We start from the raw sequence: 113,804 nt of genomic DNA, 5'->3' as shown, positions 1-113,804 counted from the left end.
TCAGATCGCACCTCGGCCTCGCATGTTTCCCAGGGCCGGTCACTCGCTCCCTCACCTCCGCCTGGCGTACCTCGCAGGGTTGTTGTGGATGATTAAAAAAGGGAGGAGAGGGCACTGTGCGCCGCCTTGAGCTCCTTGGAGGCGCAGGCAGGGTGCAAATGTCATAAATCATAGAATCACAGAATTGCATCTAGTTCACCCCCTGCTATGTGCTCAGCTAGACCCAACAGAGGAAATAAAGAGCTCCCAACAGAAAACGAGAAATGGAGGGTCTCTGTGGGCAGCTGCCATGGCATTCCCCTTCCTCCCCTGCCCCCACCCCCAGAAACAAAACAGAGCAACAAACACAGAAGTGGCCAAATCAAATTACAAACTCTTCAGGTTACAGACTCTGCTAACCCAGAAGTAGTACCTCGGGTTAAGAACTTGACCCCAGCGGGAAGCCCCATTAGCTAAAGTGGTACCTCAGGTTTCAGGTTAAGAAGAGACCTCCGGAACAAAGGAAGTTCGTAACCAGAGGTACCACTAGACAGCTTAGAGGAATGGTTGAGGCTCTCATATAAAACACACCTCCTCAGGTTGATCTACTTACATCCACGCCTCCCTCTCGGCCTCAATCTGAACCATTCCAGTACAGGATTCTCCTCTTCTCAAGCTCAAGCAGAACAGAGCAGAAGGGCCTGGCCAGGGACAGGGACAGGGTGTCCCATTTTGCCACCCGAGGGGAAAGGGTACCACCCCAACACAAGAACGAGCTATTTGAATGGCTTGTAAAATTGCATTCCGGGTCCCTTTCCTGAAATACACATTTTGCCTGGAAACAGAACATGGTTTCTGTAGATTTTGTGGCTTACTACATCACTCCCATCTGGTCCAATGTGATTTCAATTGGGTTCATTTGGATAGCTTGGAAGTTGGCTTTCTGGGCCATTTTTCTGTGAATAATATAAATTTCCTGGAACATGGTTTATGTGAGAGTTACCAGTATATCATTTAGTGCTTCAATCCAATCTAGTTTTGCATGGCTACTGAATTTGGTTGGTTTGGAAATCTCAGAAGTTGGTACTCCAGGCCATTTTTCTGAAAGTGGTAACGGAACATAGACTCTGGACTTTCTACATAAATTTCATCTAGAAACATGTGACCAATATATTTTGTTGATTTGGATAGCTTTGAAGTTGTCCTGTTGTGTTTCTGGGTATAAAGGGGTTAATGCAATTATAATATTGGAATACTTTCAGTTCTAAAATATTACTTGTCTGTCTCTATAAACAATGCCAAACACAGTGTTAAATAGTACATTCTGGCTTTTACAAAATTGAAAATCCACTTTCAGCTAGCTAAGAACCCCTCCTTGAAATTAATGCGGCAGTTTCCAAGTATATCAGATGAAACAGCTTACACTGATGCTTGATTTTAAAATAATTTCACAACTGCAATATGAGCTGTATTCACAGCTGTTCTTGGGCATCTTTTTAATCAATCACCAGTGCATTCTGTTTTATTTTGAAGGATGTACTAAAAGGGATCTTTATAATAAGAAACTAAATAAGAAAGAAACAGCTACCCTAAGAGTTTAAACTTATAGGACTCAGGATCAGAAAACAATTAAGATTTCCTTCATCCAATTTTCATTTATCTCATTAGCTTCTCATTAGAAGCTTATACAGCAAAGAAACATTTTCATATCTCCATGTCCCAGTAGCTATAGATTGGCATTAGTGACTAGATGCATCTAGTCTATGCATCTGGTCCATGGGGCCACACATTCGATGGACGAAGGAATCTCTGCTGGTCTTAGCCTTAAAAGATGTAAGTCCGTGTAATCCTAAAACGTAACCATGATCTGTATGACAACTATCACATACAAAGAAGAGACGATCAAGATGCATAACATCAGAGTCCTGTAGAACAAATATGTTTTAACAAGATGAAAACACAGGCTTTCTCTCACTCGCAGTTTTCAATAAAATTTTAAGAGACCAAGATTCTAATTGACCACACAAACAAAAAGCCAAAAGCCAATCCCTGAAAGAAAACATTTTGTTGCAATTGAAGTACAATCCCAATCAAACTTGTATCTTTTTTGTGCCTCTTAGAGGAAAGCACTTTCCAAACCTTTACTGCATTAAACAACTTTGATGTGTATAGTATAGCAAGAAGAGGAAATTGTTCCAGATTTTAAAAATGAAGTTATTTGTTGTTTACTGTTGTCATAATTTTCTTCTCAAATTTTATCTTCTGTATCATGAAAATAAATTAAAACATATTTTTTTAAAATAATAATAATAATGAAGTAACGCCAGCTTCCAGGGATGGGGGCTTTATCTTGCTGATATGACACAGGCTCCACTAAGCCCCCGAAGACACCAGCCATGACAGGCAGACTATGAGCAGAGCACAGGGAGTTGGACTACATGACCCTTGCAACTCTGCTATTCTATGATTCTGTGACCTGAATTCCATCTTGCCTCTGCTCTACCTTAACCACCTCTGTTATTGACTAGTCCAGGTAGTTCAACTTCTGAGGCTGAGGACTATACATTTGCTGGGACTCACTCAGCACCCTCCCATTTTCAGGGAGCTACTTCAGGGGATACTTTAACACCACCCACTTGCTGATGGGGTTCCACTACCTTGAAAGAAAGATGTTCATAGCTTGCAGGTACTCCTAAATCCAACGTTGTCAACAAAGATACAGGCAGCCCAACAATGTAGAATGCATCCCACACGCTTCAGCTGGTGGTCCAGATAGTTTCCTATCTGTATAAGGATAACTGGATTTCAGTGATTACTCTCTAGTAACCTCTACAATGCACCATGTCTGGAGCTGCCTCTGAAGAGTTCAGAAACCACTGTTAGTGCAGAATGCAGGGGCCAACATCAGTTACAACAGGGGCCAAATAATATGATCATGTTATCCTGGCTCTGGCCCGGCTGCACTAGCTCTGCACATGTTTCCAAGCCTAATTCAATGTGCTGATTTTAACTTGGGAGAAACTTGCATGGCTCAGGCCCTCCATGTTTACTGGAGGACCTCTCCAGATATGAGCCTACTTGTAGCCTTGCAGTGGTCAGCCAAGAAAGAGCCTCTGAGTGTCCTAAGAGATGTTCAGAGGGAGGTGACAAAGAAGAAGAGCTCTTTTGGAATGCTTGCCATGGTGAGGCTGCCTGGCACCAGTGTTAACAACTTTTGGGTGCCAATACAAGAACTTTCACTGGTCCCAGGCAATTGATGGAACATGACAGTATCTGTTGGCTTTTATGTCTTATCTTTCTGTTTGGTACTGTTGGCTGGCTACTGTGCCGAGATATAGGCATTTATGGGATGGGTGCTTTTTTTACTATTATATTGTTCCTGGTTTCTGCATTTTAAATTTTGCATTATTTTCTGCAAGCTGCCTTAGCATAAGATGTTTTAAGAAATGCAATGAATAGTAACAATAAAACAACACATGAAGACATAACAATTAAGTCTTTCCCTGGTTAAAGGCATATGCTTCTTTTAAGACTGACTGGTCATAGGGTAAAAATGGATGTCATATATAGTCTGCAGTCTGGACAATTATATTTCAGCTTAGTAAGTAGAGATATGAACAAGCCTTTGACCTGCAAACTGAGTGAGTGCCTTTGCATGACTCATGATTAAACCAGGAAGTTACCTAATTAACCAAGTTTTCCCATTTTGGCCTAACTAGAAAGCCATAATTACTAGTTTTAGGCAGACTGACTCTTAGTTTTTTTAATCATCACAGAGATGTTTATCTAGGCTTTCATCACATTCATAAAACATCTCTTTAAAAAGTTACGTGCAGGATTCTGCTACACATATAGGGGAGGCTTCTGGGCGCCAGCTAAGCAGCACCATCCACAGTGAGCTTTTGCTACAGGTGTTCAGAATGATTTCCCCACAAGGATCCTGAGAGCTCAGTTTCAAAAAGAAAAAGAGGGTTGAAGCAAACGCTCTACTGCTCTACCAAATGTTGCATCTGTCTTCACCCAGGAACAACGGTACAGTGGTACCTCGGTTTAGGAACACAATTGGTTCCGGAAGTCTGTTCATAAACTGAAGCGAACCTTCCCATTGAAAGTAATGGAAAGTGAATTAATCCGTTCCAGACGGGTCCGCGCGTTCATAAACCGAAAATTCGTAAACGGAGGTGTTCATAAACCGAGGTTCCACTGTACCTTCATCTGTCCAAGCACCTTCACAGGTAACTACTGTATATTTGTTTATATTTCCTTCTTTTCTACATCCACCTGCCAGTAAGCTGTTAGCTGACAAACATGAAGGAAGGTTTCAGAAGAGGCAGAAAGGAAAAAAAGGACTTTGGAAGTTTATTCTTTGATAAAATTTCAACTGAAAGTGGTGGACTTTGCTATTAACATTTTTCTAAATGCACAAAAATCTATTCACAGGGAAGTCTGTGTTTACTCTAAGACATTAAATTAGAACTACATGAGTGACACAGAAGATGAAATTTCTATTCGAGAGCAAAGTCCAACAATCATTTTGGTAAAGCAATGGCCTGTTCTGGTTAATGAGTTCAAAGAAAAAGCCTTCCTATACAAAATTACAATACAGAGAACGCATACAATTACAATACAAGAGGGGCTATTTGTTAGTAACTAGCATCTAGAACAGAATTTTATAATAAAAACACATAGAAATTAAAATCAGTTGCTATTTTTTTAAATTGGAAAAATGGAGACAAATTCCAAAGTTCATTGGAGAAACACTTTCAGACTTGTAAGCATAAAAGTGATATTTCTTTTTAAAAAAGGAATTTGGTTTGGTAAATGAAGCCAGTTCCTTTAAAATCCAAAGGGCAGAAGCCAGAAGACTCAAGCACATCATGCCGAGAGGTAGAGAGGTGTCCATATATAATCACAATCTTCTATTGGTTTTCATTTTTCTTTTTCTTTTGTCTGAGGTAATTAGCTGTGTGTGTCAAGTTGTAGAATCAAAAGTATTGGCAAAAAAAGAGCAACATTGACAAGTTACACTAACGACCTCTTTCCTCTCCTCAACAGGTCCTAAAAAATTTAATTAGACGCATCTGAATTAATGCTTCCGGGATCTCCGGCAGGTGAAGTGATTGATGAAGGGGTAGTAGCATCCTGCCAGCTGCCATTAGCCTGAAGAGGGAAGAAATGCATTTTGTGGTTAAGTCCACAAGGTGTTACTTGCATCCTAAACCATTCTGATTCGGATTTCCCACATTGCAGTGGGAAATCACTGTGCCATGTACAAGACACATACTTTGTTCCATAAGACTTGACCTCAGAACAGAAGTCTTGACACTGCAGTTCACTTTCTGGAGCACAGAAGGCAAAGCACTGTGTGAATGCTGCTTCCGCTGCATTTGTTTCACGGCCTTTCCTGTTCCCCAAATGGGATTCCTTTGCTCTTGCTCAACTTCTCCAGCTAACTTACCTAAATGGATAAAATTTTACTGCTTATGACTGTATTACCAAACAGAATTCAGAGCAAAGGTTGGAACATTATGTGCAGTGACAGCCACTCCCACATTTCCGTTCTCACAAGCAGAACCAATCCATGGCTGTTGCTTGCAGTCTCTTCCTCCAACTGACAGCTCTCTCTTCCTATGGGAGGGGGCCTGGGTCTTTCCTTCTAATCCACTGGGCCAATCTGGCTTGGTAGGTAAGCCATCTTCTCTCTCTGACCATCCCCTAACCACTTGGGGTCCTGGTCTTCACTGTACCAGGAATGACACAGAAAAGGGATAAAATAAATAAGGGGCTGGTTCCCACCCCCCACCCCCCCGAATGACAAGGACTGGAAGGAGGCTCCCTATTTCCCCTTCTCTTTGGAGCAGTGGCGCATTGTGGCAGGGTGTTAGCAACACCATGGTTAAGGCCTCAGCAGAGTACAGTATTATTTTAACTACACCTGCCGTGGTGGGCACAATAGCCCAGTCAGACTTCTGCAGCTTACGATATTCGCTTTCAATATCAGAAGTTCCTTACATCAATACGCTGCGTCGAATATAGAGGGTTCCCCACAATGCTGTCATATCTTCCTGCCTGATGTATGACATGGTGTAAGGAATCCATCTGTAACAATACAACCAATTTGGCAAGAGAGATAAAATAGCTCAAACAGTTATGCAGATACTTCGGTCGCCGCCTAAAGCACCACCATCCCACCGCCATTAATGTGGCCTCCAATGGAATGCTTGAAATGTTCTCATATCCAGCTGGGGCAATGGCTGCAAGTTAAATCTCTGTTTCTAACTTTGTGTCCACCTTCTGCAGCAGATGTCATCTCTCCAGCACTGTGACACAATAGTGTGCTATGCTCAGAGCATGGAGACTGCTTTCAGACTCGGCAGATTAAAAAAATGATGGTGGATGAAACTCTGGGCCTGGGACTCAAGTCCTCAAGTGCCCCTGCTCTAGAAATGTATGACACAGCCTCACAAAGTACCTCACCCTTGCATTAGATGAGTGCCACCTTTTAATCTTGAATCTAATTTATTAGGAGCTCTAAACCCAGAGTGTGTATAATTACAGGAATGAACTATCTGGCAGTACTGTTACTCTCCTGCCACACATGCTGCCGGTGATGTCACAGAGTACCATCATTTCTTGGCAGCTGTTTGGCTTCACCTTTGTTCAAATACAATAGTCCCAAAGCAGGAATATGCTATATTCAAGTCTTTTTCAAGTCTGCTGCACAAAAAAAGTTATGCTCAAGTCTTTCTAAGCCGTACATGCAAGTTCTTCTGTACAAATGTGTGTGTGACTAGCCTTAGCCTCTCATGCATGACATCCCTCCATATACGATGGGCCAATCCCAACCCTAACCCCTTCTGCCCCAACTCCATCTTAGAACAGAACAAGCAAATCTTTCCTTGCCTGAGCAAAGACTGGGAAAATTAAACTTGGCCCAAGAAGCAAAAAAAATAAAAAAAATTGAATAATCTTTCTCCTATTAAGTCACTCCTACAGGTGACCATCTTATTGCAAAATTCCCAAGAGATCTTAAAATCCAGTAATTCATCAATGTGGTGCTTTGAGCCCTTGGATGGAAGTGCTCACACCGTTTTCTCGGCACACCCACCTGTGACTGCACATTGGCTCCCACTGGCGAGTTCTGGTAGGAAGTGAGTGATTGCAGGTTTATAAAGGAATCTCCAGAATTAGTCATTTTAAATGACCCAGAGGAACCTGAAGAGGAAAAGAAGTTACCTAATGGTATGTCTGCACCTGCTGATTTTTGCACAATTTTATCAAGACATTAGCACAAGGAGCTGCTGTGTTTTGCACCTGATCCCATGATTAACTTTCTGTAGTGCTCCACTTTGGGGGCTTGGTGAAAAGTTTCACAGTCCCACCTCCTTGTCCATTCCCATCCCATTGTTAACTCTGAAGCAGAGGTTTCAAAAAGTGTCCATGAAAATCCTGAGGTTCCTTGGAAGTTTTCCAGGGATTCATATGTGTTTAAAAAACTGCCTCCCCATAAGATCTCTCCTTCCAATGCACAGCTGCATGTGCGTGTTCTAGGATACAATCTCTTTTTACATGGGTTGGTGGTGAGGCTCTACAGGCCTCCTGTGGCTCTACTACCTCCTGTGAACCAAGCATACACCATGGAATATGCCCCAGCATACCGTATCTCCCTGATAGCCATTGCTCAAAGCAGCTCCCGTACTCACCATCAAAGGAGAGATCCCCAAGGATAGAAAAGGGTGACTGCACACATACAGATGGAAACACTCCCCCAAACATGCAAAACCCTGACTGGGAAAAACAAAGATCTCCCTACACAAACTGTGGCAGAGAACCCTCTCACCCATCAACGAACCTTGTTTGGACAGAGATATAGCAGGCAGCCCAAGCATCCTTTCCATTTCAGATTGGAACCAAAGCATGAAGGGAGGGAGAGTTCTCCTAACAAAGACCACACACCCCACAACATGATTCATATTCATGATTAACCTAATATATTTGCTTGTGCTACTAACAATTTATGAACTTTACTATTAGATCACTGAGGAACAGAAATTTTGTTGCATTGACACCTGCAGTTGTTCTAACCCAGGGGTCCCCAGACTACGGCCCAGGGGCCGGATACAGCCCAAAGACCTCATTTATCTGGCCCCACCGCCCGCTGCCACCGCCCGCTCTTACCAGCGCTTACCGGGCCGAAGGAGGGCTGGAAATAGCTTGCGTGCATGCACAAGCTATTTCCGGTGCTCCTGCGACCCGGAAGTGTGCCGGAAATAGTGTGCGCGCATGTGTATGGGCGTGCGCTGCCCCGCCCTCCGGCCCGCCTCACGATCAGCGCTTCGGGCACTGGCCTGAAGCACGGTAAGTTTGGGGACCCCTGTTCTAACCTAATTTCAACGTGCTGATTTCATATCGGAAGTCGGTTTTGTTCTGTAAGCTCTATTTTTTTGCAATTCATGTTTTTCACTTTTCACCATAATCTTAGTTTTTTGCAATGCAAGAATTCAATATTTTATTAAACACATAGCCAATGTAGAACAATATTATAAATACAGGTAGGTAGCCGTGTTGGTCTGACGTAGTCGAAACAAACAAACAAAAAAATCCTTCCAGGAGCACCTTAAAGACCAACTAAGTTTTTATTTTGGTATGAGCTTCCGGGTGCATGCACACTTCTTCAAATACTGTTAAGGTGCCAGCAAGTAGGCACACTGAAGAGCAGCAGACGGGGTCGGACAAGCCAAGGTCAATAGACTGGTCAGAGTCAGTTGAAGTCAGGCAGTTACATAGGAGTCAAGAGTAGAGAAGGTCAGTTCAAGCCAGAAGTCTTACTTGGAGTCAAGAGTAGAGAAGGTCAGTTCAAGCCAGAAGTCCAAAAGCCGAGGTCAGGGAAGCCAGATCAAGATCACAGGAACCAAGGACAAGATGAGCGAGGCAACTAGGCACTTCAGTACGACGTTGCAGACGCTGAGGAGTGGCCAGTCCGCCTCTCTCTTAAGTAGCAGGTTCCCTCCCCCTCTTTTTATGAGCTGCAGCTGTTTCCAATTGCAGCCGGCGTTTTTCAGCTCTGCGTTCCTTTGCAGAGAAGGGAGGAGGGGAAGGGGCCATCTGATAACCTGCCTGACTGGGGCCTGGTTCTGGATCGACTTGTTGCTGCAGTTCTGATCCTCCCTCCTCCCTGTCAGATTGCTCTTCTTCCGAGGAAGGAGTGCCTCCACCAGTCTTCCCCAGGTGTGAATTCCTCAGATTCCTCTGTGGGGGCTCATCACGGGGGGGGGGGGCTAGCCACCACTCTTCCTCGTCATCTGTCTCAACCCTGACAAATACACTGAAGTATCTGCTTCAATGTATCTGAAGAAGTGTGCATGCACACGAAAGCTCATACCAAAATAAAAACTTAGTTGGTCTTTAAGTTGCTGCTGGAAGGATTTTTTTTATTTTGTTTCAAATATTATAAATGTAAGTGACTTATATAGCATTGAACATGACATGTATAGCATTGAAAATCACATGTATATCTATGTACAGTTGAAGATATGCAAAAAAATGTATTCCCTTGGGATACAGTATATACAAGCTGCTGTTATTCAGGTAAGAATTTGCGCTTGTATTTGAAAACATTTACCTTCAGTATTTAATGCCTTCATGAACTGTTTCATCAAGCCATATTTTTTCATGTCTCCTATGTCAAATATGAACAGTTATATGTTCAGCAAAGCTTAATTCAACCACATAAAGGCAAAAGGCCTTGAGGTCAATATTGGCTTATGAGATCCTGAACCGTTATAATAAATCTGCAAGATCTCATCCTTACCTCCTATGTCGCTTTTCAAACTCCAAATTAATTCTTTTAAATCCATCTCAGAATCAAATCCAGAATTCCTCCTTCCATGCCACAATCAACCAAAAAGAAGGCATTAAATACTAAAGGTAAATGTATTCAACATATAGTTGCAGCTTTTCCCGCTTTGTCTTTCGAGAAGATCAAAGCAGGTGTGTTCGATGGACCTCAAATTCATGCCCTTGTTCAAGATGAGGAATTTGTCAGGAAGATGAATGGCAAAGAGAAGAAAGTGTGGCAGTCTTTCGTGACAGTTATCAAAAACTTCCTTGGCAACAAAAAAGCAGAAAGCTACTGTGTTTCTCTGAAAATAGGACAGTGGCTTATTTTCAGGGGATGTCTTGTCCTTCTTACCTCCTCCTCCTGCATTGCAACTGCTGGGTCCGCTAGCTTGGGCCCTCGACGCTGCTGCACGCTTTGTCGGCGCTGCAGCAGTCGCTTCCAGGCGGCGTCTGGACCCAGCAGGCCTTTTCTTCCTGCCGCGGCCGACATTGGAGCAGCTGGGTCCCGCTGGATTGGGCCCTCGGCGCTCCGTGCGGCGCTGCTGCGTGCTTTCTTGGCGCTGCAGCAGCCGCTGCTTCCAGGCACCGACTGGACCTGGCAGGTTTCCTCATGCTGCTGCGGCTGACGCACTCCATGTGGCGCTACTGCGCACTTTGTCGGCGCTGCAGCAGCTGCCGCTTCTGGGCACTGACCGGACACAGCAGGCCTCCTCCTGATGCCGCGGCCGACATTGGTGCAGCTGAGCCCCGCTGGCTGGCTGGCTGGCTGGGGCGCTCGGCGGTCTCGCTCCACACAGTGCGGAAGTATAGCTTATACCGTGTTTCCCACATTTTAAGGCACCGTCTTATAATTATGACTTATTTTCGGGGGGTGTCTTAGTGGTTCCTGCCTCCTCCTGCCGCGGCCGGCGTTGCTGCTGCTGGGCTGGCAGCACCCTGCGAAGTCAGGAGAAGCCGGCCAGACCGCTGGGGGGGTTAGAAAAAACGTCCGGAGCGCGACCCAATGGCAGCGCTCCTCCTCACCTGATGGCAGTGCTCCTCATGTGCCGCAAAAGCCACCAAACAACTGGGGGGGGTAGAAAGGCAGCCGGAGCGCAGCCCGATAGCAGCGCTCCTCACGCACCACAAAAAGGACACAGAAAGCTGCCGGACAGGGGGCTAAAAAGCAGTAAAGCGACGGCCACAGCTTTAATCGGCTCGCAACGCCCCCCTCGCCGTCGCTAGGGCTGCCGAGGCTGGATCGTGCCTTCCGTCCCGCGCCTGCGCGCCGGATTTTGCCCAATCCATCGGGGAGCAGGGAGCGCTCAGAATCTGGCAAGGGGGGTCTCTCTTCCCATTCGGGCGCCTGAGCATCGCCACTTGAAAGGCTGGAGGCTCTCGGCAAGGTGGTCTAGAGGAGCGATCGCGGAGCGCTTCTCTCTGCAGCTGCCGGTTCCGGTGGCGGGGCGGCAGGCAAAAAAGAAAAAAAAGAGGCCAGGCCGCTGCGCTCCGCCCAGCGCTGCAGGGCGCTCCGAGCGCTTGGCGCTGCGGAGCGCTCCCCTTTGCAGCTGCCGGTTCCGGTGGCGGGGCGGCAGGCAAAAAAGAAAAAAAAGAGGCCAGGCCGCTGCGCTCCGCCTGGCGCTGCGGAGCGCTCCGCTCTGCAGCCGCCAGTTCCGCCTCGGGCAGGCAAAAAAAGAGAGGCCAGGCTCCTGGCTCGGGCGCGCGGAGCACCCCAAGCCTCTGAGAGCCAGCAGGACGAGGAGGAGGCTTGCCGGGTCGTCGCCCAGCAGCGCGCGCGGAGCACCCCGAGCCTCCAGCAGCCAGCAGCAGCAACAACAATCCCAGAGGCTCGGGGCGCTCCGCGCGCGCTGCTGGGCGACGACCCGGCAAGGCTCCTCCTCGTCCTGCTGGCTCTCAGGGGCTCGGGGTGCTCCGCGCGCACTGCTGGATGCCGACCTGGCAAGCCGCCTCCTGCTCTCGCCGGCTCCCAGAGGCTCGGGGCACTGCACCATGCCTCAGCCCCCACAGCACCTTCGCCTCCTCTTCCCCAGCCTGCGCTCGAGGCCACGGTGCGTGCAGCCGCCTGCTGCCCAGACTTTTTGTTCTCTGCCCCTCCGTCTCGCCCACCTCGAGCCTCACATTGTTCGCCTCTTCGCCCGCAACTCCCTCCCAAGACGCGGAAAGCTGCTTTGCGCGGCAGCATCTGCTGAAAAGCAGTCGACTCTCGCGCCCCCTCGCCTCCCCCCCCTCAGGAGTCCAGTGCAAGGTCCGGCACTGAGCTCTGCCTGCGGGGCCCCGAGGATCCGCGCACACCCTTGCCTCCCCCTTGGCGGCCCTGCTCGGCGGCAGCCCACGCCGCTTGCCGGACACCCCTCTTCGCTGTGACTTCTTTCTCTGCTTTACTTCTTATTTCTATACTCTTGCCGCGGCCAGCGTGCTGGGTCCCGCTGGCTGGCTGGGGCACTCAGCGGTCTCGCTCCTCGGAGGTATGGCTTATTTTCGGGGTATGGCTTATATTTCCTGAACGCTTAAAATCCTGCTATGGCTTATATAATGACTACGTCTTAAAATAGGGGAAACACGGTATTTCTCAAATGCTTAAAAATCCTGCTACGGCTTATTTTATGACTACTTCTTAAAATAGGGGAAACACGGGATGTGGTTGTGGTTTAAAAAAAGTTGTTGGCTTTCCACAATCTTGGGTGCAAAAAGAGTTTGAAGCTCCATTTCCTGAACAGTCACCTAGATCAATTCCCCAAAAACCTTGGGGCAGTCAGTGATGAACAGGGAAAGACCTGAAGACAATGGAAGAGCGTTATCAAGGGCGATGGGACAAAACTACAGTGGAACCTCTACTTACGAATTTAATCCATTCCAAATGCACATTCGTATGTAGAAACATTCGTAGGTAGAAACGATGTTTCCCATAGGAATGCATTGGGAATGGATTAATTCGTTCCGGGCCTTTAAAAAATGCACTTTAAAGGCCGGTTGCGAGGCAGCTGCGAGGGCCCGATCCGGCCCTATGGCCAGATCGGCAGCTGGGGGGCGGCGGGAGGCCGGCGGCAGTGGCGGAGAGGGCCCGATCCGGCGCTATGGCAGCTGGGGGCGGCGGCAGGGCGGCGAAAGCGGCGGAGAGGGCCGTTAAAAAATTATTTAATGAAGTTAAAAAAATTGGTGACTGTCTTAAAGGCTTCAAAGTGAACTTGGATACAGGCTTCAAAGTGAAAATGGATACAGAAGAAAAACAGCAAGAAGTGGACAATGGAAGGGAGGACGTAGAGGTTAAAAAAGTTGGTGACTGTTTAAAAAACTTCAAAGTGAACTTTGAAGAAAATCAGCAAAAACTGCAACTGAAAGACTGTGCTTTCAATGAGGAAAGAGGAGTACATTTCCGTTGAGAAGAAAAGAAGATTGGGCAAGGGATATCGGAAGGGGAGCTGTCAGGAGTGGGTTAGAAAGAATAGAGGGTTGGCAGGGGAGGTGGCAGCGGGGGGAGAACAGGAATGAGGGGAAGGGGAGACACTGGAGAATGGGAGTGGGGTGGAATTTGTGAATGAGAATGTGTTAATTGGGAGAAAGTCATCTGTAGTTATGAAGAGGATGGAAAAAATGAGAAATGATTTAAAAAGAATTAAATTATATATATTAAAATATAGTGAATATGAAAGAAATTTGGAAGAGATGTATAGGCTAAAGGAAGAAAATATTTTAAGACTGTGTAAATGAAAAGGAAAATAGGTAATGAATTAGAATAGATTAATTATGGTATTAGGGAAAAATGGAGTTCCCCTGTGTCCCTACTCATCACCCTGGTGGCAGGGGGAGTTGCTGGGATGAGGGATGGGGGGCGGGGGGGGGGCTTCAATGAGAAAAACGACAGCCTCCTCCATCCTACTACACCTGAGGATTCCTTGGTAGCAGGGGAATCTGGGAATGGGGTGGGGGGGCAGTATAATATATGTAAGAAAAATTGAGGTAATGATTTGAAAAATGGATGCTTTAAAGTTTATTTTTTCTTTTTCTTTTTTATGTTTGTGTTTGTTGGTATATTTATTACATTGTATGTTTATTCGCTTAATTATGTTTTAAAAACCCTATAAAAATCAGTATCCAAAAAAAAAGAAAAAGGAAAGGGAGATCAAGACACAGCGAGCCAGGGAGGAGGGAGGGAGGGAGAGGAGCAGCTTGGCCGGTGCTGTTGCTCACGAGCCGCTGGCTTGCCAGAGAGTCAGCCGGGGCTTGTGCGCGGCAGCAAGTACATAAAATATAGAGTATGTCCCAAACTCTATATTTTTGGCTATGTGTTTAATAAAATATTGAATTCTTGCATTGCGAAAAACGAAGATTATGGTGAAAAGTGAAAAACATGAATTGCCAAAAAACTAGAGCCTACAGAACAAAATCGACCAGATATGAAATCAGCATTGAAAGAACATACTGTATAAGAACAGTTGACAAATCTCATGCAACAGAAAATGGGGGAAAAAAAAGTTCCCCAGTGAAATGTGAGACGGTCTTGGACTTGGTGAACTGACAATTATATGTTCATGGTGGTTCTGAAGAAATCATAGAATCATAGAGTTGGAAGAGACCACAAGGGCCATCCAGTCCAACCCCCTGCCAAGCAGTACACACCATCAAAGCATTAATTGATCAAAGCAATAATTGATTTCCCATTTATTTCTTTGAAAGCCCACCTAGAAATGTGGCTGTCTCATCCAGCAAGGAAGATTGGCTACAGTCCAGGGGCAGGCGTGGGAAAGACATGAAAATTAGTACTGGGATGATGAGGCACAAAACTGAAGTGAAATTAAATTTAATACGGAGCAATGTGCAGACAACATCTCAAACCCAGTGGGTGTACGAAGATTTCATGAAGCTATTCCAGTTCCCAAGATGCTTCAAACAAGTTGTTCTTCAGAGGGAATAGAAATCAGTGAGCAAAAATAACTCTAAAAATACATTCTTACCCTTTGACAAGCCTTATTGTGTCTAGATGGCAATCTAGTTCGTCGAAGAAAACAGAAATGCTTGTTAAGTATTTTCTCTAGCACTTTTTAGTTGTAACATAACCTAAAGAACCAGTGGTTCCAAACATATTGGGAACTGGAAATGCTCCAGTCCATCTTGGTTCACCCAGAAGTTTACTGCTATTCAGGAAGTTGCACTTATATATAGCAACCAGAATGGCTCTTGGAAGGCAGGAAGAGGAAAAACTTGTGGGGGGAAACCAGAAGGATTTAGACATGCAGGGCAGTTCTAAGCCACTTTGCAAACAAGGCCCATGAGGTCCATTCACATTTCTGGAGCTTTTTTGACTTCAGAACAGCACAGAAGAGGCTCTTCCAACTGCACACAGGTTTCCCCAGCAGGTGTCCAGGGAAATCCTGTGCTAGAGGCAGGCTTTCTGCGCTTACCAGAATTTGGGGTGGGTGGAGAACTTGTCTGGTTGCCCTGGGCCACCACATTGGTTGCATCGACTGCTGTCTTGGCTGCATAAATGTTAGCCTCCTCCTGGAACTTCCCCATGTTTTTCTTGTACCGGATTCTCTTGTTACCAAACCAGTTTGAGACCTGCAACAATAACTAAGTTAATGTGTGAACAAAGTAGTGTATAGGCAGCTATCAACAGAAGAGAGGAGACCAGCTGGTCCAGCTGCAAAATTGCAAATACTTTGGGACCAGCACAAATAGCGCTTTATACCAGTGTTTCCCAACCTTGGATCTACAGCTGTTTTTGGACTACAATTCCCATCATCCACTGGTCCTGCTAGCTAGGGATGATGGAAGTTGTAGTCCAAAAACAGCTGGAGAATTAAAGCCTAACACCAAGAGAAAAGACTTACAAAATCAAGTTTCCGGTGTCTGCATCAGATATTTCTTTAAATGAAAACAAAAATCAAACTAATTACCTGATATAACCATTAAATGTATTGCTTTAAAAAAATAGAATTTACACATCATAGGTACGGTACATTCCATGTAGCGTAGAACTCAACATTGTGCTAACATGACTGTTCTATCTGGCAAACATAAATGCTTGCGCTGATGGAACTATCTCCCCTTTCCTCCCTGGCACCATGTTCTGGGGGCTCTCCCAAGCCCCCCACCCCCGCCCCTGAGTGGATTTAGGGGTGGGGGGCAAGAGGAAGCCCTTGCACTGGCTTCTGCTAGTGCACTGGGTTACTTGAATCTAGACCATAGCTTCTTACAATTTTTAACTGTTGTTATAGTCTTTTATACAATGATTAAAGGTTTTCAAAAAGAAGAAAACTTACATGAAATTCTGCAAAATTTTGAGAACCTTTGTTTAAAGTCTACAGGATGCAACTGTCAGAAACAAGCAACTGCCTCCACAAATGGTTGGAAAAGAGAGCACCACATTGACTGGAGGTGGAGCACCTACCTGCGAGACTGTGATGCCTCCTTTCTTTGCTAGTTCTTCTTTGGCTTCTTCACTGGGGTAAGGGTTACTCAGGTGAGAATAAAAATACTCATTCAAGACTTCTGTTGCCTGCTTGCTGAAGTTCCGCCGCTTACGCCTGGGAACACATTGAAATTATTCATACAGTTGATGTCAGAGCACACTGTGTGCTGGCCCAAGGGCTTAAGGAAGAGCCAACGAGGGCTGCAGGAAAGCACACAGTGGAAAGATTTTATCCAAATGCGAAGACAGAGCGAGCATGGTATGAAGTGTGTGTGTGTGTGTCTGGACTGAAAGGGCAGCCAAATTAAGTAGACTGCTCTAAATACAATTAAAAATACAGTGGTACCTCTGGATGCGAACGGGATCCGTTCCGGAGCCCTGTACACATCTAGAGCAGTACTTAACCTGAAGCGCTGAATCTGTGCATGCTCCCTGCGCAATTCAGCGCTTCTGTGCATGTGTGTGACATCATTCAGCGCATCTGTGCATGCACGAATTGCCGAACCCGGAAGTAACTTCCGTTCCGTTACTTCCAGGTTCAGCGCGTACATAACCTGTGTTGTACACAAGCCGCAGCATTTGTATCTAGAGGTAGGACTTACAAAGGTATGACTTACAAATCGTACTTACAAAGTGATGTGGCAGATTAAATCCCTGAATACCCCCAAAATCTAAAGCACGCTTTCTTGAAATTCAAGACAGAAAACTTTCAGAAAACAGATAATACATTTCAGAGCAGGAATACACAAAGAGCAAGGAATCATATCTCAGCGGTCGAACACATACATATAGAAGTTCCTAGGCTCAAGCCCTCACAATTCATTTATTTATGTCGATTCTACTCTTGAATAAAACTCCCAGGGTGGCAGTGAAAATAATCAGCTAACTGGTGCTGAGAAATGGCCCCAACGAAGACCCTGGAAATCTGCTACTAAAAGAGATCAGACTGGGTTAGATGGGTCAGTCTGGAGATGACTCTTCCTACTGCAGATGCATCTGGCAAAAGGCAGATCGCAGGAAATCATAAAATTAGGCCTAAGCTTGATGCTTCCAATGCAAGGTATATAAATGCAACTTGCATAATTAAAAATAGCAAACACCACATTTCATGGGTGAATTGGCTGGATTGCACCCCAAACAGGTTATTGTTAAACCTTAGATGTCCCAGCACCTGCCAACCTAGCAGTTCGAAAGCACACCAATGCAAGTAGATCAGGCATCCCCAAACTGCGGCCCGCCAGATGTTTTGGCCTACAAATCCCATGATCCCTAGCTAAGAGGACCAGTGGTCAGGGATGATGGGAATTGTAGTCCAAAACATCTGGAGGGCCGAAGTTTGGGGATGCCTGAAGTAGATAAATAGGTACTGCTGTGGCGGGAAGGTAAACAGCGTTTCCATGCGCTCTGGTTTCTGTCACAGTGTCCCGTTGTGCCAGAAGTGGTTTAGTCATGTTGGCCACATGACCTGGAAAGCTGTCTGTGGACACACGCCAGCTCCCTCGGCCTGAAGCAAGTCGAGTGCTGCAGCCCCATAACCTTTGACTCTACCGTCCAGGGGTCCGTTAACGTTTTACCTTTAACTAAACCATAGGTGCCAATAGATGCCAGTGTTTATTGCCTCCACATTGTTATCAGGTTCAATATTGTCTTTTCCCATTGTGCCCAGTGTCACACTTTGTACAGCCTTCTGTGCCACCAAGATCCTGGACACAAGAAGGGTCTCCCTTGAGCCTTGATCATGTATTACCTTGCATCCAGAAACCGTGAGCGCAGGATCATCACAGCCTCACAAGTGCTCTGTTTCAGCTGCATCTGAATGGTGCTGAACTTTCCATGAATTATATTCACCATGCGCTCAATTTCTTTGGGTGAAATTGGCCTCGTCCTGCTCTGTTCTCGGAGCAGGTTCATCACATGGGTGGTGAACTCACTGCAAGCCTGGAAATAAGAAGCAGAGAGGCATATTTGACTGAAGCCAAGGTCACATTTAATTCAAAACTTATAAATAAATGGTAGTGATAATTATACAACAGACTAGACAAGGGGCAGATAACTTGGCATCACATGCAGTCTAAATATTAATACAAGATTATAATATTTAAAAATATACTTTAGCTTACTTTGTGAGATTTAATATGTAGAAACAGCATATTCTGTAGGCTATGTTACACAGGTCTGATTTTAAAAAAAAACGGCAAAGGGCCATTAGATTTTATTATTAATAGGCAGGTATTCAAATACTTTTTTACACTCTAATATAGTTGTATTGCTGCATACATTTAGGTTTGACCCAATTTGGTTTGTAATTATTTTTATTTGCCCATATCTATACAGAAATGCCAATCAGCTGTACCAATCTCTGCAAAAAGCAGATTGTGCTCTGTTGAAAGTCGCAGAAGTTATGTGAGAAAAAGAAGAATTTTGAAGACCTCTGTACAAAATTCCCCTATGAAACACAGAAGCTGGTGTTGGCTTCTGGAGAAGAAAGGAAGCGATCTCTGCAAACCACTGGTCTGTGGCAAAGTGGTGCAGTTCCAAAGAGGAATGCGCACCCAAAGCTATTGACAGCCACATTTAATGCAACCAAGAATTAGGAAAGGTCATAATCCTGACGCTACATAAAAGCTCACAAAAGGACACAAGACTGCAGCCTAAGTGAATTTATGCCCCCTAACAATTTTACTTCTTCTTTCCCCCCATCTAATATTTTTATTTGTTTTTACAAGTACACATTTATAACAAAGTTGTTTAAATAACCATACTCTGAGATTCTCTGAATCTCCAGACTTCCCTCCATCCCCTACATGGTTCCTTGTACCAATATTTACAACTACATCTCAGTCTATTCTCCATAGCCTATGGAGAAGAGGCTAACACTTTTACTTCAGCATAGTCCAAAGGTGGATGTATACTCCCTGCTCTGTGATCACAAAGGATAAACAATGGTTTTTAACTGAGAGGATAAAAACTCTTCCATGCAGAAAGATCACCTGTTCATATTTCTCTAGCTCAGAGTGGTATATCTGTCGGATCTGTGACAGCTTGGCCCTGTAGTCAGAGTGCTCAATGCTATTGTCATTTGGACAGCCACCTGAAGTTGCTGCTATGGCCGCAGGTCCTCCTCTTCCCCGCTTCTCCGGCCCGGAGACACCCTCTGCCAGCAACATGTTATCAAGTCTCATTAGCTGAGCATCAGGGGGATCTTCTTCCTGAATACCACGTATACTTAACACTGGATAAATATAAATAGGGAGCAGAGGGTTATTTCAGAAGCAGAGAAAACAACGTAGGAGTTTATTTGCCCCATGATCTCTTTGCACGTACAGCAACTACCATGACCTCAGAATGCATAGCCCCCAAACAAAAGGCTAACAAAGATTGAAGAGTTTATTTATGCTTCATATGCAGTTGCACCCAAAGGCGGGAGCTGAGGCTAGAGAGGAGAGAGCCCATCTCCAGGGCAGGGGAAAACAACAACAACAGGAAGACACATGTGGTCAATAGCATCCCAAACTATTTGCATTTCCCACACGGAAGCACACATCGAACACATTCAAAGGCCAATGGAGAGCATAGCCTAATGAAAATTTCAACACATGCAACAAATTCTTGACTATTTTATATTGTCATTTGGAACTCCTTCCTAAGCTTCCTCCTTGTTCTCTGAAGTCCTCTCTAAAGCCAAGTGTCTCAGAGGTTCACTTTTTAAAATGGAATTGGTTCTGTGCCATTTCCTCAGCTAGAAGAAACCTGTAGCAGCCATTGACTGCTATAGAATACAAATGTTCAAACTTACACCTTCTTCCATGGGTAGAAAAACCCATATGCCCAGTAGACACTGGAGCCTTTAAAAAAATGAGCCTGGAAAATAGATGCTGAAGAGGGGGAAGGAGTTACATTTTCATTGCCCCTTTCCTCCAAATAGTATACATGATTCTCCCTCATTCCAATTTAACTTCAGTAGTCTAAGGCAGGCATAGGCAAACTCGGCCCTCCAGATGATGGGAATTATAGTCTCAAAATATCTGGAGGGCCGAGTTTGCCTATGCCTGGTCTAAGGTGACCCAGGGCAACATACAGAGAGTTGTTAATGGAAACAGAAAACCAATTAAAATTAAAAGACTTTAATGAAATCAGAGAGAATGTAACTGAATGGTTGCAGTATTTTCAGTTAAATCAAATGTTTGAGAATGATAAAAAGATAGGATTTGCGTATGAAATCTCAACTTTTCAGAGAGAAATAATAGAAAATGAAATTAAATTACTTTCTAAAATGTACAATCTGTTGTTGGGAATGGGAAACGAAGGATGAAGAGGTCAAGTCAGTCATGATTAAATGGGCACAAGATGTGGGACATAATATTCAGATGATGGAATGGGAAAAATTATGGAAGAATGATATAAAATTTACAGCGATTAAAGAAAATTATATGAAAATGATGTATAGAAGGTATCTAACTCCAGTTAAATTAGCAAAAAAATGTATAAAACGAAGAAAAGCAAGTGTTAGAAATGTAAAGTAGCAGGGGGGACATTTCATATGTGGTGAGATTGCAAAATTATTAAGAAATATTGGGAAATGCTTTATAATGAAATGAAGAAAATGTTTAGGATAACCTTTGTTTAAAAAAACAGAAGCTTTGTAATAGGTATAATAGGAGTGGATGCGCCAAGAGCACAAAAGAGATCTGTTTACGTATGCAAAAACGGCCGCACAAATTTTACTAGCCTGTAATGGTGTTGTTGCGGCTACTTTCGAGTAATGATGTCCGAGTCTGCTGTCTTTTAAGGTTTTGTTGTGCATAGTATTTACAGTGCAGAGATAGCAAAAAACATGACCACTCAGTCACTCGCAGAATCTGGGAGTGAACGTTTCCTGTTGTGTGACCAACATAAGAGTTTGGGCACCCCAAAACGCCTCCTCCCGACCTTACGTTTGGTGGTGCGCCTTAATTCGGGCGCCGGAAGTGGCTGCCTGTCCCCCTCCACCTGCAGGGTGAGGCGTTGCAAAGGCTCTCCCAGATCATTGAGCTCTGACGCCTCTGTCCCGCTGACTTCCTGATTTCGCTCACCTGACCCGCTGCTGCTGCTCTCACTGGGTGAAGAGCTGGTGAACAGGATGGGGGGGGAGGCTCCCTGTACGGAGGCCCCTGACATCCACACCCCCTCATGCCCCCTCCCCTCCCTTCACCATGGGTGAAGGTGGAAACCCCTCAAGCGATGTGTCCTCCGGATCCGTGGCAGCAAACACCTGCTGCCAGTCTGTTTCCTCCTGCGAAGTGCTGGGGAAGCCTCTGAACAATCCCTTCCCCTAATCGTTGTCTGCAAAAACCGCTTCCCACCCCCACATTCCACAGTTCGGTGGGCTTTCCTCCCATTCTTCTTCACTGCCCTTTGAGCCGCTGTCCGGAAACCCTTCAAAGTTTTCTTCATCATCTATGGGCGTGAACACCTCTCCCACCCACATTCTCGGCGGTTTGGGTCCGTGCGGAAACAGCGCATGAAACTCCTCTGCAAGAAATCCTCCTCTATGCTTTCCGCCGGCACCCACACATTGTCCAAGACTGGAGCCCGCTCCCATGCTACCAAGCACTCCAAACCTTCGTTACCCCACCTGGAATCCCAAATTTCCATGACTTCATTATCCAGCTCCTCCTCCACCATGGGCAGCGGGGGAGCCCCTCCCGTTTCCTCCCTTTGGAACCGGTGCCCTTCCCTGTAAGGGGATAGCAAGGACCTGTGAAATACCGGGTGTATCCTCATGAACTCAGGCAACTGCAGCTTGAAAGCGACTGGGTTGATCTGCTGCGGTACCTTGAAGGGCCCCAGCCTTCTGGGAGTCAATTTCTTGCATGTCCCTGTCGTGGGGAGTCCCTCTGACGACAGCCAGACCTGGTCCCCCTCCCTGATTCCTCCCCTACTCTCCTGTGCCTGTCAGCCCCCCTCTTGTAAGCTTCCTATGGGTCCCACCTATAATTGGCCTTAAAGGGCGTGGTCCCTGTTGACACATGCACTGCATTATTGTATGCAAACTCCGCCAGCGGCAACCTATCCACCCAATCATTCTGTCTCTGATTGACATAGCATCTCAAGTACTGTTGTAAGATGGCGTTTGCCCTTTCTGATTGTCCGTTGGTTTGAGGATGGCGTGTCGTGGAAAGGCTAACGTCTACGTGTAACAGGCTCATGAGCTTGCGCGAAAAAAAACGGGAAGTGAACTGTCTTCCACGGTCGAAGATCACCCTTGAAGGTAATCCATGAAGCCTAAAAATACCGGTATGTTCCACGAACAATTTGGCAGTCTCCTCCGCCGACACTGCACATGCGCACACTACAAAGTGACACATCTTAGTCAGCAAGTCCACGATTACCAGAACCGCAGTTTTACCCCTTGAGGGTGGCAGGTCTGTGATGAAATCTATGGACACCACTTCCCATGGCCCACTGGGTGTGGGTCAAGGCTCCAGCAACCCTGCTGGTGCCGCCCTCCCCCCCTTGGCCCGCTGACATGTGTCACAGCCTCTGACGTACCCCCTTGTGTCTCCCCTCACCCTGGGCCACCCAAATTGCCTTGTGACCAGTTGTGTGGTCTTCTCCCTTCCAAAGTGACCTGCTGGGGGATTATCATGCAATTGCCTGAGCACGCGCCTCCGCAGGGATTCACCGGGCAGGTAGAGAGCATCCTGGTGAAACAGTAACCCCCCTTTCACCTCAAAACCTTCTTCCACCCCCTTCACTTCCTGCAAGTCTCTCATCTTGGTGCGCCTGACTAGTTCCACTTCCCCCACCACCACCGTTCCCCCACAGGTCCAGCTTCCAGGTGGGAACACGTGTCTGGCAACCATGGACCCTCATCCCCCATATACTCGGGTTTTCTGGAGAGTCATCTGCTCTGATGTTCTGCTCCCCCGGTATGTAGTGGATGGTAAAGTTGAAGTGGGAGAAAAATTCCGCCCATCAGATTTGACGCTGGTTGAGGACACTGGCAGTTCTCCAAAACTCCAGATTCTTGTGATCTGTGCACACCTGAATGGGATGACGTGCCCCGATGAGGAAGTGTCTCCACTGTTTAAATGCAGCATGTATCGCAAGCAGCTCCCTATCGAAGACTGTGTAATTCTGGTTTGCCTGGTTCAGCTAGCGAGAGAAAAAGGCGCAGGGTTTCCACTCCCTGTTGGTGTCCAGCTGCAACAAAATGGCGCCCACCGCATGATCTGGCACATCAGTTTCCACCCAGATTGGCATGTCCAGCACCATGTGAAACAGATGCTGCTCTGAAGCAAAGACCTTCTTAAGACTTTCGAACGCCTGCTGTGCCTCCGGTGTTCACCTGAAGCCTTTCTTGCCACGCAAGCAGTCAGTAATGGGTGCTGTCACATGGGAGAAATTCTGGATAAACTTTCGATAGAAATTTGCGAAACCCATGAAATGCTGGACATCCTTCCAGTTTCATGGGCTCTGCCACTCCAGAACCACCTTCACCTTCTCCCTGTCCACAGCCAACCCCCTGTCCGACAACTTGTAGCCCAAAAATTCCACCTCTTTCGTGTGGAATAAGCACTTCTCCAGCTTGGCGTACAGCTGGTGTTCCTTGAGTCGCTCCAACACTGCTCTAACATCCTTCACGTGCTGTTCCTCACTTTCTGAATATATCAGTATTTCATCCAAAAAGGCGACACAGTTCTTGAACAGCAGGGGTCCCAGCATGTGGTGTATGAAGGCTTGGAAGCATGGACTGCCTGCCTGCCTGTAAGCCGAACGGCATAACCAGGTACTCAAAAGCCCCTAGTGGCGTGTACATGGTGGTCTTCCATTCATCTCCTTCCCTGACCCTTATCAGGTTGTATGCCCCGCAGAGATCCAGCTTTGTGAAAAAATTTCCCCTTCTCACCGCATTCAGCAGATTATCCACTCTGGGCATGGGGAACGCTATAGGTTCCGACAGGGAATTCACGATTCTACAGTCCACTACCAAACGGGGTTGTTTACAGGTTTTTTTTATCCACAAAGAACACAGGATTCCCTCCCCCCACCGCCTTCGATTCCCTGATTAAAAAAACGTTTTAGGTTTTTATCAATGAATTCTCTGAGATGTGCCATCTCCTGGTCGGACATGGAATACAGCTTGCCCGGCGGCAGCTTGGCCCCAGGCAAGAAATTGATCTGGCAGACATAAGTTCGGGGGGGGGGGCAGTTTGTCCGACTCCTTTTCACTGAAAACCTCCTGTAGGTCCCAGTACACTAAGGGAATTTTGGCCCCTCCTTCCGCATTGACTGAGGCTGCGGTGACCAGGGTCCCCTGACACCTCTCTCCCCCCCCCAGGCAACTTTCCATGCAGTAACCTAATCCGAAGGTGAGTGATCTCTGGTGCCACCCTATGATGGGGTCATGCAAGTCCAGCCAACTCATGCCAAGAATTATGGGGGGTCCCGACAGGGTGGTCACATTGAAAGCCAGTGTCTCAGAGTGCCTCCCCACCCTCATTCTCATGGGGGGGGGATTTGGTGCGTGACCCCTCCCCCCCCAATTCCCTCCCATCAATGGTGGTGACTTGGAGAGGGAAGTCCATAGGCAGGAGGTGGGTCTGGTGCTGCTCTGCGAATTCATGTGGGGGGGGGGAATTTGCGCTGGCCCCACTGTCTACTAACGCATTGACCTCTAGGGGGTAACCATTGGGTAGCTGCAGAATCACCCTAGGGATGATGCCCGCTTTGGGGGGAGACGATGGGGGCTCTTTTACTGCTTTTCCGCCTGGCTGCTGCCGCTTTCCTCCTGCACCCAGGCATTCTCATTTCTCTGCGGCTGGGCTTCTGGTCCTCCCTCTTGGACAGCCTTTCCCGCCATCCCTTGCCACCCCCTGCACTGGGGACACGATTTAGCAAAATGACCAGGCTGGTTGCAGAGGAAGCATTTCCCGCCCCTTCCCTCCTTCTTGGGCGCCGCTGCATTTGGGCACGCTGCATGCGTGCACCCCACCAATTTCCATCGGCTCAGGAGGTGGAAGTCTGGGCGTTGTGCCAGTCGGCCTCTCAGGAATGAGCGGGAAATAGGGACTTTCCTTCCCGCTTCTCTTTCAGCTGCGCTTCCTGCCTTACTCCAATCGACAGAGCCGCCTTGCTCATCCATCGTTTTGGGGCGGGGCCCCCTGGAAAGTTCATCCTTGACTTTTGGGTGCAACCCCTGCTGGAACATCGCTTGTACCGGCTCAGAAGTCAAGTCCCAACCCAATTTGTGCACCAGCATGGCAAATCTAGACCAGTAACTCCTCACGGTCATGGAGCCTTCCTTCAGAGTAAGCAGCTCCTCCCTTGTTACATCAGCCTGCACCTCACTGGTGAACATAACGTCCATCGCTTCATTAAATTTGACCAGATCCTTGAGCGCATCATTTCCCGCTGCAATTAATGGTCTGACCCATTCACGCGCTGCCCCCTCCAGGTGATCAATGATGAAAGCCACCCTCTGCTGGCCGTTGGCAAACTCCCCCTCCTGCAATTTTAGGGCGTAATTTATTTCTGTCTGAAAGCCCAAGTATTGCTGCGGATCCCTGCTGAATTTGCTCACCAGAGATGGCACCTTCTTTCCAAAGGTCCCTGGGGCGGGCTGCTGGCTCTGCTGCCTCCGCTCATCCAACCTTGTGTCAAGGATCGCTGCATGCGCCTCGAGCTCCACGACCCGTTTGGTCACAGCCTCCAGTTGCTGTGCCAGCTCCGCTATCTGTGCAGCGGCTGCTGCGGCTTGCTGCACTGCCGCCTGTTGTTCCGCTGTGCTCATCCTGACATCTTCCTCAAGAGCAGCCTGAAGGACTCCCAGATTGCTGTAATGGTGTTGTTGCGGCTACTCTCGAGTAACGGCGTCCGAGTCCGCTCTGTCTCTTAAGGTTTTATTGTGCATAGTATTTACAGTGCAGAGATAGCAAAAAACATGACCACTCAGTCACTCGCAGAATCCGGGAATGGACGTTTCCCGTTGCGTGACCAGCATAAGAGTTTGGGCACCCCAAAACGCCTCCTCCCAACCTTACGTTTGGTGGCGTGCCTTAATTCGGGCGCCGGAAAGGGGCTGCATGTCCCCCTCCACCTGCAGGGTGAGGCGTTGCAAAGGCTCTCCCAGATCATTGAGCTCTGACGCCTCTGTCCCGCTGACTTCCTGATTTCGCTCACCTGACCCGCTGCTGCTGCTCTCACTGGGCAAAGAGCTGGTGAGCAGGATGGGGGGGGGAGGCTCCCTGTACGGAGGCCCCTGACATAGCCCAACATTGGAGAGAAGATGGTGTCCCATCTAAAGAAGATTGGCAAATTAAACGAATGGAATATGGTGAAATGTCAAAACTGACGATGAAATTAAGAGGAAGAGACGATAATGAATTTAAGGAAGAATGGAAGATGTTTATTGCATATATACAGAAGCAATGTACACAGGTTAATATGTTAGCAGGGTTTTAAGAACACTTGTAATGTTATCATGAATGGATAATAGATTATTTAAATATGTTAGAAACTTAATAATGGACATGCTGTATTTTGATAAATAATTGAACCAAGGAAGGGATTAGAGGGAAGTCCATTGTTTTTGTTTTTCATGTTTGTTATTTTTGGAAAATTAATAAAATGTTATAAAAAAGAAGAACAGGGGTTTGAAAAAGAGTCATCCCAATATAATTCTGTCTTCTACACCACATTGGTTGCTTTCTTTCATGTGTTTGCAGGCCAAGGTTACTGCTTCATATTTCTCATTTAGTCCCTATGCCTCTCCTGCGGCCCCACATACTTCCCACACTTGCTCTCTAGGGTAGGTGGAATTGGGCTGCAAGAGAGGCAGGGCCTCAACACACTTTCCTCCTTTTCCACAATCCATCTTTCCTAGCCCAGGCAGACCAGAGCACAAGGGCTGCGCAATGACAGTATCTCAGATAACGCAGATCACCTGGGACTCGGGAATAGCTCAGTCCAGACCATCAACTGGCAGGTTGTAGGAGTCAAATGGCTGTGAGCATTTGCAATGCCACCTGTTGCACACCTGCATCCTAAATGCTAAATTCATCTCACCAGACCTGAAAGAAGCTCTCAGAAGTTCTATTAGTCAAAAATATTTTTTATTAAATCCAAAAGATTTAACAGGATTCAAAAATTAGTCACAGGTTATAGTGTGGGCTTTTAATTGCATGGTAACTTACCATAAGTTCCCATGTAAAAGAGCTTCTCTTCATTCAGACAATACACTTTAAATTATTTTCCAAGGAAAGAATGGATTTGTCTCTGTTAATTAGCTGAGAGAAACTGTTATCTTTGTTAAATAGCCTCAAAATAACACTTGAACCAAATTACTTTAATATTTATCCTAATCAGTTAATTAATCAATTAAATGAGTAATAGTACAACAATAAATTGACTAAAAGAAACCTTTCCATTGGTTGGCAGCCCTAATTTTTATGAATGCTTTTAATGGACAATTCTCAGCCCCATAAACCCCTGAGAACCTGGGCAACCTTTGCGCGAAAAAAAACGGGAAGTGAACTGTCTTCCACGGTCGAAGATCACCCTTGAAGGTAATCCATGAAGCCTAAAAATACCGGTATGTTCCACGAACAATTTGGCAGTCTCCTCCGCCGACACTGCACATGCGCACACTACAAAGTGACACATCTTAGTCAGCAAGTCCACGATTACCAGAACCGCAGTTTTACCCCTTGAGGGTGGCAGGTCTGTGATGAAATCTATGGACACCACTTCCCATGGCCCACTGGGTGTGGGTCAAGGCTCCAGCAACCCTGCTGGTGCCGCCCTCCCCCCCTTGGCCCGCTGACATGTGTCACAGCCTCTGACGTACTCCCTTGTGTCTCCCCTCACCCTGGGCCACCCAAATTGCCTTGTGACCAGTTGTGTGGTCTTCTCCCTTCCAAAGTGACCTGCTGGGGGATTATCATGCAATTGCCTGAGCACGCGCCTCCGCAGGGATTCACCGGGCAGGTAGAGAGCATCCTGGTGAAACAGTAACCCCCCTTTCACCTCAAAACCTTCTTCCACCCCCTTCACTTCCTGCAAGTCTCTCATCTTGGTGCGCCTGACTAGTTCCACTTCCCCCACCACCACCGTTCCCCCACAGGTCCAGCTTCCAGGTGGGAACACGTGTCTGGCAACCATGGACCCTCATCCCCCATATACTCGGGTTTTCTGGAGAGTCATCTGCTCTGATGTTCTGCTCCCCCGGTATGTAGTGGATGGTAAAGTTGAAGTGGGAGAAAAATTCCGCCCATCAGATTTGACGCTGGTTGAGGACACTGGCAGTTCTCCAAAACTCCAGATTCTTGTGATCTGTGCACACCTGAATGGGATGACGTGCCCCGATGAGGAAGTGTCTCCACTGTTTAAATGCAGCATGTATCGCAAGCAGCTCCCTATCGAAGACTGTGTAATTCTGGTTTGCCTGGTTCAGCTAGCGAGAGAAAAAGGCGCAGGGTTTCCACTCCCTGTTGGTGTCCAGCTGCAACAAAATGGCGCCCACCGCATGATCTGGCACATCAGTTTCCACCCAGATTGGCATGTCCAGCACCATGTGAAACAGATGCTGCTCTGAAGCAAAGACCTTCTTAAGACTTTCGAACGCCTGCTGTGCCTCCGGTGTTCACCTGAAGCCTTTCTTGCCACGCAAGCAGTCAGTAATGGGTGCTGTCACATGGGAGAAATTCTGGATAAACTTTCGATAGAAATTTGCGAAACCCATGAAATGCTGGACATCCTTCCAGTTTCATGGGCTCTGCCACTCCAGAACCACCTTCACCTTCTCCCTTTCCACAGCCAACCCCCTGTCCGACAACTTGTAGCCCAAAAATTCCACCTCTTTCGTGTGGAATAAGCACTTCTCCAGCTTGGCGTACAGCTGGTGTTCCTTGAGTCGCTCCAACACTGCTCTAACATCCTTCACGTGCTGTTCCTCACTTTCTGAATATATCAGTATTTCATCCAAAAAGGCGACACAGTTCTTGAACAGCAGGGGTCCCAGCATGTGGTGTATGAAGGCTTGGAAGCATGGACTGCCTGCCTGCCTGTAAGCCGAACGGCATAACCAGGTACTCAAAAGCCCCTAGTGGCGTGTACATGGTGGTCTTCCATTCATCTCCTTCCCTGACCCTTATCAGGTTGTATGCCCCGCAGAGATCCAGCTTTGTGAAAAAATTTCCCCTTCTCACCGCATTCAGCAGATTATCCACTCTGGGCATGGGGAACGCTATAGGTTCCGACAGGGAATTCACGATTCTACAGTCCACTACCAAACGGGGTTGTTTACAGGTTTTTTTTATCCACAAAGAACACAGGATTCCCTCCCCCCACCGCCTTCGATTCCCTGATTAAAAAAACGTTTTAGGTTTTTATCAATGAATTCTCTGAGATGTGCCATCTCCTGGTCGGACATGGAATACAGCTTGCCCGGCGGCAGCTTGGCCCCAGGCAAGAAATTGATCTGGCAGACATAAGTTCGGGGGGGGGGGCAGTTTGTCCGACTCCTTTTCACTGAAAACCTCCTGTAGGTCCCAGTACACTAAGGGAATTTTGGCCCCTCCTTCCGCATTGACTGAGGCTGCGGTGACCAGGGTCCCCTGACACCTCTCTCCCCCCCCCCAGGCAACTTTCCATGCAGTAACCTAATCCGAAGGTGAGTGATCTCTGGTGCCACCCTATGATGGGGTCATGCAAGTCCAGCCAACTCATGCCAAGAATTATGGGGGGTCCCGACAGGGTGGTCACATTGAAAGCCAGTGTCTCAGAGTGCCTCCCCACCCTCATTCTCATGGGGGGGGATTTGGTGCGTGACCCCTCCCCCCCCAATTCCCTCCCATCAATGGTGGTGACTTGGAGAGGGAAGTCCATAGGCAGGAGGTGGGTCTGGTGCTGCTCTGCGAATTCATGTGGGGGGGGAATTTGCGCTGGCCCCACTGTCTACTAACGCATTGACCTCTAGGGGGTAACCATTGGGTAGCTGCAGAATCACCCTAGGGATGATGCCCGCTTTGGGGGGAGACGATGGGGGCTCTTTTACTGCTTTTCCGCCTGGCTGCTGCCGCTTTCCTCCTGCACCCAGGCATTCTCATTTCTCTGCGGCTGGGCTTCTGGTCCTCCCTCTTGGACAGCCTTTCCCGCCATCCCTTGCCACCCCCTGCACTGGGGACACGATTTAGCAAAATGACCAGGCTGGTTGCAGAGGAAGCATTTCCCGCCCCTTCCCTCCTTCTTGGGCGCCGCTGCATTTGGGCACGCTGCATGCGTGCACCCCACCAATTTCCATCGGCTCAGGAGGTGGAAGTCTGGGCGTTGTGCCAGTCGGCCTCTCAGGAATGAGCGGGAAATAGGGACTTTCCTTCCCGCTTCTCTTTCAGCTGCGCTTCCTGCCTTACTCCAATCGACAGAGCCGCCTTGCTCATCCATCGTTTTGGGGCGGGGCCCCCTGGAAAGTTCATCCTTGACTTTTGGGTGCAACCCCTGCTGGAACATCGCTTGTACCGGCTCAGAAGTCAAGTCCCAACCCAATTTGTGCACCAGCATGGCAAATCTAGACCAGTAACTCCTCACGGTCATGGAGCCTTCCTTCAGAGTAAGCAGCTCCTCCCTTGTTACATCAGCCTGCACCTCACTGGTGAACATAACGTCCATCGCTTCATTAAATTTGACCAGATCCTTGAGCGCATCATTTCCCGCTGCAATTAATGGTCTGACCCATTCACGCGCTGCCCCCTCCAGGTGATCAATGATGAAAGCCACCCTCTGCTGGCCGTTGGCAAACTCCCCCTCCTGCAATTTTAGGGCGTAATTTATTTCTGTCTGAAAGCCCAAGTATTGCTGCGGATCCCTGCTGAATTTGCTCACCAGAGATGGCACCTTCTTTCCAAAGGTCCCTGGGGCGGGCTGCTGGCTCTGCTGCCTCCGCTCATCCAACCTTGTGTCAAGGATCGCTGCATGCGCCTCGAGCTCCACGACCCGTTTGGTCACAGCCTCCAGTTGCTGTGCCAGCTCCGCTATCTGTGCAGCGGCTGCTGCGGCTTGCTGCACTGCCGCCTGTTGTTCCGCTGTGCTCATCCTGACATCTTCCTCAAGAGCAGCCTGAAGGACTCCCAGATTGCTGTAATGGTGTTGTTGCGGCTACTCTCGAGTAACGGCGTCCGAGTCCGCTCTGTCTCTTAAGGTTTTATTGTGCATAGTATTTACAGTGCAGAGATAGCAAAAAACATGACCACTCAGTCACTCGCAGAATCCGGGAATGGACGTTTCCCGTTGCGTGACCAGCATAAGAGTTTGGGCACCCCAAAACGCCTCCTCCCAACCTTACGTTTGGTGGCGTGCCTTAATTCGGGCGCCGGAAAGGGGCTGCATGTCCCCCTCCACCTGCAGGGTGAGGCGTTGCAAAGGCTCTCCCAGATCATTGAGCTCTGACGCCTCTGTCCCGCTGACTTCCTGATTTCGCTCACCTGACCCGCTGCTGCTGCTCTCACTGGGCAAAGAGCTGGTGAGCAGGATGGGGGGGGAGGCTCCCTGTACGGAGGCCCCTGACATAGCCCAACATTGGAGAGAAGATGGTGTCCCATCTAAAGAAGATTGGCAAATTAAACGAATGGAATATGGTGAAATGTCAAAACTGACGATGAAATTAAGAGGAAGAGACGATAATGAATTTAAGGAAGAATGGAAGATGTTTATTGCATATATACAGAAGCAATGTACACAGGTTAATATGTTAGCAGGGTTTTAAGAACACTTGTAATGTTATCATGAATGGATAATAGATTATTTAAATATGTTAGAAACTTAATAATGGACATGCTGTATTTTGATAAATAATTGAACCAAGGAAGGGATTAGAGGGAAGTCCATTGTTTTTGTTTTTCATGTTTGTTATTTTTGGAAAATTAATAAAATGTTATAAAAAAGAAGAACAGGGGTTTGAAAAAGAGTCATCCCAATATAATTCTGTCTTCTACACCACATTGGTTGCTTTCTTTCATGTGTTTGCAGGCCAAGGTTACTGCTTCATATTTCTCATTTAGTCCCTATGCCTCTCCTGCGGCCCCACATACTTCCCACACTTGCTCTCTAGGGTAGGTGGAATTGGGCTGCAAGAGAGGCAGGGCCTCAACACACTTTCCTCCTTTTCCACAATCCATCTTTCCTAGCCCAGGCAGACCAGAGCACAAGGGCTGCGCAATGACAGTATCTCAGATAACGCAGATCACCTGGGACTCGGGAATAGCTCAGTCCAGACCATCAACTGGCAGGTTGTAGGAGTCAAATGGCTGTGAGCATTTGCAATGCCACCTGTTGCACACCTGCATCCTAAATGCTAAATTCATCTCACCAGACCTGAAAGAAGCTCTCAGAAGTTCTATTAGTCAAAAATATTTTTTATTAAATCCAAAAGATTTAACAGGATTCAAAAATTAGTCACAGGTTATAGTGTGGGCTTTTAATTGCATGGTAACTTACCATAAGTTCCCATGTAAAAGAGCTTCTCTTCATTCAGACAATACACTTTAAATTATTTTCCAAGGAAAGAATGGATTTGTCTCTGTTAATTAGCTGAGAGAAACTGTTATCTTTGTTAAATAGCCTCAAAATAACACTTGAACCAAATTACTTTAATATTTATCCTAATCAGTTAATTAATCAATTAAATGAGTAATAGTACAACAATAAATTGACTAAAAGAAACCTTTCCATTGGTTGGCAGCCCTAATTTTTATGAATGCTTTTAATGGACAATTCTCAGCCCCATAAACCCCTGAGAACCTGGGCAACCTTTGCGCGAAAAAAAACGGGAAGTGAACTGTCTTCCACGGTCGAAGATCACCCTTGAAGGTAATCCATGAAGCCTAAAAATACCGGTATGTTCCACGAACAATTTGGCAGTCTCCTCCGCCGACACTGCACATGCGCACACTACAAAGTGACACATCTTAGTCAGCAAGTCCACGATTACCAGAACCGCAGTTTTACCCCTTGAGGGTGGCAGGTCTGTGATGAAATCTATGGACACCACTTCCCATGGCCCACTGGGTGTGGGTCAAGGCTCCAGCAACCCTGCTGGTGCCGCCCTCCCCCCCTTGGCCCGCTGACATGTGTCACAGCCTCTGACGTACTCCCTTGTGTCTCCCCTCACCCTGGGCCACCCAAATTGCCTTGTGACCAGTTGTGTGGTCTTCTCCCTTCCAAAGTGACCTGCTGGGGGATTATCATGCAATTGCCTGAGCACGCGCCTCCGCAGGGATTCACCGGGCAGGTAGAGAGCATCCTGGTGAAACAGTAACCCCCCTTTCACCTCAAAACCTTCTTCCACCCCCTTCACTTCCTGCAAGTCTCTCATCTTGGTGCGCCTGACTAGTTCCACTTCCCCCACCACCACCGTTCCCCCACAGGTCCAGCTTCCAGGTGGGAACACGTGTCTGGCAACCATGGACCCTCATCCCCCATATACTCGGGTTTTCTGGAGAGTCATCTGCTCTGATGTTCTGCTCCCCCGGTATGTAGTGGATGGTAAAGTTGAAGTGGGAGAAAAATTCCGCCCATCAGATTTGACGCTGGTTGAGGACACTGGCAGTTCTCCAAAACTCCAGATTCTTGTGATCTGTGCACACCTGAATGGGATGACGTGCCCCGATGAGGAAGTGTCTCCACTGTTTAAATGCAGCATGTATCGCAAGCAGCTCCCTATCGAAGACTGTGTAATTCTGGTTTGCCTGGTTCAGCTAGCGAGAGAAAAAGGCGCAGGGTTTCCACTCCCTGTTGGTGTCCAGCTGCAACAAAATGGCGCCCACCGCATGATCTGGCACATCAGTTTCCACCCAGATTGGCATGTCCAGCACCATGTGAAACAGATGCTGCTCTGAAGCAAAGACCTTCTTAAGACTTTCGAACGCCTGCTGTGCCTCCGGTGTTCACCTGAAGCCTTTCTTGCCACGCAAGCAGTCAGTAATGGGTGCTGTCACATGGGAGAAATTCTGGATAAACTTTCGATAGAAATTTGCGAAACCCATGAAATGCTGGACATCCTTCCAGTTTCATGGGCTCTGCCACTCCAGAACCACCTTCACCTTCTCCCTTTCCACAGCCAACCCCCTGTCCGACAACTTGTAGCCCAAAAATTCCACCTCTTTCGTGTGGAATAAGCACTTCTCCAGCTTGGCGTACAGCTGGTGTTCCTTGAGTCGCTCCAACACTGCTCTAACATCCTTCACGTGCTGTTCCTCACTTTCTGAATATATCAGTATTTCATCCAAAAAGGCGACACAGTTCTTGAACAGCAGGGGTCCCAGCATGTGGTGTATGAAGGCTTGGAAGCATGGACTGCCTGCCTGCCTGTAAGCCGAACGGCATAACCAGGTACTCAAAAGCCCCTAGTGGCGTGTACATGGTGGTCTTCCATTCATCTCCTTCCCTGACCCTTATCAGGTTGTATGCCCCGCAGAGATCCAGCTTTGTGAAAAAATTTCCCCTTCTCACCGCATTCAGCAGATTATCCACTCTGGGCATGGGGAACGCTATAGGTTCCGACAGGGAATTCACGATTCTACAGTCCACTACCAAACGGGGTTGTTTACAGGTTTTTTTTATCCACAAAGAACACAGGATTCCCTCCCCCCACCGCCTTCGATTCCCTGATTAAAAAAACGTTTTAGGTTTTTATCAATGAATTCTCTGAGATGTGCCATCTCCTGGTCGGACATGGAATACAGCTTGCCCGGCGGCAGCTTGGCCCCAGGCAAGAAATTGATCTGGCAGACATAAGTTCGGGGGGGGGGGCAGTTTGTCCGACTCCTTTTCACTGAAAACCTCCTGTAGGTCCCAGTACACTAAGGGAATTTTGGCCCCTCCTTCCGCATTGACTGAGGCTGCGGTGACCAGGGTCCCCTGACACCTCTCTCCCCCCCCCCAGGCAACTTTCCATGCAGTAACCTAATCCGAAGGTGAGTGATCTCTGGTGCCACCCTATGATGGGGTCATGCAAGTCCAGCCAACTCATGCCAAGAATTATGGGGGGTCCCGACAGGGTGGTCACATTGAAAGCCAGTGTCTCAGAGTGCCTCCCCACCCTCATTCTCATGGGGGGGGATTTGGTGCGTGACCCCTCCCCCCCCAATTCCCTCCCATCAATGGTGGTGACTTGGAGAGGGAAGTCCATAGGCAGGAGGTGGGTCTGGTGCTGCTCTGCGAATTCATGTGGGGGGGGAATTTGCGCTGGCCCCACTGTCTACTAACGCATTGACCTCTAGGGGGTAACCATTGGGTAGCTGCAGAATCACCCTAGGGATGATGCCCGCTTTGGGGGGAGACGATGGGGGCTCTTTTACTGCTTTTCCGCCTGGCTGCTGCCGCTTTCCTCCTGCACCCAGGCATTCTCATTTCTCTGCGGCTGGGCTTCTGGTCCTCCCTCTTGGACAGCCTTTCCCGCCATCCCTTGCCACCCCCTGCACTGGGGACACGATTTAGCAAAATGACCAGGCTGGTTGCAGAGGAAGCATTTCCCGCCCCTTCCCTCCTTCTTGGGCGCCGCTGCATTTGGGCACGCTGCATGCGTGCACCCCACCAATTTCCATCGGCTCAGGAGGTGGAAGTCTGGGCGTTGTGCCAGTCGGCCTCTCAGGAATGAGCGGGAAATAGGGACTTTCCTTCCCGCTTCTCTTTCAGCTGCGCTTCCTGCCTTACTCCAATCGACAGAGCCGCCTTGCTCATCCATCGTTTTGGGGCGGGGCCCCCTGGAAAGTTCATCCTTGACTTTTGGGTGCAACCCCTGCTGGAACATCGCTTGTACCGGCTCAGAAGTCAAGTCCCAACCCAATTTGTGCACCAGCATGGCAAATCTAGACCAGTAACTCCTCACGGTCATGGAGCCTTCCTTCAGAGTAAGCAGCTCCTCCCTTGTTACATCAGCCTGCACCTCACTGGTGAACATAACGTCCATCGCTTCATTAAATTTGACCAGATCCTTGAGCGCATCATTTCCCGCTGCAATTAATGGTCTGACCCATTCACGCGCTGCCCCCTCCAGGTGATCAATGATGAAAGCCACCCTCTGCTGGCCGTTGGCAAACTCCCCCTCCTGCAATTTTAGGGCGTAATTTATTTCTGTCTGAAAGCCCAAGTATTGCTGCGGATCCCTGCTGAATTTGCTCACCAGAGATGGCACCTTCTTTCCAAAGGTCCCTGGGGCGGGCTGCTGGCTCTGCTGCCTCCGCTCATCCAACCTTGTGTCAAGGATCGCTGCATGCGCCTCGAGCTCCACGACCCGTTTGGTCACAGCCTCCAGTTGCTGTGCCAGCTCCGCTATCTGTGCAGCGGCTGCTGCGGCTTGCTGCACTGCCGCCTGTTGTTCCGCTGTGCTCATCCTGACATCTTCCTCAAGAGCAGCCTGAAGGACTCCCAGATTGCTGTAATGGTGTTGTTGCGGCTACTCTCGAGTAACGGCGTCCGAGTCCGCTCTGTCTCTTAAGGTTTTATTGTGCATAGTATTTACAGTGCAGAGATAGCAAAAAACATGACCACTCAGTCACTCGCAGAATCCGGGAATGGACGTTTCCCGTTGCGTGACCAGCATAAGAGTTTGGGCACCCCAAAACGCCTCCTCCCAACCTTACGTTTGGTGGCGTGCCTTAATTCGGGCGCCGGAAAGGGGCTGCATGTCCCCCTCCACCTGCAGGGTGAGGCGTTGCAAAGGCTCTCCCAGATCATTGAGCTCTGACGCCTCTGTCCCGCTGACTTCCTGATTTCGCTCACCTGACCCGCTGCTGCTGCTCTCACTGGGCAAAGAGCTGGTGAGCAGGATGGGGGGGGAGGCTCCCTGTACGGAGGCCCCTGACATAGCCCAACATTGGAGAGAAGATGGTGTCCCATCTAAAGAAGATTGGCAAATTAAACGAATGGAATATGGTGAAATGTCAAAACTGACGATGAAATTAAGAGGAAGAGACGATAATGAATTTAAGGAAGAATGGAAGATGTTTATTGCATATATACAGAAGCAATGTACACAGGTTAATATGTTAGCAGGGTTTTAAGAACACTTGTAATGTTATCATGAATGGATAATAGATTATTTAAATATGTTAGAAACTTAATAATGGACATGCTGTATTTTGATAAATAATTGAACCAAGGAAGGGATTAGAGGGAAGTCCATTGTTTTTGTTTTTCATGTTTGTTATTTTTGGAAAATTAATAAAATGTTATAAAAAAGAAGAACAGGGGTTTGAAAAAGAGTCATCCCAATATAATTCTGTCTTCTACACCACATTGGTTGCTTTCTTTCATGTGTTTGCAGGCCAAGGTTACTGCTTCATATTTCTCATTTAGTCCCTATGCCTCTCCTGCGGCCCCACATACTTCCCACACTTGCTCTCTAGGGTAGGTGGAATTGGGCTGCAAGAGAGGCAGGGCCTCAACACACTTTCCTCCTTTTCCACAATCCATCTTTCCTAGCCCAGGCAGACCAGAGCACAAGGGCTGCGCAATGACAGTATCTCAGATAACGCAGATCACCTGGGACTCGGGAATAGCTCAGTCCAGACCATCAACTGGCAGGTTGTAGGAGTCAAATGGCTGTGAGCATTTGCAATGCCACCTGTTGCACACCTGCATCCTAAATGCTAAATTCATCTCACCAGACCTGAAAGAAGCTCTCAGAAGTTCTATTAGTCAAAAATATTTTTTATTAAATCCAAAAGATTTAACAGGATTCAAAAATTAGTCACAGGTTATAGTGTGGGCTTTTAATTGCATGGTAACTTACCATAAGTTCCCATGTAAAAGAGCTTCTCTTCATTCAGACAATACACTTTAAATTATTTTCCAAGGAAAGAATGGATTTGTCTCTGTTAATTAGCTGAGAGAAACTGTTATCTTTGTTAAATAGCCTCAAAATAACACTTGAACCAAATTACTTTAATATTTATCCTAATCAGTTAATTAATCAATTAAATGAGTAATAGTACAACAATAAATTGACTAAAAGAAACCTTTCCATTGGTTGGCAGCCCTAATTTTTATGAATGCTTTTAATGGACAATTCTCAGCCCCATAAACCCCTGAGAACCTGGGCAACCTTTGCGCGAAAAAAAACGGGAAGTGAACTGTCTTCCACGGTCGAAGATCACCCTTGAAGGTAATCCATGAAGCCTAAAAATACCGGTATGTTCCACGAACAATTTGGCAGTCTCCTCCGCCGACACTGCACATGCGCACACTACAAAGTGACACATCTTAGTCAGCAAGTCCACGATTACCAGAACCGCAGTTTTACCCCTTGAGGGTGGCAGGTCTGTGATGAAATCTATGGACACCACTTCCCATGGCCCACTGGGTGTGGGTCAAGGCTCCAGCAACCCTGCTGGTGCCGCCCTCCCCCCCTTGGCCCGCTGACATGTGTCACAGCCTCTGACGTACTCCCTTGTGTCTCCCCTCACCCTGGGCCACCCAAATTGCCTTGTGACCAGTTGTGTGGTCTTCTCCCTTCCAAAGTGACCTGCTGGGGGATTATCATGCAATTGCCTGAGCACGCGCCTCCGCAGGGATTCACCGGGCAGGTAGAGAGCATCCTGGTGAAACAGTAACCCCCCTTTCACCTCAAAACCTTCTTCCACCCCCTTCACTTCCTGCAAGTCTCTCATCTTGGTGCGCCTGACTAGTTCCACTTCCCCCACCACCACCGTTCCCCCACAGGTCCAGCTTCCAGGTGGGAACACGTGTCTGGCAACCATGGACCCTCATCCCCCATATACTCGGGTTTTCTGGAGAGTCATCTGCTCTGATGTTCTGCTCCCCCGGTATGTAGTGGATGGTAAAGTTGAAGTGGGAGAAAAATTCCGCCCATCAGATTTGACGCTGGTTGAGGACACTGGCAGTTCTCCAAAACTCCAGATTCTTGTGATCTGTGCACACCTGAATGGGATGACGTGCCCCGATGAGGAAGTGTCTCCACTGTTTAAATGCAGCATGTATCGCAAGCAGCTCCCTATCGAAGACTGTGTAATTCTGGTTTGCCTGGTTCAGCTAGCGAGAGAAAAAGGCGCAGGGTTTCCACTCCCTGTTGGTGTCCAGCTGCAACAAAATGGCGCCCACCGCATGATCTGGCACATCAGTTTCCACCCAGATTGGCATGTCCAGCACCATGTGAAACAGATGCTGCTCTGAAGCAAAGACCTTCTTAAGACTTTCGAACGCCTGCTGTGCCTCCGGTGTTCACCTGAAGCCTTTCTTGCCACGCAAGCAGTCAGTAATGGGTGCTGTCACATGGGAGAAATTCTGGATAAACTTTCGATAGAAATTTGCGAAACCCATGAAATGCTGGACATCCTTCCAGTTTCATGGGCTCTGCCACTCCAGAACCACCTTCACCTTCTCCCTTTCCACAGCCAACCCCCTGTCCGACAACTTGTAGCCCAAAAATTCCACCTCTTTCGTGTGGAATAAGCACTTCTCCAGCTTGGCGTACAGCTGGTGTTCCTTGAGTCGCTCCAACACTGCTCTAACATCCTTCACGTGCTGTTCCTCACTTTCTGAATATATCAGTATTTCATCCAAAAAGGCGACACAGTTCTTGAACAGCAGGGGTCCCAGCATGTGGTGTATGAAGGCTTGGAAGCATGGACTGCCTGCCTGCCTGTAAGCCGAACGGCATAACCAGGTACTCAAAAGCCCCTAGTGGCGTGTACATGGTGGTCTTCCATTCATCTCCTTCCCTGACCCTTATCAGGTTGTATGCCCCGCAGAGATCCAGCTTTGTGAAAAAATTTCCCCTTCTCACCGCATTCAGCAGATTATCCACTCTGGGCATGGGGAACGCTATAGGTTCCGACAGGGAATTCACGATTCTACAGTCCACTACCAAACGGGGTTGTTTACAGGTTTTTTTTATCCACAAAGAACACAGGATTCCCTCCCCCCACCGCCTTCGATTCCCTGATTAAAAAAACGTTTTAGGTTTTTATCAATGAATTCTCTGAGATGTGCCATCTCCTGGTCGGACATGGAATACAGCTTGCCCGGCGGCAGCTTGGCCCCAGGCAAGAAATTGATCTGGCAGACATAAGTTCGGGGGGGGGGGCAGTTTGTCCGACTCCTTTTCACTGAAAACCTCCTGTAGGTCCCAGTACACTAAGGGAATTTTGGCCCCTCCTTCCGCATTGACTGAGGCTGCGGTGACCAGGGTCCCCTGACACCTCTCTCCCCCCCCCCCAGGCAACTTTCCATGCAGTAACCTAATCCGAAGGTGAGTGATCTCTGGTGCCACCCTATGATGGGGTCATGCAAGTCCAGCCAACTCATGCCAAGAATTATGGGGGGTCCCGACAGGGTGGTCACATTGAAAGCCAGTGTCTCAGAGTGCCTCCCCACCCTCATTCTCATGGGGGGGGATTTGGTGCGTGACCCCTCCCCCCCCAATTCCCTCCCATCAATGGTGGTGACTTGGAGAGGGAAGTCCATAGGCAGGAGGTGGGTCTGGTGCTGCTCTGCGAATTCATGTGGGGGGGGAATTTGCGCTGGCCCCACTGTCTACTAACGCATTGACCTCTAGGGGGTAACCATTGGGTAGCTGCAGAATCACCCTAGGGATGATGCCCGCTTTGGGGGGAGACGATGGGGGCTCTTTTACTGCTTTTCCGCCTGGCTGCTGCCGCTTTCCTCCTGCACCCAGGCATTCTCATTTCTCTGCGGCTGGGCTTCTGGTCCTCCCTCTTGGACAGCCTTTCCCGCCATCCCTTGCCACCCCCTGCACTGGGGACACGATTTAGCAAAATGACCAGGCTGGTTGCAGAGGAAGCATTTCCCGCCCCTTCCCTCCTTCTTGGGCGCCGCTGCATTTGGGCACGCTGCATGCGTGCACCCCACCAATTTCCATCGGCTCAGGAGGTGGAAGTCTGGGCGTTGTGCCAGTCGGCCTCTCAGGAATGAGCGGGAAATAGGGACTTTCCTTCCCGCTTCTCTTTCAGCTGCGCTTCCTGCCTTACTCCAATCGACAGAGCCGCCTTGCTCATCCATCGTTTTGGGGCGGGGCCCCCTGGAAAGTTCATCCTTGACTTTTGGGTGCAACCCCTGCTGGAACATCGCTTGTACCGGCTCAGAAGTCAAGTCCCAACCCAATTTGTGCACCAGCATGGCAAATCTAGACCAGTAACTCCTCACGGTCATGGAGCCTTCCTTCAGAGTAAGCAGCTCCTCCCTTGTTACATCAGCCTGCACCTCACTGGTGAACATAACGTCCATCGCTTCATTAAATTTGACCAGATCCTTGAGCGCATCATTTCCCGCTGCAATTAATGGTCTGACCCATTCACGCGCTGCCCCCTCCAGGTGATCAATGATGAAAGCCACCCTCTGCTGGCCGTTGGCAAACTCCCCCTCCTGCAATTTTAGGGCGTAATTTATTTCTGTCTGAAAGCCCAAGTATTGCTGCGGATCCCTGCTGAATTTGCTCACCAGAGATGGCACCTTCTTTCCAAAGGTCCCTGGGGCGGGCTGCTGGCTCTGCTGCCTCCGCTCATCCAACCTTGTGTCAAGGATCGCTGCATGCGCCTCGAGCTCCACGACCCGTTTGGTCACAGCCTCCAGTTGCTGTGCCAGCTCCGCTATCTGTGCAGCGGCTGCTGCGGCTTGCTGCACTGCCGCCTGTTGTTCCGCTGTGCTCATCCTGACATCTTCCTCAAGAGCAGCCTGAAGGACTCCCAGATTGCTGTAATGGTGTTGTTGCGGCTACTCTCGAGTAACGGCGTCCGAGTCCGCTCTGTCTCTTAAGGTTTTATTGTGCATAGTATTTACAGTGCAGAGATAGCAAAAAACATGACCACTCAGTCACTCGCAGAATCCGGGAATGGACGTTTCCCGTTGCGTGACCAGCATAAGAGTTTGGGCACCCCAAAACGCCTCCTCCCAACCTTACGTTTGGTGGCGTGCCTTAATTCGGGCGCCGGAAAGGGGCTGCATGTCCCCCTCCACCTGCAGGGTGAGGCGTTGCAAAGGCTCTCCCAGATCATTGAGCTCTGACGCCTCTGTCCCGCTGACTTCCTGATTTCGCTCACCTGACCCGCTGCTGCTGCTCTCACTGGGCAAAGAGCTGGTGAGCAGGATGGGGGGGGAGGCTCCCTGTACGGAGGCCCCTGACATAGCCCAACATTGGAGAGAAGATGGTGTCCCATCTAAAGAAGATTGGCAAATTAAACGAATGGAATATGGTGAAATGTCAAAACTGACGATGAAATTAAGAGGAAGAGACGATAATGAATTTAAGGAAGAATGGAAGATGTTTATTGCATATATACAGAAGCAATGTACACAGGTTAATATGTTAGCAGGGTTTTAAGAACACTTGTAATGTTATCATGAATGGATAATAGATTATTTAAATATGTTAGAAACTTAATAATGGACATGCTGTATTTTGATAAATAATTGAACCAAGGAAGGGATTAGAGGGAAGTCCATTGTTTTTGTTTTTCATGTTTGTTATTTTTGGAAAATTAATAAAATGTTATAAAAAAGAAGAACAGGGGTTTGAAAAAGAGTCATCCCAATATAATTCTGTCTTCTACACCACATTGGTTGCTTTCTTTCATGTGTTTGCAGGCCAAGGTTACTGCTTCATATTTCTCATTTAGTCCCTATGCCTCTCCTGCGGCCCCACATACTTCCCACACTTGCTCTCTAGGGTAGGTGGAATTGGGCTGCAAGAGAGGCAGGGCCTCAACACACTTTCCTCCTTTTCCACAATCCATCTTTCCTAGCCCAGGCAGACCAGAGCACAAGGGCTGCGCAATGACAGTATCTCAGATAACGCAGATCACCTGGGACTCGGGAATAGCTCAGTCCAGACCATCAACTGGCAGGTTGTAGGAGTCAAATGGCTGTGAGCATTTGCAATGCCACCTGTTGCACACCTGCATCCTAAATGCTAAATTCATCTCACCAGACCTGAAAGAAGCTCTCAGAAGTTCTATTAGTCAAAAATATTTTTTATTAAATCCAAAAGATTTAACAGGATTCAAAAATTAGTCACAGGTTATAGTGTGGGCTTTTAATTGCATGGTAACTTACCATAAGTTCCCATGTAAAAGAGCTTCTCTTCATTCAGACAATACACTTTAAATTATTTTCCAAGGAAAGAATGGATTTGTCTCTGTTAATTAGCTGAGAGAAACTGTTATCTTTGTTAAATAGCCTCAAAATAACACTTGAACCAAATTACTTTAATATTTATCCTAATCAGTTAATTAATCAATTAAATGAGTAATAGTACAACAATAAATTGACTAAAAGAAACCTTTCCATTGGTTGGCAGCCCTAATTTTTATGAATGCTTTTAATGGACAATTCTCAGCCCCATAAACCCCTGAGAACCTGGGCAGCCAGATCCACTAACATGCCATGGTTTGTTCTGATCGCTAATCATAACACTCTCTACATATTCATCAAAATGGAAAATAATTAGACTGAGCCAAGTGAAATTCCCATCATTTCTAATTAGCCCTTAATTAAAACACATCACAACCTAAGGTACTGAGGCATCACTCAATATGCAAATGCAATCATTGCAATATATTTACATATCATTAATTAACACGCTGCAGTGCTGTAATGAACTGTACGAGAGCACCAGTGCCAAAACAAGAATGATATGCCATTTGTTTAGGCTTGTTTTCCAATCCAGATTTTTCTCTTCCATGTGGCAACAGAGCAGCAGGGCTCATAGTACTGTCTTATGATGGAACACTTGTGCTACTAGAGAGGAAAAACATATCTATTGATTAACTGAAATATTCAAGAGGCAGACACCGGATGATCAAGCTGATTCAGACAACTGAAGTTAAGCCCCTGCCGAAATGTCGAGTTCTCTTTAGGGACCAAGGAAGATAAGGTTCAACTAGTGTTAGGAAAATGGTAACGTGTCAATAAAAACAGCAGCACTGGCAAACAGTGGTTAAAGGACCTGGTAACGTTTCAACTCAAGAGAATTTGGAAGAAGAGAGGGAGCTCAGTGATTGAGCTTAAGTGGCAACGTTGCGCTAATATGTTTTTGGCCTACAACTCCCATGATCCCTAGCTAGCAGGACCAGTGGTCAGGGATGATGGGAATTGTAGTCTCAAAACATCTGGAGGGCCGAGGCTGAGGAAGCCTGATTTAAGTATTTGAATGGCAATCCTTAATTTGCTCATGTAGAACAGGCTGAGGCCTCTGCAGGCCTGAGCACCCAACCCCACTTACTTTGCACCTGGACCGCAACACACCCTCTGATCCCAAGGACCTTATAATCGACCCTCAGTTGCAAGATGAAATATTTTGGCCATGCCAAGGAGGAGGAGAGACAGGGAAGCATCCCTTCAGATCCCTCCTCCTTCGTGCTACTGAGCAGCAGCAGCAGCAGCAGCAGCAGCAGCAGCAGTGGCGTTGGCAGAATCTTCCCTTCCTTATAAGCCCCAGCTGCTGCTATTAACACTGCAAAGAAGATAGTGTAATGAGCTAATTTCCATATATATCAGCAGCTCAAGTATTCTGGCTCCATCAATGACTCAGTGTTGTCCTGACTCAGTTCAGAATATGACCACAGTTAAAGGAGCTGCCAACTAAGATTTTACTGGAATATATTCCTATGCCTACTTGCTTGGGAGTAAGCAAGCACAGGATCAGGCTGCACATGCAAAATCAACTAGAAACACTAATAATACGTGCTGCTGCTCCTCCAAGTGCATGGGCATATGTTCAAAGACACTTTCAGCGTTAGAAAAAGAAGAACAGAAAGATGCTCTCAGGTCAAATCTAGACTGCAAACACACAAGACAGTTAAAGCACGTGACTTCCCCCAAAGAACCCTGGAAATTGTAGGTAAAAGGTAAAGGTAAAGGACCCCTGGACAGTCAAAGGTGACTATGGGGTTGTGGCGCTCATCTCGCTTTCAGGCGAACGGAGCCAGCATTTGTCCATAGACAGCTTTCCGGGTCATGTAGCCAGCAGGACTAAATCAGTTCTGGCACAACGGGACACCGTGATGGAAACCAGAGTGCACAGAAATGCCGTCTACCTTCCCACCTATTTATCTACATCAGGCATCCCCAAACTTGCAGCCCTCCAGATGTTTTGGACTACAATTCCCATCTTCCCTGACCACTGGTCCTGCTAGCTAGGAATCATGGGAGTTGTAGGCCAAAACATCTGGAGGGCCACAGTTTGGGGATGCCTGATCTACATGCACTGGCATGCTTTTGAATGGCTAGATTGGCAGGAGCTGGGACTGAGCAACGGGAGCTCACTCCGTCGCGGGGATTTGAATCGCCGACCTTCTGATCGGCAAGCCCAAGAGGCTCAGTGATTTAGACCACAGCGCAACCAGTGTTGGGAATTGTAGCTCAAAAGTATGATGTTACAAACGGAATAAGACGGGGATGTCTCCGGTCACCATTATTGTTTATACTGGTTCCTTGAAGTTCTGGCGAACATTATAAGAGCAGAGGAAAGTATAAAAGTATAAAACCAAGTTGCTGGTTCTAAACTCAATAAGGTAAAAATTAAAATGTTGGTGAAAAATATGAATGTACAATTAAAAGAAAAATTACAACAGATCACAGAAATACGTGGGGGGGAGGAGAGTAAATATAAATGTATTCAAAGACAATTACATACCTACATGGAAAGAAATAAAGAGGGATTTGGAAGTATGGGGAAGGATGAAATTATCATTTTGGGGTAGAATATCTGCTGTGAAAATGAATATGAGGGGAAAGACTTCATCAGGCCAGGCCTTCTTCCGCCTGCCTTCCCCCACCCTTCAGTCTCTGCGTCTCAATTTTTGTATTGTATTATTTTATGCACTGTGGCTTGCAGTTGTTTTATTGATTGTAGTTTAGAAATTATTTATTGTAATTGTTAAGAGTGGATTTCTGTTTAATTTTTATATGCTGATATTATTCTATACTATTCTAATGATTGTTGAATGTTACTTTATTTTATGTAAGGTTGCTTATTTTAAAAGTATGTTTTATTATTACATTTTTGTATTGCATTAGATTGTTATAAGGAGTACATTTTTTGTTTCTTAAGCTTGTAAACTGCCTTGGGTACTGTAAGATAGAAAGACGGTATACAAATTAAAAGTGATGATGATGATGAATGTAATACCAAGAAGGCTTTTTTTATTTCAATCTGTAATAGGTGGAACGGGACACTTCAAAGAATGGCAGAAAGTAATATCAAGATTTATCTGGCAGGGGAATATAAATTACTAAATCATTCCAAAGAAAGAGGAGGCTTCTCTTGCCAGATTTGAAGTTATGTTATGAAGTGTCCTGTCTCTGCGGGTTGTGGGAATGGATCTTGCTAAAAATACAGGTTTATGAGACTTGGAGGGTCATGATAATAGATTTGGGTGGCACGCTTATTTGTGGTATGATATAACGAAAGTACATAAAGGATTCCAGAACCATTTGATAAGAAAGTCAATCTATGAGGTATGGGATAGGTACAAGAATACATTAGAACAAAGAACACCATGGTGGCTCTCTCCATTGGAAGCAATCTCAGTTTAAAAAGTAAATATGAGAGGCGAGTGGGCCACCTATAAAGACTTGTTAAAAGAGACAATTAAAATTGAAAATTGAAAAAATGAGGATATTAGAGAATTGTTGAGGGATTCTCCACAATTAAATGATGTTTTCAAGTTGACAAAAAAAGGTTTCGATACGAGATCCGAGGTTTGAAATAGATCTGTTGGGAAATCATGTGAAAGTTTTATCAAAAATGTACAAATTACTTTTAGAATGGCATACAAGTGAAGAAGAAGTTAAGGCAGTGGTGATACATTGCACCCCCAAACTTCGGCCCTCCAGATGTTTTGGACTACAATTCCCATCATCCCTGACCACTGGTCTTGTTAGCTAGGGATCATGGGAGTTGTAGGCCAAAACATCTGGAGGGCCACAGTTTGGGGATGCCTGGGCTAGAGACTTTGGATATAATATCCAACTTTCATCCTGGGAAAAGTTATGGAAAGAGGAAATATAATTTACTACATGCTGTTCATTGAAATAAAATAATATGAAAATGATATATCATTGGTATCTAACACCGAGTAAAATAGCTAAAATGTACAAAACAAGTTCTAAACTGTGTTGGAAATATAAAGAGAAAGAGGAAACTTTTTACCATATGTGGTGGCCATGGACCTCGGGTTAAGAACTTAACTCATTTTGGAGGTCCATTCTTAACCTGACGTACCACTTTAGCTAATGGGGCCTCCCACTGCCGCCGTGGCATGATTTCTGTTCTCATCCTGAAGCAAAGTTCTTAACCCGAGGTACTATTTCTGGGTTAGCAGAGTCTGTAACCTGAAGCGTCTGTAACCCAAGGCACCACTGTACTTGGTTTAAAACCTACCGGTAGTAGTTCTGGTGAGGTTCATGTTGCCATTTCTGCCTTAGCACCACCTTCTGCAATTATTCCAGAACTCTTCCTCTTCAATATTCCCCTACTAAAGGGAGTGGTCTGAGAACAATGGGGGGGGGGTGCCAAGAAGCTTTATATTTAAGGATCAGGACACTCTTAGGACCCCTCCAACAAACACGAATAATGTTAAGTGCCCTTGTTGATCGGCTGTCTTAAAATTAGAAAAAGTCAAAACACAAGAGGTGGCCTAGCCCTAGATCTACATAGTGGCAGAGAATCATCACATTTAGTGAGAGAAACACCAATTTTTCTCATAGTTTACCATTGGTTCTTGTAAGCTTGCTGGCACCTGACTGAAGGGAAAAGGGAGGCCCAATATGTGAAACTGATTCAGAACTGAGACCCAGCTTGTGTCCCTAAATCGTTAAAACAGAGCCTCAACTATGACTACACTATGACCAGGTCTTTGTTTGCTTGAAGCGGTAACATCTGCTCCCCATAATTTAAATAAGGAACAGACAGGACATCAGACATTCAAAAACCTATGAGACCTAAACAAATCCGGCGTAACTATGGGGTTGCAATCCCTTGGTACAAATATGTTCAACTTGAAATGAATTTCAACTTGCACATTTTAAAAGATGCAAACTGCACACCCAGAAAGGCAAATCCCACCAGGAAACACATTTCATTAAGCAGAGCTTGCGAACTTGTGCTCTTTCAGCTGCGGAAAGGGGGAGAGCAAACCCAATAAAGATAAAACCAGCAGCAATTGCTGTTAAGAGAAAACAGAATATGCTACCCACAAAGCCAGCATGCCCAGGTTGCTCTTTGCAATGTTTCCTAAGCCTTTTCTAGCCCAGGAAATATCACTGTAACCAATAACATATATCTGTAGTTACTAGAGGAAAACCCACAAAGAGCAGCCTCTTCTCCTAGTCTTTCCATTACTTTGAACACGTATAGGCCTGGGTTATGCAACATTAAAAAAAAAAAAGAATTCTCAAGTTACTGAAAATCTAGTCACTAAGACCTTGAATGAGCAATTGATCACTGAGCATCAGGGGTGTGTTTCTAATTCGTATCATATACAGAAAGCAAATGTAACCAAGGATAGAGACAGACACTAGCTTTCAAAAGAGCTGAAGGAAGTACAATTCTTCATTTTCCATTACACCACGGGTGTCAAACACAAGGCCCGGGGGCCAAATCCGGCCCGCCAGACCTCATCATGTGGCCCGCCGAGCGCCCCAGCCAGCGGGACCCAGCAGCGGGACCTTGCTGCTGAAGCGCCGCGCCGACAAAGCGCTGACAAACAGCTGGGGCCTGGGGGGGGGGGTAGAAAGGCGGCCAGAGCAGCGCTGCGTGGAGCACCCCGAGCCACAGCAGGAGGAGGAGGCAGCTTGCCGGGTCAGCGCCCAGCAGCGCCGCACGGAGAGTCCCGAGCCTCTGCGACGCAGCAGTGCTCTGTAGCACTTTGAATCCTCCTCCTCCTGCCACGGCTCGGCGCCTGGAAACGGCTGCTGCTGCTGCTGAAGCACAGACAAAGCACCCAGCAGCGCCGCGTGGAGGAGGAGGAGGATTCAAAGTGCTACAGAGCACTGCTGCGTACCAGAGGCTCGGGACTCTCCGCACGGCGCTGCCGGGCACTGACCCGGCAAGCCGCCTCCTCCTCCTCTTGCCTCACCTCCTCCTCCTCCTGCCGTGGCTCAGCCTCATGAATGTGAGCTCAGCAGCGGCTCAGCCTCACGAACGTGCAACTCTGAGGCTTTACGCACGTCTCCTAAAACGGACACCCGCTGCCTCATGCTGCACGGGAAATGCTTTTTGCCCCTGGGTCCCTTCGCGCTCTTTTCTGGCGCTGAATCAAGGCGGCGACCCCCCCCTTCCCTTTCTTTCTTCCTCTCTCTCGTTCTTATTCTTTCTTTCCCTCTCCTTCCTTCCTTCTTTATCTCTGTCTTCTCTCCCTCTTTCTTTTTCTTTCCTTCTTTATTCCCTTCCTTCTTTCCTACTCTTCTTTCTCTCCCCTCTTTCCTTCCTTCATCTCTCCCTCCCACTCCCTCTTTTCTTCCTTTCTTCCTACCTCCCCTCCCCTCCCTCTCCCTCTCCCTCTCCTCAGAAACATAGGATGCTGCTTTATACTTCTGGCCCTTAAACCCTGGAACCAGGAGAACAGCTCCAGTGAGTCAACCTTAGCCAGTCCCTTTGGTGAAGGGTGGTGGCTCACTGGCAGAACATCTGTCCTGCATGCAGAAGGACCCCAGCATCTCCAGGTACCAGTAGCTCTGCAAAGCTCCTGCATGAAACCCTAGCGAGCCTCCACCACCCAGTGCAGTTACCAAAAATCATTTTTCAATAAATTGTACAATAATTGTACATTTGAATATCTACTTGCCATTATTCTGACTATGTTAGTTATTACTTACATTATTACAAAAAACAGTAATAATTGAATGCAGTGACAATAATTTATGATAATAAAGAGTGGACACGTAGTCCTACAGATACAACCGGCCCTTTGAGGGTGACCAAACTGCTGATGCGGCCCCCGATGAATTTGAGTTTGACACCCCTGCATTACACTGTTTTCTTTTATCCCCTTCAATCAGTTTCATCGCCTGAGTTCTGCGAGTGTAGCTTTCTCCCGACTGAAGTGCAGAGTGTTTGAGGACCAGGACATTCGCAGGGAAACCAAAATGCTTGTTTACTAACAACCTTACTATATGCTTGTGAAACATGGACCACTTCTAAACGCCATCTCCAGCTCCTCAAAAGATTCCACCAACAGTGTCTCCGAAAATTTTTACACATCACGTGGGAAGACAGGAGAACTAATATCACTGTACTGGAAAAAGGAAAGATCACCAGTGTTGAAGCAATGATTCTTCAACATCAACGTCGCTGAACTGGTCATGTTGTGCGGAAGCCTGATTATCATCTTCCAAAGCAACTACTCTATTCCAAACTTAAAAATGGAAAGCATAATGCTGGTGCTCAACAAAAGAAATTTAAAGACTGTCTCAAGGCAAATCTAAAAAAAAATGTAGTATAAATACTGACAACTGGGAAACACTGGCCTGCAAGCGCTCCAGTTGGAGAACAGCCTTTACCAAAGGTGTCATGGGCTTTGAAGACACTTGAACTCAGGACGCAAGGGAGAAACATGCTAGGAGGAAGGCATTCTTGGCATATCCACACCATGATCAACTCCCTCCTGGAAACCAATGTCCCCTCTGTGGAAGGATGTGTGGATCCAGAACTGGCCTCCACAGTCACTTACGGACTCATTGTTAAAACCGTGTTTATGGAAGACAATCTTACTCAGCTACGAGTGATCGGCAAGGAAGGAAGGAAGCTGTCTATGGCCAAATAGGCTTTGAAGAACTTAAACAACCTGCAAAACTTGTCAAGTGAGAGGACAGAAGGGTGAGTGTTCTAACATAGGGAATAATACAACTAACACATACACTCCAGCCTAAGAGAATAAACTGTCAGCTGAGCACCCCAGCCAGGAGTTAACAGTATCAGGCAAGTTACTCTCTCTCTTGGCCTCTGTCATACGGGGATAATAATACTGGCTTACTTTACATAGCTCATGTAAGGATTAATGAATTACCGTATAATGTAGAATGGACACAGAGCTATTATTAATTACTAGTATATTGAAGCCCGTTAAAATAACGGGTGCTAGAACAGTGAGCTAAGGAAGGAAGGAAGAAAAGAGGGAGCAGGAGGGAGAGAGGAAGGAAAGAGGGGAGAGAAAGAAGAGTAGGAAAGAAGGAAGGGAATAAAGAAGGAAAGAAAAAGAAAGAGGGAGAGAAGACAGAAAGGGATAAGGAAGGAAGGAAGGAAGGAAGGAAGGAAGGAAGGAAGGAAGGAAGGAAGGAAGGAAAAAAGCAGGCATCCCCAAACTTCGGCCCTCCAGATGTTTTGGACTACAATTCCCATCTTCCCCAACCACTGGTCCTGTTAGCTAGGGATCATGGGAGTTGTAGGCCAAAACATCTGGAGGGCCGCAGTTTGGGGAAGGAAGGAAGGAAGGAAGGAAAGAAAGAAAGAAAGGGAAGGGGGGCGCCGCCTTGATTCGGCGCCAGAAAAGAGCGGGAAGGGACCCAGGGGCAAAAAGCATTTCCCGCGCAGCGTGAGACATCGGGTGTCGGTTTTTTAGGAGAGGTGCGTAAAGCCTCCTCAGAGTTGCACGTTAGCGGGGAGGGTGCTGAGCCGCGGCAAGAGGAGGTGGTGGCTTGCCGGGTCAGCGAGTCCTGAGCCTCTGGCACGCAGTAGTGCTCTGTAGCACTTTGAATCCTCCTCCTCCTGCCGTGGCTCGGGTGCTTTGTCGGTGCTTCAGCAGCAGCCAGTTCCAGGCGCCGAGCCACGGCGGCAGGAGGAGGATTCAAAGTCCTACAGAGCACTGCTGCATCCCAGAGGCTCGGGACTCTCCGGCCCCTCCCACGGCACTCTAGGCTGTTTGTGTCCCTGCGTCCATTGTGTGCTTCCCCAGAAGTCGTCGCGTCTCCCCCCGCCCGCCCGCCCGCCTTTCCTAACCCACCCAGAGCCGAGCCCGCCTTGCCACATTCTTTTAACGGCTATCTGAACCGCCGTGCGGGGGGAGGGGTTGGGATGCGGCGATGGGGTGGGGGTGGGGAACGGCGGCTCCACCGCGCGCTCGCGTCACAATCCCTCGCGGTCCCTTTCCCTCTTCCCCTTGCGCCATTAGTCGGGAGGCGAGGCGCGGAGTGGCAGTTTGGAGGGGAAGCCGTTGAGGGAGAGAGAACCGCATTCCGCCCCCCCCCCCGCTCCAGGGCGCGAGTGAGTGTGCGGGGACGGGGAGTGCGCGGGGATTGGGCTCTGTGTGCGTCCAGTCCCTGTGTCCGTGGGGCACATGCACAGTAGCGCAAACCCAGGGACACAGGGAATATTGGACGCAGAGACACTTGCACTTTATTACTGTACTAGTGTATTTCAGCCCGTTCAATAACGGGCTCTAGAAAATTCTGGGGTTCGGAGAAGCGCTTGCGCAGCGCTTCTCCGAACCCTGGGACCTGTCATTGCTGTCGGCGGCAGGGGGACAGGAACGGAGGAGGAGAAAGCGCTGCTTTCTCCTCCTCCGTTCCTCTCCCGCAGCCGCCGACAGCAAGGAGACCTCCCAGGGTTCGGAGAAGCGCTTGCGCAGCGCTTCTCCGAACCCTGGGACCTGTCATTGCTGTCGGCGGCAGGGGGACAGGAACGGAGGAGGAGAAAGCGCTGCTTTCTCCTCCTCCGTTCCTCTCCCGCAGCCGCCGACAGCAAGGAGACCTCCCAGGGTTCGGAGAAGCGCTTGCGCAGCGCTTCTCCGAACCCTGGGACCTGTCCTTGCTGTCGGCGGCAGGGGGACAGGAACGGAGGAGCGCTTTCTCCTCCTTCCTTCCTCTCCCCCAGCCGCCGACAGGAAGGACGCGTGCACTCTCTCCCCCCCCCCACCTCCAACCGCCGCTCCTCTCACGGGCCAGGGAGGGTTGTGAGGAGGCCTTCGCCGGCCTCCACCCTCGCTTCCCTGACGTGCCCTGCAGTGAGGCAGTGTCCGGCGGGAGCGGCGGTTGGAGGAGGCAGAGGGGGGGGAGAGTGCGCGCGCGCAGTCTCTGCTGTCCAATCCCTGTATCCCTGGGGCACATGCGCAGTACCCCAGGGACACACGGGACAGCTTGGACGCAGGGACATCTTGGACATTATTATATAGGATATAGGATTGTTAGGGAAAGTCCTTTTTAAATATTATGTCTTTATTATTGTTTTCTCCACTATTATCATGTAAATAGTTGTGGCTTCATCGAACTTTAAGCTGCACTGAAGAAAGGGAAAGCTTCCCCACTTCAACTGGAAAAAGGTGTGTGAACAAAAGAAATGGTTAAATTGGGCAGTAAAACTGTCACCATTGAGTGGCGATTACCACAGACCTCTGCCTTCCCACAGAACTCTCCACCTAAATCCTCTCCTTTGGTTTGATTGTAAAAAAAATCTCAAAACACAACCAGACAGCACAACCCCATCATGAGCACAAGACAATCGCCTGAGACAACCCATTTGGGGCTTCACTGAGTGTGGCAGAGTGCGAGACAGAGAGATCTGACCCATGAGGCACCATCAGCTTGCACATTGTTACTTACAGGCAAATTGCACTGAAATGAACAGTGCCTGGCAGCAATACCCTTTCACCCCTCCCCACAAATAATGCAGTCAAGTTTCCCGCATTTGGGGAAATCGCAGGGGTCAGCACACCCAGAGTGCAGTGGAGGAGCCTCACCCTGGGAAAACCTCCTTCCTGATCAAGGAATCTCCCCTGCCAGGTAAGGATACCACCCCTGTTCACCTGAGGGAGGCTTGTGCAGCACTGAAACACAAGGATGTGATGCCTGTGGGTCCAAGAGACTAAAGAGTCAAAATCAGAAACTAGAAGGACAAAGGTCCTGTACCTTTGGCAGTTGTGCAAAAGTGAGTTTCAGAAGGTACAGCTCCTGCATGACCAAACACTCCTGCTAACATCCCCTCTTCTACACAATTATTTGAAGTAAAGAAGCCCTGGCTTCTTTTGCATTTGGCCCATATACCAAGATCCCTTGCATGTTAATCCTGTATGACTGGAAAACAATCCCAACCACAGTCCTAACCCTGCAGGTAGCCACTTGCTTGGGGGCAAACAAAAATTTCTTCTAGGTGAAGAGTTTGCCAGATCTACTGCTCATGCCTTGCTCTGGCATACAGGAATATAGAGACAGGCTAGAAAATATGTTGTACTCATCTGCAAGCATGCATGAATTATTTACTGAAAAGGCAAAGAACAGTGTGAGAGATGTGTAGTTTGCATGAATTTTAGAAGACTGCCCACCAGTCCAAGTTGAAAGTCAACATTATCTGCCATTCGCAGATCTTTGTGCCATGACACCTACGATTGCTGTAATGAGTGCATGCCAGACGCAGCATAAAAAGCATCACCTGCCATGACCATGCTGATTATGTTATTCTGAATGTTATGCAAATTACATTCATTATGCAGAAATTAATTTATACAAATTAGCCACAGCTCTCTAGACCACATTTCCAGTGTTCAACAAGTTGCCTATCCCATAAAAGAGGTTTGTCTACAATCTAAATACAATCAACTTTGAAGAATAAATACAATACAGAGGTCATCAAAGTAGAAAGAAATGAATGGTGTTTGTCACCAAATAGCAGATAACACTGGGTGGCTTCAAGCAAAAGCCATTCACTTCTAGAATGAAGGGAGGATGATGTTAGCCCTTGACATCTTGGCTAATGAGAAATGTACTTGCGTACATGTAGCATTGGGGGGGGGGGGTGTTTAAATAGCCAGACAGCCATTCTTCATCTTTTTTTTAGTACACACACTAGTTGAAACAACATACAAATATTTTACAAGAATGTCTGGATATTTTCAATTTACTAATTTAGGTGACAAGCCTACACAGAAAGTTTGGCTACTAAAATCCTAATGAAGTCAATGGGGTTTAAACAGTGACTCTGCAGAAATGTGCCCCCAAGTCTGTTCTGTTTTGTTTTCTAAATTGGTCCTATTTCTTTTCTCTTTTCTTCTTTTTTGTGTGTCATCTTACTCTGTGCACTTGTAATTATGTATTTTTTAATCTTTCCATAAAGAAAGGACATGTACTCCAAAGTCTCACTGATAATCAGCTTGTGGCTGAAAGGCTACAGTGCATTAATGGTAAATTTAGCCCTTAAAGAGAGTTGCAGTGGCCCATGTGCTAGAAAGATTAGTTTTCAGAAACAAATTTTGCATGAAAATACCAACACACCTGTTTTTTCTTTAATATCACATAGCACGCTGAAGAGAGCAGGTTTCATTCGGTGGCAATTCAAGGCATGTTTCCTGAAAAGGAGGAGGGGGGAAACAGGATGAATGGCAAAGAAATATAACAGATAAGAAAAAGAAAAGGGTATAACGAAGAAACAGGCAAAACATTCCATTCAAAAGCCACAGTCTACATTGCACCAGAAAATTGCTCTGCAAGGTTCATTTACAGTCTGAAATGCCCTATTGCCTATACTAGCTAAGCACCATGAAAGTTAAACTTGTATAATTATACAGATGCTTGTGTATTTTAAGAGCATATGGGAAGCCTCAAGGCTGCATTCCACATTAGCATTCTTGCACTTCCTTTAACAAGGCAGCCTGCTTCAAAATGAGGGACGCTATGTAAAACCACAAAAGGAATATTTAAGCATCCTGCTGCTTAACTCTGCACCAGCAAAGCCACAGAACTGTCAGAATCCCAATCTATTATTCACTCTCAAAACACAGGAGTGAAAGATCACTCTACCAGTCTTCAAACCAAACACTACAATTGATATACAGCTGCTCAAGTCTTTACAGACCCTCGAACTCAAGGGTGTCAAATTCAATGGGCAGGACGGACAAATTCCACGTCCAGGGGATGCCCAGGAGGCCTGCTATTAGTTCTTCACTAAGAAATGTCACTTCCACCTGAGTCCCAAACCAGACTATCAATTTCACTGATGTTCTGCACCAAAATCAGTAAAATCAGAAGTTGTGACAGCAGTTCTGGCAACTTACACAGCATTCATAGCTTGAATATGAGAGCAGAATGGTGTTCTATTTTGCCATGCTGTCCTGGAGACCCCAGGAGCAAATGAAACTGTCTTACACGGAGTCAGACCATTGGGCCATGAAGCCCTGCAAGCGCATCTCACCAGGCCAGAGACAGGCAAGATACCGTAGCAGCACCACTGGCAGGCAGCTCTTGGGCTCTACTGCAGGCGCTGGCTCTTCTGGAGTGGGGGCCTCCTGCACTGTTATCCTCTGAAGGGCCGGACGATGTCCCTGAGCTGACGCTCATACACAAACTGCCTGGAGTTCAGCGACTGAGGAGGGAGCACAAGGGCTTCTGCCTCTTCGATTTGTGTGTTTGTTTCTGGCCAGTGACCTTGCAGGTGACCTCTCCCTGAGCTTCTGTGGAGTCAGGTGAGTCAGGTGAGTCAGGTGACTAGCTGTGGGTAGAGCTAGTCAGTGCCTGGAGTTCAGCGACTGAGGAGGGAGCACAAGGTGAGCTGAGCTTGGGGGACACTCTGTAGGTTTTGCGGATTTGTCTTTTTAGGTGTGTGTGGTGAAGGTTGTGTGCTTATCTGTTTCCTTACTTGTTTGTGTGCTTGTGCTTGTTTTCTAGGCTTGTGTGTGTGTTTGTTTCTGGCCTATGACCTTGGAAGTGTGCTCTCCCTGAGCACATGGTCTGAGGGGGCGGGGCTTCTGTGGAGTCAGGTGACTAGCTGTGGGCGGAGTTTGACCCATCTTTTAGATTTAGGGGAGCTAGTCTTAAACGTTTATTGGGGGAGACTTAGGCTTCTTCTTCTTCTTCTTCTTCTTCTTCTTCTTCTTCTTCTTCTTCTTCTTCTTCTTCTTCTTCTTCTTCTTCTTCTTCTTCTTCTTCTTCTTCCTGACTTCAAACTTTTCAAGATGGAAGGTAAGGGAACAACTGCAGTCACTTGCAATTCCTGCGCAATGTTTGTATTCTTGCCAAAGGATGTAGACGGCTACACCTGGAGCAATTGCAAGTTGATTGCCCTACTAGAAGACAAGGTCCAGGCCCTTGTATCTACGCTCTAGAGCATGGGTGTCAAACTCAAGGCCCGGGGGCCAAATCCGGCCCGCCAGACCTCGTCATGTGGCCCGCCGAGCGCCCCAGCCAGCGGGACCTTGCTGCTGAAGCGCCACGCTGACAAGCGCCGACAAACAGCTGGGGCCTGGGGTGGTAGAAAGGCAGTGGGAGCAGCGCTGCGTGGAGCGCCCCGAGCCACAGCAGGAGAAGGAAGAGGCAGCTTGCCGGGTCAGCGCCCAGCAGCGCCGCATGGAGAGTCCCGAGCCTCTGCGACGCAGCAGTGCTCTGTAGCACTTTGAATCCTCCTCCTCCTGCCACGGCTCGGCGCCTGGAAACGGCTGCTGCTGCTGCTGCTGCTGAAGCACAGACAAAGCACCCAGCAGCGCCGCGTGGAGGAGGAGGATTCAAAGTGCTACAGAGCACTGCTGCGTCCCAGAGGCTCGGCACTCTCCATACAGTGCTGCCGGGCACCGACCCGACAAGCCGCCGCCTCCTCCTCTTGCCTCACCTCCTCCTCCTCCTGCCGCGGCTCAGCCTCATGAACGTGAGCTCAGCAGCAGCTCAGCCTCATGAACGTGCAACTCTGAGGCTTTACGCACGTCTGCTAAAACGGACACCCGCTGCCTCACGCTGCACGGGAAATGCTTTTTGCCCCTGGGTCCCTTCGCGCTCTTTTCTGGTGCTGAATCAAGGCGGCGACACCCCCCTTCCCTTTCTTTCTTCCTCTCTCTCGTTCTTATTCTTTCTTTCCCTCTCCTTCCTTCCTTCTTTATCTCTGTCTTCTCTCCCTCTTTCTTTTTCTTTCCTTCTTTATTCCCTTCCTTCTTTCCTACTCTTCTTTCTCTCCCCTCTTTCCTTCCTCTCTCCTTCCTGCTCCCTCTTTTCTTTCTTTCTTCCTTCCTTCCTTCCTTCCGTCCTTCCCATCTTTCTTCCTCTCCCTCATTCTTATTCTTTCTTTCTACTTCCTTCCTTCTTTCTCCCTTTCTGTCTTCTCTCCCTCTTTCTTTTTCTTTCCTTCTCTCCCCTCTTTCCTTCCTCTCTCCCTCCTGCTCCCTCTTTTCTTTCTTTCTTCCTTCCTTCCGTCCTTCCCATCTTTCTTCCTCTCCCTCATTCTTATTCTTTCTTTCCCTCTCTACTTCCTTCTTTCTCCCTTTCCGTCTTTTCTCCCTCTTTCTTTTTCTTTCCTTCTTTATTCCCTTCCTTATTTCCTACTCTTCTTTCTCTCCCCTTTCCTTCCTTCCTTCCCCTCTCCCTCCCACTCCCTCTTTCCTTCCTTCCTTCCTTCCTTCCTTCCTCCCTCCCCTCCCCTCCACTCCCTCTCCCTCTCCTCAGAAACATAGGATGCTGCTTTATACTTCTGGCCCTTAAACCCTGGAACCAGGAGAGCAGCTCCAGTGAGTCAACCTCAGCCAGTCCCTTTGGTGAAGGGTGGTGGCTCACTGGCAGAACATCTGTCCTGCAAGCAGAAGGACCCCAGCATCTCCAGGTACCAGTAGCTCTGCAAAGCTCCTGCATGAAACCCTAGCGAGCCTCCACCACCCAGTGCAGTTACCAAAAATCATTTTTCAATAAATTGTACAATAATTGTACATTTGAATATCTACTTGCCATTATTCTGACTATGTTTCTGCTTTCAGCGCTAGTTATTACTTACATTATTACAAAAAACAGTAATAATTGAATGCAGTGACAATAATTTATGCTAATAAAGAGTGGACACATAGTCCTACAGATACAACCGGCCCTTTGAGGGTGACCAAACTGCTGATGCGGCCCCCGATGAATTTGAGTTTGACACCCCTGCTCTAGAGAATTAATGAGCTGGAGCTTTTCTTGGATGCAGCAGAGCACACTGTTTGCACCAAGGAGGGGACAGGGGACATCCCTGAGGAGGTCAGTTCCCCAACACTGGAGCCAGATGTATGGAGGAACGTGACTCATAGAAGTAGAAGGCCCAGAGATCGGTCTGAGTGTTTACAACTACACAATCGATTTGAAGTACTCTCCCTTAACATGGGAGACGAGGTACAGACTCCATTTGAAGATCTCTCCCTCATCACAGCTGATCAGAAATATGAAGACGAGCAGCAAAGTCAGTCCTCCGGGAATATGCAGGTGACCTTGGAAGGGACAGCACATGGAAGAATCCCAACCAAGCCTATGAGGAGGCGTGTAGTGGTGATAGGGGATTCCCTACTCAGGGGTACAGAAGCAGTGATCTGTGGGCCTGATAAGACGTCTCGAGAGGTGTGCTGTCTCCCTGGGGCCAAGATCCAAGATGTAACAGAATAGCTGCAAGGAATCATAAAACCCACTGACAAATACCCCTTCCTTTTGGTCCATGTGGGAACCAATGACACTACAAGCCATAGCCTCCAGAAGATCAAAAGTGATTATGAGGCTCTGGGCAGGAAGTTGAAGCAATTAAATGCACAAATTGTCATCTCATCTGTCCTCCCAGTTTAACGACGTGGCACAGGGAGAGAGGGAAAAATAGGGGAAGTGAACAACTGGCTTCGCAAATGGTGCAAGAAAGAATAGTTTGGATTCTTAGACCACGGTCTGCAGTTTCTTGAAGATGGACTTCTGGCAAGTGATGGGCTGCACCTCACAAAGGTTGGGAGGAATGTTTTTGCAATGAAACTCAAAAACCTCATCAGGAGGGCTTTAAACTGACTTATGTGGGGGAGGGAGACAGTGGTCCTGAAGGTAGGAGTCTACCAAGTGCTGAAGATGATCACCCAAATGTCATGGGCGAAATGGAGCAAACAGCACACAGACTTAGTGGTGGGAGGAAAAAATCCTTAAATAAGAGACATGGGGAAATGATCAATGGTCTTCAATGTCTGTATACTAATGCACAGAGCATGGGAAATAAACAAGATGAACTTGAACTCTTGGTACAGCAAACATAGGCATCACTGAAACCTGGTGGGATGAGTCTCATGATTGGAATGTAGTAATGGGGGGATACAATCTATTTCAGAGAAATAGACCATAGGAGTGGCGTTATACATCAGGGATGTGTATACCTGTGAAGAGATCCAGGATTTAAAACTTCAAAGCCATATTGAGAGTATCTGCGTCAAAATTAAGGGAGAGAAAAATAACAGTGATCTCATTGTGGGAGCTTACTATAGATCCCCAAGCCAAACTGAGGACACAGATGAAGCCTTCCTGGAACAGATGACCAAGCATTCAAAAGGAAGCGAGATAGCAGTAATGGGGGATTTCAACTATCCTGATATTTGTTGGATGTCAAACTCAGCAAAGAGCATAATGTCGAACAGATTCCTCACTGGCCTTGCAGACAACTTCCTTGTCCAGAAAGTGGGAAAAGCAACAAGAGGTTCAGCCATTTTGGATCTGATACTAACCAATAGTGATGACCTGGTTAGTGGGGTAGAAGTGGCAGGATCATTAGGTGGGAGTGGAGTTTATTATACAGCAGAAAGGAGGAACCAAACATACTAAGACTCAAATTCTAGACATTAAGAAAGCCTACTTCAGAAAACTTAGGGAAACGCTGGGTGAGATCCCATGGACAGAAATACTAAAAGGGAAGGGAGTTCATGATGGTTGGGAGTTTGTTAAAAGGGAGATATTAAAAGCACAACTTCAGGCAATACCAATGAGACGGAAACATGGAAGGTGCCTAAAGATGCCAGGGTGGCTATCTAAAGAACTTTTAACTGAGTTAAGATTTAAAAGGGATATGTACAAAAAATGGAAAAGGGGGGAAATCACCAGAGAGGAATTCAAACATATAGCCAGCACATGTAGAGACAAGTCAAAAAAGCTAAAGCACAGAATGAACTCAGGCTTGCTAGAGAGGTTAAAAACAACAAAAAGGGCTTTTCTGGGTATGTCCATAGCAAAAGGAAGAACAAGGAAACAGTGGGGTCACTTAGAGGAGAAGATGGTGACATGCAAACAGGGGATAGAGTAGGGGTTCCCAACAAAATTTTCTCGAGGACCCCTCATCGAGCCACTATTGTGACAAGGACCCCCATTAATTCCTAATCCTAAATCTAATTCCTAATTCCTAATCTAATTTTTCCAGTAAGCTTAACACTGATCTTGGAAGGGTTAGGTTCAAGGGACGCCGACGATTTAGGTTCAATGGACACTGACAAGATCAGTTCGAGAGTCACTGACTTACCTGCTTGAACATCAAATGCATTATCTTCCTCTTCATCTGTAGGCCTTTGTCGTTTTAACGAACCACTTTTTAACCAACGGTCCATTTTTAACTACGCGAACTGTAGCTTCCGCGAAAAACAACGCTTTGTTTACAAACACTACTGTTTTGCAAAGAGGCAGCACGCGCCAGGGAGGAGGGAGGGGAATGGAGAAGACAAGGTACCTGCGCAGCAGCGCACAAATGAAGCCGACGCGCGCAAAGCATCTTGGGGAGGTGAGCTTTAGTAGAATGCGCGCGCTGCCTCTTTGCAAAACAGTAGTGTTTGTAAAGCGCCACCTAACGGCATACAGCAGAACTACTGCCTCTATCTAATTCTAATAATAAATTACCTTCAGGATATGTCAGGTTGAAGCCTTGCACATCTCATTAAAAAAATTCCCAAGTTGGAGCAGTCACAGCAGATCAGTGACAATACACCAAAATCTATGCAACTGAGAGCTAGCCTCTTTTTTATGGCAGGGTAAGAATTTCAGACTGCACACATGAGACTGCAGAAGAGCAAGGAAGTGATATTTCTGGAGGTTCTTGTGAGGGATAAGAGGTACCGACAGCCCCCTCCCATCCTGAATACCAGCTCCTCCCCTAGCGGGGAGGGGGAGACCTCGAGTGGTGATTCAGGAAGTGGAAACAGGAGCTTGAGTACCTTAGCGGAGCACAGGCACCGCCGGGGAAAGGAACAGGGAAGCAGGGAGACGGTGGGAAAGAGGCCGATCCCAGCCACCCCGGAATTGCGTAAGAAGCGCCGGGGGAGGAGATTCAGTATGCCAAGATTACTTTGCTGGAGGAAAACGCGCGAACCGCCATTCGGAGGTTCTGCGGAAGACTGACAACATGTACCACTATCTGTAAATAGCACTGTTTTCAGCACTGTAAATACACAGCACCAATAAAAGGATAAAATGCAGAGCTGTGTGGAGTCGTTACTCTGACGTAGCCCACCCAGGCCACTGTGACAGTTCTCATGTAGAGTATGTTCTCTGTATGGGAGACTAGCACAGCACTGAGAATGTTTTAGCATAGAATTCCTCTCCTTGGTCTAGTTGCTCACCATTTGCAGGGAGCTTCTTACATAGAAAGTCTGAAGTGGTGGAGTCCAGTTGTACCACCAGTGTTGATATACCGTATTTTTCGCTCCATAAGACACGTTTTTTTCCTTCCTAAAAAGTAAGAGGAAATGTCTGTGCATCTTATGGAGCGAATGCATGGTCCCTAGAGCCGGATTGCCCCGGGGCGGAAAGCATATCGTGCTTTTTTTTTTTAAGGAAGAACTAAAGGCTAACAAGAGGGAAAGAGGGAGTTGAAAGGAACCTGCTCAGCAGCTGATTGCAAAAGACTGGGGAGGGAGATAAGGGAGCTAGCTCCCTTCCAGGCCCCGCCCCCTTGCCCAGGCCTCCATTGTTGAATGTTCTGCAGAAGGAGGCTGCAGTGAAATTAGATTATCTGTCTGGAAACAGTAGAAATGGCTCCCTTTCCTTTCCTAAAGAAAATGCAGAACTGTGAGTTGAACCCCAGAAAAACAGGATTTTTTCCCTTTGCAAGGTAAGCTCAGCAACTTTGAGCTGATCCTCAAAAACGGAGCTTTCTCCCTTTGCAAAAAAAGCTGCACAACTGTGAGCTGATCCCCCCAAAATGGGGCTTTTCCCATTTACAAAAGAAGCTGGAAGAAGCTGCACAACCTTGAGCTGATCTCCCCCCAAAAACCCAGGGCTTTCCCCCTTTCCTCCTCTAAAAATTAGGTGCGTCTTTTGGTCAGGTGTGTCTTATGGAGCGAAAAATACAGTATTTACGATTCAAGGAGTCCTCAAAGAAGAACCAGCATGGAATAATGTCGTCCCAGTGAGAGAGGGAGGGCAGGATCTATGCTGGGGCCTGAGCTTAACTAGAAAAAAAAATTGAGATAGGGCTGAAAAGTGGAAACATAGCCGGATGGTACTGTGCTACAGTTAGAAAATTGGGGGGGGGGGCAGCAGGGGACAAAGAAGGGAGAGTGGTGGATAGGTGGCAAACGAGTGGGAATAGGGTGAGGAGCAATAATGGGTTACCGGTATTTTCTGATTGATTAAGATGGTCCGAAACTGGAACGTTTTATGGAGCTGGTTGATGCATCTGGGAGATCTGGAGCCCAGGGGAAGGGGAGTAGAATTAGATAAAAGTGGTTAAAGGATATTATGATAGAAGAAATAATATTTGAATGTATGGGAAAAAATTGGGGTACAAATTGTGAGGCTAAAGGAAGAATTAGAGATGGATGGGAAAATAAATTTAGATTTGGAGTAATTAACGAATTATAGGTTGAGGATAGTCGATTTTTTTTCTTTGTGTAGATTAGAATTGGTTGTGAAATAATGGAAAAATTGCGTTAGAATGATTTAAGATGATAAGGGAAAATTGCTGAATTTAGATTTAATAAATGGACCCAGTGGGGGGGGGGAATCGAGGAAGTCCACAATGTCAAGTTTTGGTATGGGTTTTTGTTTTGTTTTTTGGATTATGTTTTTTTTTATTTTTGTTTTTGTATTGAAATGTTTGAAAATCAATAAATATTATTTGAAAAAAAGAAAAGAAAAATACAGTATTTAACAGAATCATATGCTGATACTTTTCATGGGCAGCACTACTTCAGGATGAAATTTGTGTTTTTCATGTCCCCCTCCCAATAGCTTCCTGTACAAACAAATCTAGCATGCCAGGAGGATGGATTCAGCAAAGCTTTCTCTAGGATTTATTTCTATATGTATAGAAGATGGAGAAAGTGGGTGCATTTAAGCAGGCACCCCTCCACCAAGACTCTTGGAAGAAGAGACACAACACTTCGAGCAACTGAGGCTGCAATCTTACACACACTCATCTGGAAGAAAGTCCCACTGAACTTAATAATAATAATAATAATAATAATAACAACAACAACTACTCAATGGGAGTTTCTTCTGAGCAAACATGTATAGAATTTCACTTTGAATATACAAAGGGGAAACAGTGGGCCTTCATGCTACATGACCCAGCCCCAAAATCATTTGGCTAAGTAAAATTATTGTATTAAATGTTGCCTTAGCAAGGAATGACAAATACAAATAAACCATCACTAGTTCAAACTCAGTATAGAGATCCGTCAATAAATAATATTGTGCTCATAAATTAATCTCTCCAGAACCTGCTTAAATACTCAATGTTGGCCAAAGTTCATTACTCACTCTTGGGACAATACTCTTCCAGGTAAAGGTAAAGGGACCCCTGACCATTAGGTCCAGTCGTGACCGACTCTGGGGTTGCGCGCTCATCTCGCATTATTGGCCGAGGGAGCCGGCGTATAGCTTCCAGGTCATGTGGCCAGCATGACAAAGCCACTTCTGGCGAACCAGAGCAGCACATGGAAACTCCGTTTACCTTCCTATTTATCTACTTGCATTTTGACGTGCTTTCGAACTGCTAGGTTGGCAGGAGCTGGGACCGAGCAACGGGAGCTCACCCCGTCACAGGGATTCGAACCACCGACCTTCTGATCAGCAAGCCCTAGGCTCAGTGGTTTAACCCACAGCGCCACCTGGGTCCCTACTCTTCCAGGACTTCTACATTAATCCCATAGTTCTACAATTTCCATAGCTGAAAGACTCTACAGCAGGCATCCCCAAACTCTGGCCCTCCAGATGTTTTGGACTACAATTCCCATCATCCCTGACCACTGGTCCTCTTAGCTAGGGATCATGGGAGTTGTAGGCCAAAACATCTGGAGGGCCGCAGTTTGGGGATTCCTGATCTACAGGAAGCCAGTCCACCTACTCCTCTTGCAAAATTACTAAATGCACTGCATGCAGCGCTGCTTTCAAAGACTGCCTGCAAACTACAGTTAATTCAAAACACAGATGCAAGACTGTCAATTGGAATTAGGCGGCAGAACATCTCTCATTAGTGATTAAACAGCTGCATTGGCTTCCAACTCAGTTTTAGGCACAATCCATGATGCCAGTTCTTAGCTTTTAAGGCCTTCATGGTTTAGGACTACTTTTTTTCTTTAAACGGTTGAGTAAGTTAGGCTTCTTAATAAACAGATTTTAAACAAATGTATTTTGCAACAGGGGGGATTCAAACAGCCACCTCAGCTTTAGTTCAATGTTGAATCCATACTTGGTTTTTGTGTACAGTGACTTTTGAAATATTATACACCAGTCTACTTAGGTATCTGCCACCCTGGAAGGCAGACTCTTTAAACAAGAAAACAAAACAACCTTACATTAGAGTAAATTCATTAAACATTCCACAGCTCACAGCAGTCATACAGCCCAGTCCAGCCTAAAAGACTTAACAAAACATGGCACAAATTGCCTGCTTCTATTGACATTCTGTTCCTCAAAGAGGTGGCACCCTGCTGAACATGAAAGGTAGTAGTTTGTGATTGCATAAAAAGTCAAATGCAAAGATCCAAGTGCACGACATAACTTTACTTCCTCTGGCAGAGTGCAGGTCTCCAAGGGCATCACAAGCAGTAACATTCTGAATACAAGCAGAGGGTTCAGACTGCTACCAAGCAAGGTTCGCTCCAAGAGACTCAGATTAATAAGACTGGCCTTGACTGCTGTCAAAGAGACAAGAAGGCTGCCAAGTGGAACATAAAGATGCTCCCCCCCCCCCCCGGTAGCAGAGTTGCTACTGACCAGGAAGTGCAAGAACCAGTAACATTAGATTTCTTGCTTTGTTTTCAGTGCTGAATTTCTTACTGCTAATACTCACAATATTTCATAGGGAACAGTAACAAACTGTTATGAGATGTAGCAACACTGGAGCATTCTAGTAACACTGAGACGTGCAGTAGTGTAGTCAGCCCACATTACATGGAGTGTTTGGATTTTGTTCCATAGGCACCTTCACGCCCAGCATTGCAAATTTCAGGCCAGTACATGGCTCTCTTTTGACCAGCCAGGCTGAACTTTTCCTTGCACAACTAAGAATAAATATGCCTGTAATAATCTTTAAAAGCAATCCTTGAGGACAGGTGCCTGTCTGCATGTACCTGATCATGTTGCTTTTCAAGTTACTGCACTAGTTGAGCATCCGGGTGTATTGCTGCACAAGTACAACACAAGTATGACTCATGGTGCTGCACCTTGCAGCTAATCCTTTCTGCATTTCATCATGCACAGCGAATCACAGGAATGTGGAAACTGGCACGAAGGAGGAGAGAATGTCTAAATATGTATCCAGTGATCATTTAGAATGTAAACTGGGACATTGTTTTGAGAGCAAATATACAGAGTGCTACTTTGTTTTATGGTGCCACAGATGAAGATTCTAAACTGTCAAAATGAATAAATTAAAATTTAGTGTACCTTAGAGGTTCTCTTTTCATGTTTCTACATGAACGGAAATATTCACCTAACCCAAGACCTTATATGCTGTACACTGGCATTACCCCAGACCGAGCTACTGCTGCAAATGCATCAAGGCTTCAGTCCATAGGGCATACCATAAGGCATACAAAGTTCAATAGGACTTACTTCTGAGTAAGCACAGCACAGGGTTAAACCAAAAGAACAAATTACACATAGAGATGTACACACATATATACACCTAGGCATCCTAACCCAGCCTGGGTACACAGTTGCATGTATATGTTTTTGTTGATGGGTCCTCCTATCATTGGATGATTCCACCACATCCACTTCCACTGAATTCAATTCATGATGGAGCTGCACACTGCACACTGCACAGAGCAAATATTTTGCTTCATATGCACTGATGTTTCTTGCAGCAAACTCTCAAATTGGAATTTTGGCACCTGCACTTAAATAATCACTTTATTATCAATGCAGAAGAATTACTACCAAATTACATGCAGCATCAGGGAAAAGTGAGTAACTGGAATGATGCTAATTCCTTTTGCTGTGCTCTTCCTATATCAAGCTTGTTACCTCCCATAATTAATTTTAGTCCCATGAGAAAAACACGAGAGGCCACTGTGCTCCTAAAAGAGGATGCATTTCTCAAGCCAGCACCTCATTAAACAGAATCCCCTTGGTTTTCTTGTGTTCATAACAATGGCATGAGTCAAGACGATAGGTTCTAAGATACTTTTCCACACAGAATTCTGCCATAATTCAGGTCAAGATGTTTTCTACATCTGCACCTATCAAAGTGGTGGAGGCACAGAATAGCTGTGTTACAGATTGCTATGACTAGATCATAACCTTACGTTTTAGACTGTTTACAAAATAAATGCTAAAAAGTTCAGCATAGATAGTTAGCACCTTTTGTCTCCCAGCAGTAATCCAGCCCAATATTACTACTTAGAGGGATAACAATACTAGACCATTACTGCAGAACATGGCATTCTGTTGAAAATTCAGAGGCACAAATGCTTAGAACCATAGAACTGGGAGGAATCCCTAAGGGCCATCTAGTCTGCAATGCAGGAATCTCAACTAAAGCATCCCTGACAGATGGCCATCCAACCTCTGCTAAAAAACTTCCAAGGAAGGAGTATCCATCACCTCCCGAGGGAGTCCCTACCACCACTGTCCAGCAGCTCTTACTGTCAGAAAGTTCTTCCTAAAGTTTAGTTGGAATCTCCTTTCTTGTAACTTGAAGCCATTGGTTCAGGTCCTACCTTCCAGAAAACAAGCTGGCTCCCTCTTCCACGGGGCAGCCATTGAGATATTTATATGTACCTCATGTCTCTGTTAGCCATTAATGCCTCAATTCACCACAGAATTAGACACACTTACAGCTCAGTCCTGTGTGTGTTTATTCCGAAGTGTGACCCCCCTCTTCCATTGCACTTGCATCCTAATAAGTGTTCTTAGGGCTCCAGCCATAAGCTCATCAATCTCAGATAGTTTAAGGCGGGTGTCCGCAAACCAAGGCCCAGGGGCCGAATGCAGCCCAATCACCTACTAAATCCAGCCCGCGGACAGTCCGGGAATCAGCATGTTTTTACATGAGTAGGAATTTGTTCCTTTTTTTTCCAAAATATAGTCTGCCCCCCCACAAGGTCTGAGGGAAAGTGGACCGGCCCCTGCTGAAAGTTTGCTGACCCCTGGTTTAAGGGCAACTAATTCTGTGCTGGCTTGTAGCCAGTGACTTTAAGGGTGATGTTCCCGTGAGGTTTAGATAGTTCTCTAGGAATAATTAAGGAACAAGTGCCTTACTTCTGTATTGTTTATATGATCTTCATATACAGAAGTATCGTACACCCTCCACTCCCCCCCCCCCGCAAGGGAGATGTTCAGTTTAGTATTGTTAGAAGATCACTAATCTGACTCACCAAAGGCTACCAAGGAAGCACGGCAGCTACAGCACTTACAAACCAACTCTTGGGTAAAGAAGTGGAGGGCAGTGCACACCTAGAGAAATAGGAGCTTGCAGTCCTGCTCCCTGATTTCTTTTAACTTCTCTGTCAACAAAACTAATGCAAGATAAAACTGTATTATGAGTTTGTCCTATTGAATGTACATTGCTAAAACTGTCCAACAAATATGGGCCACCTGAAGGAATTGTGAATTGTTGTTTCACAGTAAAAAAGTTATGTATAACTTAGTAATGTGCTAAGCCCCCAATGAAGGAACACAGCATTTTCTGTGGTGAGTAAACAGGAATTTGGTATTTGTATCAAATTGCAAGGGGCAAAACATGATGGGGCAAAAATGTTCTTTTGAAACTGCTTGACAATTTATATGAATTGCCACCACAGAGAGGACCAATTTTGACAGACAAAAGTGGGTTGCTGACTTTTGTATGCACTGAATGAATTACATGGTTACAACTCAACCCACATTTACAATGCCACAAATCAATCCAGGATGGACAAATAGTTGATAGTCAGCAGATGCCACTTTACAGCACTTTTAAGTAGCCACTTGCCGCAAATTAAGAATCAACTCCAGGCTACCAGGATGAGTTGTTGTTTCTTGTTGCCATTTGGCCACAAATGACTGCACATAGTGCAGACAAGGAAGTTAGTAAACATGTTTTGAACCTAGTAACTTTTGTAAACTTATTTGCAAGGCAGCTGTATAGTTCCACCCACTTCACATTCTCAGTGCACCAAGTTGGCTACAGGAAGTGGGTCTTAGCAGAGTGGAACAATATTTGTGTTTATGGGCCACAATTTTGCTTGGGGTTACAAATCAGAGAGAACAAATCAGATAGAGGAACTAAGCAGGAGTCCAAGAATATTCCAAGGTTCCTCCCTCTCCTCTTTCAGACCAGTCTATTTGTGTGTCTTTACTAAGCAGAAAAAAATATAATTTATGATTTTAAACTCATTATTACACAGAAATTAATTTCACTTAAATAAATGAAACTTCAAAATAATTTTCTGCAAACTCTTAAGGCAAAGACCATGCAACTTCATGGTCCTGTGCAGCACCCCAGCATGTGACCTACGTTAGACAATGCAGAAATCAAAGTAACGTATTGAAATAAACATAGGTATAAAAAGAAGTCAGTATCTATTCTCCCTACCCTATAATGCCAGCCATTTGCAAATAAAAAATAAAAAAATGCAGCTGATCTGTAAAATGGATGCAAATATGTTCCTCAATGTCAATGCACCACAGGCCAGTACTAACTAAAAACCATTATATTGGGATGACTCTTTAACAAGTTGCCCATTAATAGCTGTCTGGCCACAAATTCTTCACAAATGTGGGGCCACAGATAATCCACCATCTTATTTTGGTTCTCACTCAACAAAGGCAAAAAGAACAACAAAATAAATACAACCAGTAGGCTGCATCAAATCCCTAACCAGATTTTTCATTAGGGTATCTCAAGTAAGAAGCACAATATAAGGATCTGATCCAAAGATACCAAAGCTATCAATCTTTTCCTTCTTGAACATACCATAGGCTTGTTTGCACTTACACAGAGTCCCCTGCTCCTTGCAGACCTGCCCAGACTTGCTGCAAGTTCACTATTAGCATTTGTTGTGATGCCCCATGACCTGCCCACTGCAAGTACTGCCCATGGTACCGTTTAAACAGCAAAACTATCTTCCCCCATGCTAATATATTATGCTAGAATTGCTTCTGCCTTAGTGAGCAATGGAGAAATAGCCCCAATCCTCTCTAACTTGGGGTCTGACTCCTCCCTAACTAGACTGCACTCCTCCCTGACAAAGAATGATTCTTTCTTTCTTATACCATTTTACCAAGTCCCATTGAGTTCACATCTTGCCTGGGAAACTAATGGACACATTGTTTGGGGCACTGACCACTTGTTTAGCATCCAGGGGCTCTTAGGTCACCTGGTGATTAACCGACCATGGGATCCTTCACCAGATCCCAAGGGAAACGCCATCTGTCACCAGATCAGGCTGGTCAGCAACCCAAGACTCTAGAGATCACTGCATCAAGCTCCGAGGGCCTCTTCACACATTACAAATGTACAGCATACACGGAACAGGCTGGCGGTTCGGGGTCACAAACTGCCCGCCGAGGAGTTTTTGGGGCTTCGGTGCGTCTCTTCCTCGGGGCTCAGGTGCTCCTGCCATTACCTTCCCCCACCCCTTTTGTCTATGGCTTCCCCGCTGGATCTCGCTCGGAGGGGGACCCTCGCTCCAAGGCAAAGTTTCCGTCTCCCTCACCGCCCGCCCGCCCGCCTGGCCTAGGCCCGCCCCATCTCCCGTGGCCCCTCCGGGCCCTGCGTGCCGGCGGCGCCCGCCCGCCCGCCCCCCCCAAGCCCGGCAGCCTCCCTCCGCTCCGGGGCGTCCGCTCGCCCTCAGGCCGAGGCGGCGGCGGCGCCCCCTCCCTCGCCGCCCTGGACGCCGCCCTCCCTCCCTCCCTCGCTCACCTGGCCTGCGCCTCGTCCAGGCTCTGGTCGGTGATGGCCATGATCTGCTGCAAAATGTCCCCCGTGTCCTGGAGCCCCGGGGGCGCCTGCGGCGGGGGCGGGCCCGGCGGGGCGGGCAGCCGGTGCGGAGGGGGCTCTCCGGCGCCTCCCGGAGGGGGCTGCAGGCCCGCCAGGAGCCGGGACGCCTCTTCCATGGCCGGGCGGAGGGCGGACGGGCGAGCGGAGGCGCCTCAGGCGGGGGTCGCGGCCCGATCCCGCCCCCCGGCGTCCCTGGCACTGGCGGACGCCCGACGGACGCGCGACTGGCGGCTAGCAGGCCCCGGCGATCCTGGCGCCTCGCGCGCGCCTCGCCCCGCCCCCGCCGCGCCACGGGGCTCCGCCTCCCCCGCCTCCTCGGCCGTCGCCCCGCCAAGCGGCAGCAGCAGCAGCGGCGGCTCTGGCGCTTCTCCCCCTCCCCCTCCCCCTCCCCTCCTTCCCTCGGAGTGTCCCGCCCCCTTCTGGGACAAAGCCAGTCTCTCGGCGGCCGCAGCGCCATCGCCGCCTCTGAGGGGAGAAGGGGCGGGGCCAGCGCAGAAGATGCCTTCGCTGACTGGCTGGCCGGCCGGACTGCCTGCGGCGACGCCACGCCCCCCTCCCGTCTTCGCCCTCCGGCGCCTCAGGCGTCCCGCGTCGTCTCGAAGCGCCTAGGCGACGGGGCCCGCCCTCCTCCCCCCGCCCCTCCGCCGGCCAGAAGGAGCAGCGTGGCCTCGCGCAGGCAGCGGCGGGATCCCGGCGCCTCCTTGGCGCTTCTCCTCCCGGGCGCCGCCTGCGCCTTCCCCGCCTTGCCTTCCTGGGTCTCCCGAGGCCCCGTTAGGCCGCCCTGAGGTCCTCCTGGGGCCGCTTGCCAACTAGGGCTTTTCCCCGGGCTGGGCTTCCTGGGGGCGGCGGGCGGGCGAGCGAGCGAGGAGGAGGGGAAGCAGCAGCAGCCACAAGCTCCATGTGGGCGCCCAAGAGAAGCGCCTGGCAGCTGGTGGCCGAGCCAGTCCCTCGCTCCCCGTGGAGCGAAACGTCATGATCTTGGGAGTGGGACTGAATCTCAGATCCAGGAAGGACGCTGCTTTCCTGTCCTCCACCCCTGGAAAATACACTCCGAGTTCTGCATAAATGAGAGAACTCTCCGTGCCCAGTGAGGGAAGGCAGGATAACTTTTTGAAAATGAAAACAAATGGGAGATGCTTGATAGGTATGTGTCACATTCGGGATGATTTGATGCCCTTTCTCTATTTGTTATTCATCTGCCTTCCTCACCCTGGGACAGATGGATCTCAGAAGAAAGCCATCACGGCCGTCTTTCGCATCTCTTGCAAAATCACAGAGATTCATGCAACCACTTCTGCCATCAGGTTGTGACCGTCACAATAGAAGTTGTCCTCCCTAAAATAAATATCTTTTGTGTGCGTGCATATATATTCTGGGAATCCATGCTTTGTCCCATGTACCACATTTCTCTCTCTGCCTTTATTCACAAAACACATACAGAGTTTCCATCATTCTAAGCTTCAGTTACACTCTTCTCTGTACACAGTATTCTACATCCCATGCTGGTCATAGAATCATTGAATCTTTGAGTTCAAAGGGACCTCAAGGGTCATCTAGTCCAACCCTCTGCAATCCAGGAATCTGGATCTGCAACTTGAAGCCATTGGTTCGAGTCCTACCTTCCAGAGCAGGAGAAAACAAGCGTGCTCCCTCCTCCATGTGAGAGCCCTTTAAGATATTTGAAGATGACCATCATATCTTCTCCCAGTCTCCTCTTTTCTGGGCTAAACATACCCAGCTCCTTCAAGCGTTCCTCGTAAGGCTTAGTTTCCAAACCTTTGATCATATTGGTTGCCCTATTCACACTTTCCAGCTTGTCAACATCCCTCTTAAATTGTGGTGCCCAGATTTGGACACAGTGTTCCAAGTGTGGTGGTTGCTGTGGGTTATCCCTGTGCCCTGCCCACTCAGGGTCATAGCTGTCAAGTTCTCCCCTTTTTTAAGGGAAATTCCCTTATGCTGAATAGGCTTCCTCGCGAGAAAAGGGAAAACTTGACAGCTATGCTCAGGGTCAATGTTTCCCAGGAAAGGGGGAGGATGTGTTCATTTCCCCCTATGTGTTCCCCCCCCCCGTGGTTGTGTCTCATCCCTGTGTTTACTCCCATCCTGTAGTGACCCATGAGGTATCCCGTCCCCCCTCCCTCCCTCCACCCTACGTCAGCCCATAACCTATTTGGGCCCCTCCCCCCACCCAGGGCTCCATTCGGGATAGTATTTAAAGGGCTGTAGAGCTGAGGCCTAGTCTAATGTGGAGCTGAGGCCTAGTCTTTAGGCTGTAAAGGCGAGGCCTAGTCTGTGAAGGAGAGTCGAGGCCTAGTCTGTAGGCTGTAAATTAGAGCTGAGGTCTAGTCTGTGGGCTGTAAAGTAGAGCCGAGGCCTAGTTTGTAAAGTAGAGCAGAGCCCTAGTTTATAGGCTTTAAAGTAGAGGCGAGTCTGTCAGCCTTGGCTTGGGTATTTAAATGCGAACCGAGGCCTCCGCCCCATATCTCCATTCCTTGGCCCTGGCCTGACTATGGGTTGTCTGCTAATGGCCGCCTTGGTGGTTTCAGTTGCTTGGTTGATGGTGTCATTATTTGGCGCCGCCCTTCAGAGCTTTTGCTGGTGACAGTATACAATCTGCCTTTCTATTGGATGCTGCTGGAGTCTTCAGAGCTTCTGCTGGTGATGTATAATTTGGGCACCACTTTTTTGTGTTTAATCATTATTTTAGGTATGAAAGGTGTGCTTTTTGGGGGGGGGAATTATGCAAGATCCCTCCCTGACGGGTAAGGTACGCTTTGTCCTAATTTGATGTAGTTCGGTTCAGCGGTTATGGTGAAAGGCTGGGATATCCGTGCATGCAGTGGTAACATTTATATATATATACAGTAGATAGAATTGTAAAGATCTTCTAGTACCATTATTTATTAATGTGCTGCTCTTTGTAGTTCCAATGAAGGCTTGCTTGTTTTCATTGACTCTAAACTTCTGTCTTCTTGTTTCCTCTCTTTCTTCCCTTCCTCTGTTTTGCCTAGATAGGCAAAGGTAAAGGTACCCCTGACCATTAGGTCCAGTTGCGTATGACTCTGGGACTGCAGCACTCATCTCACTTTACTGGCCGAGGGAGCCAGCGTTTGTCCGCAGACAGCTTCCGGGTCATGTGTCAGCATGACTAAGCTGCTCCTGGCGAACCAGAGCAACGCACGGAAACGCCGTTTACCTTCCCGCCAGAGTGGTACCTATTTATCTACTTGCACTTTGACGTGCTTTCGAACTGCTAGGTGGGCAGGAGCTGGGATTGAACAACGAGAGCTCACCCCGTCGCGGGGATTCGAACTGATTATTATTATTTAGACCACACCGCTACCCATGTCACATTTTGCCTAGATAGTGCAAATTTGAACCATGTTTTACAGCTCTCACAATTTTCAACCTATTCTGTGCTGAATTAATTTTGTACATTTTGATTTTCAATGTGGTTCAGTAACATTTGAATTCAGTCCCCCTTCCCCATTTATAAATACACAGAAGCTCGTTTGTTTTCCTATCCATTCATACCAACTCAAACCCAGTTATTATAGTAGAAATGGAAAAAGCTAACTACTACATACATGAAGGTTTGATTGATTGAGAACATTACTTGTGGTTATTGTTTTCCCTGTAGATTTGAAGCTTGAGTCGGTTCAATCAATAAATGCACCAATATTAATAGGAAGGCACAGCGCTCTGCCTGGAAACCAAACATTATCCTCTGCAAGGAAGCCTGGGGAGTGCTGGGAACTCGCTCAGCAACTGCATCTGCTGATTCCTTGAAATTTCCACAGATGAATATTCACAGATTTTAAGCTCAAAATGGTAAAGGCCACAGCGGCAGTCCTGCACGCAGGCTGCTGACATCCCACGAAAATGGAAGTTAAGCAAGCTGTGATCATATTTAGACAATAAATGTTATTCAGCAAAAGTACTCCATATATAAGATTTATGAGTATCACAAAGAGGAAACATTCTGAGTTAAATTGCTTTTTACATGGGAGTGGGAGAGAGAGCAATAGCCATAATTTCAAACTAAATGTATATATTCAATTGTGCTCACTTGATATAAGCAGAGAACCTGGCACTCCTCTGTGCATTACAGCACCTGATATCAAGGCAATATGAAGTAGCAGCCGCAACACTGCCAAGAGCTACAGGAATCATGAGCTAGGCAGGGTGTTTAGCTGGGTTTTCTGTCAAAGAAAAACTCTTAAAAGTATATTCTTCAAAGATGTTTTGTAAGCTTGATGACAGGCTGGACAGTCGATGTTAAAAATACTAAAAGGTTCAATTATATACCATAATAGCTATGCTGAAACCAATTGTAGATCAGAAGTTTGTTGCCTGTTGTCTGGGAGTATAATATTCTGCAAGTGGAAATAGGACGTGCTTTCTATATTTTGGAGAGCAGAGGATTACATAATGCACACTGGTGACCAGTCCATGCCCTGTCTTCCCCAACATAGTGCCTTCCAGATATTGTTGGACTACAACTCTCATCTGTCCCAGCCAGCGTGGCCAATGCTGTGTGTCTGTGTGTGTGGGGGGGGGGGTCACCAGGCTGGAAAAGGCTGTGCTAGACCAACGAAGACACTTGCCTGCCTGCAGTGCCAGATTTACGTATAAGCTAAACAAGCTATAGCTTAGAGCCGCACTCTCTTGGGCCCCCCAAAAAAACTCAAAGAAAAAAACTGGATTTACATTTCCAAAAGCTATATATATAAAAATGTAAAAATCGTGAAACTGCGTTCTACACTTTTCTCCGTAACCACTTGACCGATCGTCCTGAAATTTTGACACAACGATCCAGGCCACTCCCCGAGCGTTGTTGGGGGCAAAAATCCCTCAAATCACACACCTGGGCAGGTACAGACCTGGATTTCCACCAAGTCAAACAGCGCCCTCAAGTGGCGTAATACCCTCCTCCACCCCTCCCTTCCTGTGAAATCTAAGCCACACCCACAAACCAAATGACATCATCAACCAAGCAACTGAAACCACCAAGTCAGCCATTATCACAGGCTGCAGCACGGCCTCTGTTTTATGTAGGCCCCTGACAGGCCAGGGGGTAACCCACAGCAACGCACTTGGGGGCATGGCAAGGGGTTTTTACTTTACCATTTAGCACCACTGCCCCCCCCAAAAAAAACCCACCAAAAAACCAACATTGCCAAGTGGAGGTCAGGGCCTGCCTGGGGGGGTGGCACAGAATGCAGCACGGCCTTTGATTTATGTAGGCCCCTGCACGGCAAGGGGTTTTTACTTTACAATTTAGCACCACTAACCCCCCCCCCAAAAAAAATCCACAAGACAAAAATAAATACCATCCTTCAAAACGTCATGAGATACGCCGGTCATGGAGAGGGAGGGGGACAAACAGAATAGATCATGGATTGGGACACGTGGGGCAGTCACAGGGATTAGCCCCAACAACACGCCACACCCACAAACCCCGTCTCCGCCACAAGATCCTGTAAAACAGGAGGCCTTGCAACCACCAAAACAGCTATTCCACCCCAAGCCCAAAGCCTCTCCCGGCGGCTGCATTAATAAACGCCTGGCAGCATTAGGCAGTCGTTCATCATTTCTCCTAACACGCACTTGGGGGCACAGCGAGGGGTTTTCACTTTATAATTTAATGGGCGTTGTGTCACATGCGAGGCTCCGGCGGCCATTTTAAGTAATGGCAGTCGTGCCCCTTTTAACCTAGGCTTTACCGTGCTTCTCCAAAAATAAGACACCGTCTTATATTTATTATTCCTAAAATAACCCCACATTGGCTTATTTTCAGGGGATGTCTTATTTTTTATTACGCGTCCAGCCTTGCCTCTTCCTTGGGGCCCTCCAGAACTGCGCCTATCACTACGTCTTATTTTTGGGGTATGCCTTATATTGCGCAAATGCTTAGAAATCCTGCTATGGCTTATTTTATGGGTATGTCTTATTTTAGGAGAAACAACTGATTGTAAGCCTCTGTGTCTTTTTTTAAAAACAACAACAACCATGCACTTTCTCTCCCCAGATATTTGCAGTGGCCACCCCCCACCCCATTTACAATTCCCTACCTTCCCCTTGCCACTTCCTGGGTTTTTTATGGAACTGAACAACTTGAGTGCTTCAGAACGCACCTTCTGTTGCCAGGCCCTTACAGGGCCCGGGCCAGGTAGATAATGTGGCCCTGTTTTTAACCCTTTTGTTACTTTTTTCATTTTAAAGATTGTGAATATGCTGACCGAGACCCCCTTTAGATTCGGAGGCCCGCGCCAAGTGGCCCATATGACCCCTGTCTGGGCCTGTCTGTTGCTACGGGGCTATGGGGCTTCACTATTTGACCCCCCCCCCCAGTTGGGGTTCTTTAAGTAGTTCTCTGGGTCCCAGGACGCATCATCACCCCCGATAGAAATGTTCACGATGCGTGCGCAGGGGCCAATGTATGGAGATACAGGGGGAGGGGACAACAGAGGGCTCAGACAAAAGTAAATACTGGGAAATGGAACCCAGAAACTGACAGCTCCTTCTCCAAGGCTGGGGGACAATGTAGCAAGATACCGGGGGTAGGGGCCAACACTCCCCAGGGACAACAGAGGGTTCATACAAAAGTGCATGCTGGGAAATAGAACCCAGAACCTAACAGTTCCTTTTCGAAGGGTGGGGGCTAAGGTATGGAGATACAGGGGGAGGGGCCAACACTCCCCAGGGACAACAGAGGGAAGGGTATCCTACCGAAACACAGGGATGAGCTGGGGTGGAGGGAGGAGGGGCAGGATACGTCATGGATCGGGACAGGATGGGGTGGGGGATCACAGGAAAGAACCACAGCAATGTGTGGCCGGGTCAGCTAGTACTGTATAAGATAAAAACCAAATAAAATAAATCCTACATACATGTTTTGTGTTGTGTACGCTCCTATGATGTAAGTAATGGGCTGCGCCTGCTAGCCTGCTCCCTAAAATATCGCTGGTTTGTTGTTGACAAAGGACAGATAGACATATAAAGGGCCCCATTACATTCAGTAGCTTAGGGCAGGCAGATGTTTTTGGCCTACAATGCCCATGATCCCTAGCTAGCAGGACCAGTGGTGAGGGATGATGGGAATTGTAGTCTCAAAACATCTGGAGGGCTGAGGTTGAGGAAGCCTGACTTAGGGCTTCATCAAACCTAAATCCGGCCCTGCCTGCCTGGTTGTGTCCATGGAAGAAGATGCAGTGTTAATCTGGCCAGGGAGAGAGAGAAAGAACCAGGAGGCTTTGGAGGTAGCTGACAAGAAGAAGGCTGCTCTACCCTGCCTCCTCTTAACATTTGGGGTAAGTCACTGGGGCCGGGGGGGGGGGGTGAAGCAATATATTTTAGGATTCATCCAGATTGCTGTGGTTGGGGGAGGTTGCTGACCCATTGCCGGAGCACCCGCTGGTGTGCCAGCACAGACATCTGATCCTATGAACTCTGTGTGGCTATTTCAGAAACCAATGCAGACTTCAACCACCAGACTTAACATGGACACTGGTACCAGAGCCTGCAATAAACCCAGATGCCAACTTTGCTGCCACATACACCCGGACAACATCATTACTGGCCCCAACAACATCCAACATACCATCTCAGGACTATTTAATTGCTCATCTTCTAACATTGTGTATGCCATCAAATGCCAACAGTGCCCTTCAGCTCTCTATATTGGACAAACAGGCCAAACCCTACGCCAAAGGATAAATGGACATAAATCTGACATCAGGAACCAGAAGACAGAAAAACCAGTAGGAGAACACTTCAATCTCCCAGGACATTCTATACAAGATCTCAAAGTAGCTGTCTTACTACAAAAGAATTTCAGAAATAGACTGGAAAGAGAAGTTGCTGAATTACAACTTATCACCAAGCTCAAAACAATGGAGGGACCTGGTTTGAACAGAGATATCGGATTCTTATCTCATTATACATGATAAGCGATCTTCAGCCATCTCAACCCTTGCTTTTTCATGCAAAACCATTTGCAGTCGTTTTCGGTCATCAACAGCTATCAGTCAGTCAATCACCCACTTCCACCACCCTTCTGAGTGATCTCCCCTCCCCATCCCCACCCCTCCCCACCCCTTCTCTACATAAGTGCCTGGGGACTTCTATTTCACTGTATCTGAAGAAGTGTGCATGCACACGAAAGCTCATACCAAAATAAAAACTTAGTTGGTCTTTAAGGTGCTACTGAAGGAATTTTTTTATTTTACTTCGACCCAGACCAACACGGCTACCTACCTGTAACCAATGCAGACTGTGAGCCCATTCCTACCCTTGGGCGAGGGAGGGAGGGAGGGGAAGAAAAAATCCAGCAAGAAACCTAGCTGTTTTCCCATCTAACAGAGCAGCACGCTTTTAAGCGGAAGATCAAAACTTGACTGCAGCAATGAGTTGCTCTTTTAAAACGTATCATAACCTCTGCTAAGCTAAGAAGGTTCAGAGCCCAGGGAGTGATGGTGGGACAATGAGGAGTGGCCAGAGGGAAAAGAGGGCGAAGACTGGGAAGAGACAGTGTCAGAAGCTGAAGAGTGAACAGGCCTTAATGAGCTGGGAGAGTCTGGCAGAGAGAAGTCCAGACTCGGAGGCAAAAGCTGAAGCAGGAGAGGAGAGGAGAGGAGGGAGGTCAAGAGGCAGAGACAAGTCTGGCTGAGGAAGAGTCACGGGTGTCTCCCCCTCCTACTGCGACAAGTGCCCCACCCCTTGTATCCCAGAACCAGAAGAGAGCAGAAATGAGCGGAGCAATGGCAGGCTGAACACAGGCACAGTCTCCAATCGCTTGGAAAAAGCTCTAGAGAGGAAGGGACTTAGAGAGTTGTGCAGAGGCAGGGACTGATGCATGGAGCAAGACCTACCAGGGATGAGCTGCTATGCTAATTAGGCCTGTCACTCTGCAAAATCTGTGAAGATCCTGGTTTTGCTATTAAAGAGTTTAATCCAACTATGAGCAGTGTGATTTACTGCTGGCTCTGAGAGCAGGCTGCATCTGGGGAGTGGGGACTGCAGATCTCTAGGGCGTGCAGACTCAGAAAAGAGGGAGATACAGACACTCTCACCAAGATGGCCAAGTACTTAGTCCCTTTCCTGGTCGAGTAACATTTTGTCTACACTCATATAACATTTCCTTTTAGATGAGTGCGACAGTTTTTTTCATTTCTTTTTTTAATGCTATACCCTTTTCACATAGTGGGGATGATATACACAAACCACCTTTTCTCTGCTCACAGATAATCATGTCTCTACTGGATAATGAAATGAAAAGGAATTAAATTGTAGGGCAATAGTTCACAGGGATACTGCTGAGGGAGCAGGGAGATCTATCTTCTAGTCCTGTGATGAATCACCTGCGCTTATACAAAATGGACAGGGATATAATTAACAAGTGAATTCTTGCATGTCAGCACAACAGAAGAAAGTTCATTCTCAAGCTGAAGCCGGAAGCAGGCAACTGACCCAAGTACACAAACCTGTACATCTGGAATGCAGATCCACCCTCTTTCCTTGTGAATCACACCTTTCCTCCAAAAACCTCTATAAATTCAATTAATATTTAAGCCATAGGGAAAGATTTTTGATGCAGAAAATGAGTGTACTGTACTTGGATTATTCCATGGCTTTGTGCCCCTTCATGGATCAATGCCTTGTCATGGCGAAGGGGCTTGAATAACTCAGAGAAGCTATGAGCTATGCCATGCAGGGCCACCCAAGATGGACAGGTCATAGTGGAGAGTTTTGACTAAACGTGATCCACCTGGAGAAGGAGCTGGCAAGCCACTCCAGTATCCCTGCCAAGAAAACTCCATGGACAACAGAATTCATCATGCAAAAGGCTGGACTAGATGAATCCCAAGCCGGAATTAAGATTGCCGGAAGAAATATCAACAACCTCAGATATGCAGATGACACAACCTTGATGGCAGAAAGTGAGGGGGAATTAAAGAACCTTTTAATGAGGGTGAAAGAGGAGAGCGCAAAATGTGGTCTGAAGCTCAACATCAAAAAAACCAAGATCATGGCCACTGGTCCCATCACCTCCTGGCAAATAGAAGGGGAAGAAATGGAGGCAGTGAGAGATTTTACTTTCTTGGGCTCCTTGATCACTGCAGATGGTGACAGCAGTCATGAAATTAAAAGACGCCTGCTTCTTGGGAGAAAAGCAATGACAAACCTAGACAGCATCTTAAAAAGCAGAGACATCACCTTGCCGACAAAGGTCCGTATAGTTAAAGCTATGGTTTTCCCAGTAGTGATGTATGGAAGTGAGAGCTGGACCATAAAGAAGGCTGATCGCCGAAGAATTGATGCTTTTGAATTATGGTGCTGGAGGAGACTCTTGAGAGTCCCATGGACTGCTAGAAGATCAAACCTATCCATTCTTAAGGAAATCAGCCCTGAGTGCTCCCTGGAAGGACAGATCCTGAAGCTGAGGCTCCAATACTTTGGCCACCTCATGAGAAGAGAAGAATCCTTGGAAAAGACCCTGATGTTGGGAAAGATGGAGGGCACAAGGAGAAGGGGACGACAGAGGACGAGATGGTTGGACAGTGTTCTTGAAGCTACGAACATGAGTTTGACCAAACTGCGGGAGGCAGTGCAAGACAGGAGTGCCTGGCGTGCTATGTTCCGTGGGGTCACGAAGAGTCGGACACGACTAAACGACTAAACAACAACAACATGGCTTTGTGCTGGGCCATGAATCTGCAGTACTCATTCTTATTTTTTAAAAAATAAATAAAGACAGGACTAGGTAAAGGTAAAGGGACCCCTGACCTTTAGGACCAGTCGTGACCGACTCTGGGGTTGCGGCACTGATCTCGCGTTATTGGCCGAGGGAGCCAGCGTACAGCTTCCAGGTCATGTGGCCAGCAGGACTAAGCTGCTTCTGTAGCGGTCCCTATTTATCTACTTGCACTTTGATGTGCTTTCAAACTGCTAGGTTAGCAGGAGCTGGGACTGAGCAACAGGAGCTCACCGCGTCGCAGGGATTCAAACCACGGACCTTCTGATCGGCAAGCCCTAGGCTCTGTGGTTTAACCCACAGCGCCACCCGCGTCCCATCAAAATACAGGACTACCTGCTGCTTAATTGCCCACTTTCTCTAGTTCCTTTTGTATGCTCCTTGCCTGCTGCTGTTCCACACAGGCAGTGTTAGTGTCACTATTGAATAGGGGCTTAACATCATCAGAGATGACAGGATGCAGGAGCTCCCTGTGCAGTTTGGGAATGTCTTCTGAAAATGCCTCTCCCCAATCTGACAAAGGAAGATACCCAGACACACCTGATCAGATGCAGCTGCATAAATTAATGCTCATCTAATCCCACTGGATGTAATGAGCACATTGGATGCAGATGGGTTTGTCATTGCCCATTCAAGGCCACTAGGTGCCTTGCAACTAGAGGTGGATCAAAACACAGAGAGAGTGAAATTCATCAAAGCAGGAATACCTGTGCTTTTGAGAACGTTCATGAAACTAAAAGATAAAATAAGATCCAGAATATTAAAGCCTACATATTCCCACAATGACAATGCTTAACTATTCAAAAAAAAATTCTAACATTACAAAGTGTACACGGCATACGTTTAAAGCAAATTATTTCCTCCAAGAATCCTGGTAACTCACCGGAATCGTTGCATCACATAATCCTTGATTGTGCTCTTCACTCATCAGCCAGGAGCAAGTTTCTTGCTCCATATCTAAAGGGAATTGCCGATGATTCAAATGAAGCCAAACTGAGATATCTACTAAACGATGAAGACCCCTTAAGATCACTCACGGTTGCCAGATTCTTGATGAGCGTCCTATCCCTAAAGAAGAAAAACGGACTCCTGTGCGGCTCAGATAACCCTTTTAAACCATGATTTATGTTTTAGGATGTAATTAGATGATATCAACATTGATGTATTTTATTAATTTATGAGCTGAGGGCGATGTTTATGTTGCAAATTTATTGTATTGTATGTTGTTGGTTTTTTGTTTTTGTTTTGTTTTGTTTTAGTTTTAGGTTTTTTGTAGTTTTTGGCTGTTTTAAATTTGGAGGTTTAAGTACATATATGTTGGTATGGGAAATGGTTGTGTGATGGGCCAATGGCCGTAATAAATAAATATCAATCAATCAATCAATCAATCCTGGAAACTCTAGTTTCCCCCTCACAGAGCTACAATTTCCAGCACCCTTAACGTCTGCCAGGATTATTTGGAGAAACTCTTGGGGGGGAGTTCAATGTAGTGCTCAGCAGATGGCCCCATCAGCACAATCATTTCTGCTCGCCTGGCAAAAAATCTGCCTTCTCCTCCCTTCCAGAGCCAATTTGGGAGGTGTGCAGGGGGAAATGGGGAAAGGCTCTGTGCACTAGCAGAAGTCCTTGCAAGAGCTTCTGATGGCAGGACTAAGTAGTTGACCCCATCCCCATGTACTTTAAATGTGTGCTGTGTGTTCAGACTTTCTTGGGAGAACTTCCTCTCTCTACCTTTAGGGCTGAACCTATCTGAAGCTGCCTTATACGCTGTGGATGTAGCCTATCTTGATTTCAGCAAGGCCTTTGACAAGGTGCCCCATGATATTCTTGTAAAGAAGCTGGTAAAATGCTGGCTAGACAATGCTACCATTCAGTGGATTTGTAACTGGCTTACTGACCGAACCCAAAGGGTGCTCATCAATGGCTCCTCCTCATCCTGGATAGTAGTGACTAGTGGGGTGCCACAGGGTTCTGTCTTGGGCCCAATCTTATTCAACATCTTTATCAATGACTTGGATGATGGGCTTGAGGGCATCCTGAGCAAGTTTGCAGATGACACCAAATTGGGAGGGGTGGCTAATACCCCAGAGGACAGGATCACACTTCGAAATGACCTTAACAGATTAGACAACTGGGCCAAAGCAAACAAGATGAATTTTAACAAGGAGAACTGTAAAGTACTACACTTGGGCAAAAAAAATGAAAGGCACGAATACAGGATGGGTGACACCTGGCTTGAGAGCAGTACATGTGAAAAGGATCTAGGAGCAGGCATCCCCAAACTTCGGCCCTCCAGATGTTTTGGACTACAATTCCCATATTCCCCAACCACTGGTCCTGCTAGCAAGGGATCATGGGAGTTGTAGGCCAAAACATCTGGAGGGCCGCAGTTTGGGGATGCCTGATCTAGGAGTCTTGGTAGACCACAAACTTGACATGAGTCAACAGTGTGATGCAGCAGCTAAAAAAGCCAATGTAATTCTGGGCTGCATCAATAGGAGTATAGCATCTAGATCAAGGGAAGTAATAGTACCACTGTATTCTGCTCTGGTCAGACCTCACCTGGAGTACTGTGTCCAGTTCTGGGCACCACAGTTCAAGAAGGATACTGACAAGCTGGAACGTGTCCAGAAGAGGGCAACCAAAATGGTCAAAGGCCTGGAAACGATGCCTTATGAACGGCTTAGGGAGCTGGGTATGTTTAGCCTGGAGAAGAGAAGGTTAAGGGGTGATATGATAGCCATGTTCAAATATATAAAATGATGTCATAGAGGAGGGATAAAGGTTGTTTTCTGCTGCTCCAGAGAAGCGGACACGGAGCAATGGATTCAAACTACAAGAAAGAAGATTCCACCTCAACATTAGGAAGAACTTCCTGACAGTAAGAGCTGTTCGGCAGTGGAATTTGCTGCCAACGAGTGTGGTGGAGTCTCCTTCTTTGGAGGTCTTTAAGTAGAGGCTTGACAGCCATCTGTCAAGAATGCTTTGATGGTGTTTCCTGCTTGGCAGGGGGTTGGACTGGGTGGCCCTTGTGGTCTCTTCCAACTCTACGATTCTATGATTCTATACCAAGTCAGCCTATAGTTTTTCAGCTCGTCCAATATTGTCTGCTTTGTCTTGGCAGCGACTCTCAAAGGTTTCTGTCAGAGGTCTTTCACACCACCTTAGGACTACCTGGTCCTTTTAACTGAAGATGTCAGGAACTGAGCTTGGGACTTTCTGTATGCAGATAGTTCCTAAAGGGCCGATATGCCATCCCCACTGTGACAATGTTTGCAGGGTTTTTATACTCATGTTACAGAATCCGGGGTGGCATTATAACAGCATAACAGGGGAAAAGGCTAGAAAGCAATCCTCTGGGAAGGCTTTGGTGCCCAAAACTGATAAAAGAATGACCACATCTTTCCCATGTACTCATCCTCAAGAATGTGATGAAGGGTTCAGCTAAAGCAGACATCCCCAAACTTCGGCCCTCCAGATGTTTTGGACTACAATTCCCATCTTCCCCGACCACTGGTCCTGTTAGCTAGGGATCATGGGAGTTGTAGGCCAAAACATCTGGAGGGCTGCAGTTTGGGGATGCCTGAGCTAAAGCATCCACACACTCTCTTTAATTACTGAATGAGTGTCTGGATTTAGAAGCAGAGAAATCTAGTTCCGTGTGCCCTTCCCAGATTATGTAAGACAAAAGTGTCATTTATTGAAAGAAAAATCAAGTAAGGTCAAAGGATTATTATAATTTTGTTTTAAGTAATGCATGGCAGCTCTTAGCTTCAACTTAGTTTCTTAGCAGGGGGTGGGTTAGGGACAATCATTGGCAAGACAGCAAAAGAAGAAACACACATTCACCGGAAAATCCCATGATCTAAAGCAGGCATCCCCAAACTGTGGCCCTCCAGATGTTTTGGCCTTCAACTCTCATGATTCCTAGCTAAGAGGACCAGTGGTCAGGGATGATGGGAATTGTAGTCCAAAACATCTGGCGGGCCGAAGTCTGGGGATGTCTGATCTAAAGCCATCCCACCCTGAACTGGTCCAGTCATAGCTGCCCAGAGTAGAACTACCAACATTTGATGTGAAAAACACTGTCCGTTAGGCAGGAGCTGGAGGCAGAGAAAGGACAGGAAGAAGTATGACGTATCACTGAGGTATCCTCCAGATGACCTGCTTACTGAGCCTTCACATTTAATTATTTGCACAATGTTTGCAGGGAGGTTGATGCTGCAGCCTGATTACTGATTATTTGACGAGAGCTGATACGATGCTGTGTCACCCAGTTGTTATCCTGTACCTTTCAGTGCCTTGGCCCATCACTTTCTCATTGGAAAAAGTTGTGTTTGCTTGTTGTGCCCAAACTACTTTCAGCTGTGCAACCTGAATGTACCAGTACAGTATGTGATTGAATCCCACCCAAAATACCAACAGTCCTGGAAGTGCCCAGAACCTGTCAAGTCAGGTGAAGCCAAAATGGAATCTGGTGGGTTGAGGGCAGGGCAGTCTCGAGCAGGTCGCGCGCCCTGGCGCTGAGGGGCGGAGATCGCTCCGGCGCCCTCGCCCTCGCAGGGTGCAGCATGGCTTCCGCGCGGCCTGGCGCCCTGATGCCCCGCACCACCGGGACTCTACCTAGAGCCGGCCCTGGTTGAGGGCAGAAATGGGGAGAACCTGGGGATGGAGCCCAGCACAATCTGGGGGGTCAGGGTGGAGCTTCCCGGCTTTTCAGATCCAAGCACTGACTATCAAATAGATAAAATACTTCCTGGTTTGCAGCTTTGAAGTCAGAGGTTTCCAGATGAATGCGTGAAACAAGCTGGAGACTTTGAGCTCAGAATAAAAGAATATACTTTTATCCCTTCCGAGCCATTTACATGAGGAGACTGAAGCACAGAGATGGCTCCAGGAGACAGAGAGGAGGAGGGTCCCCCACATGATACCCACCACCCAATTTGCCACCCCAGCTTTCAGTCAAGTAATATTGAATGTTGATGTTGGTATCTGTCTGTCTCGACAAACAGTGGAGTGAGCCTTTGGGGGTGAAGTTGAACTGCTGCGTTAGCCGCACCAAAGTGACCTCCCTGGGGCACAAACCTGGGCAGGGTGGATGGAGCTCGTGGGCTGCCTAAACAACAAGGCTCTCCTCTTGGCCTCCAGAGGAAAGCAGAGCAAGACGTTGGGCACAAGCTTGGCTGCAGGAGTTGCCAGAAGGAGGCAGACAAGGTGTCATCCAACCACCTTAGGGACTTCACCCTGGATTTGTGTAGGGCTTCCTCCTTAGCCTTTTCTTCTCCTGAAGATGTCCCACAAGGCAGCAGAGGTTTAGGATCAGAATTTCCCTTCTCCTAGATGGGCTGCCTTCCCAGGTGGATGAACCCCATCTGCCCTTCACCTCCCTCTACAGCAAGTGCAGAAGCCACCTTCTTGACCCTTGGACTCACTCTTGGTCTCGTCTGCTCCATCTGCCAGAGCTTGTCTTTGCACACAGGGAAAGTCCCTAACTCACTGAGGGTTTCAGACCCATTGGCTACCCTAACCTGGTTTAGCCAGCCAGTGAAAGGGATTTCCCGGAATTGTGGCCGCTGTCTCATGCTGACAGGTGAGAGCTGAGTGCAGGGGGGGGGGGCGAGTACCAAAGTCAGACAAACTGCATTCTGAGCTGACTTCATGAAGAGCTGAAATCGCACTCACGACATAACAAGGTGCAATGGATCTTCCTCTTCACTTCCCCATGCATCCCTCCTCTGTGCCCCCCAAATCTGGTCTGGAGGGTTGGAGGACCAAATTTGTGGGTGCACGGGGGTGGGGGAGAGACATAGCTGCCAAGTTATCCCTTTTTTAAAGGGATTTTCCCTTATGCTGAATAGGCTTCCTCGCGAGAAATGGGAAAACTTGGCAGCTATGGGGAGAGAAGGGATGGTTGTGGACTGGATGGCCCTTGTGGTCTCTTCCAACTCTACGATTCTATGATTCTAAGAAAGGTCCATTGCTCTTGCACATGGGCAGTGCTGGATTCAACCCCAAGTCTTAATCTGGAATCGATATATGAAGTAGAACTGAAACTGAATTTGGAGAAACAATGAATTGGATCACAAATTTTCATCCTTCAAGTCAAACAGTACATAAAAGCAAGCTTTAATACCATACATCCAAAATGTAGTTATGAAATCCTTCCCAATGAAATGCAGATTTTGCAATGGGGGGAACTGAAGCCACCTGGAGAGAAATCTGAATTTAAGTTTTACATTTTAAATTTTGGAAAAAACTGAGAGACTTCTATTGTGTGATTCTTCCATTTGGCACTACCATTATCCACCTGCTACTGGAGCAAGAATGGATTATTAGGACCAAAAGTCATGGAGAGCAAATCCTAAACATTGTTTGTAATCTATCCTATCCACCCTGAGAGAATAAAGGCAGCTGCCTCTGGTTTATAGTTCAACAGTACTTGACTACCTTATCTACCAACAGGGGATCATTACGTTCCTCATAAAGTATGGAAAGATAACAGCTGCCAAAAGTAATTGTTCCCCCAACTGGTGTTATAGTCCTTGTTTACTACTATGCATGCTTAGATGCTAGCACAGGGAAGGCCAGTGGGGTGAATGGGGGCTGGATCCAGCCCATGAAGCAAATTTGCCCAGCCCCTGGCAATCCTTCCAAACTGTAATCAACATAAACGTTTGCCTACAGCTTTGTTTTGTTTAAATAAAAATGTCTGTTTCAGCTTTACTTCGAGTAAAAAAAAACATTTTGCAAAAGTTGATAGCTGAAGATATTCCAAATTAGTGGTGCATCTCTCTTTGGGTTTTGTGTGTAATGTCCCAGCTGTGGCCAAATTCATATGCTAACACTCTTCCAGCTAAGCAACAGTATTGTAGAATTTGAGACAGTTTCATATCAAACAAACCATGAACTGGAGCCAAGGTTTGGGAGAAACGGTATGTGAGCATGGTTATTATCTCTCTAATCCTTACAGCAACAATGCAAAGTAGGTTGGTCTTATTATTGCCATATGTTGCAGGTGGAAGTGATAGGATACTAGCTTGCCTAAGGCGACTTATTTCATTCATGACAGAGGTGATACTTGAGGACTTTCTCGTTCACGGCACACACTCCTAGGGGCTAACAAAATGTGATGGGGACAGACATGGCTGACAAGGAGCAGCGTCTCCTCGGTAAGTCTAGCAACAAAAAAGCAGGCTGTGATGTCATTGTGTTTTGCATTTCTTGACTCAGTTCATGGCTTCCCACTTGCATAGGACAGGGGCCTTGCTGTGTCGTAGAGCATATGATTATTTCACTGCCCGGGGACCATGCAGAAGACATGCAGGTCAGCAGAAGCCACACATTTCCCCATAATGGCTAGTTAGGCCCTGCGCTGTACTAATTTTGGCCATCCTTGCTCTCATAAATGGAGATTAAGTTATATATATAGTTCTGAACGGAGCTTCTCCTCTTTTATACCAACTCCCCTGGATGTTGGGTTGTTTCCAGGCTCAATTCAAAGTGCTGTTTGGGAACAGGATTGTTACAGGATCGTCTCCTCCCTTAGGATCCTGCCCATCCACTGTGGCTGCGTACAGAGTAGTAGCTGCAGCTAAACTGAGATGCATTCCATTTCAGGCAGCTGTTGTGCAGCTCTTGACAGCATCAGTGAATTGCAGCTTGGTGCAGGAAAACCAGCCAGGTACTGGGCAGAGAGTGGAGACCTCCCCACCCCTTCTGTGGGGTGAGCAGAGTGGCTGAGGTGTGCATAGCCTTGGATCAATTGTTGTTGTTGTTGTTGTTTAGTCGTTTAGTCGTGTCCGACTCTTCGTGACCCCACGGAACATAGCACGCCAGGCACTCCTGTCTTGCACTGCCTCCCGCAGTTTGGTCAAACTCATGTTCGTAGCTTCGAGAACACTGTCCAACCATCTCGTCCTCTGTCGTCCCCTTCTCCTAGTGCCCTCCATCTTTCCCAACATCAGGGTCTTTTCCAGGGAGTCTTCTCTTCTCATGAGGTGGCCAAAGTATTGGATCAATTGGAGAGTCCTTTTGGCGAAGCCTCCCTCCATCTGAGATGTGGATGGAAGGAATGCGCAGAAAGACATTCTTCTGCCAGGCTTAGACTGCTCCATTGGGCTGCCCTTTCTATCCAACACCAGATGAGATAAGATTATTCCATTACATCTCTGGCCTGTGTAGTTCTTGTATTTTGTTATACATCTGGCCACATCTGCATGTGACATCTAAAGCGCTCTTATCCCGGATTAACAGTCATGGCTTCCTGGGAACTGTAGTTTGTGAAAGTGTTGCTGAGAATTGTTACGAGGTGCTTATTCTCTTCATACAGCTTTATCTCTCAGAGTTCGCTGGGGATAGATGGTTAAACCACTCTGGAAATGTGAGGGGAATGGCAAGGGACCCTCCTAGCGACTCCCAGAAACCTTAACAAACAACCACAGTTCCCAGGATCCTTGGGAGGAAGCAGTGGCGGAGGAAGCCGCTCGGCCACCCAGAGCGGCAAACATGACATGCACCCAAGGGCGGGGCATTGCTACATAGCGCGCATGTGCCGTACATAGTTTTCCATAGCAGTTTTCCAGTGCTGCAGTGCCGGGATCCTCTGCTTGCGGCTGCAGCCGCAAACGGAGGATCCTCCACATGCAGCTGCGGAGTTGTGATGGCTGCTTGCATCGGTGCGTTGGGGCGCCGCCTTGTCACCCCCGGAGACGTGGCACTGGGAGTGTACCACCCCCCCTGCCCGCCCATTGCGATGCCACTGGGGGGGAGCCATGATGGCTGCTTAAACCAGTACAGTCGTACCTCCACGGTTACGTAAACTTCGGGATATGTAAGCAGCAAACCCGGAAGTATATTTCCAGGTTTTTGCCACACACGCATGCACAGAAGCACTCTACCGCTCTGTGTGTGCGCGCATGCATGCACAGAAATTCTCTCTCCAGTTATGAAAACCTCAGTCCAGCAGCCAGACCTCCAGAACGTATCCCGTCTGCAACTGGAGGTACCACTGTATAATACTGCTTCAACTGTACTGTACAGTGCAGATGGGGCCTTAGCTTGTCCATCTAGGTCAGTACTGCCTACTCTGGCTGGCAGTGGATTTCCATGGATTCAGGCAGGGGCCTTGCCCAACCCCCACCTGGAATTGCCAGAGATTGAACCTGGGACCTTCTGCATGCTGAGCAGGTGCTCTGCCACTGAGCTGCAGCCCTTCCCTAAGTTAGGGCCCTCCACTCCTGCCAGCTGCAGCTGAGCTGCATTCAGGAGTGCCAGCTTGGCCCCACAACAGTGGGTGCCCGGGGCCGTGGGTGCCATGCAGCGTGTATGGCCCTGGTGTCCAAATTTGTGGGTGCCCAGCCCCTTCGTGGGGAATTTGTGGGTGCTCGGACACCCAAGGTCCCAGGGAGCTGGCACCTATGGCTGCATTGGGAGATGTGGCAACCGGTCTCGCCACAGGGGGCAGCTTCAGTTCTCTGATCCAGCTCTGCAAGGAGACCATTCGCAATCGCAGCCTGCAAAAATGTCAAGCGAAAAGGAGATCGGAGGATGGACCTCCAACGTTGCATATCTTCTGGAGTATGTAATTTTGTTTTTAATTGTTTACAAAAATCAAACATTTGTGGATTGTGGATCAGGGACATTTCAAAGGCCAAACACAGCTGTAGGGGTGAATATAGCCAGGGCTTTAGGGGGCAATGCTACACAAAATGGCAGGAAACTACCGGTATATAGGGTAATCAGGAAAGAAAGATTTGGATCTGCCTTGGAAAGGCCTTTCTGGCCATCAGAAGCAACTTCTGGTTCTTGAGCTCCTGGGCTCCTGTTGCTCTGGGATTAGGACTGGCCACCTGCACCCTGGCCGGCTGGCTGGCTTCCTCACCAGTACATTTTAAAAAACACCAGTTTATTACAATTCTCACCAGGACTGTAAAGCTGCTGCTGGAACTGGGGGAAGCAGAGAGTGTGAAACAATAATTCAATACTCGCTCTTACTCAGTGGAAATTTCCCCTAATATATAACCCAAATCATCCTTTCTGCAACTTCAACCCTCGTACTCTTGTTCCACACTCACTGACAAGTGGGAACAATTCTTGTCGCTTTGCTTTATGGCAGCCTTGGCCAGCCATCGTAGGCCGCTTAATCTTCTTTACCCTATGCTAAAATGTATGGTTCTCTTGGCATTTCCTGATATGCAAGGCTCTGTGCATTCGCACTGCGAAAAGATTTAACTTCTGTGTCCAGGGAATGAAGTAAATTGAAATAAATGAGACTTAGTTCTGAGTAAACCTGGCTAGAATCAGGCTTCAGGTAATTTTCATCATATATCTGACTTGCATATCTGACTTGCATTCTAAAACCAGCCTCAATCATCTTTGTTTCTCTCCTTGGAATTGTTTGTCTCTAATTTCCCTTTGCTACTTTTGTGAATTCAGACAGATTATCATTTTCATCATCTGCAGAATTTTAATATGACCAATATTAATCTTCCTATATGATGACAATGTGGTTTTATTGTCACAAACTCCCACCGGGTTCAGGGACTTGCTAAAACAGTTTTTGAGAAGGCAATGCAAGAGATTAAATGAATTCCCTTCCCCATCCCCATCCCCATCCCCAGGGGGTCTTGGCAATAGGCGGGTCCTCCTTGCACATTCCACATGCCTGAGGTCAGACATTTTTCTAGTAAGTCATGCTAGCACTGCGCAGAACTCCTGACCTACAGAGACATGCCATGCAGGTGAGATCTGGGAACCCCAGGGGTGCCGTCAGGAAAGAGCAGGAGGGATGGCTTGCAGCATTGTGGAGGGAGCGAAGCAGCAACACACCCTAAAATAAGGCTGAGGCCCACCCTGGAAGGGATGGATGGATCCTAAAGAGGTGGGAGACGAGATCAGGGAGCTGGAGAAAGGCAACCAGAGCAGATCCCGGGAGGTGAAATTGGGGCCTCGGGGAACGTGAGAGTGATCAATGTGAGAAGGAGACAGTGATCTAGAGAGTCAGGGGCTGAATCCTGGAAGAGGTTGTCGGAGAGGAGTCCCACGCCTGCAATATAGGACACCCCCTAAAGGCCACGGCCAGATACTGGCACCTCCATTGCCAGTGACATGGAGATGCTGGCACCAACCCAAACAAACCTCAAGGGCCCAACCCACTTGCAAAAGGGCCCCTTTGCTTGGCCAGAGCAGAAATGCTGGCCATTTGCCACACCAAGGCTTGTGCCCACCTTGTCTTCAAATGAAGGGTGGGGCACCTTTAACCCTTGCTCTGCCCGTCTACTGCTCAGATTTATGCCAGAAAGAATGTGACAAGAACCCAAATCCCAGTTCTTCACCTGGCAGCGAGGGCCAGGACACAAAGTCTAGAGAAGAGAGGGGCTCCCATGAGACCATTTAGCCCAGAGTCTAAAATTGCCGAACTGCACCACTAGGCTACACTAGTATCATTGGTGCATACATTGGCGTGTTTGTGTAATCAGATGAGCAAAAGCGCCACCGTGCCCCATCATCTCTTTGGCTATAAACCAGGGTTGGCTAGCCGAAATTCAGGTGTCATAAATAACACAGGCAAAGAGTTTGTGGCAGCACTTTAGACCTGCTGCCCCGCCTGCTTCTCCCTTTCAGTAGACAGAATTAAAAGCAGCCTCTTGGGGCAAAGTGGGGGCTCTAGTGCTGTCCTTTGGACTGAACTGATCTCTATTCTATGAGATTCTTAGGTCCCACCCACACCATAGAGCACATGGCTCCCTCCAACCCAAATCCAGGAACTGGTACTGTAGTTTGCTATAGATGCCTAGGCATTGTAACTCTGTGAGTGGTAAACTACAGTTCCCAGGATTCTTTGGGGAAATCCAGGTGCGGCTGTGACCTATGCCTATGGGGCTCAGAACTCAGGTGTACTGAATTATTCATGTCAGAAAGGAATTTCTCCCCAGGCCAGACCTGACATATGCCATTGGGTTTTCCTACCCGCCACACACATTTCTTCAAAGACATCAATAACTGCTTGCAGCATTGTGCTAGGAGGATGACTCAGTGTTCGTCCTGCCCCCATTATAAATTAGCTGCAACCTCAAGCTGGTGGGAAGGGATTGTGTTTGGAGGTAGAACTAGATGACCCTCAGGGTCCCTTCCATTTATCTACTTGCACTTTGATGTGCTTTCAAACTGCTAGGTTGGCAGGAGCAGGGACCGAATAATGGGAGCTCACCCCATTGCGGGTGATTCGAACCGCCGACCTTCTGATTGGCAAGCCCTAGGCTCTGTGGTTTAGACCACAGCGCCACCCACGTCCCACAGCACAGAGTAAATTGAAATTCATTTCAATTCTGGCAATGGAAACACATTTCAGACCCTGAATGTGCTCAATGATCCTGTCTTTTGCACCTGGTTCTTGCTGGTAGTGCTTCATGCAGCATCTGATTCACTTGGGCCCCTGGCAGCTCTTGATCTAGCAGGCGATGGATGCAGGCAAGGGATTGGGTGGGGAAGGAGGGTGCAAAGGGAGATCCAGGGATCGTCTCCCTTCCTTCTCTTCTTTTTCCTTGTTTAATAAAAACAAACAAAGGTAAGAGCCAAATACTGTACTATAAAATTGGGCAAAGGTTCTTATAGCAACAACATCAACTGTTCAAGGACAAAACCCCTTAACCTTTAGCTTCCCTTTCCTTTGTATCACGATTTGTATATTCCATACAGGAAGAAAATCTCATTAAAGATTCAAACCACTCTATAAAGCTCCCCCCACCCCCTGTGACAGTGAATGGCAGCTGTCAGTCTGTGTCTTCCCTCTGCAGATTGTTTTATCTGTGTCTGTTTTTCTTAATTCCCTGTTTGTGTCAATGGAGACCCTCCCTTTGGTTGCAGTAAAAACAAATCACAGGCTGAGGGTTTTTAAAAAATAAATAAAAAGGCTTTGTGTATTCGGACAAACCTTTAAAATGCTATCATGACAGTTTAAGTTTTAAAATCTTAGAGGGAGAGGCACGTAACCGCTGAGGTAAAATTTTAGCTGGTTCCTATGAACCCAGAGAAATGGATCCTGACCCAGGGAGAGCCCAAGGATCCAGGCAAGCAGGCACGATGTTGCCGCTGGCCGTAGAATGACAGAGACCAAACTAAGGCTGTCAAAAGCAAAGTATAGTTTATTAAAGAATAAAAAAACTGTTGCAACAGGGTCCTTCCACTCACGTAGCAGCACGGAGTGAAGAACCTAGAACAAAGGAAGGTTGACAGTTTTATAGGTTTTTCTGTACATGTTACACAATTGTATGAAAGGCGATAAATGGATTTGGGAGGAGGGCTATCCGGTGAGGACAAACAAGTTGATAGTCCTTGATGAGGAAAAACAAAAGGTGGCAGTTCCTGGTGATAGTCCAGTTGATGCTTATGTACATTCCTTTATTGTTTCAGGCAACTGGTTGGAGATGCGGCAGATGTCAGCGATATCAAAATCTAAATAAAGTTGTTTTTCTTCCTTGAGCTTGTGCATTAGTGTCATTTTGTCAAAGACTGGCTAGGTGGCAGTGTGGGATAAGGAATGCCAAGGTGGAAAGCGCAGAGAGTAAAAAGTCCATAGGATATATAGGAATTCATATAAAGTTGTCCATAAACATATACTGAGCCACGGAGCATACAAAAGTTAATAGAAATGAAGCTTGCGGGAACGTTTTGTCTAGTGGATACAATATCAATTGAAAGGTATCAAAAGTTACACTTTAAGGCTGTTCTGGGAAGGAGTTATACAATCATTGTAGCGGGAAGGAGGGAACACAGTGGATACATAGCAACTTCGTATTGACATTTTCAAGGAACGTTTTGACAGCTTGTAACATGGTTAAAAAAATACAACGAAATCTCAGCCTAGGAGAGGGCATGGAGAAAAAGCTTTGGCTATACAGTATAAAACAATTAGTCCTTTTAATTGACATAGTTTATTAACACAGGATCGGTTGCGTTTCCTGGAACCGATAATCTCTTCTGGGAGGGAGACGGAGACGCTTCGTCAGCAGCCAGAACGGGATTTTTGTGTAATGATCGTGATAGCTTGTCATTCCAGACATCCTGACTTGGTTTTTGTTATGTGTGCCCTTCTAGGGTGTTGATAGCAGGGTTTATGATAATCGTGGAATGTTTACTAGGGTGGAGAGCATCCTAGGGCAAGTCTGGGCAAGAAGGGATTATTCCTTCCCTTGGTTCAGGCAGTTTCCCCTTTGACCTGATTCCCGATGTCAGGTAGAAATATGGCTTCTGTGTGGGCAATGAGTGTGTCCCCTCTCTGTTCATTTCTGGACCCCTTAAACGTGGATTGTGTACCCCGATTTCTATTTCATTTCCCCTCTCTGCGGCCTAATTTTTAATTTATTAAAAATTAATGCCGCACATCAACGTTTACGTAATCACCATTTCCCAAATGGAACATCGGAATTTCTTCTGGAAACTCGGGGGCTCGCTGGAGGGGGGCTTGGAGGCTTACAGAGGGAGCTAGAGATCTGCCAGCGGCTGTCGCTAAAGGACAGCTCTGGAGGCAGCAGCAGGAAAGGAATAGGAGGAGTGCCAGGGATATAGCAATGTAGACGGTCCCCTTCACTACCTCCCTGAGCCAAGTGACATTTGGGAGCCATGACCAAGGGTCCCAATTCCCCAGTCCCTCATGCTGGATGTTCCTGAGATCATGAACGAGGGAGTCCATTGTTTGGAGATGCGCGGTGACGTTAAGGGTCTGATCAGAAATGTAGGAGCAGCACTCTGCCCCGATGAGCTTACATGTGCCGCCCTGGGAGGCCAATAGAAGGTCAAGAGCAAGGCGATTCTGCAGGGTCATGGAGCGGACCTGGGTCAACTCCGTCAAGACTGACATGGTGGAGGCTTCAGACTCGTTTATAAAACGGAGCAAAATGTCCGTCAATCGTAAAATGTCCAAGTGGTTAGAATAGGCTCCGTATGCAGGAATGAGTGCACGGAGCCATGTCTCTCCACTAGCACTGGGCTTCCGGGAAGTCACTGGGGAACGTCTGTTCCTTCTGCGGCCATGGGGTAAATTCCGGGTTACTCGAAGCCCCGGGTGCACATGACCCAGGTAGCAGGATCCTTGCATGTGTATGCTGACCCAGGTGAAAGCTCGTGTGGAACAGACCCAGAACAACCCACTCAAGGGTTCCCCAATACGGCCAGTCTGAAAGGTTTCCACAAGGGCCGCGCTAGGGGTTTCGGCTATCAAGGGGTAAAGCACTGCGGTGAGGGCAGATTTCATATTTGGGTAAGGGCGGGAATGGGTACGGTTCTGAATCCATGTCCTGTTTCCCTCGGGATCACTAGCGACAGTCACTAAGCAGGAACTGGATCCTATGTGATCCTTGGTTCCCGAAAATTTTCTACATAGTGGCCCGGTGGTTTCCCCGCTTAAGTAGATATATTGAGAGGTAGGCTTTATAAAAGTCAGGTTGCGGGTGAAGAGGTATTGGGATCTGTACTGATCTAGTGTGAGGGGTGTCGCAACAAAAGGCACCCCTTGCTCAATATGTGCTGGGGTATGAGCGCATATCCAGCAGTCGGTGAGGTTAGTTGCATGGGCTACCTTCTGTACTAATTGGATATATGAATTGCTTTGCCAAGCGGATCTTAGGGAGTTGCGTTGGGAACCAGGAAACTCAGATAAGTTGACAGATCTGGGGGCCGTGCCGACTGGGTGAAGGGGGTCATGGCGTTGAAGGAGATACAAGTCGGAAGCTATCCCTCCACATCTCTGGGGCCCCTTGAAATCCCATTCTAAATCAGTGCTACCCCCAACTGGGTGTAACCATCCTTCCACATACTTGTTCCCATCCCATGCTGAAAAAGTCCCCAGATCCCATAGACAGCAGAACTTTCGCACACAAATACCTTGAACTGTGGTGGTACTGACAGGATGGGTGCAGGTAAGTCCATAAGTCCAGAAGTCATTAGAAACAGAGTCCGTATACCCTTCCCAAAGTCCATGTCCTATCTCAGTGGGGTCAAAAGTCCTGACTGTCATTCCCCATTGAGTTTTGTGATAAGTTCCATTGTGGCAAGTTAGTCGGTTCCACAGGTTGTCAATGGTGTAGAATGCGCGTCCGATGATGGAATACGAGGCAGACCGAATGAGCAGTTCCCAGACTTGAGTGTCCTGCAAGCGGGGGCGGAAAGCATGTCGGAGCCAAGTCGTGGTTCCGGGCAAGCAGAAATCGAGGTTTCCCAAGTTGCTCAGAGATGAGGGATCGGTGGAATCAACCGCTTGTCGGTCCAGGAAGAAAAAATCTGTCGGGTTCCTTCCGCAGTCGAATGGTGGGTTCGCGGTTACCGGGAGGACGGAAAGACTGCATGCCAGGAGCAGGAGGCGGTCCATCCTTAGAGGTGAGTTGCCAACCTGTAGGGGAGAGAAAGAAAACATGACAGACACGATACACTTAGGGAGGAAGGGGCTTGGGGCTTGGGTTTGACAGCATGCAAGGGAGGGGTAAGGGAAGAAGAGGGTTTGAGATAAGGGTAGGGAAAACAAAAACGGGGTATCAGGTGTTGGTTTCGGCGATCTTCTCCTTCCGGAACTGCAGTCGGATGGGAGGGCGGTCGGGGTCGTCTGGATGTGGGTCAAGCAGGATTCTAGATAGCCATTTCTCCGGTGACTCGTGGTCAGCGTTGTCTTCTTCAGATGGTGATCTGGTTGCCTGGGCTGTAGGGCTGTCCGGGGAGTCGGGGCCCAGGCCGGTGTCCATTGCGATGTCGGTCGGGGAGGCGACGTCCTCGGGCGGCGGTGGTGTAGATCCTTCAGAGTCGTCCTGTGGAGGTTGCGCTGGTTTGCAGAACGTGTGGTGGATCCACGCGGAGCGCTCGGACACCTTGACTGCCGTGGGTGTTGTGAGGAGGACTTGGAAGGGTCCCTCCCACTGAGGCTGTAGGGCTATGCGTCTGTAGGTTTTGATGCGTACCCAGTCTCCGGGTTTAAAGGAGTGGGCATCCACATCAAGGGGTACATTCTGACAGTTCGCGGCATATCGGTGAAGTTTCTTTAGTTGTTGCTGTAATTGTCTCACATAAGTTATTAGTTCATTCTCCCCAACTTCCAGTTCGGAAGTAGGAAGTTGAGTGGTATGGGTTGGCGATGGTCGGCCAAATAAAAGTTCGTAAGGGGAGAGTTTTAGGAGACCCCTGGGCTGACTACGGATGTTGTGGAGTACCAATGGCAGTGCATTAACCCATTTAAGGCCAGTGGCTTTACATATTTTTCCAAGTTGGGTCTTGATTAGTCCATTCATCCGCTCAGTCTGTCCGGATGAAGGGGGGTGATATGGGGTATGGAGTTGCCACTTAATTCCAAAAGCCTTAGAAATGGATTGGACGATTTCAGCTGCAAAATGGGTTCCGCGGTCGGAGTCTAAACGCCGTGGAACTCCATACCTGGGTATAATTTCCTGCATGAGAATCCTGGCCACGGTTTGCGCATTTGCATGTTTGCATGGAAACGCCTCCGGCCACCCAGAAAGGCGATCGGTTATTACTAGCAATTGTTTATACCCTAAGCAGCTCGGAAGCTCAGCAAAGTCCAATTGCAGGCTCTCAAAAGGAATATACGCCCATGGTCTGGAGCCGGGGGGCTTGCGGGGTTCGGTTTTGGGGTTAAACCCCGCGCAGATGGGACAGTTTTTAGATACCGATTTGGCGAATTGGTGAACACCTGGGGCATACCAGTGTCTAAGGATACTGTCGCTAAGACGGTTCGCCCCCCAATGCGTAAAATTGTGCAGGACCCGGAGATGGCGGGGTACCCAAGCTCTTGGCATTGCCAGGCGACCATCGGGCATGACCCACGCATTGTCATTTAATTGTGCTCCTAGCTCCTGCCATGATATTATTTCTTCTGGCTGGGCTGTATCATACATTCGTTTGAAGTCCACATCAGCTGGGGCCAAAAGGGCCTGAAATTCATTCCCAACTATTTCCCCTCTCAATCCCGCTGCCTCCTGGGCAGCGGAATCGGCAATCCGATTTCCTACAGAGATAAAGTCCGTGCCATTGGTGTGGGCCTTACAGTGAACTACTGAGATGGCTTTGGGATGGTGTATGGAGTCCATCAATCTTTTAACTAAGGTCGCGTGAGAAATCTGTGTTCCGGCTGCTGTTAGGAAGCCTCGTTGTTTCCAAAGGGTGCCGGTGGCATGCACTAGCCCAAAACAGTATTTAGAGTCTGTATAAATATTTACGCGTTTGTTTTCACTGAGCTCACATGCCCTAATTAATGCAATGAGCTCAGCCGCTTGTGCGCTGTAACGCGGATTGATGGGCATTGCTTCTAATATAGAATCGTGTGTCACTACTGCATACCCGGTCTGTCTATTTCCATTTACTACCTTAGAGCTGCCGTCTGTGAAAATTGAGAGATCAGGTGAGTCCATGGGCAAGTGGTCTAGATCTTCCCGTGGTTTTTCTGCCAGGCGAACTGCCAAGGTGCAGTCGTGGTGGGGAGTGCCATCATCGGGTAAGGGTAATAGGGTAGCAGGGTTTAGTGTGTTTACCCTTTTTATAAATACGTTGGATGGAGCAAGCAAGGCAGCTTCATACTGATTTAGCCTCTCATTGCTAAAATGCTGGCAGTTTCTTAAATTTAGCAGGGTGGCCACAGCATGGGGTACATTGATGGTTAATTCTTGATTTTGTACTATTTCCAAGGCCCTTTCCACTAGTTCGGCAGCCGCTGCAATTGCCCTAAGGCATCCAACAGTTCCCCTTGCTACAGGGTCCAGCTGTATACTGTAATAAGCGACTGGCCTCTCCTGTCCCCTGAATGTTTGTGTCAGGACTCCGGAGGCTACACCTTTCCGTTCATGAACAAAAAGGGAGAAGGGTAAGCGATAGTCCGGGAGACCTAACGCCGGGGCAGATCTTAGTTCCCTCTTTATAATCTCAAAGTTCTGTAAACTCTCCTTGGACCATTCTAGTGGTTCGCTTTCATCCTTGCTGGTCATTTTAACAAGGGGTTTCGTTAGCTCCCCATATCCCGGGATCCAGGACCTGCAGAACCCGCTCATTCCTAGGAACCCTCGTAGTTGTTTCTTAGTTTTAGGTAGGGGAATCTTGGTAATGGCATCTACCCTGTCAGTAGTCAGTGCCCTTGTTCCATGTCCGATAATGTGGCCCAAGTATTTAACTTCTGTCTGGCAAAACTGCAACTTCTTGGGTGACACCTTATGGCCTTTGTCAGCTAGCGTGGTTAATAGATAGATTGTATCATTTTGACAGTTCGTTTCAGATGCTGAGCATAAGATCAGGTCATCAACATACTGAATCAGAGAGGAATTGGAAGGAAATATTAAATCCTGTAGATCTTTGTGCAATGCACATGCAAAAATGGTGGGGCTTTCCACGTATCCTTGCGGAAGCCGGGTCCAAGTTAACTGTCCATTTTCCCAGGTGAATGCAAAAAGAAATTGGCTCTGTTCATGTACACGTATGGAGAAGAAGGCTGAGCATAGGTCAATTACACTGAAATGGGTGCTGTCTGGTGGAATTCCTGTTAAAATGGTGTTGGGATTTGCCGTAATGGCATGGCGAGGTATGACAAAGTTGTTGACAAGCCTGAGATCTTGGACTAAGCGATACCGAACTGGGGCTCCAGGGGGCGATGGTTTGCGTACTGGAAGGAGTGGGGTGTTGCAGGGGCTCACGCAGGGTACCAGTATGCCCTGGTCCATGAATTCTTTGATCATTGGTTTCAATCCCTCTATGGCTTCCCGTGGCAGGGGGTACTGTTTCACAGAAGGGTATGGTATGTCTGTGCGGTATTTTATGCATACAGGGTCGGCTGATTTTAAAAGTCCCACTGCTGTATTTGTGGTGCCCCACAAATGTGTTGGCACTTTGTCGATTAATGATGGGGGTATCTCTAGGTCGGTAGAGCTTGCCTCTGTTATGACACCTTGGAAGGAAATCGCAGCCTCCTCTGGCATATGGAGATATATTCCTTCGTTGCTGCATGTTATAGTTGCCTTTAATTTGCAGAGCAAATCGCGTCCTAATAAGTTTACTGGGCTTGAGGTCAGTAGGAAGGAATGCTCTGCGGTTAGTGGTCCTATAGCTACTTTAGCGGGTTCTGAAAGAGGACACGTTCTGGGAATCCCATCAATGCCCATTATGCGTTGTTTTGATTGACTTGATTTTAGGTGGCTGTCATTTAAGGTGGAAAAGGTGGCCCCAGTGTCTAATAAGCATTGGTACTCATGTCCGTCAATATTGATGGTGCACGTGGGGTCATGGGATGATAAATAGATTGTTGGGCACATTAGGGCTGCTTTAGAGGGATTCCCTGTTGGTTGTCATTGATTAATTTGTTGCGGAGCTTGTCCTGGGAATTGGTCATGAAACGGATTTGGTCCTATGGCAGGGGTAGCATTTGCCGCGGTATCGTTATCAATGGGAGTTAGTCTTGTGGCCAAGGAGCTTAAGAAAAGGGAACAATTTCGCTTTATGTGTCCTGTTTGGTTACAATAATAACACTGATAAGGGGCTTGTTGCTGGGCATTCCCTGGCCGTTGGTAGGGCGTATTATTTCGACCCGTCTGTGGATAATTTCCCCTTCCTTGCGGTCTAAAGTTCCTGGAGGAAGGATTATAAGGGTTGTTGGGTTTAAAGTTACTCTGGAATTGGGCTGAGCCTAGAGCTAATGCCAGGACCCTTGCGTCTTCTTCCTTCTCCTTCCTTGCCTCCTTCTTCTTCCTCTCATCCCTCCCATCATATATCGTTTTTGCAAGTTCTATAATTTCAGTCATTGGCCGCCCTTCATAAGGCACTTGAAGAGATAAGAACTTCCGTATGTCTGGGCATGACTGGTCCTTAAAAAAGCTCTTTACCACTACTTGATTTTCAGGGGTGTCGGGGTCAATTCCTCCCCAAGTACGGAAGGCATTGATTAGCCTGGTATAAAAAGCGGAAGGTGTCTCGTCAGGCCCCTGTGTAATTTCTCGAATTTTTGTCCAATTGACAGATTTTTTTCCAGCCGCTTTAATGCCATATAGGATAGCCTTCCTGAAGGTTTTTAGGCTCCAGATCCCTTCTGGTGTATTGTAGTCCCACTCTGGGTCGGTTATTAACTGAGCTTCCGTTACCGGATTAACGCCTGCCGGTTTATCAGATTGTGTCTCAGGCAACCGTAGAGCTTCTGCGGCTTTGCTCATTATTTCATCTCTCTCGTTGTCCTCGAAGAGAGAGCTCAGAAGCATGTGGACATCGGCCCATGAAGGGTTGTGGGTTGAAAATAAGATGGAGACTTTCCTATAGCACATTGTGGGATTGTCTTTTAAGGCGGCCATTTGATTAGCCCAATTCATTAAGTCCGTTGATAGGAAGGGGACATGTGAATATACAAAGGTTTTCCCGTCTGTTACTGGAACAGACCTAAGAGGATATTGTCCCATTAATCCCACAGCTGATGTACTGGCTGTTTCTTCCGCTGCAGGCGGACGGGTAGTTAATTCTTTTAAGGCTGTCACTAACTCTACGACTAACGTCTTTTCCGGATCCTTGCTTCTAGTGCGGTTGGCGACAGGGCTGGCTACAGGGCTGAGATGGGGGGGCTCGTCAGGTGGACTTTGAGTTACTTGGTCATCCTGGGGTCCCCTAGTTAAGCTGGGTGGTTCGGGTGTAGCAGCTCCCGTTCCCGGTCTACTTGTGGGGGTTACTTCTCCTCCCCTCCTTTCATTTATCTCCTGATTGGGGGGGGGTTGGTTCTGGAACCTGGGTACAACTGGGAATGCGATCCAGGGGCTCTTCTATAGTCTCTTGGTAAGATGGGGGTTTAGGATCCTTCCTTTTGATAACTGGCATCTGGGGAACGGCGGGGGGGTCATTGCCTTTAAGGATCTCCTTTGCCTTCTCGAACAGGTTAAGATAGCGAACCTGGAGGGGATACTGATCTTCTAGAGTGATCTTTAAGGCGGCAATCCGTTGGGTGTTAAACGACCCTCCTGGCAGCCACTTCCCTTCGTCTGGGTGATCCATGGTAAAGCGGACCCAGTGTTTTTTGCATAGTTTTTGCAAACGCGTTCTGTCTAGCTTGTCCGCTCCAGGGATATCACTCCAACTTTGGAGGACAAATTGTAACGGGGTTTCTCCCTCAAAGTCCTTACCAGAGCCAAGCTTCCACTGCGCTTTGCTCCGGTTGGGAGTTTGGGGTAGGAATTCCTTAGAAGATTGGGCGCCCATGTTTAACTCTCTGGCCTATTTATACTGCAGTGCGGGTAGAAGACCCTCCAATCCGGGACACTCTATTCCTTAAACTCCTGAGTCTAAGACTCACTCAACAGACGATACCGTCTCCTGCCTACCTGCACTTGCTAACTAGGTGGCTGGTGTGGCTAGATACCTAAGGACCCCCTCCCGGTCATTAATTGCCTAGGGTCCTGCAGCAACTTTCCTGCCTCTTACACACTAGGCTCAGATCCTACTGAACGCTTGCCTACGCAATGTCAGGTCGGAACTGAGGAATACAGAGTAGGAAAGGAACAGGCGCACTTGCATTCCCTGGTCACGGGTCCTACCCAACAAGGGTCGCCGTGGCAGGGGGGCGTCTTCACCTGAAGATTAAGAGCAGAGGAATACGGAATAAGGTTGGGTAGATTGCTCAGAACTCCTGCGCAGATTGGCAGGAGCGAGCTGGGTCCGTCCTTCTAGGGATTTCGTTTTAACGAAAGGACGGATCCCAAAAGGCTCCAATTCTTCTTTATCCCTTATGCCTTTACAGCTTAGCTGCAACTAGAGCCCAAGATAAGAAACAGAAAAGGAGAGAACAGTGAAGAGTGAAGTTTTAGATTTTTAGTTGCTGCAGTAATCAGCCCACCCCAAAATGTCCCTGTTTAATACTCACAACGAATGACTCCTGAAGCTTCGGTTTTCCTCAACGATCAGGTTCCTGGTAAAAAACCAACCCTTCCCAAATCTTTGCTTTGCCTTGGCTTGGTCCCGCTAGGCTCCCAATCACTCCCCTGAGCTCCGGACCCTGAAGTCGGGTTTCCCCCTGCAAGAGGCAGGAGCGCGCTGGGTCTCCTTTCCCCAGAAAGTCCGGGGCTCAAGGAAAAACTGGGTCCCTTCGTGGTCGCCAAATTGAGGTAAAATTTTAGCTGGTTCCTATGAACCCAGAGAAATGGATCCTGACCCAGGGAGAGCCCAAGGATCCAGGCAAGCAGGCACGATGTTGCCGCTGGCCGTAGAATGACAGAGACCAAACTAAGGCTGTCAAAAGCAAAGTATAGTTTATTAAAGAATAAAAAACTGTTGCAACAGGGTCCTTCCACTCACGTAGCAGCACGGAGTGAAGAACCTAGAACAAAGGAAGGTTGACAGTTTTATAGGTTTTTCTGTACATGTTACACAATTGTATGAAAGGCGATAAATGGATTTGGGAGGAGGGCTATCCGGTGAGGACAAACAAGTTGATAGTCCTTGATGAGGAAAAACAAAAGGTGGCAGTTCCTGGTGATAGTCCAGTTGATGCTTATGTACATTCCTTTATTGTTTCAGGCAACTGGTTGGAGATGCGGCAGATGTCAGCGATATCAAAATCTAAATAAAGTTGTTTTTCTTCCTTGAGCTTGTGTATTAGTGTCATTTTGTCAAAGACTGGCTAGGTGGCAGTGTGGGATAAGGAATGCCAAGGTGGAAAGCGCAGAGAGTAAAAAGTCCATAGGATATATAGGAATTCATATAAAGTTGTCCATAAACATATACTGAGCCACGGAGCATACAAAAGTTAATAGAAATGAAGCTTGCGGGAACGTTTTGTCTAGTGGATACAATATCAATTGAAAGGTATCAAAAGTTACACTTTAAGGCTGTTCTGGGAAGGAGTTATACAATCATTGTAGCGGGAAGGAGGGAACACAGTGGATACATAGCAACTTCGTATTGACATTTTCAAGGAACGTTTTGACAGCTTGTAACATGGTTAAAAAAATACAACGAAATCTCAGCCTAGGAGAGGGCATGGAGAAAAAGCTTTGGCTATACAGTATAAAACAATTAGTCCTTTTAATTGACATAGTTTATTAACACAGGATCGGTTGCGTTTCCTGGAACCGATAATCTCTTCTGGGAGGGAGACGGAGACGCTTCGTCAGCAGCCAGAACGGGATTTTTGTGTAATGATCGTGATAGCTTGTCATTCCAGACATCCTGACTTGGTTTTTGTTATGTGTGCCCTTCTAGGGTGTTGATAGCAGGGTTTATGATAATCGTGGAATGTTTACTAGGGTGGAGAGCATCCTAGGGCAAGTCTGGGCAAGAAGGGATTATTCCTTCCCTTGGTTCAGGCAGTTTCCCCTTTGACCTGATTCCCGATGTCAGGTAGAAATATGGCTTCTGTGTGGGCAATGAGTGTGTCCCCTCTCTGTTCATTTCTGGACCCCTTAAACGTGGATTGTGTACCCCGATTTCTATTTCACCGCCATTGGGCAAAGCTTAAACAAACAGGGCATGCAATACTACATTGCTAATATTTATTATAGGGTAATCACATGAAGATGGCCATAAATAAATGTGTTGTAAAATACAGAAGAGGGCACAGAGCTGCAGCAAGTTGTTAAACAAACACAGAAACGGCCATTTTTATTATTTTTTATTTTCTTCAAATGCTGCTGTAGCATCACTCAGCAGCCTGAATTCGCAGATCTGCACATGATCCATCCCCACCTCTGTGGACTCCCAGGCCTTCCTCTCCCCTTCGGGCGATTCTGCACCATTTACAAAGTTTCAGACATGCACAGGATTGTGCCACAAAGCAGCTTTGCTAGGTATTTTTGAATGACACAGATGCTTTTTGATGGAAGTTTTTTTGAACAGGTTTGCCTGCTTTCTTCATGGCCTGCTCCTGAGACTTTAACAGCAGACTTGCCGACAGAAATCAAGCAACGGAAGTTTGTCCTGCCACAAGAAACAAATGTGAGGAATTGGCTGCCTTTGTGTGTGAGCCAGAGTGCTGTTGAACACCCGGGAATAGTAGAAATAAAAGGTAGCAGGCCTTGTTCAAAAGAACTGCCCTCGAATGGGCACACTGTTTACTGAAAATTAGAGTGTGACAGGGAGTCGACTTATTCACTTTTATTTTAAAAGGGTATCTGGAATTGACAGGATATTACTGGGTCTGGAGGTAATCCATCGATTTATGAATTACTAAAGGGGATTGTCTGCTTGTCGGATCTAAAGGTGAGGCAAAAGGGGGTGAAATTGCAGCCAGTTTAGTTAGAACAAGGGTTCCTAAAGGGCAGCGCCTGGACCATCCGGGGGCCCTGAGCTTCGTTCACGTGATCCATGGCATCTCGGTGGATTTGTGGTTGAAGGTGGAAGCTGGCACATCAATTGCATTAAATACTCATATTGTTTATTAATTATAAGTTTATTTTATTATATTGTTACAATTTAAATTCTGTAGAATTCAAATTGTAATACAGTAACATACAATATTTAAGAAATAAAAGAAGCAAAAAAACAAGAGTTAGAAACCATGTAGCACCTAGCACAGTGCATTGCCATGGCTATAACGGGCAGAGAGGGTTGCGTGGTCTGCCAAGAATGCTTAGCTTAGTGGTCTTGGGGGAGGGAAGCGTGGGGACCACTGGTTTGCAGGGGTCAGCAAACTTTTTCAGCAGGGGGCCGGTCCACTTTCCCTCAGACCTTGTGGGGGGGGCGGACTCTATTTTGAAAAAAGTATGCCCCACAAATTCCTATGCCCCACAAATAACCCAGAGATGCATTTTAAATAAAAGGACACATTCTACTCATGTGAAAACATGCTGATTCCCGGACTGTCCACAGGCCGGATTGAGAAGGCGATTGGGCTGCTTCTGGCCCCCGGGCCTTAGGTTGCCTACCCATGGTTTAGAGGATAGTTTGAAAGTTCAAAATAGTTTTCCATTTGAGAGGTGGACTGATAGCAACCAAATGAAATTCAACGAGGACTAGCATTCAATGTTTACACACAGGAAAAGAGAGCCAAAAAGAGAAGTATAAGACGCATCATTTGTTTTAATAGTACCTTAGAGCAGATGCCTTTTCTGCTCAGAGCACATGCCAGCAACCAGCAGGGTTGGCATTGGGCCACGCAGCTATTTTCAGTGCCACTGCTGACCAGTGGGACATAAAAAGCAAGAAGACATAACTCTACCCACAAGCAAATGCAGAGTGGATCCCCCCACCCCCCACAGAAAAACTTCAAGGAAGTCCCCATACAGCAGGGGGGGTGGGCTTGGGAAGAAGTCGTGGGAGATCTTCCGGATGGACCTGAGCCACAACATGCTTCCCCCCCCCCCCAGCAGTTAACCACAAGCATCCAGAGGACTTTTCAATCAATGTTTCACAATGGCAGCTGTTGTGCTGATCCTTCTAGTTTATCTGGGTTATCAGCAAGCAGTGTAGGGGTAAGTAAGGTCTCTCTCTGGTGCCCCAGTTTTGAGTGTCAATGACCCACAGAATATGGCACATAGGAAAGCAGAAAGCAGCTTTCGAGCGAGTCAGCCCTTGGTCCATCTAGCTCTATATTGTCCCTGGTATGTCCCGCAGAGGATCCTAAGGTCCGTGAATAATAATAGCTTAAGGGTCCCAGGCCCTAAAGAAGCCAGATTATCCTCCCCCAGGGCCAGGGCTTTTTGAGTGATGGCTCCGACCTGGTGGAATGCTCTGTCTCACGAGACTAGGGCCCTGCAGGACTTGATTTCCTTCCGCAGGGCTTGTAAGACAGAGCTATTCTGCCTGGCCTTCAATTTGAATTAGCCTGATCCTCCATTCCCCCTTCCCTTTCCTTTTTCTATGAAGAAACCCTTCTGGGACCCCACATTTAAACTCTTCCCTGGTCTCCTTGCTGGCCCTAGCAGGACCAACCTGGCCAGTTAGCCTTGGCGATCACTTGATGTTTACTGAACTAGGTTCCCCCCCAAAAAAATGACCCTGAATTTTTGAATTTTATTGACATTGATGCTGCATTTATGTTGTATTTTATGCTGTTTTAAAGCTATTTTTAAAGTCGCATTTTAATCAATGTTTTATATTTGCTGTTAGCCGCCCTGAGCCCGGTTGTTAAACCGGGAAGGGTGGGGTATAAATAAAAATTATTATTATTATTATTATTATTATTATTATTATTATTATTATTATTATGGCTCCCTAGTTTCAGACAGACCTTCCTGGAGATGCCAGGGATTGAACCTGGGACCTTATGCATACAAAGCAGATGTTCTGCCCCTGCCCTACAGCCCACCTGGAAGCATCATTTGGATCTTCTTCTTCTTCTTCTTCTTCTTCTTCTTCTTCTTCTTCTTCTTCTTCTTCTTCTTCTTCTTCTTCTTCTTCTTCCACTCGTAGCCGAGTAAGATTGTCTTTCATAAACATGATTTTAACAATGGGTCCGTGGAGGCCAATTCTGGATCCACACGTCCTTGCACAGTGGGGACATTGGTTTCCGGGCGGGAGTTGATCACGGTGTGGATTTGCCAAGTGTGCCTTCCTCTTAGCATGTTTCTCCCTTGCGTCCTGAGATCGAGTTTCTTCAAAGCCCATGACACCTTTGGTAAAGGCTGTTCTCCAACCGGAGCACTCGCAGGCCAGTGTTTCCCAGTTGTCAGTGTTTATACTACACTTTTTAAGATTTGCCTTGAGACAGTCTTTAAACCTCTTTTGTTGACCACCAGCATTACGCTTTCCATTTTTAAGTTTGGAATAGAGTAGTTGCTTTGGAAGACGATAATCAGGCATCCGCACAACATGACCAGTCCAACGAAGTTGATGTTGCTTCAACACTGGTGATATTTGCTTCTTCCACTACACTGATATTAGTTCGCCTGTCTTCCCAAGTGATGTGTAAAAATTTTCGGAGACATTGTTGATGGAATCTTTCGAGGAGTTGGAGATGGCGTTAATAAGTGGTCCATGTTTCACAAGCATATAGTAAGGTTGGTAGTACAATAGCTTTGTAAACAAGCACTTTGGTTTCCCTACAAATGTCCCGGTCCTCAAACACTCTGCACTTCAATTGGGAGATTGGATCTGAATGGAGAAATGCTGACAGATGAGCTGATGTGATCAAGAAACAAAGAGGGAGGAAACAGGTAAGGCAGGTGTGAGGGACAGGGGATATCGCGAAGTCCCTCCCCTCCTGAGTTCAAGCCAATCACCGAGCACAGGGGAAAGCAGAGAGAGTTCCGATTCCAGTGGGGAAGCAGGAAGTCGTGTCCGAGGCTCAGGCAAGGTAGAGGAGCCAGGGTCCCAGGTGGGACAGGAAGGGGCGAATAAGGGGGGGAGACCCATCCCCCCAACGCCAGAACTACGCAGAAAGAGGAGGGGAAAGAGGATGGGTTTGCCAAAGCTTTTGTGTTGGAGAAAGACGCGCCAAAAGCCATTAGGAGGTTCTGAAACCGACTGATCACATCACTCCGTGTAAATAGCAATGACTTCAGCACTGTAAATACGCAGCACCAATAAAAGAATAAAATGCAGAGCTGCGTAGCGTCGTTACTCTGAAGTAGTCCACTCCGGCCACTGTGACAGCAACCTCCTAATCCTTTTTGGGCTACTTTGGAGTTGCCGGGATGAGCGTGTCAGAGGCGGAGAGATGGCGGCAGATCGCGGAGCAAGCCCAGCAAGAACTGCAGCAGCTGTCGCTGCAGGCGCAGGGGGAATTGAAGGCAGCTAAAGAAGAGACTAAGAAGGTCCAGGACGACCGGCTACAACTTGCGGAACAGGTGAGAGCGCTACAGGAAAGAGAGCAGGAATTAAGGGCGGTGGCGGTAGACCTCCAAAACAAGCTGGATGCAGAGAAAAACAAGGCGGGAGGGGCACCCCAAGTCCAAGTGCTGCCAGGAAGGAGAGCTGGGACGCTAGTAAGCAAGTTCAATGGAGACCCGAGGGAATATCAGGGCTTTGAGACTGAGATTGTGTATGCTCTTGAGCTGCACCACGCTGAGTTCCCTGATGATGAGCACCGGGTAGCGTTTATTGTGGAGCACCTTACCGGGGCAGCCAGGGAGTGGCTAAGACCGTTAATCGCAACAAAGAATCCTTGCATGAAGAATGTCAAACTATTTCTAGAAGGTTTGAAAACGATGTATTCGTCCGATAGTCATATGGACCAGACTAAGGAGGAACTTCATAATTTACGCCAAGGAAATATGACAGTTCGCGCGTATTGGGCGAAATTCACCATGCTGGTGCACAGATTGGGGTGGGAACTAGAGTCACCCCCAATGCAAGCGGCGTTCTACTTGGGGTTGCATGAGGAGGTGAAGGATGAGCTCTCGAGAGGTCCAAAGCCCAGTAATATGGATCAGCTGAGCAAAGCGGCTCTGGCGGTGGGGGTGAGACAGGAATCCCGGTGGAGCGACAAGCAAGCAACGCGCGCAAAGCGGGCTTGGTTCCCACGGTCGCAGGAGAAGCCACTCCCCCAACAACCCTTTCAAGCCACGCCTGGGGCCAGTCAGGACCAGGAACCCATGCAGATTGATAGCGCGCGCGCGGGGGCTTTTCAAACCCCAGCGGCGCCAAGACGCAAGGAGGGAAGGGGTGGGAATTGCTTTCTCTGCAACTCCCCTCAGCATCTCGTCAGAGACTGCCCACATCGCAGGGAGTGGCAAGGAAAGGCGGGAACGGTTGTGCCCTCCCCCACTGACGCAGCACCACAGCAGGGAAACGGGAAAGCCTGGCTGCAGGAGACAAGGGGCAGCAGCCAGGCACAGTCAGCAGACAACAGCCCCAGCCCACCCACCCGCACAGAGAGGAGCAGAGCCAGCCCACCCCTCCCAGAGCAGGAGTGGTTCTAGAAGTGACGCTCACGCTCCCAAATGGCTATCCCCTGACGGTCCTCGCCCTAATTGACAGTGGTGCCTCAGCCAACTTCTTCTCGAGAAACTTTGCAGAAGAGCACCAGATCCAGCTTCTGCAGCTGGATTTTCCCCTGCACGTGGCAACCATTGACGGCAGAGAGCTGCTGGGAGGGGCCATCACTCATCAAACCCCCCCCCATGAGAATGACGGTGGGAAGGCACTCAGAGACACTGGCATTCAACGTCACCACCATCTCAGACCCCCCCATCGTCTTGGGCATGAGCTGGCTGGCGCGCCACGACCCCTCCATCAGTTGGCACCAGAGATGCATCACTTTTGGATCGGACTTTTGCCTGGAACATTGCATGCAGCACCAACCAGGGGAGGGGCCTCCCATAGCCACGGTGGCCACCATGCACGTCAAAGGGGGTGAGGCGATACCCAAGCCGTACTGGGACCTGCAGGAGGTCTTCAGCGAAGCGGAGTCCGACCACCTACCCCCACACAGGCCTTTTGACTGCCAGATCAACCTGGTGCCAGGGGCAACTATACCCCCAGCCAAGCTGTACGCCATGTCAGACCAGGAACTGGAGGATCTGCGCGCTTTCATCGACAAGAACCTCAAGCGGGGGTTCATCAGAGAAAGCAAGGCAGCAGGGGGCAGCCCGGTCTTCTGGGTGGACAAGAAAGACACGCAACAGCGCCGTCTTGTGGTGGATTTTAGACGGCTGAATTCAGTGACAGAGCCAGTGGCTTTCCCCATGCCCAGAGTGGATGATCTCCTGACAGCGGCACGCAGGGGCAAGATTTTCACCAAGCTAGACCTGAGGGGGGCGTACAACTTGATCAGGATCCGGGAAGGCGATGAATGGAAAACCACGATGTTCACGCCTCTGGGCTCTTTTGAACATCTGGTGATGCCCTTCGGGTTGCAAGGGGGCTCAGCATGCTTCCAGGCCTTCATGCACCACGTCCTGGGGTCCCTCCTCTTCAGGAAATGCTTGGTCTTCCTGGATGACATCCTTATCTATTCCGATGACCCAGTGCAGCATGTGAAAGATGTCAGGGAGGTGTTGCAGCGCCTGAAGGAGAACCACCTGTATGTGAAGCTGGAGAAGTGCAAGTTTCACACCAAGGAGGTGGACTTCCTGGGCTACAAGCTGTCAGACAAGGGGCTGGCGATGGACAAAGACAAGGTGCAGGCCATCCTGGACTGGCACAGCCCCAGGACGCGCAAAGATGCCCAACGCCTACTAGGCTTCGCCAACTTCTACAGGAAGTTCATCAAGAACTTCTCTCGCGTTACGGCTCCCATCACTGACTGCCTGAGAGGCAAGCAGAAGTTCAGGTGGACACCAGAGGCGCAAGCAGCGTTTGAAAGCCTCAAGAGGGTGTTCGCCTCAGACCAGAACCTGTTCCACGTGGTTCAGGACGCGCCCCTACGCGTGGAGACAGATGCTTCTGATAAAGCTGTGGGCGCCATTTTGTTGCAACTGGATGCCAACAGAGAGTGGAGACCCTGTGCCTTCTTCTCCAGGAAGTTGACCCAGCCAGAGCGAAACTACACGGTGTTTGATCGGGAACTTCTTGCGATCCACGCTGCGTTCCAGCACTGGAGACACTTCCTGGTGGGCGCCAAGCACCCCATCCAGGTGTGCACAGACCACAAGAACCTGGAGTTCTGGAGAACTGCCAGGGTGCTCAACCAGCGGCAGATACGGTGGGCAGAGTTCTTCTCGAACTTCAACTTCTCCATACACTACATCCCGGGAGAGCAGAATGTCAGGGCGGATGCCCTCTCCCGCAAGCCAGAGTACATGGAGGAGGAGGCGCCACCGGCACCCAGGCACATTTCCCCCCCGTCAGCATGGTCCTGCGGAGCAGCAGTGGTGAGCGAGGCGGAACTCACAGCA

At 47.7% G+C, this 113,804-nt stretch overlaps 2 protein-coding genes and 1 non-coding gene across 3 annotated transcripts; all 3 read right to left on the bottom strand.

The window, feature by feature from the left end:
* Positions 1–4,312: 4,312 nt before the first annotated feature.
* On the bottom strand, positions 4,313–71,605 carry PBX4 (PBX homeobox 4). Its single transcript, XM_060272192.1, has 9 exons — positions 71,247–71,605; positions 55,442–55,515; positions 19,219–19,460; positions 17,976–18,166; positions 16,208–16,343; positions 15,219–15,375; positions 7,088–7,194; positions 5,992–6,078; positions 4,313–5,139 (listed from the first exon to the last, which is right to left on the bottom strand). The coding sequence occupies exons 1-9, from the start codon at positions 71,438–71,440 to the stop codon at positions 5,047–5,049; spliced, it is 1,281 nt and encodes a 426-aa protein (XP_060128175.1). The 5' UTR covers positions 71,441–71,605; the 3' UTR covers positions 4,313–5,046.
* On the bottom strand, positions 53,799–53,964 carry LOC118077567 (U1 spliceosomal RNA). Its single transcript, XR_004691655.1, has one exon. It is a non-coding gene; the product is annotated as a U1 spliceosomal RNA (small nuclear RNA).
* Positions 71,606–95,553: 23,948 nt separating the features above from the next.
* On the bottom strand, positions 95,554–105,158 carry LOC132591772 (uncharacterized). Its single transcript, XM_060272191.1, has 2 exons — positions 104,954–105,158; positions 95,554–98,467 (listed from the first exon to the last, which is right to left on the bottom strand). The coding sequence occupies exon 2, from the start codon at positions 98,444–98,446 to the stop codon at positions 96,452–96,454; it is 1,995 nt and encodes a 664-aa protein (XP_060128174.1). The 5' UTR covers positions 98,447–98,467; positions 104,954–105,158; the 3' UTR covers positions 95,554–96,451.
* Positions 105,159–113,804: the final 8,646 nt, after the last annotated feature.

Source organism: Zootoca vivipara, chromosome 2 (assembly GCF_963506605.1).
Source record: "Zootoca vivipara chromosome 2, rZooViv1.1, whole genome shotgun sequence".
In the NCBI taxonomy this organism is placed as follows: Eukaryota; Metazoa; Chordata; class Lepidosauria; order Squamata; family Lacertidae; genus Zootoca; species Zootoca vivipara.
Note: the sequence above shows the minus strand (reverse complement) of the source record. Positions and strands in the feature narration are given on the sequence as shown.

Coding starts and splice junctions, on each gene's coding strand:
- LOC132591772 (XM_060272191.1), bottom strand. CDS start 98,446: ATGGACCGCCTCCTGCTCCTGGCATGCAGTCTTTCCGTCCTCCCGGTA.
- PBX4 (XM_060272192.1), bottom strand. CDS start 71,440: ATGGAAGAGGCGTCCCGGCTCCTGGCGGGCCTGCAGCCCCCTCCGGGA. Junction 16,344..17,975: donor TCACGGTTTCTGGATGCAAG/GTAATACATGAT, acceptor ATGTGTTCCCAG/GCGTAAGCGGCGGAACTTCA. Junction 5,140..5,991: donor ATTCGACGCAGCGTATTGAT/GTAAGGAACTTC, acceptor TTCCCTCTTCAG/GCTAATGGCAGCTGGCAGGA.